This window comes from Podarcis liolepis (assembly GCF_965112155.1).
Source record: "Podarcis liolepis genome assembly, chromosome: 4".
Lineage (NCBI taxonomy): Eukaryota > Metazoa > Chordata > Lepidosauria > Squamata > Lacertidae > Podarcis > Podarcis liolepis.
This window is the reverse complement of record NC_139558.1, coordinates 20,669,429-20,813,607: the sequence shown is the minus strand read 5'-3', so window position 1 is coordinate 20,813,607 and position 144,179 is coordinate 20,669,429.

Genomic DNA, 144,179 nt, shown 5'->3' with positions numbered 1-144,179 from the left:
AATAAACACGCCACAATCTTGTGTAAAGTATATAAAATAAGTTTACTGACATCATCAGTTCACAGTTGGATCCCTGAAGGCAGACTTAGTTACAAAGTATATACATTTGAATCTACCCCATATGGGGGGATAATCCCAGTGACTGCAGACAGTTCACACGATGAAAGGAAGATGGAAAAAAGTCGAAAAGAAGGAAGTGTGCTGCATGCCTTGTCCTTTTGTTACCTGGGCAGGTAAAGTCATGCCCACCTCTAGTCACATGAAAGAGAAAGGATGCTCCAGGCCAGGAGGAAACAGGAAGTTTTCGACTGGCTGGACCAAACATTCCCCCACATTTCTTCTCTAGGAAAACAAGGAATGTTGTACTTGACTGCTACTTATGTATCACATCCCACAGGCATGTTTGTTTCCTATGGGTGGGGATACACAAGGTCAAAGCTACAAGGCCTAGACAGGGTTCACCATTAAGCAAGAGCCTTTGGCTCATCCCAACCCTTATGAGTTAGGAGAAAAAAAACATACACACACAGTGCAGAGAAGCTGCATTAGCACAGAACTCAAATATTGATTGGATCCCAAATTCAGAGACAGAAAAAAGGCATTTTTATACATATTTTGATTAATACAAGTTTTATATTTGGTTTACAAAGCAGTCTGAAGTCAGAGTTTCATGCATGCAGATGCTCTCTCTCTCCACCTCCACTTTTAAAAATGGTGCCTATTTTGCAAGCTCATTCCGTTCCCCCACCAACCTTTCTTTCCAACAAAAGAAAGTTTTAGCCCAGGAAAGCGTTTTTAAACCAGTACGTCTTCCTGCTCAATTCTTAATATTAAAAAGGCATTAGTTTGCCTCTGCAAAACGCTTAACCTTTTTGGAGGCAGGAGGATCTATAGATCTGTTTTTATTTGCCTCAGCATTCTGTCCCTCTCTGTGGCATTTAAATAATTAACCATGAACTATAAACTAGTAATGCCTCTTCTAGAAGCAAATTTCTTGCTTATCTTGTCTGTCTTTGGGAGGAAGAGATGTCATTTTAATTATACCTTGCCCATTCCGACTGATAGCAGAAAGGTAAATGAGGTGTTCATAAAACTGACCTTATATTGGAATTCCCAAGCCTGGTCTCTGGTTTGCATACTGCAGCTTCATTTAATCTTGCTCTTTAAGTTATTCCAATTGAGAACATTTGCTGGGCCTTCTGGTTCATTTTAAATTTCCAGAGCAATGTTACCGGTTCCATCTTTAACCCTATGCGGAGAGAAAATGTATTTTCCACAGATTCGAAACCGTATTTTCCCCTATCCCTTTCTTTAATTCTTAATGGGGAGGGGGCTCTATAGCCCTCAGTCTAATTTATTGAGGTTTGGAAGGGGGAACAGAGGAAGAAAATGGCTGTTGGGGGGGGTACTGAAATGTGTGGGGCAACAGAAAAAAGGAAAACATAACTGAAACAGATCAGTTATGGCCTCTGGCATGGAAAGGGGGCAAGGGGAAGAAGGTTAAGTAAAAATAGACAGAGGGATGAAGAATGAGGGAACCTTCAGATTTGTGTCAGGATGATATGTACCAGTGTCAACATAGATAGAGATGAGGGAGGAATTTGATTTAGTTTGCACTTAAAGACAAATGTATCAATTCACACTTTCTGAAACAACACAAACTGAAACACACTGAATTTTGCCATGCAATTCTCCATCAAGCCAATATTTACAACACACACACACACACACAGAGAGAGAGAGAGAGAGATAAAGAAAGAAAGAGAGAGAGAGAGAGAGAGAGAGAGAGAGAGAGAAACTGAATATATTTGTGAAACTTTAATACAAAAATGCAGTGTATTAGGGAAAAAATACTTGCAAATATGCCTTCATAAATCAAAATTGCATATAATACAAGAGAGAAAAATCACAGTAAAATGTGAATGAAATTTCTTCAGGATTTTTTTTTTAGGAAAAAAAATCACAAATTTCAGCAGAAAACTGGGAACTGAATTTAAGATTGGAAAAAGGAGAAATGGAGAGAACCAAAAAGCTGGCATATCTTCTATGCCTACTCCAGCAGCTGTCTGAATAGGGGAGAAGAGGGAGGGGGAAAAATAAACATAAATGAAAGCATTAAGGCAAGGAGTCAAGTTGCTCTATCTGGTCTAGGGACACATTCCATTATAAACTGTAGAATTGTAGAGTTGGAAGAGACCACAAGGGTTATCTTAGTCCAGCCCCCTGCAATGCAGAAATCCTTTGCCAGTGTGGGGCTCAAACCCACAACACTGAGGTTGAGAGTCTTGCAGTATGCCTGGAGTGGGCAGGACCAGAACCGAATATGGGGAGTGCACACTCCAGCTCTTTTCAGATTCTATATTGAATATTAGATATCAAGGTGAGTAAGGCCTCAGATGCACTGGCTCTGTCCCAACACTTCTGCTTCGAACAGTTTACAACTGCATGCTCTTAGAAGCCTCTGTGGAATCAGGAATCTCAATAGAGCAAAGTTCATTACAGTGGTAAAGGTAAAGGTACCCCTGCCCATATGGGCCAGTCGTGTCCGACTCTAGGGTTGTGCGCCCATCTCACTTAAGAGGCCGGGGGCCAGTGCTGTCCGGAGACACTTCTGGGTCACGTGGCCAGCGTGACGAAGCTGCTCTGGTGAGCCAGCACCAGCGCAGCACACGGAAACGCCATTTACCTTCCCGCTATAAAGCGGTACCTATTTATCTACTTGCACTTAGGGGTGCTGTCGAACTGCTAGGTGGGCAGGAGCAGGGACCAAAAGACGGGAGCTCACCCCGCCGCGGGGATTCGAACCGCCGACCATGCGATCGGCAAGTCCTAGGCACTGAGGTTTTACCCACAGCGCCACCCGCGGCCCTCATTACAGTGGTACCTCAGGTTAAGTACTTAATTCTTTCCGGAGGTCCGTTCTTAACCTGAAACTGTTCTTAACCTGAAGCACCACTCTAGCTAATGGGGCCTGCTGCTGCTGCCGCGCCACAGGAACATCATTTCTGTTCTCATCCTGAAGCAAAGTTCTTAACCCAAGGTACTATTTCTGGGTTAGTGGAGTCTGTAACCTGAAGTGTATGTAACCAGAAGCGTATGTAACCTGAAGTGTATGTAACCTGAGGTACCACTGTATTATACATAGTCTTCTAAGCATCTTTACCTGAAGACACTTAGTGTTCCTCTTCAGACCTTCATATCCAATGCACAAAGGCTAGGGTTGAACATGTGGGGGCCATGTGCATGTGGCAGTTGGGGGTGGAGCAAGCAGAACACCCCCATGGTCCTAGGCAGGTTTCTATTCTGTATCCAGGCATAACTTCTGAATATGGCACTGGACCAGAAGAAAGTCCATCACTCCTGTCTTCATTCTTCCATTGCGATAGGCAGCTACATTTACGGGTGTGAATATATCTGCCGAGGTGGAAATTCCAAAACAGCGGCAAAGCAAAATGACAGTTGACAGATGTTTCCTCTGCAAAATGGCCTGAAATAGTCACACTGAATCATGTCACTTTCAGAAGAAGTCACAAACGCCACAGTTCTAGAGATGCGCAAGCACCCTGATGTTCACCCTGAAAGGTGTCAAGGCTTCCCCCCCCTCCAAGCATTCCAAAAGAAAGTTTCTAAAGTCTTGCGCTCCCCCGCCTTGCCCATTTTTGCACATATTCCATTTGTGCAAGTATAGAAGACAATGACGAAGTGCCCTACTTTAAATGGCTTAGCCTTTATTTCATGGCGGAGCAGGGGAAGGCAGCTGGCACTCTCAAGCCCCAGTGGAACATCTTCCCAGTCCCAGAATCCCTGCTAGGAAATGGATGCTTTGTGTATAAGGGGCTTTCAGAAGCCTTTGAGGCCACAGAAGAAGTGATGCATCAGGGATTTCAAGACGAGAGAGAGAGAGAGAGAGAGAGAGAGAGAGAGAGAGAGGTAGCCACTCCTACCAATGATTAAATCTTATTCCCCCCAGGTGAAATACCTAATTACTTTCTCTCCCTCTCATCTGAGACTAGAAATCAGCAATTAAACAGTGAGGTACTCTCCCAAACAGCATGTTCTGAAGCTCTTCCCAGCATGGAAGTTAAATGGAAACTGTGAGAAGGTCAGTAGCCCTGCCCACGTGATGAGCAGTTCCTGAAGATCTCATGCTGATAGCAGACAGGAAATAGCCCTTCATAAGATGTCAAACTGGCTAGGAATTCTCCCTTTTTTCACAGTGCAGACATGATTCTCAAATTCTGGTCTGTCCTATGGGCTCCTCCCTATTTATTGAGCTTTCATCCTGATTTGCTACCACAAAGCTTGCACAGACATTAGACTATCCTTGGCTTTACGGTGCCGTCATTCTGATCTGCTTGTGGGGACGTCCTACACAGCAATGAGCATTCATCCTGATTTGCCTGTGCATTCTTTATATTTATATTTCCCCATGCTTTTCAGTGTATTTTCCCCAACACTTTCCTAACAGCAAAACATCCAAGTTGTTTTTTGAAGTGGATTTGTTGTGCTAGAGCGACATGGCACCTTAACAGTGTCCTTCAGCTCTCTATATTGGACAAACAGGACAAACCTTACGCCAAAGAATAAATGGACATAAATCTGACATCAAGAATCACAAAACAGAGAAACCAGTAGGAGAACACTTCAATCTCCCAGGACATTCTATACAAGATCTCAAAGTAGCTGTTTTACTACAAAGGAATTTCAGAAATAGACTGGAAAGAGAAGCTGCTGAATTGCAACTCATTACCAAACTTAAAACCATGGAGAGACCTGGTCTGAACAGAGACATTGGATTCTTATCTCATTATACATGACTAAGCCATTTTTCACCTTCTCACCCCTTGCCTTTTCCTGTAAGACCTATTGCAGTTGTTAAGAGTCGTCAACAGGCTCATCTCAGCTATCTGCCAATCTCCCATTCCCACCACCCTTCTGAGTAATACCCCTCCCCACCGTCTCACTATATAGAAGGATCTGGCAACTTCTGTTTCTGTGTATCTGAAGAAGTGTGCATGCACACGAAAGCTCATACCAAGAACTAACTTAGTTGGTCTTTAAGGTGCTACTGGAAGGAACTTTTTTATTTTGACTATGGCACCTTAATCCACTTTAAATGTGTTGAACTGAAATGTCTGGCTATGTGCTATGTATTTCTCCTGAAAAATATTGATAGTGAAGGAATCCTCTCATAGAGAAAGCGATGAGCCTTTGGGTGGCAAATGGAGGTGGTAAAAGATGCACAAAGTGGATGGGATGTTCTTAGAATAAATAGGGATTGGATATTTTGTCTGTGTGCAGTAGCTTACTGGCATTTGGGGCAACTTTACATATTTCCCATGAATTTGAGAACTGGGGCTGGCCCCAGACATTTTGCTGGCTGATACAAAGGAAATGATGCTCTGGTCAAACCAGAAACGGGTTCTTTCTTCAACACTGGTGATGGGAGAGTGTTCACCACATCTGGGGGGAAGCAAGCTGCCTAACAGAGTGCAGGTAGGTCAGGAGTAGCCCATCCCTTCCCCTTAGCATCTGTTGCCTGATATACCTGCCTTACACTGCGTAATGATAGAGATGACCCTAATGAGAGCTGGTAAAAGGGCAGAAAACTGAGAGAAAAATGCATGACTTAGTTTGCTATGGCATTCTTACTACTTAGCAGTGGTGGAAGATAAATAGTCTGAGCATCCATACATATATTCCAATGATTTTGGTGTGGTTTTTTTTTTTTTTTGAAAAAAAACCCCCAACAACAACAACCCAATATTTCATTGATTACAGTTAAAAAATATTCATATTCTCTCTCTCTCTCTCTCTCCCCCCCCCCCTTATTACAGAAAAATTCTAGCATGCTTGACCCTCTTTTTGGAAATAGCCCTGATATTTAGTTGTGCAATGACAGTTTCAACATGCATTCAAATTAAATATAAATCAGCCTCTGGTTTTATATTCTAACATTTAATGCGAAAGCACATTCATTTCAATGGTTTTCCACAGGAAGGGGGTGAACATAAACAGTTGATTATGGCTGCCATTATTTATTTATTTTATGTATAAACCAAAGGCTTTACCAAAACCCTGAAGCAACATCACAACCGGTTAGTGTTGTTATTGAATAGCTGTTCTAGGCAACCACATAAACATGTTGCATTGGAAAGATGCTTCTCATCTCTCATTTTCCCAAATGGTGTAGCAAATGTACAACACATTCAAGTGGTCAAAATGCTGATGAATGGGAGAAACGTTTGCACAGAATTACACAGACAGCCTTGAACTTGATTTAGGTATAATTGAGCATTTCCTCACTTCGGAGAGCCTCTGACAGCCTATGTCATTTTAACTACAGACAATTACAGTGCAGTTGCTAATGAGAATTTCGAAGCTTCAGCTGGCTGCAATAGAAAACATGAAAATGGAATAGAAATAAGACGGTATCAAAGCATAAGTGGCATGAAATTACAGGATGCAACATCGAGTAAAAAATATTGACTAAACACAAACTGTAGGGCAACCCAAGAGCAGAACTGAAGATACAAGGTAATGTTGTGTTTAATTTTCATGAGATTCAATTTCAATTGCATTGCATTGCTTTCTAGTGGATGGATAGTGCAGGACTTGTGTAGAGCTTGCAAAAAGATCAATGCAACCTCGCTTTGAAAGTGGTGCCGCGTTCCATAAAATGCTGTCTAATAAAATTTTACACAAAGGTAATTTGCAAATGTTAGTGGAGAAAATGGATGACTTGTAGGTTGGTAGGTCCCATCCCAAAGTAAGCATGGCAGCTTCTTTTACAGGACCATTGTAAGGTCTGACTAAGGTGCTTCTCTTCTCCTTTGGGATTTACCATCTACACCCTTGTGCAAATTAATGGAAACAAAGCATGTTTGCTATCTTACTCGTAATCCTGTACTCAAAACAAATATGAAACGTCAGTTTGATCCTTTTTTATGTAGGCTGATGCAATCATTACGACAGCACCTACTGTATTGGATCAGATTTTAGAATCCTGTGCGGCCACCGTAGTGTATGATACAATCATTACATCAGCAGCTACAGTATTTCAGCTTTAGAAGCCTGGCCAGATGTGATTCAACCACCGTTTGAGATGAATGTGACACCTAGGAAATGTACAAAGATCATAATTCTGCATGAACACAAAGCTAAGACATATCAAAATATTGCTTCAGTGGTTGGTATGCATTTAGCAATTGTCAGCCGTGTCATCAAGCTGAAGCAGTTTCGGATCAAGTGGTTTCGGATCAGTTTCTCCTAAACGTACAGGGAAGCGTGGTCGTAAGAAGAAAACAACTCCTAGAGATGACATTTACTTGCTTTGACAAAGCAAAAAGGATCCCCACAAGACGAGGGACGCATTGAATACAGATTTGAAGGAGAAAGGAATCCAAATCAGTTCCTTCCTCTACAGTTCACATTTTTGTACAATCAACGATGAAATTCATTGTTTGTTTCAATTAATTTGCACAAGGGTGTAGGAATTTTGCTGCTATTATGCCCCTATAAACTATTACTGTTCCAAGGTGAGGTTCACCCTTGGAAGGCGCCCATGGGACTGACCTGTGAGCCACATTATTTGTGTTTTGTGTCCACCCTCTTCCCTTGCTGTCAATGCTGGAGCCAATCACCCCATCACTACCTACAGAGATGGATGCAGACAGAATCTGCAGGTTCATCATAGTTTTTTTCATCTGCCTTTGTCCATCTAATGCATCTCCCTCCACCCAACTGCTGCCCTCCACCTTTTGTGGAGAGAGGAGCTACTTTTGTGGTGTGCAAGCAAGGAGGAGGAAAAAGAACTACCCCACTCTTGGCCCTACAGATCTGTCCTTCCTCTGGTCAGCTTGGCATAGGTATTTTTCTCTCCTGTTTTGGTTTCTTGACCACTATTGTTGTGGTTGCTTGGTTAGCTTTTTCCCTCATTTCCTCTTCCCTTGTCTTGCCATTCCCCCCTCCCTTTTCCCTACACTGAAGTAAATAAAAAATAAAGTAAAATTCCCTGGGTGCACACCCTAATGAAATGCGCTGCACATTCCAATGGGGACTGTAAGGGATTAACTATCTTCCCTGGGCAGAGTTTTCTTTGAGTTCAGCACTTAATTAGGCAATTAGAAGTCTGTGGCCTCATCACACGTATTTGAAGAAGCAACTGATGTGTGGCAGCCTCCCAGGATGCATTTGATCTTTACCCCCATAGAGATCTAATCTAGCATGCGCTCATGGAAATATCAGGGTCAGTTTTAATTTATGGATAGCTGATGTATCAAAATGCACCCCAAAAGAGGTTAATCTATCACTCACAGTGTAAGACAACTCTGGTTAACACACAACACATTTAAATAACCAAGAACTTCAGATAGCAGAGGATTTGGGCATCAGTTCGATATATTGTGCCTTGGTTGCAAGAAGCATCTCTGCAGGAGGAGCAGTCTCCTCATTATCCACGTCACTGCATTTCTGTAGCCAGCAATGAAATCCAGCTGCTGGATTGAGGTAACAATCTTCAAGATCAATGTGGGGCTATGTTGAATGGAATTACGAAAAAAAAGGTGTTTTCATCATGCTGGAGTTACACCACTTTATAAGCAGGAGTGTATTTAAAACAGAATATAGTATCTTGGGGCCTAATTAAGCTTCAGGGCCAATTAAACTTAAAGCCTGAGAATAGACATTAAATGGGACTTGATGGATAAGCTTTTTGCCAGTCTCGAAAGCGGAAAAGTTTGTCTGAGGAATATATGGCGACTGCAAACTCTTTGCCCATTGAACTCTCCTTCTGCAGGTTCCTAGCAGGCTTCTCACTGCAACATAGTAAAAAGAAATTGTCCTTGCTGTTCCCATGCTTATGTCATGGCTGACAGGACCCCTTCACCAAACTACTGTTGGTGGCAGTAGTGGATGGCATCTCAGGATAGTTCAAGAAGAAGAAGAAGAAGAGGAGGAGGAGGGGGAGTTTGGATTTGATATCCCGCTTTATCACTACCCAAAGGAGTCTCAAAGCGGCTAACATTCTCCTTTCCCTTCCTCCCCCACAACAAACACTCTGTGAGGTGAGTGGGGCTGAGAGACTTCAAAGAAGTGTGACTGGCCCAAGGTCACCCAGCAGCTGCATGTGGAGGAGCGGGGAAGCGAACCCAGTTCACCAGATTAGGAGTCTACCGCTCCTAACCACTACACCAGACTGGCACATTGTATTGACATACAATGACAATACAAAACCTCCAAAATGCATAGTAAAAACAAGAACAACAACAAACCCACAATCCAGGTGCTTATTAATTTCCCCTTAACCCTTCATGCAATCTGTAAAAAATGAGCAAAGACCTTAGTGCCTTAACAGAAAAGCCCCTCGCGAGAATCCAGATTTGATCAGGAACAAAGGGAGAAACATTGCTACACAGCTCCAAATGAAACTGGAAACTAGTTTAACAAAAATTATGTGGGACAGTGCTGGTTGCAATGTGACTGAGGGAAAGGAGGCAGAGCTCTCCAGCAGAACATTTTCCTAACACTAAAGGCAACTTTGCAGCCACCTCCAAAATAATGTCATATGGATGCCAGTCATCACCTTTGCTTAGAATGAGCATGAATCTCATTAGTGATACAAAATCAATTTTAAAAAACCCTCTCTCTCTTTTATAGTCTAAGCATCAAGACTTTCCTTTTGTACACATTTAAGACAACCCCTTATTTTGATCACTGCTCTCATGCTGATATGGAAAGCTGTCATCTTGCATCAGTGCTTTCTTCTTATGTATGCAAGTTTTCTCTGTAGTGGAGCAGGGACTACTTGCACGACGCCAGACTTCTTTGATTAATACCATAAATTAACTGTATCAGGAGCAGTAAACTATTCTGTAGAGCTGTCATTTTGAGTGCGGAATTGCTTCTTGCAACTTTGATTCTTCAATTATTTTTTAAGATGAAACTTTCTCATTGGCATGTATAACATTTAAAATATACACACAAAATGTTATTAATTATGTGGCGGGGTTCTAAATCAGGGTTTGAGGGGAAGGAATGCTTTAAAAAAATGACAAGTATGTGATAGCTGCGTATGTCAAAAGAATACCTGCTGAAATTTCAGAGGGAAATTCGAGCTGCTCCTGCTGGAAGCCTCATTGTGTACTCACGTTATTTGCATGTAATTGGATTAGATTTAGGCCCAATATATTTGCTTGTAGGTGCCATAATTCAAAGCATTGACACAGAGTTCTTTATCAGCATTGAAGTAGAAGAGGCAGATTTGCAGAGTCCAAAGGCTTTAAGCTTGGCCAAAGCTGTTTTTAGGGCTAACAGCCCACAGAACCCGTGTGGAAGAGGATTCAGTTTTCAATCCATGGTTCTGAGACCATGGTGACTTAGACCATCTGAGTGGGCAGCTTGAACCCTTCAAGTGAGCACAAGGTTCAAGGTGATTTGTATTCTTGGTGTAGGTTAAAAAACAGCTCAGGACCGCAATACCTCAAGGACTGCATCTCTCCATATGAACCTACCCAGACCCTGAGATCATCTTCTGAGGCCCTTCTTTGTTTGCCTCCTCCATGTGAGATCTGGAAGGTGACAACATGAGAACGGGCCTTTTCTGTAATGGTTCCTGATTTGTGGAATGCTTTCTCCAGGGAAGTTTGCCTGGAACCTTAATTGTACACCTTTAGGTGCCAGGCAAAAACATACCTCTTTAACGAGGCCTTTGGCTGATTGACATCCAATGTCCTTTTAAAATGTGTTGGGGGGATGATTGGGTTGTTCCTGTTTTTGTTTTTATTTGTTTTGTGTTTTTATATTGTGATTTTATGTTGTGAACTGCCCTGAGACCTGTGGGTTTGGGGTGGTATACAAAATGAATGAATGAATGAATTGTTGTCACCAGCACACAGAGGAGCAAAATCAGAACTAATATAAATATAAATGAATTCAATTTTATTTATAATATATTATGGAAGGTGAGATGTCAAGTAAGGGTTGATGTCCTAAGTTCAGAGTGCTGGTACTAGTATATAATGTCATACACAGCTCAGGCCCAGGATACCGAGAAGATTGTCTCACTGCTTATATACCCAACTGATCTCAGCACTCTACAGGAGATGGCCCCCTGCAGGTACGATCCCATCAGGAGGTCCTTTCCGTAAATTGTAGGAATTGGACCTTGAGTGAAGCAGCACCCGTCCTTTGGAACTCCATCTCTTACATTATCAAACAGAGGCCAGATTTACTGTCCTTTCAACCCAAAATTTGTCACATGGAACAAGTAATTTGAGTAGGAATCTTTCAGTGAATGAATTTATTAGTTCTAACTTAACTTCACCAGCCGGTGTCCAGACTGTTTATATACCCTGGCAAGCAAGGAGTGCTGGAGCTGGAGGAAGGGAGCTACATCTCAGGAAGGCACTCAGAATAAAGTAGAAGCTAATTTCACCTCGTTGCCTAGGCATCAGCAAACAATACAGGGGAAAATCACTCTGCATTCTCAGTTCAGCTGCTTTTGTCTTCAGGAGAGTTAAGATCACCTTATTGACATCCTCCAAATGCCAGTCTTAGTTGTTGTGCCGTCACTCATTGACTAAAGCCAGTTTCTCATAAAATAACTGGGCAGAATAGGGCCTGTACATTTCCCCTTGCACCTCTGTTTCATTTTTTAAAATATGAAACCTGGAATCCTAAGGCAGCTAGTGGTGCAAAAGTGCTAAAATCTTGGTAAAATCTAGCCGACCAGGCAATACAGCAACCCTGCATGCACGCACACACACACCCACACCCACACACACACCACCTTTCCCCATTGTAGCAATCTTAACTTCCCCTCCCACCCATGCTTCATGGAATGATTTTACCACCCCCTAAAGAAAAAATGGTAGCGCTGTGGGTAAAACCTCAGCGCCTAGGACTTGCCGATCGCGTGGTCGGTGGTTCGAATCCCCGCGGCGGGGTGCGCTCCCGTTGCTCGGTCCCAGCGCCTGCCAACCTAGCAGTTCGAAAGCACATCAAAGTGCAATTAGATAAATAGGGACCGCTTACTAGCAGGAAGGTAAACGGCGTTCCGTGTGCAGCTCTGGCTCGCCAGAGTAGCTTCTTCACGCTGGCCACGTGACCCGGAAGCGTCTGCGGACAGCGCTGGCTCCCGGCCTCTAGAGTGAGATGAGCGCACAACCCTAGAGACTGTCAAGACTGGCCCGTACGGGCAGGGGTACCTTTACCTTTAAAGAAAAAATGAAGGAAGCAAATTTCAAGGTGGGCAAAACAATAACAAATTGTTCCCTGCTGTTTCAAACCAGTCTCTATCATTACAGGCCATACAGTGAACTATTCATAGCCATTTCCCTACTGTGATTCTCAGCTCCCAGTTCCCACCTCACTGACCTCAGTGCCATGAATAAACATCAGGTTGGGTGTCAGGATAAACTAACACTGGGACAGATATGAGCTGTCTCTTAACTTCCCAAATGAGCTGCTTGAGTGGATTCTGTCCAGTTAAATTTAGTTCTCTTTTCCATTAGATGATACAAGTGGAAAGTTAGGTTCTTAAAACTAGGACCAGTTCTTTAATAATACGAAGCCAACCTTACAGAGCTTTTCACTTCTGAAAAATTGGTCAGTAGTGGCCATGTTTATATTTTGTTTATTATATTGACGGCTACTCCAACAGCAGATATGATACGTTCTAAATGTTTCACTGTCTTTTGAAACAATTGAACAATAGAACTTGTGAAGGTGAACCAGCTGCTATCAACCACTGAAATGCAGTGTTTTTAAATTTAAAAATGGTCCTCAAAAGTCCTTCCAAATACAATAATACCGAGATATATGAGACAAGTGTACTAGAAAATACCAGAACATCCGTCAATTCTTGGAAGATTGCTAGAGCGTTTCGTAACCCGAATGGGATTCCATTCAACTTAAACAGGTAAAGACTGCTGGTTTAACTTTGTCTCATAGATCCATTTCAACATGCCAATAGCTGGATGGATATAAAGAACCATCTGGCATTAGTCAGAATATCTAAGAACATAAAAATATTTTGTTGAAATGCAACTGCGTTTCTGATTCCGCCTTCATTTTCTGAACGAGTTCCACCAACACAACCTATGAACTATGTGATGCCTGAATCTCTCTCTCTCTTTCTCTCTCTCTCTCTCTCTCTCTCTCACACACACACAAAATATATATGTGTGTGATTAGATTATTATTTAAAATGTCCTGGAATTCCTCTATATGGTTGCTTAATAGAATGATTATTCTGAAATGTTTGAATCTATGTCTTGCCCAATTATGCCCGTCCAGATTATGGTCTCTGAGTCTAATTAGTTCACCAACGCCTGGAAGCATTTATGTTATTGCTGCTAATATACTGAGTTCCAACTGTTTGTGATCAAGTCTTTGATCACCCTTTTGAGCCCCCCTGGAGAGTTTGCTTTTTAACTTCCTAACTTCCCACATCAAAGCTAGACAAGGGATCCGCCATGATAATGGTATCAAAGGTGTCCAGTAGAGTGCCTTGACTGCTACAGTGCCTAAGCAACTGGAATTAAATCAGCTATTTTACATGGAACACTTTTGGACAGCAGCTTGCTAATTGACTGTAAAGGTTAACAGGTCAGCTTATGTTATATCTATTGATTGCTGCATGCTTCTCCTCATCTTCAGAATTAGTTCTTCACAACACAGATGGCAATAACTTCTCTTTGTAGAAGAATAACTGTACTTTGGGTTACTCCCACCTCATATAATAATAATTTATTATTTATACCCCACCCATCTGGCTGGGTTTCCCCAGCCACTCTGGGCGGCTTCCAACTAAATATTAAAAACAATATAGCATGGTTCCACCTCAACAAACTGCACTGCTCCAGATCAGAGCACTTAAGTTCCTCTCGCTTTCCATGAAAGAGTGTCATTTGCATTCCAAGGGAAATGGACAGAGATTAAAACTAAAACAAGTCAATTGGATATATGCTTGTCTAGAACAGCCACTTGATGATGTATGAGACAACAAGAAAGCTCAATCTATCAGTATATTGAGTTCCTGTGCTGAGTTCAGAAGCATAGACTTAGAAGGGTGAGTACCACCTAGCTTTTCAAGCCCTGCATCTGATAAATGTCCACTTTCCTCCACTTATATCACAGAGAGGTCAACAGAACTTCTTTTTTAAAAGAATATTAACACCACATCAAAATGCACTTAAATTATAAAATGGTAGAGGGGGAAAACTATGAACTGATATAAGAACACAGGAAAAACCTATGTGCTTATATCAGTTCATACTATCTCAGCATTGCATAGCTTGGCAAAACCTGAGAATAATCATCATCATCATCATCATCATCATCTTATTTTATTATTTATACCCCACCCATGTGGCTGGGGTTCCCCAGCCACTCTGGGGGGCTTACAGTACATATAAAACATAATGAAACACCAAACACTAAAAACTTCCCAATACAGGGCTGCCTTCATATGTCTTCTAAAAGTCAGATTGTTGTTCATTTCCTTGACATCTGATGGGAGGGCGTTCCACAGAGAGGGTGCCACCACCAAGATTGCATCCTCATTAACTGAATACTACTCTAAGCTATCCCCTTCCAACCTAGCAGTTCGAAAGCACATCAAAGTGCAAGTAGATAAATAGGTACCGCTCCGGCGGGAAGGTAAACGGCGTTTCCGTGTGCTGCTCTGGTTCTCCAGAAGCGTCTTAGTCATGCTGGCCACATGACCCAGAAGCTGTATGCCGGCTCTCTTGGCCAATAAAGCGAGATGAGCGCCGCAACCCCAGAGTCAGCCACGACTGGACCTAATGGTCAGGGGTCCCGTTACCTTTACCTTACTCTATGCTATTGAAAGGACTCAAGGTTACTAATAGGTATCAGGGTATAGTCTGAAGGCACATTATTAGCCCATTTAGCTGAAGCTAAGCAGGTCTGGGTCTGGTCAGTGGCTGGCTGGAAGACTGCCTGGGAATCACAATAGTAACATGTATGCCTCTTTGGATTAAGAAAAGTGATGGGGGAAAGGTGGAATATAAATGTGATACAATAAAATAAATAATCTGTTGCATTCACCTTACACAACTGTTGAGGGTAGGAACATTTTTCTTATCCCTTTAGCATAGGAATTCATTGGGTCCATTTACCCTAAAAATAATGATTCTGCCTTCCCTAAATCACCATGCACAAGTTAGTTTCAAATTTCAAATTCATTTACATTTCTCATCATATAACTGATAAATTCACTTTTCTTTGTGTGGTAGACTGTCAGTATCATGGCAGATGAATTCAGCTTTTGGATTTGAAACTTTCTCCTCAGAAAACTACAAGAGCTAGGAGAATAATCACATGGTCCAAAGAGTTTCAACAGAGTTGTGTTGAATGGTCAAACTGTTTTTATAATGGTTTCTAAAGGAGAAGTGCCATTTGAGACTATACAATAGCTCACCATGTCCAATATGTTCCTCTGTTAGTCAGACACTATTCTTTGCCTGTATATAAGAAGTAGAAAAACATGAAGAAGATGAAGATGAAGAAGAATTTTATATACTGACCATGTGACTGGGTCGTCCCAGCTACTCTGGGTGGCTTTCAACGAATTAAAAATATTAAGCACAGTAAAACATCAAATATTAAATAAAACCTCCCCTGTACATTGATAGATGCTGTCATGGGGTGGTACAAATAATGTTGCCATGTTTTAGGTGGGAATTGCCTGATGCATGGAATTCCCCCTTCCCTCTCAAAAAAGAAAACCAGATGTAATGGGCATTGTGCACGTGTGTGTGTGTTTCTTTTGCATCATTGTGGAAATTTATCCCATCAGGCATAGGTAATATTGAAGCAGAAATCTTGTCCTCCATTTCAGGAATGTTTGCCCCTAATTAGCATGTCCCCTCCCCTAAAGCAGGTGGATTCCCTCCCTTTGTGTCAGTACTTTGAAAGAAAACTATAAAGAGGGAACATCTAGATTGTGAGGAATTACTTTGCTCGGTTAGCACACAGCTTGGAAGCTGATTGTGTATTGAATACTTGCTTTATGAGCAGCCTTAATCCTAAAGCAATCATGCTGAGGCTCTTAAATATGGAAAAGAAGAAAGCTTAGTTTTATTGGAAGAAATACACACTGAATAGTAAAGAGTTCCTAGTTCTGGCTAACTGTGTTGGATATCCAAAGACAGTTCCTTGGTCTTTGATGCCTGCAGGAGAGCGAACCAAAAGAATACCAGTCTAGCACTTTAGGAAAGGTGCACACAAGTTAGATTACAGTCTAGGAAGTTTGGAGGTTCCTTTATCTACTTTTGTTGTTGTTTAGTTGTTTAGTCGTGTCCGACTCTTCGTGACCCCATGGACCAGAGCACGCCAGGCACTTCTGTCTTCCACTGCCTCCTGCAGTTTGGTCAAACTCATGCTGGTAGCTTTGAGAACACTATCCAACCATCTCGTCTTCTGTCGTCCCCTTCTCCTTGTGCCCTCCATCTTTCCCAACATCAGGGTCTTTTCCAGGGAGTCTTCTCTTCTCATGAGGTGGCCAAAATATTGGAGCCTCAGCTTCACGATCTGTCCTTCCAGTGAGCACTCAGGGCTGATTTCCTTCAGAATGGATAGGTTTGATCTTCTTGCAGTCCATGGGACTCTCAAGAGTCTCCTCCAGCACCATAATTCAAAAGCATCAATTCTTTGGCGATCAGCCTTCTTTATGGTCCAGCTTTCACTTCCATACATCACTATTTGGAAAACCATAGCTTTTACTATATGGACCTTTGTTGGGAAGGTGATGTCTCTACTTTTTAAGATGCTGTCTAGGTTTGTCATTGCTTTTCTTCCAAGAAGCAGGCGTCTATCTACTTTATCTCTGTGCAAATCCCACCAGCATTATTACAGGCCAAGTTACATCCAAATACTTCCAGCATATTGCCCCCACAAGATTAGCCACTCTTGCTGCTGCACAGATTGCTCTGGCAAACAAATATTTTCATCCCGATCCATTTCCCATGAGAACTTAATGTCAAAGTTGCAGTTATAAGGAGGATAGCACAGTACACTGTCAAAGAATTTCTGAGGTGAGAATATGACATTCCACCAGTGTGCACGACACACTACAAACGAGCAGAGACATCATGTGAGAACTCCACAAATCATGCAGGATGTGTAGCATTTAAACCAGGCCCAAGTCCTCACATCACAAGGTGTATTTTTAGGGCAGTTGATGTGCTCAAGAGAATCAGCGGTCAGATGCTTGTTTGAACTGGGCTTTTGGCCCTTCAAGCACCATATTTTTCACTCCATAAGATGCACCAGACCATAAGACGCACCTAGTTTTTGGAGGAGGAAAACAAGAAAAAAAAAATCTGAGTCTCAGAAGCCAGAACAACAAGAGGGATCGCAGCGCAGTGAAAGCAGCAATCCCTCTTGCTGTTCTGGCTTCTGGGATAGCTGCGCAGCCTGCATTCACCCCATAATACACACACACATTTCCCCTTACTTTTTAGGAGGCATAAAGTGAGTCTTATAGGGCAAAAAATGTGGTAAATATCATCCCTCCCCTAGTTATATATCTATAGGTCTTTTCATCACAAAATACAGAAACAGTTCTGTGATGGGTGGGGAATCTCAGGCCCCTAGAGGCTGAATGCAACCTTCTAAGCTTCTCTATGTGGCCCTCAGGACCTCTCAATACCACCACCCTCTACTGCTCCTGCTTCACATACCCCTGAAGTGTTTGTACCTGGGAGGAATCATGGAATCATAGAGTTGGAAGGGACCATGAGGATCATCTAGTTCAACCTGTCAGTTTGCATTTCCTAGTAAAGAAAGTATTGATCGGATGTGTAGAGATCTTTCCTATTCTAATTAATTCAAGAGGGTTCTGGAAGCTTCTCTGTGTGAAAGGAACAAGCAGAAGGTTCGTGATGTTTGGGTCATTCCTTCAGAGAAGCTGAGTACAGCTGGTTTAAACTGGTTCTCTTATCTCCCCAGTCAAGGTCATGCTGACTATAAAAGGAAGGCCAGAAGGAGCCTGGGTTTCACTCTTTTCTATCTTTCCAACTGTGTGGTGTTCTGCATATAGTATACTTAGTGTTAGGTTTTAGTCTTATTGTGAGTTATTGTAAGTTTAAGTTAAGTTTGCTGCAACTGGACTTCTTATGGACAGTGCCATTCCTGACCGTTATGCTCTTTTGCCTTCAGTAGCAATAAAGCTCTGCTGGATGAAATACAATTGCCTCTGGTCTATTTTTTTGGGAATCCTGCAACGTGTTTACATTTTTACTCTGCTAACCTCATGAGAAGAGAAGACTCCCTGGAAAAGCCCCTGATGTTGGGAAAGATGGAGGGCACAAGGAGAAGGGGACGACAGAGGACGAGATGGCTGGATAGTGTTCTTGAAGCTACGAACATGAGTTTGACCAAACTGTGGGAGGCAGTGGAAGACGGGAGTGCCTGGCGTGCTCTGGTCCATGGGGTCACGAAGAGTCGGACACGACTAAACAACTAAACAACAACAAACTGGCTAAGATGTATAAAACTGAATCAGATACGTGCTGGGAATGTAAAGGAAAAGGGGGGTTGCTTTTTCCATATGTGGTGGTCATGTAAAACAGTGAGAGCTTTTGGGGAAATGATTGCAAATGAACTGAAAAAAAATGATGAAGGTATCCTTTACAAAAAGACAAGAAACTTTTCTTTTGGGAATAATAGACAAAGTGGTATCCAAGGACCAGAAAAAACAGCTGTTTATGTATGCAACAATGGCTGCAAGGATGATTTATGTGCAGAAATGCAAAAGAAGAAACAGTTCTGAGGCATCCAATCATAGCCTGCATTTTTATCAAGGCTTATAGTTTGATTAGGGTCTGTATTTTAAAATGAGCTTAAAGATTTTCAAATGAAGACCAGCTGCCTAAGTACTTTGGCAAGATGTTTATCCTCCTGGACAAGGGGGCCCCCTGATTTATAGCAGAAAACAATTCTCAAAGTCGTAAAAAGGGAATTACATGCTGAGACCAAGGTTACTGACCCTACATAATTAATAGTTGGTAAACAGTAAAATAAAACCATGTGCCTTAAACTTGAGCCATATTTTCCTAAGGTTAAAGGCCAAGAGTAAATGGAAAAGAAAACAACTGGCTGAGAAGGGAAGTGTAAATAGAAGAAGAAGCTTTTATTTTGAGGCTGTAAACTGGTCCATCCTTTCCTTTGAGAAGGCTTATTCTTCTAAAAAGCTATCTATGATAATGTATGAAATATACTAGCTTAAATGTAATTATGCAAAGGATCTAGAAAGAAAGAAATGTTAAATTCTTATTTCATAGAGTCATATTGCTGTAGGGGACCAGAGGGGCAGATGAGCCCAGCCCCCTGCCAGACAGGAGCCGCCATCCAAGCAGGCCTGATATATGGTTGTCAGGCCATTGTTTAAAGACCTCCAAAAAGGAGATCTTTCATGATGATGCATGAGAATGTGAACCCAAGATCCCTGACATCTGTCTAAGATAAAAATTTAAAACTATTAACCATCTGTTTTGGAGGGCAATAGGGCAAGGAGGGCAAGAGGTGAGCTGGTAATTAAGGTTCCTTGTTGAGACAAATGTAAGATATATGACTACTTATTTGTCATTTATAGATAGAAAAATATATAGCTTTTTGTATCCCATAAAAGGCAATAGGAAATGGGTGTATCTTTTAGGATTGGTTATAGCAATCAGCCAATAGGAAATTCAACCAGTCTGATTGGACAGAGGCAGCCAAAGGAGGAGCAAGGGGCCTGGACTGAGGGAATATAAGTGCTGGCCATAATGACAGGAGACCAGGCCAGAGCTTGGTAACCATATACCACTGTGCCTCTCATTTATTTGTCTGACAAATAAATTATTATTTTAATTTCTCTATTGCTGCGTTGAATATTTCATTCCAGCTAAGCGTTAACCACAAGCAGGGTGCTACAGTTCCAACCAAGGAGGACTGGTAGATAAAACTGAGTGTGTGGAAATGGCTAAACTGATGGAAAGAATAAGGAACCAGGAAGAAAAAAAACTTTTAACAAAGACTGGGCAAAAATTATTGAATATTTGAAAAGTTATTGTACACAACTTAAAACGTTAGCAGGGTCAATGTAAAAATAGGGGTAATGAAAGCTTAAGGAAATTTTAGAGAAAAATTATTAATTAAGGAATTATTGTGGGTCTGCAACAGTAGAGATAAAAATGGAAGAAACCACAGATGGTGGGGGAGTCGACCAGATGTTATTTTTGATTTTCTTAATTTGCATGTTTCGCTGTATAATGGAAAACGATAAATAAAATTGTTTGTTTTTTTTAATGCCCCCCAGCCCAGCAGTAGGTTTACAGAGAAGTTCCTTTCCTCACTGTCTTTTACTAGTGGCTGGAGGTGAAATAAGACATCTACATGCTGTGCAAAGGATACAAACACTGAGGAGAAGTTAGGGAGGAAAATATGATGGCTCTTCCATTTAAAGATGCAACATTAACTAGATAAGCAGCGGTATTCCCCTGGTATCTTAAATGGAAAGAGGCAACTACACCAGGGAAGCATTAATTGCCCTTGCTTCTGAACCTTGGTTGGAGAGATAAGAGCTTCTATCCCTCCTGCAAACAACCTCAATTAGTTAATTCCACTCTGCTTCTGAGCACTTAACAACTCCAACCCCAAAGATAAGCTATTATCTCTCAAAGCTGAATTTGTGAAAACAAGTACCTAATCACTCAGCAGCAAAGAGCAATTTAGTAATGAGGTTTGTTTACACAAGTACTCCCAATAGCCCCCATTGCCAAGATAAGCTGCCCTTGTATGCTGGCTAGCAAGTATGGAATCGGGCCTCCATTTGTAATAGGAAAAGCAGGCCTGTTTGCAAGGAACGTATTTGGAGGGGGGGGGGTTGTTTTAGGTTCATGTGCTGTTACCTGGAAGCCAGGGTGCCTCCAGGCATGTCACTGTCTTGAAGGTGGGATTCAAGCACAAAGCATAAAATTAGGTTCGCACAATTGAAGCGGATTAAAGCATTCTGTCACCGGAGTACCATGGAGACGGCTGCCGAATGCTTGTAGCAGGGTTTTGAGCTCTAAAGCCAACTCTAAGGCAGGTTTCTGCTCTATAACCAACCCTTAGCATTTGGTTTTATCCTCTCTTCCATTTTATTTCTTAACTGCTTTTAGTGCTTCATTTTGTTGTTTTAATTTATTGTTTTATCTCATTGTTTTATTGTTCTAACTCCCCTAAACTGTGAGGCTGCATGAAGCTGGGCTGAGCACTTTGCTAGGCAGTGCCAAATGCAGGGTCGAGCCAAAGTTTACAAGATAGTAGTTATAAATTAAGGAAGAGAAACATCTTGATTATCAGAACTGTAGACTAGAGAGCTCAGGTGGCAGCTGCAGAGAGTCTCCAAAACGCTCCCTTTTGCTGGATTCTGTCACCCTCACACAACAAACTTACAACCCCGTGAGGCAATAGAAGTTGTTGGTCAACTTGTGAAGTGGTGTGGAAGATGCCATAGTCATAGGGTTGGGATGATCTCAAGATTTCAAGGAGAGGGGTGACCCATTTAAAGGGGCTGGCTGCCAACCTCCCAGACTTCTTCCTCCTCCTCTCAAAGGCATTCCCCCCCCCCCCCAGCTTTCCGTCTTTTGCTTTAGACGCTCCCACTGGTGGTTTACAAGGTCAGAACCTTTAATTCCCTTATGGATGCTTAAGAACTTGAGTTTCACACAAGGGTTAAGGAGAACTTTCTAGGATGCACTCTATAGGACAACTATCTCGCCGTTCACATTGAGTTCACCCTAATGACACCCCTTAGGCATTTGCAGAGTTGTTAGTTGTTAAGTATTTTTAACAACTAGGCTCAGAATTTTCCAAAATGATTTACCATTACTGTCATGATAAATATTATTGAATAACCAACATTTGAAACATGGAATGCATATAACAGAAATAATTCATTAAGCAAAATGAGGCCTTTCTTTTAAGCCATTCATTTGTAAGTTAGTTTGTGCTTTGTTTGTAATAACCATTGCAGCATGTCACACTTCAGAAGATATTTTATACTAATAAACATAATGAAGCATCCATTTCCAGTAGAATTACAGCAATAAACTATGAGTAGGTCCTCACGGATTATGCTCACATAAAGACATCTCCTCTCCCCCAAGCAAGGCTGCCACTGTAAGCCTAGCATAGTTAGCAGGAAGCAGTTCCATGGGGATTTATTTCCAAGTAAATATACTTAGGATCCAGCTTTCAGGAGATCATTATTACCACAATTATTGTTAAGATCTTCGGGTAGTGTTTGCATTGCTAGCGATATTGCTACTATCAGCTGAAGAGAGCATTCTGGCATCTACAATCACATACTGGATCATAAGTTATTGATAGGGAGTAACTGCCAATTAAAAATAACTGCAATTAGTAGCATTATTTAATAATAATAATAGTAATAGTAATAATAATAATATAATTACAACAACAGCAATAACAACAACAACAACAATAATGTGTGTGTATATATTTTCATAAGACTACATTGCAGGTGTCTGTACGATCAACAAGCACTGTGGTCTAAACCACTGAGTCTCTTGGGCTTCCTGATTGGAAGGTCAGCATTTTGAGTCTGCTCGGCGGTGGTGAGCTCCTGTTGCTCTGTCCCAGCTCCTGCCAACCTAGCAGTCCAAAAGCATACCAGCACTAATAGATAAATAGGTACCACTGCGACAGAAAGGTAAACGGCATTTCTGTGCGCTCTGGCACTCGTCATGGTGTCCTGCTGCGCCAGAAGCGGTTCAGTCATGCTGGCCACATAACCCGGAAAGCTGTCTGCAGACAAATGCCGGCTCCCTCAGCCTGAAGTGAGATGAGCGCCACACCCCATAGTCACCTTTGACTGGAATTAACCATCCAGGGGTCCTTTATCTTATACAGACAATATTCACCACACATATTTTTAAGCTGCTTCAGCCCACCAACAGATAAAAGGGATGCTGGATTCTTCTGCCCGAACTTAAATCCAGTTTAGCAACCTAGACTCCATATAACACAGAATTTGATCTGAAGTGGGTCTGGAACCTGTCACATATTCCAGATCCATTCCAGAAACAGCAATGATTGATGCACGGTCACATAAAATGACTTGGGAATATCTCTTGACTGCACTAAGGCAGTCTACACATACCAAGTGTGGACTATGGAATCCATTGCAGAATACACAATCTTCTGTGGGATTTTGGCAGTGGATTAAATCCGTTCCTTGCTGCATTAAAACAAAAACAAAAAACTTTTTGGGGAGTAGAGCCAAGCATTTCTGTTTCTCAATATACCGTAAGTTGGTTTGCCCTGCATGGAATATTACACACTTACTTAGTTGAACCCATTGGGATACTTTCTCTCAGTGACAAGGATATGGTTCAGCCATTTTTTTCTGAGTGCAGGAATAATAAAATGGAAGAATGGATGCAAGGAAACAGTCATTCCACCATCCTATTTTATGATTCCCAATGGGCCAGCCAAAGACAGTTTGCTGCAAGAAACCGTCCCCCATATCCTAAAATCAATGAGTGTGATACCTAAAACCAACCACCTGAGGCAGTAAATTCCACCAGCACCTCTCCCCCAGCTAGGCAGCTAATAAATAAAGAAATACAGTAATTGTAACCTTAATATATCAGAAGATATTGTCAGGAAGAGGGACACAGGCACATGATTTTCCCCATGGTGTGAATGCTCAAGGTTGTCTTAAATTTTCTTTTCATTTTTGGAGGACATTTTGTTCCTGACTTGATGAGCATGAAGAACCAAGCTGCTTTCACCCTGGTCAAACATCTCAGTGTCAGAAAGCAGTTTCACAGCACATGGGTTTGCATCTCTGGGAGAGGCAAGAGTTTCTCATATTTATGTATGTCTTTTAAAGATGCTTCAAGTTATTACAACAGCCTGACACGAAATCAGAAAGCAAGACATCTGTTTAGACTTTGTTGGGTCATTTTCAATAGTTTGGGGGCCAGATGAATACGAAATACATGGATTTAAAAGGGTATTGTAGAAAAAGGCAATGAAAACTCGCATTTACAGTATCTAGATGATGTAGATCATCTGAAAGAACAATCCCTTTTGTCAAAGTGGGATACACCAGAAATTCACACAGAGAAAATCATGGGGACTATGGTTTGTTAAAAGTGCTAGGAATTGTAGTTCTGTGATGGGGTAAACTGTATTTACCAGGATTTTGCAGAGGGGTTTGTACTTTAAATGTATGGTGTGTATGCTGTTGTGGATAGTGCCCATCGTTCACAATTTTTTAAAGTATGGATTTGAACTAAACATGCTAATCATAGGCACCCTTTTAATCTAGCCAAATAACAGATCAATTCCATGCATGTCTACACTGAAATACTTGAGTCCCAATATAGGCTGTAATCCCATGCATTCACAAAAATGGCAAAGCGGCTTACAAACAATAAATAACAATAACATAATAGAGCATCACAATTAAAACATAAAGCATATAGAATAATTAACGAGTCATCTGCGAAACAATGACAAACCATCAGTAAAGCAATTAAAATATATAAAACTATTAACAAAACAACTAAAAGAAAGAAAGAAAGCTAAACAGCACAATTACAAATTACAACAAAAGTCACATTATAGGAGCATATTATAACTCCCTGCTCGTTAACTGATGAGTTGATCAGTTGGGAACTAGCACTGTCTGCAACTATGATGTAACTGAAGGCAAGAGGCAGGGATTACTGAATTTTGGTGTTGCACAGGGTGCCGCTGGAATTTGAGACCCCAAAATCCGCCACTGTACTGTGGGAAGTTCAATAATACATTTCCAAGAAACAGAAGTGCTAGGGAAAGTGGGGAAAGTTCCTACTATGGCACAGAGAACAGAGGGTATCTAGTGAGTGCCATCCAAAATACTTTCTGGTCTTAGATAGCATGTGTTTTAGAGGGCAGGGGGTGTATTTAGTGGAAGACATCAGTGACCATTTGAAAGGTAATACTAGAAAGAAGTGGTCACATTTGGAGCTTTTATGCTATACCTTTCATGTGTTTGGGGGCATAAGGTATAGGGAGCTGTAAAAGTGATGCTCAGCCCCAGAAACTGTGAAAAGATGAAGAATGGTAAAACTTTGAACACACTCTTTAAGACAGCAGCACCAATTCAAGTTCAACCAGTGCTATTATTTTTTTAGAAATAGAGGTGCCAAAGCTCACCATTAACTTCTGTGAGCTTCGGCTGGGGAATAAAAAAGCCCTTGCTTCAATCTTTCTGGTCAAATACTGTGCTTCTGTGGTATTGCATAGGCTTTGGCATCTAGCATTTGTGTAATTAATTTTCTATTTAAGGGAAAGGCCTCTAGAGTTCTGAGTGTTACAACATATTTCTAATCTGCTGATTCTAGTACATTTCTCCCCTGAAAAGAACGATGATATCCATGTAGGACAAAACCGGGTTACACAGAGATCTCATATTTAACATTTCTGGTACCACCTGAGCCTTTTCAGCTTATAACAAACTGATGATGATCACTAGTGATGTTACTGAACTCGTTCTTCCAGGCTTAGAAACAGAGCAGTCAAAATATTTGCATCAGCTGCAAGGTGAGTATTATGAACCCACACAGCATTTTCTCTAGCTCAGGTTTGAGTTGAAATTTAAATGATCTCCAGTGGAAATATCTTGAGGACGCATTGCCAGGAAGAAAACTGTCAGGACTTCCTTACATGAGGCTTCAGTATAATGTTTAGTTTTCCACAGCACTTTACCCATAGGCAAAGCTTTTACCCCTTTGCTTACAGGAGACAATGCTCCCTTTCTTAATTCTATAAAGATTTAACAGGATTGATTGTACTAATTCTCTCAGTAAAAGTTCTTCAGGCATTAGCTTTCAAGACATTCATTTGGGTGTTACTGTACCTTTTGCTTTAGGTTTCCACAGTGATTAATACTGCTCCAGTTTCCAGTCTGTAGATGCACCAAATTGTGTGTCTTAATGCACAAATAAATCTTAGGTCATTCTGTAAGGTTGTAAAGGTAAAGGACCCCTGACAGTTAAGTCCTGTCGCGAAGGACTCTGGGGTTGCAGTGCTCATCTCACCTTACTGGCCGAGGGAGCCGAAGTTTGTCCGCAGACAGTTTTTCCAGGTCATGTGGCCAGCATGACTAAGCCGTTTCTGGCAAAACCAGAGCAGTACACAGAAATGCCATTTACCTTCCCGCTGGAGTGGTACCTATTTATCTACTTACACTTTGACATGCTTTGGAACTGCTAGGTTGGCAGGAGCAGGGACCGAGCAATGGGAGCTCACCCCGTCGTGGGGATTCGAATCGCTGACCTTCCGATTTAGACCACAGCGCCACCCGCGTCCCATTCATTATGTCAGTGAACGCTCTGACACAAATGGCCAGCTTGTTCAGAGCAGCACCTCCTGGTCTAGGAACCTTAAAGGTTAAAACAACAATGAAACAACAGAGGATGCAAAACAGTAACAAGGACCGCATTAGAACCTCAATTTGCAGTCTAGATTTGCAGTCCCATTTGTGGTCCATAAAGCTGCCATGTTCACCAACAAGATGCAAATAGCTTTCAAAGATGAGCAAAGTTTCCACAAATTCAGCATGACAACAGAGGTATACTTCCTCTCTTCCCATGCCACAGTGGTAGGGAATAGGGCTATTTTCCTTTCTGGGGTCCATACTGCAGTCGTGGGTGGGTCAGGGCAAGTAATGTAAACTTTACTTTTTACAGAAGGTCTCTATCCTTCATCCAGGCATGATCAGAGTTCAATGTGCACAATAGCACCACTCTATTCTGCCTTGGTCAGACCACACCTGGAATACTGTGTCCTATTCTGGGCACCACAGTTTAAAAAGGGTGTTGACAAGCTGGAATGTGTGCAGAGCAGGGCAACAAGGTTATGATCAAGGGTGTGGAAACTAAGCCTTATGAGGAATGGTTGAAGAAGCTGGGTATGTTTAGCCTGGAAAAGAGGAGACTGGGAGGAGATATGGTAGCCATCTTCTAATATCTCAAGGGCCATCACATGGAAGAGGGAACAAGCTTGTTTTCTCCTGCTCTCTCTCATTTTCTCTCTCTCTCTCATTCGAACCAATGGCTTCAAGTTACAGTGGTACTTTGGGTTACAGATGCTTCAGGTTACAGACTCTGCTAACCCAGAAATAGTACCTTGGGTTAAGAACTTTGCTTCAGGATGAGAACAGAAATCACATGCCAGCAGCGTGGCGGCAGCAGGAGGCCTCATTAGCTAAAGTGGTACTTCAGGTTAAGAACAGTTTCAGGTTAAGAACAGACCTCTAGAACTAATTAATTTCTTAACCCGAGGTACCACTGTACGAGAAAGGAGATTCCAACTAAACACCAGGAATAATTTTCTGACAGCAAGAGATGTTCAACAGTGGAATGGTCCCCCTTGGGAGGTTGTGGACTCTCCTTTCTTGGAGGTTTTAAAGCAGAAGATGGATGGCCTTCTGTCATGGATGCTTTAGCTGAGATTCCTGCATTGCAAGGGTTGGAGTAGATGACCCGTGGAGTCCGTTCCAACTCTAAAATTCTATGATTCTATGTTACAGGTGTGGCCTGGGAAGATTGTGTGTGTGTGTGTGTGTGTGAGAGAGAGAGAGAGAGAGAGAGAGAGAGAGAGAGTGTAATCTGGGGAGAATCCTAAAGGCTAGACTTGGCATCCCAATCATGAGGTTCCCTTACTCTGTTGCAGTCTTTTCAGCAGTCTGTTCTGCCCTCTAAGCCTCCTACTTGATTTTCACCACTGCAATAACCTCATGCCACTGTTATCCTCCCCCTTACATTTTTTTAATAGATTATATGCCGTCCTTCAGAATAATCTTAGGTTTTGTCCGATATAGATAACTGCTTCAATCACATTCTTCAAAGCAACGTCATTTTGGTATTAATACAACCGTGAATTTGTGGCATGGCACAGGAAGGTTGCAAGCTGTCTTACACCCAACCAGACCATTGGTCCATCTAAATATAATCTACAATGACTGGCAGAGTCTCTCCAGAGTTTCAGACAGTGGACATTCACAGCCCCACCTGGAGACACCTGAGATTAAACCTTGGAACTTCTGCATCCAAAGCTGATTTTCTGGCACTGAGCTATGGCCCTTCCCATGTATTATGGTACTGTACATGTTTGATTAGCTATTTATCTTGTTATGAAGTTGCAATCACTAAATCTGTCATGTCACTGGATTCTCTCTCTCTCTCTCTCTCTCTCTCTCTCTCTCTCTCTCTCTTTCTCTCTCTCTCTCCATGCTTAATATTTCACATTTGCTAAACTTAGAATCAGTCACATATCTCTTTGCAATATATCCCTGTTGAAGAAAATGACCGTTGGTCAAATCTATGCATTACTCTGGACGTAAATGCAAAACACATCCATGCTCATTGTACATCACTACTAAGTAATCTGTGTTTTGTAATTCCCAAGCAAGCCAAACACAATATGCTGGAGAGGAAAAAGAATTAACCAGATTTTTTGAGTGCTCTATTGAGTTTTCCCTTTGAGGTTTCCGTGCGCTCGGCGAGCTTACTTAGCAGCTGAGAGGTAATGTGTTTAATGGCTCACATAGGGTTTGCCACACATTTACCAATGTCATGCCAGAAGGCTGGAATATGTTCAACTGAATTGCAAGAGGGCTCTGGGAATTGACTATTAAGAGAATTAATCCCCAGCTAAATTATTGCTGTGTTCACTTTACAATGGATGCAGAATTTATAACATGGTTAAAGAGCTCTTTCCTGGAAAAGCAGCCATTTCCAATAGTAAATATTAATGTCATTATGGCAAAATGCATAACCATCAAAAGTAGCCGAGACACAAGGATCCCTGGATGTGCATGAATATGTAACATACAATCTCTCTATAGGTTTTAAATGAACCGGTTTCATGGAACTTTCTCCTGCAGATGTCTCATTGAAATGAATGGGAGCTGCCAAGAGTACAGTACACTTTGGCAGGTCCCATTCATTTCACTGAGCTCCATGCAGGAGTGCAGTTGAAACACTGAAACACTGCTTTTTTATATATAAATATTTTCATTTATTTTCCAATATCATTCCAATAATAGCCTCATTATAAAAATGCCAATGGTAACAATTATTACAATTATTAAAATCAATTACCGTATTTTGTGTGTGTGTATAACACGACCCCATGTGTATGACAACCCCTATTTTTTGGGACCGCCACCAATTGCTCTATAGCCTGCCCACCACTGCAAATCACACGCCAAAGCCACACCTGCCCACTCAACACAACAACAGCCTATTGCACACACACCTCGCTGCTGCCGTAATTGACCGCCCAATTGCCGAAGCTGCACCCAATTGACAGCTGGCTTTGACGCAGCAACCAATCACATGCCCAATCGCTGCAGCCAATCTCCTGCTGCCAGCTGCCACCAGTCACACGTTCCCACTCTGCTATCCATGTATAAGATGACCTGCACATTTTGCCTATTATTTCCAAGGAAAAAATATCATCTTATACATGGTAAAAAATGGTATTTATATACCAAATTATACGATTTAGTTAAAGTGGCCTCCTCATATGCTAGATTTGATGGGTTTCTCTTTGTTTATTTTTTTTATTTTCTGTGTTGCAAAATCTTAAAAATTTTCTCTTTTTTTATAATAATTTTTTATTAATTTTCCAATATACATTTAAACACAGTTTAACATCCAAATCTCACCAGCAACTTCTTTTGGACTTCCACCAGTATGTCTGATAATTCTCGGTATTATCACATTCTTACACATTTCTTAATTCAATATTGCACTTTATCAATATTATCCTTAACATAGTTTTTAAGCAATATTTCCATCCGTAATTCTCACAGAGCTTCTTGAAAACTTACAAACGTTAATTGTTCATCACATACATTTTTAATATATTCTGTAAATTTATTCCAGTCCTCAGTGAATCTCTGGTCTCGTCGGTTCCGAATCCTCCCTGTTAATTTGTCCATTTCTGCGTACTCCATCAGTTTCATTCTCCATTCTTCTTTCGTAGGCATTTCTTCTTGTTTCCACTTCTGAGCCAACAAAATTCTAGCTGCTGTTACTGCATATAAAAATAATTTCACATCTTTCTTTTTAATTTCATCATTTAAAATTCCCAATAGAAATGTTTCTGGTTTCTTAACAAATGTATATTTCAACATTTGCTTTAACTCATTATAAATCATTTCCCAGAAACATTTCACTTTTTTACATTCCCACCAAAATCTTTAAAAATTTCAATTACATTCAAGATAATAATCCCATATTCAACAGCTACAATTTCATGGTTTCAATTCATGTTAATACATTAAGTAGATTTAGAAAGTTTCAAGTGAGGTACTCATTCTGTAATCATTGTTCTTTCCTGCATGTGGTAATTCCCCCCCCCTCCCATGGTGTTGTCCCAACCATATATGCTGTTGTGTCCTTTATTCTTCCAACTGTTGATATTTCCCATCATGACACGAGGGATGTGGTTGTCTCACAGTTTTCCAAAAGCCTCTGCGTCACCTTGTCCCATGATTTAGGAGCTTGTTGGAGACCCCTCTGTTCCAACAAATAAAGTGTCCTCGCCATTTTTTCTTCAACCTAGGAAGTGCGGTCTGATTCCAAACTGTCAATGATTAATAAAAAACCCTCTGACTTTGCAGATGAAAGACTGCTTTCCTCCTTACAGCTGAAAAAAAATTATAGTCAGTTATCCTTCCAGTTAGATTACATTCCAAATTTTCTCATTCTCCTTTGCATTTGAAAATAACGGAGAGTGGAGGTGGTTTCGTTCAACATAGTCCTTTCAAATGGTGAAGCATCCCCCCTTTCTTCCTCTCTCTCTCTCTATTCCATTTCTTTCACACACGCAGTTCCAATTGGATGTTAAATTTCCTGTTATTAATCCAATTTCTTCCAATCTCACTTTTTGTATTATACAGTGATGCCTCGCAAGACGAAATTAATTCGTTCCGTGAGTTTTTTCGTCTAGCGAATTTTTCGTCTAGCGAATTTTTCGTCTTGCGAAGCACGAAATCCCATAGGAATGCATTGAAATTAAATTAATGTGTTCCTATGGTCAAAAAAGTCCAAACAAAGCCAAATTTGGTACAACAAGAGTTTATTAAGTGCTCTTTAAAGTCACACATACTGTAAAGAGCATTTCAAAAATTGAAGGAACAATAAATTAAGTTTCTAAACATGACAGAAAAACATTTAAAAATCAACAAAGTGTACAGTACATTTTCTAAGACTCTGGGGGACAACTCGAAGAAGGTTCCTCTTCCACTCTTTGCTTCTCAACTGTTCCCCCAGCCACCCACCACACAGAAATTCAAATCCAGATTTATTTTAAAAAAACAGCAGAGTGCCCCAATGGTCACAGAAAATCATAAAAATGCAGAAAAAAACACACAAGCTTCCAGATTCTTGCAAACCCCTCCCCAACACCAAGTCCTTGAATTCCAAACACCCCAACCCAAAATCCAACCCCCCCCCAAAAAAGTTTTAAAAGTTTAAAAGAAGTTTTGGAAAAGCTTCAAAAATCACCAAAGTCTTCAAAAACCTCAAAAAAGGCTACCACACCGCGTTCTAGGAGTTGCTCCTCGAAGTCAAGTCGCAACTGTATTAACGGTGTTAAGAAAAAGGAAACAAACTTGCAAGACGTTTTCGTTTTTCGTCTTGCGAAGCAAGCCCATAGGGAAATTTGTCTTGCGAAGCAGCTCAAAAAACAGAAAACCCTTTCGTCTAGCGAGTTTTCCGTCTTGCGAGGCATTCGTCTTGCGGGGCACCACTGTATTTTAACCTTGCATTCCGAGGAGAGTTGCCGAATCAGAAATGTCAAAGAAAAAACCATAGGCTCCTCTCCCTGCACTGTCTCTAGCACCGAATGAAACCTTATCTCAATTCCAACCCTTAAATCCTTGTAGCCGAGATGTTCCACAGTTTGTCATCTCATCACTTCTAGCACGTGCCTGTACTCCAATTAAAGCCCTATTAGCAAGATATCCTCTGCTTACTGGAACGGATCAGGACATCGTGGCAGTCAAAGTGCTCCATGCACCCAGTTCCTTTGCTTGCCCTTGTATTCCACAGGGAAGCGAATGCCGGAGAACAGAGCAATCCATGGGTGAGAGCCCGTTCCTCTCCCACCCAGAGAGGAATTCAAAGAATGAGTTTTCCCCACCATTCTTTGTTTATCTCCTTCTGTCTCTTCCTGTGATGCCAGGGGAGACCTCCATTCCTGGTGCAGGCGGAAACAGAAAGCCCTGACACTGAAACACTGCTTTGTTCCTCAGCATCTCCCATTCATTTTGATGAATCTTGCACAGGAGGACTTCCCTTTGGATTGTGCCCTTTAGGGACTGATATGGAGGAATATATGTATAACCAGATAGTAGCCGGCCAATGCTACATAGCAGGGATGGGGAGCCTGTAGCCTTCCAGATGTTGTTAGACTAGAACTCCCTGACAATTGCAGTCATATTCATTGGGGCTTGGGGAGCTGGGATCCAACAAACCAGGAGGACCACAGGCTCCCCATCCCTGCTACCTGGGTTTTAAAGTGAGACAATAATAAATCAGTTGCTTCTATGCGGAGTCCATCATTTGTATGAGAAACTGTAACATATGGCTATCACACCATGGAGTTGCTCTTCCGGTACCACAAATGTGAAAGATGTCTAGATGTGTGTGGAGGGATGTGTATAGAAACTAGGAGAGGATATATTTGTTAGATGTTATCCTTCTTTACTCACATTTGTGAGTTCAGCAGAGTACATCCTGTAGTCAGCAATAATAATAATAAAATAATAATAATAATAATAATAATAATAATAATAATAATAATAATAATAATAATAATAATAATTTATTTGTACGCTGCCCATCTGGCTGGGTTTCCCCAGCCACTCTGGGCAGCTCCCAACAGATTATTAAAAACACAATAAAACATCAAACATCAAAAACTTCCCTAAACAGGGCTGCCTTCAGATGTCTTCTAAAAGCCAGATAGTTGTTTACTTCCTTGACATCTGATGGTAGGACGTTCCACAGGGCGGGCGCCATTACTTAGAAGGCCCTCTACCTGGTTCCCTGTAGCCTCACGTCTTGCAGGGAGGGAACCACCAGAAGGCCCTCGGAGCTGGACCTCAATGTCTGGGCTGAACGATGGGGGTGGAGACACTCCTTCAGGTATACTGAGCTAAAGCTGTTGTTAGGATATCTTTAATCTTTAAGTAATCCAGGATGCTCTTTCAGGGATTCCCCTGGAAGTTTCCACCATTCACCCCCCTTGAAACCATAAACATGCAAAGCAGTCTTCTTATAAGTAAAGACAGATTTATTCACTCAGTTTCACAGTAGCAGTCTTGAGGCAGGCTTAAAATGTAGTTACAGCCATACAGTATTGTTTAGATCAGAATGGAGTCTGAGCTGTGACTCAGACTCAGCACACGTCCTATAACCCTAGTCATTGATGAAGCACTGGAGAGAAGAGATCAGAGATCAGAGCAGGCTGGGGACATGACTAGCTTATATAGGCTGCACCCCTTTACTGTTAGTTTCTGCTTGCCACTGTGCAGTGCTCTTGGAGTCACAGGATTCTGTTTACATTCCAGAGATCTTCCAGTCTCTCAGGAAAGGAGACGGGATGTGACGTTAGTGGTTTCCTGTTTCCTTTGTTCCTTTGTTCCAGTTGCTCTTTGCTCTCACAGGGAGAGGATGTATATTTCTTTGTTCTCTGCGTAGCTAGAAAATAAAGCATAGCAATGTAGCTCATACTATCTCATCCTTCCGCGTGCTGTTTTGATGCTCTGCTGGGACGACGTGCCTGAGGCCTTATCAAAGGATCAGGTCATCAATTAACTGTCGGGAGGGGATTCCAAAGATGAGCCTTATCAGCTGGGTCGAACAGAGATTCCGACATTTACCTGGCTGGACACAGTGGGAGTGGCTCTCACAAGAAGATAAATGGTTACCTGTTGCCTATGCCAAACTTCTTCATCAGCAGTTGTGACCTGATATGATTCCATCCAATGCTGTGGTGTCTTTTATGGGTTGCTCGTCTGAACAGAAGGGGGCAGGGAGTACACGACCTGGGTCTACAAGCTGGTGCACTCTCCTTCCTTGGAGGTTTTTAAGCAGATGTTTGATTTCCCTAAACAGGGGAAAGATCCTTGCATAACAGAGGTTTGTTCTAGATGACCCTTTGGGTCCCTTCCAACTCTACAATTCTGTGATTCTACGATAATAACAAATTAATGAACATGGCTGGCTCTATAATTTCCAATGCCTTCATGAGGGAGGCAAAACAATTAATCATAGCATTTAGCACTGCTAGGAATAAGCTAATGCCAAGATTACTAAACAAACAAAAAGCATAATGAATCCCTCCTCTCAAAAGCTATACCAATTATATGACAAAAGGGAGAAGAGGATTAGAAAATGCCTCAGCAATCAATAAACTATTTAATTCAGAATGATATTCTCTTTCCAGCCCCTCTGGTGGTCTCTCTGGGCAACCTATAAAAGCAACATCTTTGGCAAATATAAAGTTTCTCTGATGTTTTTGGTTTCCCTTCCTTCTATAGCTGTGTGTTTCAGTTGAAGTATCTGACTGTCTGAAGTCAGATTCTCACAATAATCCTTTGACACAATTTACTAGAATGCAAACTTTGGGACATAATAATAATAATAATAATAATAATAATAATAATAATAATAATAATAATTTATTTATACCCTGCCCTCCCCGGCCAGAGGTGGCTCAGGGCGGCTAACACCAGTAAAAATTACAGTAAACAAACATAATAGGGTGGGGGAAAAACAATTTAAAATATAGGGTAAAATGCAATTTAAAATGCAGCCTCATTTTAAAAGTAGTCCATATATCACATAAAGGGAGGGAAACATAAGGGTCAGACTGAATCCAAACCAAAGGCCAGGCGGAACAGGCCCTGCAGAAAGAAATCAGATCTCGCAGGGCCCTGGTCTCATGAGACAGAGTGTTCCACCAGGCTGGAGCCAGTGTTGAAAAGGCCCTGGCCCTGGTTGAGGCTAATCTGACTTCTTTAGGGCCCAGGACCTCTAGAGTGTTGCTATTTATGGACCTTAAGGTCCTCCGTGGGGCATACCAGGAGAGGCGGTCCAGTAGGTACGTGGGTCCTAGGCCACATAGGGCTTTAAAGGTCAAAACCAGCACCTTAAACCTGACCCCGTACTCCGCTGAGAGCCAGTGCAGTTGATAAAGCACTGGATGAATGTGATCCCATGGCAAGGACCCTGTAAGGAGCCTTGCCACGGCATTCTGTGCCCGCTGGAGGAAACAAGAGCTAAGCAGTGGCTTTTCACAGGGCCACTGGAAAATGATTTCCATACAGGAGAATAAAACATTTCTCTGTGAAAATGTTGGGAATGAGTGCTTGCCACTAAGTGCAATGAAGGCAAAGGGAAATCAATCTTCCCTTCTGTCATTATTCAGTCTGTAACTCAGATGCATCATCCTGTAAGGGTATCTTTCAAGGTGATGCCAACCAATTAGTACATTTTCCTCTTGCATCCTGAGTGCTTGATTTGTCTCTCCAGGGTTGGGAGGAACCTGCTGGTTGCATTCTGTTATTGATTTTTGCTTATTTAATGAATTACTGTCCCATGTTTGATCCACTCAGGTGGCAAGATACCCTGTTGATGATTAGACCTCCCAATGGCCTGTGCTTTCCATGTCGGGGATCAGGCCCTCTCCATTGCCTGATCCAAGACTTGGATGCCTCTCAGAACATCGGAATGACATTTCTGGTTGTTCCATAGAAGGATCTAGCTGTGGCGTCTCTGTTCTGGATGCAGCATGCAGCCTACCTAACCGTGTTCACCTTTTCATACAATAGCAAGCTGCCAAATCAGATCATCAGTCCATATATTCCTGGTTTTTTTCAGCAGTGACTGGCAGCAGTGTTTCAGACAGGACCATTTTACAGCCTTTGCATGCAAAACAGATACTCTACTGTCTACTTGATTAGTTACAGGCCTTTCCGAATCTTGAGAAGGGTCTGAAGGGGAAGAGGAGGGCTGCTGAATTTCTGTGAGGGATGTGCTCTTGGGTACACAGAAGACGACAAAACAATGAACATAAATGTATAATGTGTTGCACAGCATTTGGGATACTTTGGTTCCCTGGCAACACTTAGTAGTTCACAATTTGTCATTGGGGTTAAGTTGGTTAAAACTATCCTCAGAGCTATTCTCCTTGCTCCTCATTTCCAGGTTAAATAAATTAAGGTGGGGGTTTGGAAGAACCCTTTAACTGAAAGAAAGGGGGAACAGCATAAAGTGACATTAAGAAAGAGGTTTACAATGGCAGTAATGGGGATTTTCATTTGCCCCCTCCCCTTTTCTGCTCCTTTTTTTCTTTCTTCATTTAAAAATGTTTCCTAGTAGCTAGCATCCTTTCCAGAGGTACTTTGGAAATAGATGGTGGCAGTGTTCCTGCTGCACTGGAAAAAAATACTTTTACTGGCAGGGTTGGCAGTTTTAAGATTTGAGAAATACACACACACACACACACACACACACACACACACATGTATAGAATATATACGGCCCAGGACCCTCATACAGTGGTGCCCCGCAAGACGAATGCCTCACAAGACGAAAAACTTGCTAGACGAAAGGGTTTTGCGTTTTTTGAGCTGCTTCACAAGACGAATTTCCCTATGGGCTTGCTTCACAAGACGAAAACGTCTTGCAAGTTTGTTTCCTTTTTCTTAACACCATTAATACAGTTGCAACTTGACTTCGAGGAGCAACTCATAGAACGCGGTGTGGTAGCCTTTTTTGAGGTTTTTGAAGACTTTTGTGGTTTTTGAAGCTTTTACAAAACTTTCCCGACACCGTGCTTTGCAAGACGAAAAATTCGCTAGACGAAAAAACCCGCGGAACGAATTAATTTCGTCTTGCGAGGCACCACTGTACCTACGGGACCGCCTCTCCCGGTATGCCCCACGGAGAGCCTCAAGGTCCATAAATAGCAACACCCTAGTGGTCCCAGCCCCTAAGGAAGTTAGATTAGCTTCAACCAGAGCCAGGGCCTTTTCAAGACTGGCTCCAGCCTGGTGGAATGCTCTGCCTCATGAGACCAGGGCCCTGCAGGATCTGATTTCTTTCTGCAGAGTTGTTCCATCTGGCCTTTGGCTTGGAGCCAATTTGATTCCCTCCCCCTCCCCCTCTTTCTTTTTTCTTTTTCCTTTCTCCTCCTGTGATGAGGCTGCATTTTAATATTTTAATGTTTAAATATTTTAATGTTGTATTTTAATCTTGTTTTTAAGTTGTATTCATTCAACTTGTTTTTATTATTGCTTGTTAGCTGCCCTGAGCCCGGCCTTGGCTGGGGAGGGCGGGGTATAAATAAAAATTATTATTATTAATAATAATAATAGTAATAATATTGTATAAAGAGAAAAAGTGGAAAGTCAAAAAATGGGAGGAAATGAGCAAGCCATCTCTGCTGCCATTGTAAGTTCTCCCCGCAAAAAAAACCCCCGCAATCCCTTCAGGGGTTCAGTCATGGGTGCCTCTAATTCACCACATGTGGTATGGGTGGTAAATTGAGGGCAACTGTTTCAACCCATGGCTACATTATTAAATATATACCTGAAGGAGCGTCTCCACCCCCATCGTTCTGCCCGGACGCTGAGGTCCAGCGCCGAGGGCCTTCTGGCGGTTCCCTCATTGTGAGAAGCAAAGCTACAGGGAACCAGGCAGAGGGCCTTCTCGGTAGTGGTGCCCACCCTGTGGAACGCCCTCCCATCAGCTGTCAAGGAAATAACCAACTACCTGACATTCAGAAGACATCTTAAGGCAGCCCTGTTCAGGGAAGTTTTTAATGCGTGACATCTTAGTGTATTTTTGGTCTTTGTGGAAGCCACCCAGAGTGGCTGGGTAAACCCAGCCAGATGGGCGGGGTACAAATAAATTATTGTTGTTGTTGTTGTTGTTATTTGAAAGTGGCTTAATAGGGGTTTCATATAGGGGTTTTTTCCCAGTCCTTCCTGGGGATTGAATCTGGTACCTCCTGTGTTCTTCTACTGCGCTATGGCCCTCCCCAGCCCAGTTTGGGGAAAAGTAGACATTGTTTCATGAGACATTTTATATTTTTATTTGGATCTGCATGAACAACGATGCGAAAGATGGCATTTGGGACTCTCATTCAAAATGTTGCTTTTGACTGTACTTAGTAAGTAGCTATCTAAGAGGGCAAACTGAATTCTGCTCATGTCTCCAGATGCTAACAAACTGTCTGAGCAGATTGGAGAAGTACGTGTTCTCAGTACAAGTGAAAAAGAACAACTGTTTTTAATTGAATGCTTTTGAATGCAGCCACTTTTCTGATAAATTCTAAAATATTGTCTATCCATTTCTGTCTTTCTGTCTGCCTCTCTTTCTTTCTCTGGAAATTTAGAATAAGATACAGAGTCATCTCACAACAAAATGAGGTATGGCTGAATTTTATCTCCATTCTTATTGGATATTAGAGCTTGGGCAGGGGCAGTCAGAAAGAAACATTTATTCTGTGGGAGATGCTGATCAGGCATAGCAACTAAAATCTTCTAAAATATTATTTAGAATATGTATTTAAGAACTGAACAAGATATTTACTCGGAAGCATCACTGGATACTTATTCTCAGGTGAGTGTTCATAAGGTTGTGTGTTTTTGTTTAAAAGGTGAGGGAGAGGGAGATGGAGATAGGAGATAGGAGAGAAAGAAAGAGAGAGAGAGAGAGAGAGAGAGAGAGAGAGAGAAGGAGAGAGAGAGGGTGGGTGGATGACTGACATTTTATTCTTATCTGTTCAACAACACACAGAGTGGAGTGTGGCAGCTGTCCTTGCCTTCAGGGACAGAATCACTTTCTTGTATTAGTTCCAAAGACGTGACAATCTCAAGTTAATTTATGACCGTTTTTCAGTGTAACAGGGGACACAAACATTCTGACAGTTATGAATTGTAGATGTTAAATGAAGGACCTGGCATGAGAACTACATTGTTTGCACAAATTCCCAAGAGGACCCTCAAATTAACTCATGATCACAGGGAAAATTAGTACGGCTGTCTAGCTGCTTATTTCACTCTGTAAAAGCGTACAAGTAAACATTAGCAAACATCACTCATGTGAACACTTCATTTGCACAAACAATGTTGTAGGAGTTGCACATGGAAGGTCATTACTGGTTCCTTGCATTTTAAGCCATGGTTACAAACTACTTCCATGGGGGGGCGGGGATCCTGTGATGTTACATGGTTGAAGCAAGTAACAGTTCTTCTAGTGTTTTACAGTGATAATGTTTGCCCCCAGAAAATTACATTTCACCAACTCTCCAATAGCTGATGGATAGAATCATCTCTGTTCAGGAGTTGTATTTATACAGTGACCATTGTATATAGTTTCACCTGCTGGAACTGCAATGTCTCTGTCATACACATACCTGGGGAAAATGTGCCATAACAACAACAGCAACAATTTGGGGTTGAGCTATGAAGTGGGAGAAGGTGTATATTAGGAGCATTTCATATTAAAATCTCATCTCGCTTTATTGGCCGAGGGAGCCGGCGTACAGCTTCAGGGTCATGTGGCCAGCATGATTAAGCTGCTTCTGGCAAACCAGAGCAGCGTATGGAAATGCCATTTACCTTCCCGCTGGAGTGGTACCTATATATCTACTTGCACTTTGACGTGTTTTTGAACTGCTAGGTTGGCAGGAGCAGGGACCAAGCAATGAGAGCTCACACCATCGCAGGGATTCGAACCTCCAACCTACTGATCGGCAAGCCCTAGGCTCTGTGGTTTAGACTACAGGGCCACCAATGCCCCATGTCCCAGATTTGCATGCCAAGGCCCTGTGGCCCCACAGTTTCGTAGGGAAATGAATAGCCACAGATTTCTTCAAAGTGTTACAAAACTAAAATTACTACTGATAATAACAAAATTGATAATAATGGTTTGATGGGAGTAGAAATGAAGTAGTTAAAGAACACATTACCAGGGTTGGGAGAAGACATGCATGGCTGGCTGAAACCTTGAATAGGAGCACTCCATGCTACCTTTTGTTAAAGTTCTCACATGCCTCCTGTAGTGCAATCCTACAAAAAAAGCATCCATTTATGCTCCTGGAGAAATGTGAAAGGTGGACAAAGGAGTAGAACAAGCACTGCAGCATGAGAGAACTGAAGAGTCTAGTGAATGGTACATGGGTGTGTTTCACATCCTGCCTAATGAGCCGACTGACATACTAAACAATAATTCCATGATGAGATTAAAGGAGGGAAGGAATGAGAGAGACTGCAGCCTATGCTTCTCTAGGGGTCCTAGACACCACTGTAGACCTTTGCTGGTGATGACGTTTGATCTTTAAGGGCCTACAACTGTAAGCCAATCCTATGTGTCCTCAGCATGAGGAATTAAAGATAAAGTGACATTTTTGTCCCCATGTCCTGCTTTTCATTGCTGACACATTTCCAAATGGTTCTCTGCAACTGACTCTTAAGAGAGCTGTGTTTTAACAGGCTGGTCACTTTTTCTTAAGGCATGATATTCTCCTTCGTTTCTGTTCAGCAGCTAAGAGCTTAGCATGCTGAAAGCCTCGACTTTGCTCTCATATATATGCAATCATTGCAGAACTGCAGCTCTTTCTCCCACCACTGCCTTTTTTATTTCCTCTTCCATTCCCATGGGAACAATGAAGTCTTATAAATATGTGCTGGCTGTAGAAACTACGGATCTTATTCCAGAAAAGACTCTACATTTTCCTTGGGCTTGAAAGACAGCAAATCTTTAGATATTTTCCTCCAAACGCTGATTTAGAGAAGTCCATAGGATGTCTAGGATTGCAGCAATAACCTGTATTTAAAGTGCCATAAGATTTTAGGTTCCATTCTTATTCTCAATTGCTTCATGAGACAACGGACGCACAACAGTGACAAGTTGACTGTGACTTGTGAACTTGCTATTTGCCTCTTCTTCAGATGAAGTGATCAGAGATCAGGTGATCCTGAAGACAAGCAATTCAGTTCATGAAAAGTGGACTCACCAGGCAGATAACAGTTTTTAAAATGTCCAAAAGACTGGTATGTGTTCTCCACTGTCTGAAACCAGACAAAAAAATCTCAGGGCACACAGAAATGCTGTTTTCTATCTTCTTATATTGAGAATAAAAAGGTAAAGGTAAAGGGACCCCTGACCATTAGGTCCAGTCGTGGCCGACTCTGGGGTTGCGGAGCTCATCTCGCTTTATTGGCCAAGGGAGCCGGCGTACAGCTTCCAGGTCATGTGGCCAGCATGACTAAGCCGTTTCTGGCAAAACCAGAGCATCGCACGGAAATGCCATTTACCTTCCCCCCAGAGTGGTACCTATTTATCTACTTGCACTTTGACATGCTTTCGAACTGCTAGGTGGACAGGAGCAGGGACCGAGCAACGGGAGCTCACCCCGTCGCAGGGATTCGAACTGCCGACCTTACGATCGGCAAGCCCTAGGCTCTGTGGTTTAACCCACAGCGCCACCCGCGTCCCTATATTGAGGATAGTGCTACACAAAAGGGAGAACAAAAATGCTGTTGTATTAAAATGGATTTTAGACCAAAAGCAGCAGCATTGTTTCATTAAAGGGTTTCTTTTTAAGAAAGAAAGAAAGAAAGAAAGAAAGAAAGAAAGAAAGAAAGAAAGAAAGAAAGAAGGAAAGAAGGAAGGAAAGAAAGAAAGAAAGAAAGAAAGAAAGAAAGAAAGAAAGAAAGAAAGAAAATACCTCTTAGCACAGCACAAGTCAAGTTACAGATTTGCTATCAACAGAAGTAGTGATGGCCATCAGTTTGGATGGCTTTTTAAAATTGACAGATTTCTGGAGGATAAGGCTATCTAAGTCTACAAGTCCTGATGGCTATGTTCCAAATATGCTGTTGGAGACAGTATGCTTCTGAAGACCAGTTTCTGGGAATCACAAATGGGGATTTTGCTATTGCGCACATTTCCTGATTTCAGACTTCTCACAAATGTTTGGTTAGTTGCTGTGCGAACAGAGTGCTTGTCTAGATGTGACTTTTGCCTGTTTCAGTTGGGCTGTTCTTATGCCCTTGGGTTCAGGGTGAAAAATCAGATGTGACTGTTTAGCTCATTCCTGAGTAATTATAATAATTAATAAGAATGATAAATTCATTACATTTGTTATATTAATGTATGATAAATGAGGTTAATAAGAATTTGGGCTTATAGTGGATGGGGCAAAGGGATAATGATTCAGCATATTAATTTGGTCTTCAATAATTGCATAAGCTTATTTGGTATCACATATTTATGAGTTCAATATAGAGCAAAGAGAAATAGCTTTGCGAGCTCTCTACAGTCCTACAAACAAATTGTCTGTATACATGAACTGTAAAACTACAGTGAAGTAACTGTTCTCCAGGTTAGATTCTCAAGAAATCTGAGAATATTGCTAGAACCGTAAGCATCTCCAGGACAACTGACTATGTCAACAGTGCAGTTCTACGTGTGTTCACTCACAGTTCATTGAATTGTGTTGAAGGGGCTTACCCCTTAGTAAAGTGTGCCTATTACTGAAGCTTTACATGCTATGTCCCATAATCTAAAAAGAAAAACAGAAACTTGATCCAGCTAATCAGGTTGTTTCTCTTTGTGGGTGCTGCTTTTACAAGAGAATGTCTGTCTGTCTGTCTGTCTGTCTGTCTGTCTGTCTGTCTGTCTATCCAATTAGCACCCTTTTACAAAGGCATCACTCATGTGTGAACATATCCCTAGTCCAACTTTCAATTAGAAGAAATTGAGCTCTTAACCAGAATCTACTGATGCATGTTCCAAGCTCTGAACACGAAGCGGAGCTTAACAATGACAACAACAACTAACGGAACCCCCATTACATTTTTGGGTAATTGTTTTTTTAAAGAACTGGGGCAGAGTTCTGTTTGGGGATGGGAATATGAAATCCTTTCTTAGTCAACACAATGTATCTAAAAGAGGCTAGTCCGTTATTCCTGCAACTTTAAGGGATCTCCTTGAAGCCTTGATCTGAAGGTTTTTCTACTTGAGAAAATGGGGTCTCTAATCAACACGAATCATGCTTCATTGCCACAAGGCATTCAGTTAATGGTTTGGCTAATCATGTTTCTTCACATTGTAGGGTTGCCATATTCCCCAAAGTGAAAATCAGGACAAACTTGCTTGGGGGCTTTTCTTTGAATAGATATATATATACATCCCAACTTGCCATATATCTGGGTTTTCCTGGACATTTTGATGATTCAGCAAAACTCCACCAGGATGCCATTTTGGTGAGTGATTCCCAAATGTGTCCAGCAAAACCCGGACATATGGCAGCCCTTTTATTCCAACTTAACTGACAGAATATGCCATTGCAATATTATGTATTAACAAATTATTACTGAAGAGTTCTCGGTTTACTACATAAACTCTCTTTTTTTAAATCTACCTAAACGTTTATGGTCTCGGATTGAAAACATTCACCATTGGGGCCAAGGCTTTAAAATCAGGTACAATGGTTTACAAAGGTCATATATACCAGGAGTAACCTACGTGGTACTTTTTGTCAGCCCCAGCTAGCATGTCCAACATCCAGTAACATCTGGAGGGCATCAAATTGCTTGATATATACTCATATGTTCTTGTTTAAAATGGAATGCAAACTCACATCTTTAAATTATTTGCTTTGATACTTCATTTCTAAGCCAGTCAAGATTTCAAGAAATCTCTAAGTGGTGTCCATTAGCTACAGTACAGTATAAAGATGATAAAATGAAAATGCAGCCTAAAACCAATAAAACAACAGTATAGAAACATATACAGGCAAATAAAACAGAGATTCAAGAGAATCATGCACATAAAACACGGTCTAATCTTATGCCTGGTCAAATATGATTCCACGTACAGTGGTGCCTCGCAAGACGAAAAGAATCCATTCTGTGATTCTCTTCGTCTAGCGGTTTTTTTGTCTTGCGAAGCAGGCCCATTGACAGATTAGAGGATTAGCACTATTAGCGCTTTTAGCGGCTTTTAGCAGCTTTTAGCAGTTTATCAGCTTATCGGATCAGCTGATAAGCGGCTTAGCGGCTTAGAAAAAGGGGGGAGGAAAAAAAACCCCGCAGGAACTCGCAAGACATTTTCGTCTTGCGAAGCAAGCCCATAGGAGATTCGTTTTGCGAAGCACCTCCAAAACGGAAAACTCTTTCGTCTAGCGAGTTTTCCGTCTTGCGAGGCATTCGTCTTGGGGGGCACCACTGTGCTTCCGTTGTGCTTACTCTAGCCATCCCAAGACATTTCAAATTGTTTAGCTCAATAATGATCAGAGATCCTGTTGCTACACCTCAACGAAATAGTGGAATTGTTCATGAAAGGAGGCAACAATCTGAGATGTGCCTCTCATCGTGTGTCAATTGTAAACTGTTAAACTTGTTCTTGCAAGTCTTCCATTGTGCACGTGTGAGCCACATAATACAAACCTTCATACATAAAAGGCATATACTCCATCTCTCCATGTGTTGCTATGGTTTTCCCCTGACAATTCAACTTCAATTGTTTTCATGTGTCTTATGATCACGATGTGTTGTGATTCAGCAGATGCATTTCTGAAAAGCCTTCCGATAGATCCCCATAGCGTTTAACAAGGTTTTCTTATACTTGGTGGTATGGCGAATTTGTGACGGTTTCTGAAGTGTGGCTTTCCATTCGAATCCCTAAGAAGAAGGAACTGAGGTAATTGGGAACTGCAGTGCACCAACCAGATATTACAGCACAAAATATAATAATAGCATTGCCTTCCTCGGGGGGGAGGAACAAGGGAATTCAAAAGCTAGTCTGCACCCAGTTTCAGAAATATCAAGTCCTTACACAGATATAATAGATCTGCAGCATGATGGCTTTCTTAGATCATTGCACAGTGATAAGGTCAGACTCTCAAAGTAAAAATATTACTAGCCTACTGTATTGTCCTCCTGGGACTAAGCCTTCCCTCCAGCACTTCTTGACTTCACGGCTTTAGATTAATGCTCTGATTCTTTCTCCAGCCCCAGATCCCCACTGTTATTGTTAATAGTGCTGTCCTCCTTGTTAATTGCATCACTCATGTATGGATAATCTCTACCAAGTGTGGAGGTCAAATTGTATGGAAACCTCCTTGCCAGCATTAGCAGCTATGATGGAACAGGAATGGTGATGAAGTCCTTGCTCTGGAAATAGAAAGCCCTAAAGAACTTGGGACCAGGTTACTCAAAGAACATTCTGCCCCTGTGTAGACCTTTAAGATCACAGAATCTTAGAATTGTAGACTTGTAAGGGATCCAAACTTTTAAAAAATTCACCTATACTACGGTATCTGCCACTTAGCAGAAGGTTTTTCTGACCTTCATTGATGCAATATGGAAAACATCTGAAACGCGGATTAGCATTAACATTTATTCATGTACAAAACGGTTTCTAAGGTTCTTCAGAGGTTGCTATTCACTCACTGAGCACATAAACACACACACACACATGCTAAAGAGTACAAAAATTTCCAAGTAGAGAACAATTAAGATAATTATTAAAGCACTTACCAAGACCACTCCAACTGAGTTAATTTAAAAGGGCAGTTTTTATATAAAAGGGGGCTTTTGTCTTTCTGCATGTAGAATGTAGAAAGATAAAAATTGAGGCAGCAGTCAGCCTTTCAAATGTTACAGATTCTTTTCTTTTTTAAAAAATAAAGTGCTTAAGTATATAGTTCTGCAGTCTCTGAATACATTCCAGCTAAAAAAAGGGCATTTGACAATTATTCTCCTTGCCTTTCATGGGACATAGCTCTAATCCAAGTTGTGCCTTGTCAGTGAAGTCTCCTTTAACACTAATTGGCTGAGCTGGTGCGATGCCATGGAATGTTTATGAATATTCCAAATGCTCTGAGAGCAATGCTGTCAGAATGTTTGCATTCCAAATTCCATGAAGGAAGGTGAAGTTGTCAGTTTGGCAGGAATGAAAAACAGGGCTAATAAGGGAAGGAGCGCCAAAGAAACCTTGGTGTTTTCAGTCAGGCTATATCGGAAGGTCGGCAGTTCGAATCCCCGTGACGGGGTGAGCTCCCGTTGCTCGGTCCCAGCTCCTGCCAACCTAGCAGTTCAAAAGCATGTCAAAGTGCAAGTAGATAAATAGGTACCACTCCGGCAGGGAGGTAAACAGCATTTCCGTGTGCTGCTCTGGTTTTGCCAGAAACGGCTTAGTCATGCTGGCCACATGACCCGGAAAAACTGTCTGCAGACAAACGTCGGATCCCTCGGCCAGTAAAGCGAGATGAGCGCAGCAAATCCAGAGTCGTTTGTGACTGGACTTAACTGTCAGGTGTCCTTTACCTTTTTATATTCTATGGAAAGGGGCAGAAAATACTGCTACAAAGACTTGCCCAGAGACTTGATGGGGGGCAGCTGCCTCCCTGCCCCCCCCCCAGCTATGCCAATGGTGCTACAGATCCCCAAATTTATTATGTTTTTATATTTACTCAGTCTCTTGCTATGTGACAAGTGAACCGCTATAGAAATTTTTTGTCTTGCAAGGGCATAACTTTCCTAAAATGTAACATTTCTTCTTCCAAGACATGATGTTAATAGACAAAGTCCTGTTCATAGCTATCAGCAACTTGCTTCTCCCCCTCTCTCCTTGGCAACCTTGAAGAAATCATGTTCGAAATGGCCAATCATACATTAATTTTTTTTCAATCATAATATCATTGATTATCATTCAAAATAGTAATACTCTAAGGGTAATATGAATACATTAACAAATTCACAAAATATTCACCTTTGTTTTGCAAAATAATACCTTGTTATGGTCTGTGACACTACAAACTTATATTTGAAAATGTAAGGCAAATAGAGTAACATTGGGAGAAGTCATTTGCCAGGAATCTCAGTAGTTTGAGTTTATTTTCTTTTTGCTTGCCCTTTTAAGCAGCAGTGAATTCCAGCGAAGGAACCAGTGAATAGTCTAATAGCCACATTGAAAGACATTCTGAAACTGACAGCTGACAGCATTTCTCAAAGCTCCATTCGCCCTGAAAGCCTAGACTGAGCCGCTGATCTTATGGGAAGCCAATCTGCTCCAGCCACTGTATCATTTTAAAATTCATTTCCCTGAATATCAAGGGAGCTATTCCCCTCTGTTGGGCAAATAAGTAGCAAAGTAAAACTGACAGGGTCCATATTGTTCAATAGTTTTGACAGTTAACCAAAGCTATTGAGAGCATCAGTTCAATTATTTGAAAGCTTCAGAACTTTATTCAAAAAGCTGTCAATCTTGCCCCTGTCACCAGCACATACGCCCTGAAAAGGGTAAAAAATTCAGGTGGAATAGAAAGATAAGAATGGCTAAATAGGGCAATGTAAAGAAGGCATTGGAAACAATATCTTGTTTTGTTTTAATTTAGGGTCGTTTTGTTTAGCCATTACAGTGGTACCTCTCATTACAATCTTAATTCCTTCCGGAGGTTCGTTCTTAACCTGAAATCGTTCTTAACCTGAGGTACCACTTTAGCTAATGGGGCCTCCCACTGCCACCGCGCCACCATCACACAATTTCTGTTCTCATCCTAAGGTAAGGTTCTTAACCCGAGGTACTACTTCCGGGTTAGCAGAGTCTGTAACCCAAAGTGTTTGTAACCTGAGGTACCACCGCAGTGTGCTCACGCAATGTAGTATATGGGATCTGGTGACTGGTGGTTGATAGAAATGCCAAACAGGTCTTGTCAATAAAAAAATCATCAGAGCTATCATTCAAAGTGATCAGAAACTGGCTGATCAGAAAGCCAAATGCTGGAAGATTCAAGACAGATGAGAGAATGTGTTACTTCACACAGTGCATAGCTAAACTATGAAATTTGCTCCCACAAGACGCAGCAGTGGAAGCCATTTGGATCACTTTAAAAGAGAAGTATACAAATTGACTACAAACAGAAATGTCTAGGTTTGCATTTTGTGTGGGTCTAACAATGTGCGGTAGTTTTCACCTATTAAATTGTCAACTAGTTTGTTGAACTTTATTTCAACATCCTCAAAAAGGCATCTGTGCAGGTCACATGCATATTTATTTATCATTTGATTATTTATCAGTCTGGGAATTGGCAGGCAGAGCAGGCGAGAACAATTGGGTTGGGTCGATCACCCGCAGCCTTGAAGAGGAGAGGCAGAGCCACTGAAACATGGTGACAAAGAAGGTGTTATAACATTTTTTCCAACCTGGTGCCAAAATGATAATTGTACTTGTAAGAGGCTTCCCAGAACAGGGTGCCACCACAGAGAATAACACACACCTGTTTGTCTCACTTCACAAATTGAATCAGTCAGAAACAACACATTGCAGAAAGCTTTGTAAATTACCTCTGAATGATGGCATATCCCCATGTGTCTATAGGACATGGCACCAACTATCGTGCCATTTGGGCATCTGGTGTGGATCATTTCAACACCAGGGCTATCACTTCTAGGAGTTGGTTGACAGTGGTACGGAAACTCTCAATGGTTGCACCATGGTTACAATGAGACTAAACCAATGGTAGCTAACCTGTATTCTCCCCAACTCCCATCATCTCCAGCCAGTATGGAGAGTATCTAGAAGGTCACAGGTTCCCCATCCCTGCTCCAAGAGTTAAATAAACATATTTTTATCTCAAAATAAATCCATAACAATGGATTTTCTCAAAATACATTGCGCTATGAGATATACAGCTGTCTCTTGGGAAGTGTAAAAACTGGGAGATGCAGCTCACGTCAAATTGTACTACGATACAAAGATCAAATTCCTCTGGCATCTCTAGTCTCTGTCCAGCAGTTTCTACATCATCATTTTGATGTGCATTTGGGCTTTTAACCCATGATTGTATGAAAACTCACTTGGACATCAATTTTAATTGATGTCAATGGGATTCTTTTTTAGCATAAATCTACAGAATGATTGGATTAGCAGGATTAAAATACAAACTATCCCAGTGCTGTGCTATGACAAAATCCAGCAGTTGCAACATAAAAAAGGTAAAGGTAAAGGACCCCTGACAGTTAAGTCCAGTTGCAGATGACTCTGGGGTTGTGGCGTTCATCTCACTTTACTGGCCGAGGGAGCCGGCGTTTGTCCACAGACAGTTTTTCTAGGTCATGTGGCCAACATGACTAAGCCAATTCTGACACAACGGAACACCGAAACCAGAGCAGCGCATGGAAGCACCTTTTACCTTACCGCCGGAGCAATACCTATTTATCTACTTGCACTTTGACATGCTTTCGAACTGCTAGGTTGGCAGGAGCTGGGACAGAGCAACGGGAGCTCACCCCGTCGTGGGGATCCGAACCACCGACCTTCCAATCAGCAAGCCCAAGAGGCTTGGTTTAGACCTTGGTTCAGTGGTTTAGACCTGCAACCTAGTACTGGGCTAATTGGCAGCCCATGCAATCAGACCAGGATCAGTGTAATATGCTCAAACTGTCTTGCCCTGGTGAGCTACATGGCTGCTGAATTCTGCACCGGCTAAAGCTTCTGATCTATCTTCAGAGGCAGCCTATAACATGTTGCAGTAATTTAACCTAGAGGCTAGAAGAGCATAGGTAACAGAAGTTAGGCTATCCCTGTCCAGAAGCTGACGGAAGGCACTCCAAGCCACTGAGGCCACCTGAGCCTCAAGCAACAGCAGAAGATCCTGGATCTGCTCCTTCAGACTAATGAGGAAAGGAGTGGAAGCAGGGGAAGTTTCCAGTTGGTGGTGGTGGTGAAATTCAGAGTTGGGCTGTTTAGAAATTCACTCAACACACAAAAGTCAAAGATTAGGCACAGTGTAAACTTGTTTCAAGGGACGCGGGTGGCACTGTGGGTTAAACCACAGAGCCTAGGACTTGCTGATCAGAAGGTCGGCGGTTTGAATCCCCGCGACGGGGTGAGCTCCTGTTGCTCGGTCCCTGCTCCTGCCAACCTAGCAGTTCGAAAGCACGTCAAAGTGCAAGTAGATAAATAGGTACCACTCCGGCAGGAAGGTAAACGGTGTTTCCATGCGTGGCTCTGGTTCACCAGAAGCGGCTTAGTCCTGCTGGCCACATGACCTAGAAGCTGTACGCTGGCTCCCTCGGCCAATAAAGCGAGATGAGCGCTTCAACCCCAGAGTCAGACACGACTAGACCTAATGGTCAGGAGACCCTTTACCTTTACCTAAACTTATTTCAGCAGAAACCCTTCTTGCTGCTATCCTTTCGTCACCCAAATGTGATGGTTAGGCTCACTCTAAGGTCCCACGAACTGCTTTGGTCATGCACATGAGCACCATGGTGAATGTTTTGTCCCATGGCTCCTTGAGTGGAGACACCAGGAACCATAGAAACTGCTTCTGCCATTATTTGTGGTAGATACTTAGACACTCTTATGAGCACCATGCACAACAGTGTTCAGGGATCATGGAATCAAGAACAATGGGAAATGTAACCCCACAGAGAAGTCAGGAAATGGAACCTCATGAATAATGTTGCTTCAGCAGGGCCATCGGGAGCCATGGGTATTATATTTCCCATGATTACTAAAGCCTGAGATGTTGCTGCATGCAATGATCATGGCAATGTCTAGGGCCTAATGAATATCCAATTGACAGACCTCCCTCCTGGGCTGGAAGTTTTGACTCAATTTCAAGCATTCAATAAACACTCAACAAATTACTTTTATTTGCTTGAACGCATTCTGAATTCGTACTTCAAGTGCACAGAAGTGTTCTGTGTGCACTAATTTGAACTGTGCAAAAAGGTTGACGCCCCATCACGGTTAGTGTGTAAAGTTGGCGTGTGTAAATGAGTGAAACACACACACGTTACACAAGTGAAGGAATCAGATGCTTTCATGTTGCCAATTTATCCTTTTAACTTTTGGCTACAAACAGGGGAAAAAATAAAGGGAGAAGCAATCGGTTTGCTATGAAAAAGTGTTTGTAATCAGAAAATGTAATACTTGATTACACAGCATTACCGAGATTTTAATAACAAACCTCCATGGAGTGTCTTTGCTTTTGGACATGAAAGATTAATTGCAAGCAGGAGGTATAAATATTTAGAGGCACAGAATGAATGCAGGATTAAACCAGCATTTGGGAGTGCTAGCCTCTGCTCTTCCCTTGTAGCATAGCAACAAAGCAGATTTCAGGTAGGCTCACAAGGCATGCCCAGTAGAGGGTGATGTTGAACTACAGCTTAATGTCGCTTAGGATGAAATTGTAATAAACAACATAAAGCTACTTTCTTTCTTTTTGCACATTGTAATTAAAATCTACCAGTCTTCAAAGAGACTCTGTGGCAGGTTACGCTTTTGAAGAGACAACACTTACACAACTTCTTTTGCTCAATCTACTATCTCGGTCTTGTTCCTTGGCAAAATAGCACTCTCTCCCCGGCCAACAAATTTTGTCCTCTTCCCCATGTTCTAACCTGCAACAAACAGAGCATGCTACCTCAAAACTGAGAAACAATTCCATGCTGTTGTATGAGGGAGGGAATCTGTGAAATTACTTATGGATTCGTAAGGCCTCCAGGCTTACAATAGCTATAGAAAACTATAGACTAAAGTGCAAAAACATGAAGAAAATCGATGCATGAAACCAGCTGAAGAGATGTGAGATTACAAGTGGAGTTCCCAACCAGCTAGACCAGACCAGAATTTTACCCACTTTACTGGTTGCTGAAACTGAAGGATAGAAATCCAGATTAAAGTTGAAGTGGTACTTCTCATTTTACAAGAGTTTGCCCTAAACAAGACTGCGTTGTGAAGGCTCTCTAATGGATGATTCACACTTGCATGTTTATCACTGTGTGATGTGAAAGCCCCTTTTGACAGCTCATTAATGCATGCAAGTATCACTTGACAGTACAGTCATCAACTGATAAGTGTTAATATATGCACCACTCCTAAAGAGAATTCTGCATGCAGCCATCATCGTACAATTTTGGTTTAGGGCAAGGCTGTGTTACAGAAGATGAAGCTGGATTTTACTTGCTGTGCATGCAGCCTTAGGAAAAGGCTGTGAAATAAGAAGGGAAAAGGAATTGTGCAATCCCAGTTGTCTCAGAATTCATGAAGACTGGAAAGCAAGGATATATCTCTGAGAATGGACAATATGTAGCACTAGTCTGTGAAAATACTTGCCCCAGCAACTTGCCTGCTGTCTTATTCTGGAGCCAAGGAAGGCAAGCGCATGAGTGCCAATAGAATGTGCATGGCGAGGTGTGCAGTGAGAGTTGAGATGTTTTGAATACAAATAGTGATGGGGGAGAAATTTGATTCCGCTTGGATTTGAAGGCAAACCTACCTAATTCACACTTCCTGAACAGAACACAATTGTCCTTCAAAATTCACACTTCTCTTAATTTTGCAATGCAGTTCTTCAGCCAAGCAAGGTGCACAAAAATGTGTATAATTTTGGGAATCTCAGGTGAGATAAACACACAGTGCAAGTTGCTCCCAGTATCAGTCACCAAATGGTGCATAAAAATGTATCTATTTGTGGCCATAACAGTAAAATAAATCATGTGAGGGAAGACTGCTTTGCATAAATGTATATATTAGGAGACATCTGCACCAAAATGCATATGAACTTTCACAAGGACTTCTTTCTTTTAAAAAATGCAGACTACAGTGGTACCTCGGGTTACATATGCTTCAGGTTACAGACTCTGCTAACCCAGAAATAGTACCTCGGGTTAAGAACTTTGCTCCAGGATGAGAACAGAAATCATGCTCCGGCGGCGCAGCAGGAGGCCCCATTAGCTAAAGTGGTGCTTCAGGTTAAGAACAGTTTCAGGTTAAGAACGGACCTCCGGAACAAATTAAGTACTAAACCTGAGGTACCACTATACTATGGAAATGTAGCGAACTGAATTCAAAATTTAAAATATGAGATACTTGAAATTGGCAGATTCACCCAACTTTAAATAGAGGTGAGCTAAGAATTGTCATCTTTTAGATGAAATGTGACGGGGCAAAAAGAAGAGTAAAATCATGATATTTTATTTGCCATTTCATGTATCACTGCTGCCAAATTCTTCCTAGCAGCTGCCAACTGCCTCTCATCACACCACCCAATAGTCCTGGTCCAGTGACTACCATGAGTGACCTCTCAAACCTTGTAAGGGGAGGTGGTAGGAGGGAGGATCCCATCCTTGACAGCAGACAATGAGGCAGCTGATCTTACCAAAACCTCTTCACTGGCATCGGAGTTAGAAATACTGTCTGGGAGTCACTTGATCACAGTCCAAGCAGGAGGTTGTCAAGTGGGCAACACTGGAGAGCAAACATCCTATCATCCATGTGGGATGCTTTGGCCCTGCAGTCACCAAGCCCTTGCTGACTGATGGTACCCTGTGGACAGAACCTGACTGGGAGCTCATCCTACTCTCGAGTAGGACCCTGGCAGAGACACATGACCGACTGGCATGTTCTCTCCCTCCTGGTCAATCGTTCGGGAGCTTCAAAAGCTTTCTTCTGCCCAAACATCACAGCAACCGATGCCAACAGACATCAGCACACTTAGGGATCCACAGAGTCTTCACAGCTTGTGTAACAGACCTCAGCAACTCAGCATTTTGACTAATCAACTTTATTTACATATAAACATACACAGAGCACTGCAACATGACTACCTCTCTCTCTAGCATCAGACAGCAAAGAGAAAGAACAAAGGACAATAGTCCCACTTCATGGAACACAGTAACACAAACATCCTGTCTCCATCACTTCCACTTTGTGGATTCAAAACATACACTGTCATGTGAAAGACAACAATCCCATGACTGCAATCATGGAACAGGAATTCTAACAGGTACCCTGTGGACAGATCCTGACTGGCAATACCAGCCCTACTCCCAATACCTTTTCAAGTGACTCCCTGCTTTTTGAGCTGGAAACCTGGAACAAGCTTTATGTTTGACGTCAGAACTCCCTTTCCAAGATGTCTTTCCACCCTTCAAAACAGAGATACAATGCTTTCTGTAGATTTTGGAAAGCTCTTCTGGAAACCATAGCATTGTAGGATAAGCACTGAAAACGCACAAGCAAGATAGCAACATATTATTCATTTTCTTCCTCATTTTCCCGAAAGCTTCCACTGCTGTGCTATGATGTAACAGATCATTTAAGCTCTGAGCTGACTGCCAGCTATAAATTGGGAGGGAAAGTTTATGGAGAGTAGGAAGGGGGAAAGATGTTCTTCCTTCCGGAACCAACCTGCATTCAGCAGGGTCATAGACCCATAGCATTGTTGAATTGGACGGTACCCAAGGGTCATCTAGTCCAACCCCGTGCAATTCAGGAGATCTGTCATCCCATAAGCATCCCACAGTGAGCTTGAACCACCAACCTTTCTGGTTAACAGCCAGACCCACTGCACCACAGAAGAGTGTTTCTAAAAATAAAAATAAAAAAGCAATATATGGTACCCATGACCTCAAACTTAATCTCCATCTTCTTGGTAATATAAGCTCTTATGGCCTCAAGCAGGTCAACATTCCTCCTCACTGTCTTCAGCTGGTACCCTCCAAATTCTTTCTGCTTTTAAACATCAACACAAACTAACCTAGTTTCAGTATGGTGGCTCTCATGGAATCTATGTTTCATTTGGAAATCCTGGCATGTTTCACATCAGCAGAACCCTTCAAATTTGTCTTGAAGTGTTTCTTCATGTGTAATTTGGTAGTAACTCTAGCATTACATTGCATGCCTGAAGAAGCTACTACCTCCAGACTTCCTTTTTCAGGTAAAATGAACCGCAGTACAGAGCCTCTTGCCATTAGCATTATTTCACAATCCAACAGTAATGGGTTACAGCGCTCTTCTTTTCACACATTTACCACTTGTTTGCTGTGGGAATTTCTTAATGTTAATGATTATGTCAGAAACATCCAAGAATATAAATAGTTGCATGAATGGGAGCAGCATCATTGACTTCATTGGGATTATTCAGGCACAGAGCTTTCCTTGTTTGCAAGTCTGGGCTTTAGCTATGTGAAATCAATTGCAAAACAATGACCTTCCTAGTAATTAAGATGTGTAATTGCAAACCCAGACATTATAGTCAGTGTATCATTCTGACCCATTTTGTCTCAGGTTCCCTTGAAAATATCTTGTTAATATTTTTTTTTTAGCGTATCAGAAATACGGTTATGTGACATCTAGTTAACCTACAGTGATCCATTCAAAAGGTAATAGAATGTTCAGGCAGATAATTATATTTTCCTTGTGATCGGAGACAAGCTATCAGAAAGGCAGAAATATGTTGTTCTTTCTTATCATTTAGCTTGCCTAGAGCTAAACCTTTCTCTTTCTGTTTTCTCATAGACTGTCAAGGTGTTTCTATGGGGAAATCAGGGTGGCAAATCCCCAATCCTTGTCATTTCAGACTCCTCCTCCTGTGGAATTGCCCCCATTGTCCTCAATCTCCAGAGCCAGCCAGCAGTAACTCACACCAAGCAGGCTGGAGTTAACTCTTTATTAGCAAAAACAGGATTTGCAAAGGAGTGTCAGGCCTAATGAGTACAAAATTCATCTCTGGCACGTCTTACCCCCCATGAAGCAGTTGATGTGACTGAAAGTCTCCACCTCCCAAATGCTGCCTAAGTCTCTTCCTCTCCCCGGTTTTTCCCAAGCAATCTAAGGCTGCACCTGAATGAAGCTAACTTCTCTTCCTCCTACTTCATGCCTCTCCTGGTTCTGGGATACCAGCAGGGAGGGGAGCTCATTGCAGCATGGGGGAGACACACACATGCCTGTTCACCAGCTGGGCTCCTCTCTTGCTCCAGCTGCCACAGCTGCTCCTCTCTGCCACAGACTCCCCCCACATTCACTAATACTTGATACCTCTTAAGATTCTGACACCTCCTTCCAGTCTTCTCTCTCTTCTCCCTCTGACCACTCATTGTCATCCCACCACCAGCCCCCTGACTCTGAGCCTTCTTCCCTTGGGCATTGTTGGAAACTGGCCCCCTCGGGAAAGGCTGACTCCTCTTCCCAGGCACTTGGGGCCTGTTGCCGATGATCTACCCTGGCTGGTATCCAGACAGACCAGGGAGGTCTTGAATAAGCGACATCTCCCTCATGAGAGATGCACACTCCCTTCCGCCTTGCATAGCAACAGGAGAAAGAAAACAGTCTGAAAAAAGGTAGTCTATTTCATTCTACTTTATTCCTGGACTGTACACTGTACAAAAACATGACTTCTCTCCCAGAAGCCTCCAAGCAACTAACTCCTCCTGTACAGGAACAACAGGAAGGTCTCATGTTACACTGAGAACACAACTCTGAGAAGAGCTTGGAACTTCCTGTCCCACACTCAGACACATCATGTGATGTAAACATCGAGCTGCTTGTTCGCAGCTGCTGGACACTCATATTGCAACAGGCATTCCCCACATGTTGCCTTCCACCATTCCACTATATCTAACCAGTTGATGACAACTGAGATCACACCTCCATCCTCCAGCTTGGAAGGCTAGCCCAGATGATTCAATAAGTTAATGGTCTTCTCTACACCTGCAGGACCCAACAGCCACTGAAATAGGTAAGTCTCCTTTAACTAAAAAGGCTTCTCTCTTCGAAGGTAGCACTAACCACCCAGACGATGCTTCAGCTCTGTTTTATTTAGGTGGAAAAAAGCACTCTGTCATCCTAGTGCAAATAATCCACTTTTAAAAGGAAATGAACTTTTTGCAGCCAGGAAATTGACATGGAAATCCATTGAAAAGTGAGATCCCTGCAGACTGGAGGTGGACTAATGTTGTCCTCATCTTCAAAAAGGAGGAAAAATAAGAGCCAGGTAATTATCGACCAGTGACCTTCACACTGATACCAGGAAAATCCTAGATAATTAAACAGTCTGTGAGAACTTAGAAAATGATGCTGTTATTACTAAGAACCAGCATAGGTTTCTTAAAAACAAGTCATTGCAGAGGAATAACATTTCGTTTTTTGATAGTGTTATAAACTTGGTGGATCAGTGGAATGCTGTGGATATAGTTTAAGGGTTTGGACAAAGTCCCAGATGATATTATTGTGAGGTGCCTACCTTGTCTTGCTGCTGCACTGAGCTAAGCTGTGCATTGACTACATGTGTGGGTTTAGCTCTTTCTGGACTAACCAAGCTTGAGGTTTGTCTGGGATAGCTAAACTATAAGCCCAGCTTCACATAACATGCTAAACTAAACGGTGACTCAGCTTGGCTCGCCACAACAGTAGAATGACTGGAAGGAGCAAAACCATCACAATCTCCTCTACAAGAGCCCATACCATTGAATTAAGAAGAAGAAGAAGAAGAGCTTGGATTTGATATCCCGCCTTTCACTCCCTTTAAGAAGTCTCAAAGCGGCTAACATTCTCCTTTCCCTTCCTCCCCCACAACAAACACTCTGTGAGGTAAGTGGGGCTGAGAGACTTCAAAGAAGTGTGACTGGCCCATGGTCACCCAGCAGCTGCATGTGGAGGAGCGGAGACACGAACCCAGTTCCCCAGATTACGAGGCTACCGCTCTTAACCACTACACCACACTGGCTCTCCTAAGCCATAGTTTGGTTTAGCATGACAAGCTTACCAGGTGGATGTCCACTAGAAAACCTCCCAACTTTTTTTTTCTGATTCTCTTCTATATCACCAGTTCTTGGGCTTCCTGTTGCAATCATGAACAGTGATCTCAATGTTTCCATCTCTTAATGAAGAATGATGGGCATAATCATTTGGAATCAAATTAGATTCTAATTAGTTTGCCCATGAGCTTCAAAACAAAACTCTACCATTTCATGTAATATCTTTCAGACAGGCATATATTAAATATCTACTACCAAGAACAACCAAAGGCCAGCAATTGAAAGCAATAGCTGGGCTTTTGGTATACAGCATCTAAACTAATAGTTTTGGTAGAAGGGCACAGGGAATCATTAAAACTGCCGTGTGATGTGTACTGTCTCTGTACTCTCTTTCCAAAATGCTAAAAAAGAGAGATATCCACAGTGTCTCTTTCTTTATTGCCAGCAATCAAATTTGCAGTCCATCATTTTGTACAGCTGTTGCAGACTTTCAGTTTCAAAATTACATTTTCTTTTATAGAAACAAACTGAAATGCTTACTGCCAAAATATCCCTAATCTAAGCTGTGTTTGTATCTTCAGCAACCCTTTATAGCTTCCATTTACCAAGTGTTTGTCTTGAAATTGTAGCACATTCATTGCTTCTGGTTTCATCTGCAGATATTGAAATTTTAATTTATTTATAAGCATCCCTTGAGTCTTGTAAGAAATTTCTATCACCATTTAGTTCCCTCCATGCTCTTGAAACTCTATATCAACATATACACATTCAGTGCTTGGAAAGTTCATTAAAAAAAGGAACTAGGCCTAGTTCAAGTTCATCCAAATGGACTTTTTCTCTTGTAAAATCTTCATTCTCAAACCCAAGGTTTGTCAAACTCAAGATAGCCTGCTACAGGATGCTCTGAGGTTTTTATTGCTAGTCAGTTTGGTTTGTTTGCAAGAAAAATGGGGAATAAATTCATTAAACACACATAAGGATATGGTTATTTGCTCTAAAAAATGATTCAATCATAGCAATTTATTGTACTCCATAAAGTGTTGTGCTAAGTAAGTTAGACTAGAACCCTAACAGCACTCACGTGGGAGTAAGTCCCACTGAATTCAGCACCCATGGTGTGTGTGTGTGTGTGTGTGTGTGAGAGAGAGAGAGAGAGAGAGAGAGAGAGAGAGAGGGAGGGAGATTGTGCTTATTGGGATGCAGTACCATTGCTCATGGCAGCCATTTTGTGCTGGCATCCACAGCATATGTATCAAGATATGAGTACCAGCACCTCTTCTTCTTAACAAACACAAAAACACTGGGAAACATTTATCTCATGGTGTTCACACAGGATGCTTCTGACTTGGCTAGGCGGAATGCAGAGGAGCTGCATTGAACATGGTGGGTCAGAAGCTGTATAGACCTGATCTAGGGTGACTAGATGGACAGCATTCATATTATTGAGGGGAGTTGTTGACTTTTTCTCTGGAAAGTGTCCCAAGGGCCAGAGACAGAGACCTGGAGAGGTGCATTTGGCCCCTGTGTCTGAGGTTCCCCACTCCTGTAATCAAAGGTCCTCCTAGCACCTGTACTAAAATAGAGAACACTGGTTCCAGATGTACCTCCCTTCCCCAGCTGCATATCCAATTCTTCAGATGGAGTGCAACCCCAACTCATTATAAAATTATGTCTAGAGCGACAGCTTTCCCAGCCAGCAACACCTTAATGCTAGCAGTATTTCTTGCAGCCTTGGTGGATAAAAAATAACCATTCTAGGTGTTTGAGGAGGATGGTTCTTTCTATCTATGGAAATTCTAGTGCCCCTTCTTGATTAAATTGTTAAGTCACCAGCAAATGTCAGATGCACTCGGGATTGTGAAGCTGCAATCAAGGCTTCATAATTCTAGCTCTGTCGAATTAGTATTGCCCCTCTCCTTCACCTTGTCTGATATCTTCAGCTTTAATATGTTCCCCTGAGTTCAATCTTTGATGCGGCCCTTTGCCTCATACTTACTCTTGTTCGAAAGCAGCGTGATGTGGTAATTAACAGAACAAGCTGCAGAAACCCTGGTTCAAATATCAGTTCAGCTGTGAGTATGCAGAGTAGCTTTAGACAAACCATAGTGTCTCTGCCTCCACTCCTATTTCTATCATGTGAGAGATGGTATGATACAGGCCACGTCTGTCTTAAGAATTTAGAGGACTATGATAGCACTATGATATGGCTTCCCCCAAAGAATCATGTGAGCTGTCATTTGCTAAGGGTACTGAAAGTTGTTTGGAGATGTTGTTGTTGTTGTTTAGTCGTGTCTGACTCTTTGTGACCCCATGGACCAGAGCACGCCAGGCACTCCTGTCTTCCACTGCCTCCCGCAGTTTGGTCAAACTCATGCTGGTAGCTTCGAGAACACTATCCAACCATCTTGTCCTCTGTCGTCCCATTCTCCTTGTGCCCCCAATCTTTCCCAACATCAGGGTCTTTTCCAGGGAGTCTTCTCTTCTCATGAGGTGGCCAAAGTACTGGAGCCTCAGCTTCACGATCTGTCCTTCCAGTGAGCACTCAGGGCTGATTTTCTTAAGAATGGATAGGGTTGATCTTCTTGCAGTCCATGGGACTCTCAAGAGTCTCCTCCAGCACCATAATTCAAAAGCATCAATTCTTCTGCGATCAGCCTTCTTTATGGTCCAGCTCTCACTTCCATACATCACTACTGGGAAAACCATAGCTTTAGCTATACTGTTCGGAGATACAGAGATACAATTTCCAGACTTCCATTGGAAGAGACATTTCCTGTTAAGCAACTCTAGCAATTGTAGCTGCATGAGGGGAACAGGGCTCTGTGAACTACTCACAGGACCCTTAACAAACTATAGTTCCCAGGATTCTTTGGGAGGAGCCCTGACTATTTAAGTGGTATAAGAATCCTTTAAATGCTTGGTCTAGATGTGGATACAGTCTTGCCTTACAGTAATTGGAATTAGTAAGTTTTTTTTTTAAAAAACCCCAACTTATATAGATTCTTTCTTCTCACCCTCCCTCTGTCTATCATCATTTCCACAGACATTTGCACATGGGATGGTTCAGTCCCATATACATTGCAGCATGTATCCTGTTCTGAGGAAACACACATTAAGAAGCAGTCAGGAGGCAACAGTATAACAACAGCAGAAGATGTAGGAGGATCTCTATGTTTCATTGATCAGGCGGGTTGTCTCTATTTTGGCTTCCTTAAGCTTCCATGGTTATGTGGCAAAGCCTTCCACTGCTAGTGGATGTTGAGGTTGTGGCAAGGCTGCATACATTTTCACAAAATCTGGTCTTGGAAGTGGGTATAGAGCTCCAGCTTGCGAATGAGAGTGAGGTCAGGGAGAGTTGGAAGGCAACAAAGAACTGAAGCCATGTAGGCTTGTAGAAAAGGGAGAAGGTATTAAAAGGAGGCACAGGAGGCGGGCAGGTGTGGAGGATTCCCTGGTCCTGAATGGGGTAACTGTGCCCCTGAAGGACCAGGGGCACAGCCTGGGAGTCATTTTGGACTCACAGCTGTCCATGGAGGCACAGGTCAAATCTGTGTCCAGGGCAGCTGTTTACCAGCTCCATCTGGTACGTAGGCTGAGACCCTACCTGCCTGCGAACTGCCTCGCCAGAGTGGTGCATGCTCTGGTTATCTCCCGCTTGGACTACTGCAATGCATTCTACGTGGGGCTACCTTTGAAGGTGACCCAGAAACTACAACTAATCCAGAATGCGGCAGCTAGACTGGTGACTGGGAGCGGCCGCCGAGACCATATAACACTGGTCTTGAAAGACCTACATTGGCTCCCAGTACGTTTCCAAGCACAATTCAAAGTCTTGGTGCTGACCTTTAAAGCCCTAAACAGCCTCGGTCCAGTATTCCTGAAGGAGCGTCTCCACCCCCATCGTTCTACTGAGGTCCAGCACCGAGGGCCTTCTGGCAGTTCCCTCACTGCGAGAAGCCAAGTTACAGGGAATTATTATTATTATTATAAAACATCTTTACAGCTTTTTATTTTTTAAAAAGTAAATTGTTATTGTTGTTGTTGTTGTTGTTAACAAAGGTACAGAATATTATTGGACATTAACTTATCTAGGACTATTATTATTATTGTTGTTGTTGTTGTTGTTGTTGTTGTTGTTGTTGTTGTTGTTATTTGTTTATTTATATCACACACTTCCATCCAAATAAGCCCAGAGTGGAACACACAAGTGATAAAACCATTAGAATGTCTAGAAACAATTCTATTGCAGCTGCAGACTTTGAATGATGCCTTCTTAAAAGGCTTCTTGGAAGAGGAAGGTCTGCAGAGACAGCAGCTGTCACATATGAAGCAGGTATAAAATCTTTCCTAATAACTGACACCTTCAGTGATTGTGCATGAGTATTCATGCATAGAAAGTGAATAGTCAAGGACAATTCTAAGAGGTTTGCAATGTTCATCAAGATGCATTAATGCTTTTCAGAATTCAGAAGCTCCTACACTTCTATACCATATCCTGATCACAAACTGGCGGCTCCTTCTATTAAAAAACAAACAAAGCCAAAAGAAGTTTAAAAATATTATTTGCATAAATATTTTAACAACAGTCGTGTGCTTCTGCAAGTGTTTTAAAAAATGTTTTGGGGTTTTGTTTTATTTACATAAAACAGGATAGCTACTACTGCACTGTAGCATTATCAGTTTCCATGGCCTTTCAAGGGAATTTACAGTACAGTTGTACCTTGGAAGTCAAACAGAATCTGTTCTGGAAGTCCATTCGACTTCCAAAACATTCGAAAAACCAAAGCGCAACTTCTGATTTGCTGCGGGAAGCTCCTGTAGCCAATCGAAAGCCGCAGAAGCCCCATTGGACTTTCAGGTTCCAAAAGAACGTTCGAAAACCGGAACACCCACTTCCAGGTTTCGAATGCTCAGGAGCCGATTTGTTCGGGACCCAAGGCATTTGAGATCCAAGGTATGACTGTATAAGAATAAACAATAGAGGAAGGGAAGGCTGAGGTAAATAGGAAATTGATGTGTTCTACATATTCCTCTATAAATACTTAGCCTCAGTTACAGCAGAGCTTGATGTTTATTTATCTTTCTAGGACATTCATTTTGTCTTCCATTTTGCATCTGTGATGGGACTCAAGATGGGAATGTGGCAGAAACTTTGTGGATTCTGATGTGGATTTTGAAGGAAGTAAAGAGATTCAGCATTGCAGGCTGCAGTTTCAATCATATGCATGGGAAGAAGAAAGGGAGGATTTGAGAAGAAGACCATGGATAATGCTGGAGAAGGTGAAGCTTGCGGACAGGGATATAGTGGAAATCATGACTGAACTGATCAAAGCCATTGAGAAGTTGGAAGATATGGACAAAGAACTTGTGCTGGTTCTGGGAGTGTGCAGGAAGCCACTGAAGAGATTCACAGTTGGGTATCATGTGACCAGAACAATGAGAGAGATGCATGATTTTGACCAGAAAGTAATGGGCAGAGATTAGGGGACCGAGGAGGTTATGAAATGAAAACTATAAAAAAAGGTTGTAGTAATCCAGATGAGATATGACCTGAATGTGAATCAGAGTTTTTGCTAAGTGAACAGAAAGGGAAGGGTTTTGCACTCTTGTACCTTGGTTTATGAACTTAATCCATTCTGAAAGTCTGTTCTTAAATCAAAGTGTTCTTAAACCAAGGCATGCTTTCCCATAGCAGTGGGGGACCCAGTTTACAAATGGAACACACTCCAACAGGAAGCGAAACATGTTCTTATTCCCAGGCAAAGTTCACAAACCAAAACACCTACTTCCAGGTTTGCAGCGTTCCGAATCCAAGTTGTTGATAAACTAAGCTGTTCTTTAACCAAGGTACCACTGTATAGGCAAAAGAAACACAACTTGGCAATAGATTGAAGAAAGGGAGTAAGTCTTATTTCACTGTCTGCAAGCCTTTTACTCATTTGGTCCACTACAAGTAGTTTGAAATGACGCAGTGAAATACACTGTATTGAATTAATTTTAAGGGTGAAATGGAGATTTTCAAAAAAATGAATGTGCCATCATGGAATTTTATTTTAGAGATGCACATTATGCACATTCTTCATTTATTCCCACAACTAATGGGAATGAAATGACAGGGTATTTTTGATAAGGTGAAGTATCATGGAGAACAGCCGTCTTTTACCATTCATTAATATTTATGCATAAGTTTGTGGTTTGATGAATATGCATGAATTTAGAGACTGAATTATTTAAACCATATTAGGAGGTGTGTTCCATTTTACAAGTCAATAATTGGTTCCCAAGTGGATAAACTGTGAGATTGTGAGCTGAATAGTTTATCCCAATAAGATGTGAATTATTGCTGAAGAAAAATTGAGTTCCTTCCTATTATGCCTGTTATAGTACAAGTGAAATTATTTGATTAGATATCAATAAGAGTGAAACTAATGACAAATTAATTAGACTAGCTCCCTCCCCCCACTTCGCTGAGTCAGCACTCTGATAAACCTATAATTAGAATCTCCAACTCTCTGAAATTCCACGAAGTTATGAAGATTTCTATCAATCTGTTTTCCTTCTATGTACAGTTTGCTTGCTTTTAAAATAATGCTGCAATAATGTAATCCTTTGGAGACCATAGGAAAAAGAGCTCAAAGTGGTATGCAGGTAAACATTGTGATAAATTTCAACGCATCAATGCAAAAACCTCATCCCATTTTTGAACATCTTCATCCCATTTTCAATTGACCTAAGCTCTTCAGATTTGGAGGCCAGCAAATTGGGGTAGGCAATAGTATTCTTTGACTTTTGAGGGAATTGTGGTGATGTCCCTTTTGGGGGGTCAACAAAGCTTCTTTTCAGTAGCCCAGTCATTATGTTGTATCCTCTCTAATAACCTGGGAATAGTGTACGATGGCAAAATGTTGACTTCCTTCTGAGGAAGGGAAAAGGAATCGCTTTACTGTAAGTTAGGAGGACCCTAGTTTAACTGTAAAGCCAGTCACAATCTCCTTGGGCAACCTTAGGGAAACCACTATGTCTCAAGCCTGGCCCCCAACATCAATAGAAATATTTGCTCTATTAGCTGTGGAATATGGAAAAACTGACATACATACATGCAGACATACATATGTTTATTTCTCTTATACGCTGGAAATAATTTAAAAACCCTATTTTGTGCATGTCATAAACCTTAAACATAAATAATTTGACCATGCCTGTGGGGGCTTTAGCATCCCAACATAATCTTTTTAACCTCGTATCCCTTTTGAAAAATGCTATTGGGGTCATGAAGAGTTGGACATGGCTAAACGACTAAACAACAACAACAACTCTGTGCAAAGTTTCATTTAATTGCATATATATATATATATATATATATATATATATATATATACACATACATATATACACGAGAGGAATTGGGTGCCAAAGCATTGGTCCTATATACATCCCAATGAAATAAACTGGGCTTGGTCAGGGAAGATTAGGACTACATAAGTGGATATTCATTGAAAGCCATATCATGTTTGCAAAGCAAATGTTTAGCTAGAAACTGCTGAGCAATGAATACAACTTCTGGCATTGCCTTCAAATATGCAATTTATCAGAGCTAAAAATGATTTCATAATAAAATGTGGCAGCTTTCTCATATGAGAACTTTATTATTTATAATGTATAACCTTGAAACCATGCACCTGTTTCAATATTTATATGAAGAGATCAGTGAGTTAAAAGGGCTACCTTATGAAATATCAGGAAATTAATATAAGGAGTTGATCCAGTTATCTTTTTAAACCAAAGCGTAACAACAAAGAAGCAAGAACAACCATTAATGTCCAGTTATCCTCACAGAGCATCACTGGTTCAGTTATAGAATAATTTACTTCAGATCTTTTATACAATAAGCAGTTTTACTGGGGGAGGGGATGAGTCGAACCTTTATCAGCACATTTTTAATATGTGTTTGGATGAAATATCTGTTTAAACACAAAATTCATCAGGAAGGCAAATAGGACAAACTGGAACGTGTCCAGAGGAGGGGAACCAAAATGGTCAAAGGCCTGGAAATGATGCCTTATGAGGAACGGTTAAGGGAGCTGGGCATGTTTAGCCTGGAGAAGAGGAGGTTAAGGGGTGATATGATAGCCATGTTCAAATATATAAAAGGATGTCACATAGAGGAGGGAGAAAGGTTGTTTTCTGCTGCTCAAGAGAAGCGGACACGGAGCAATGGAGCCAAACTACAAGAAAGAAGATTCCACCTAAACATTAGGAAGAACTTCCTGACAGTAAGAGCTGTTCGACAGTGGAATTTGCTGCCAAGGAGTGTGGTGGAGTCTCCTACTTTGGAGGTCTTTAAGCAGAGTCTTGACAACCATATGTCAGGAGTGCTCTGATGGTGTTTCCTGCTTGGCAGGGGGTTGGACTCGATGGCCCTTGTGGTCTCTTCCAACTCTATGATTCTATGATTTTATGATTCTAGGTGTGCCCCTCTCCCTCAGCTGGATGGTATAGTACAGAAGTCAGCAACCTAAGGCCCATGGATTGGAAGCTGCCCATGAGGGTTGCTTAACTGGCCCATGGGCCGCCCCAAAACTGAGCTGCCCACTCGGTGAGTCCCCATGCGCTGCGCTAAACTGGTGCAGTGCAGCGCAGGGACTCTTTTCTGCAGCTCCGGAAATTGCTTCTGCGCATGCCCAGACACCAGAAATCGCTTCTGTGCAGGCGTGATTTTTGGTATCTGGGTAGGCGCAGAAGTGATGTCTGGTGCCGCGAACATGCGCAGACGTGATTTCTGGCATCGTGCTGCACCGATGTGACCCATGGAGGATCTCCGTGGGAGTGATCTGGCCCATTCCCAGTAAGCTTTACCAACCCCTGGATAGTAGGAGAAAAGCAAGATCTGTTTGAGAGAGAGATGGCCTAGAAGCAAGTTCAGACAGAAGCCTCAGAGGGAGAGCCATGTTTCATTTCCGATTGAATCCAAGGATGTGACTCTGGGAGAAGAAAGACCTCTTGAAGTGTCAGACATGCCGAGCTGCCCCAACAATGGGCAGGGACATCACATGTGCATGATGTCACATGTGTGCCATCCCCCCACCTGGCCAGGTCAACTCAGCCCGCCACCCCCCAACCATCCACTGCCAGCCACCTTACCTTTGTGAAAGGGATGCACCTCACCACACACACGCCCACGTCGCCTAACAGATGCTTCTGTTAGAATTCCTGCTTCATGATTGCAGTCATGGGATTTTTGTCTTTCACATGACGGTATATGTTTTGATTCCACAGAGTGGGAAGTGACGGAGACAGGATGTTTGTGTCACTGTGTTCCGTGAAGTGGGACTATTGTCCTTTGTCTTTTTTCTCTTTGCTGTCTTATGCTAGAGAGAGAAGGAGCTATGTTGCAGTGCTCCGTGTGTGTTTATATGTAATTAAAGTAGATTAGCCAAAATGCTGAGTTGCTGAGGTCTGTTACGCATGATGCGCAAACTCTGCGGATCCCTAAGTGTGCCGGTGTCGGTTGGCATCGGTCGCTGTGATGTTTGGGCTGAAGAAAGCTTTTGAAGCTTCCAAACAATCGACCAGGGGGGAGAGAACATGCCAGTCAGGCATGTGTCTCTGCCAAGGACCTACTCAAGTGTAAGCTGAACTCCTGAGCTTCACCCTCATGTGTTCCTGGTGGAGATAACCAGAGCGTCTGTCAAAAGGACCCGCTGGGGTAAAGGCGCTTCACACTGATGCATCTGAGGATCACCACAGAATTTGGGGCTATTCCCCTCCTTGAAAATATTGGGGGGCCCTCACCCCCCAGGTGGCACCCCTGTGAGGTGTTTATGCTGCGAGCCCCTCCTGCATAGGCTAAAGTTATATATGTGCATTTAATTAAACCATGTACCATACAGACACCACAGTTTCTGTTGTCCCTCATTCCAAGGAAACCGAACCCTGGGTGGGTGCCTGGAACCTCACACTGCTCGGAGAGTGGGGTGGCATGCAAAATGAAATTATAGCGAAAGTAATTTTAATTCCCTTACACAACCTTCTCTCGCATATGCTCTTGTCAGATGTGGTCAGCAGAATAACGGCAAATGCTCACCAAGACAAGGCAGACACCCTCTGTTTTACGATGCTGAATTTCTGATCAGTTTTCTTACAAACCGCAGGAAAGATTTATGTGCTAGATTTAAACACAGGGGAAAATATGCTGCTTGGCTGCCTCTCACCCTTGCTTGTGTCCCATTATATTTGCAAGAGGTGTGCTTGCTGAAGTCCCTTTATCCGCTCTGAATACATGCTTGTTTAATCTTTTAGAATCCAGACATTATAATTCTGGTTTGTGATTCACATATACCTCAAGCCTTCCTCTTCGATCACCTATGCCATGCAAGCAGTGAGTTATGTTTTAAATATTTATTTCACAGTACATTTTTAAGAGAGCTGGAACACAGCAGCAATACCGTAAAGTTTTACAAGGGGATAAGAAGCTACTTTCCTTAATGAGCAGTACTGTTTGACCTGTGGCCTTATTTTTCATTCACTTAAAAATGAGGATCTCTGTGCAGTAAAGTTCTCTTGAGACTTGATGAATGCCATTAATTAGAAATGTTTCCCCCTGATATTTTTCTGTTACGAGAGAGAGAGAGAGAGATTTATTAGGGGAGGGGAGTAGAAGTTACTCAAAAGATACACATTTTCAAATGTATATCTTTATAAAATTTGAGGAGTGAGGATATTACCCCTCTATTATTGTCTATGCTGGGTTGCTCAACCATTGCTACTGTGTCCTTTCTTTTAGTAGATCAAGATGATCAGGTGACAGCAAAATTTGCAAGGTTTTTAATGGGGGCAATTAGAATAAGATCTATTATTTGATTATTGATGTAAACCCCCAAAATGTATTTTCTACAGTTAATTTATTACCTCTATGTTCAGTACATTTTATTTTATTTTATTGCTATGGCTAGGGCCTGATGGTCCATGGGGTCACGAAGAGTCGGACACGACTAAACGACTAAACAACGACAGGGCCTGATGCAAATAAAGATTCTTTTGATCCTGATTCATTTTCAAATAAGTTAATTTAATTTTGGCCTTAAATATGCCAAATGGAAATTATTTTGTGAACCGCCCTGAAATCTTATGATGAAGGGTAGTATATAACTGTAATAAATACAGTGGTGCCCCGCAAGACGAATGCCTCGCAAGACGAAAAACTCGCTAGACGAAAGGGTTTTTCGGTTTTTGTGTTGCTTCGCTAGACGAATTTCCCTATGGGCTTGCTTTGCAAGACGAAAACATCTTGCGAGTTTGTTCGCTTTTTTCTTAAAGCCGCTTGAAGAGGCGCAGTTGTGACGGACCGTGCTTCGCAAGACGAAAAACATCGCAAGACGAAAAGACTCGCGGAACCAATTAATTTCGTCTTGCGAGGTACCACTGTACAATAAAATAAGGTGGGCATATAGGCAAGATCAAAAAAGTATAGATGAAAGGGAAAGGTTGGAGCATGGCCACAGCTCTGAGACCTTGGTAACTGCATCAGGAAGATGGGTGATGGCAGTAGGTCAGAAGCAAAATGCCTATTTACCGTATTTTTCTGTCTATAAGATGCCCCCATGTATATTTTGGGGGGACTCCAATTTAAGAAAATGGGGAAAATCTATCTGTGCATAAGACCCCCCCCAAAAAAAAAAAAAATTCTCGGTCATTATTTTTTAGGGAAAAAACCTAGTCTTATACACGGAAAAATATGGTAGTCTGCCTAACATTTCTTTGGGAGTTTATTGTCAGGCATCAGAGGATCCAACCCCCATGGTAGATTGCCAGGAATGGATAAGAGAAGGAAAGTTCTTACCAACTGCTTTTTATTCAGTATTCACAGAGAGGCTTAGAAATGCAGCCTCTTGGAATAATGGCATTGCTCCATCACTACGGGTGCTGAGATGTGCCTTCTGCCTCTGAGCTCTCTGCTCTCCTACTTTCAATGCTTGCCGGGTTCTGGGAGGGAGGGTCTGAAATGCTTTCTAAAGACACTGTGTCTATCAGCTGTCACTCCTCTGATGCTTCTTCTTCCTCCTCTCCCATTATTTCCCAGCTTTTCCCCTCATCTGCCTCTGAGCTGTGATCTCCTTCAAACCCCTGTTGTAAATCTTAGCTGTCTTCTTCTTCTCTGGAAGGGTCAGGCTGGGGAGGCGGTCTCCACCATTCCACCTTTGCCCAGTCCCTGACATTTATTGAGGTATAGCTGCTTCTGACGAATGCATCACCCACCTAACTGCACAACATCTACATAACATCATTTGGAAAAGATATCACTCATAAGATAAAGGTGAATCACCATTAGGTCCAGTCGTGACTGACTCTCGGGTTGCGGCGCTCATCTCGCTTTATTGGCCGAGGGAGCTGGTGTACAACTTCCAGGTCATGTGGCCAGCATGACTAACCCGCTTCTGGCGAACCAGAGCAGCACATGGAAACGCCGTTTACCTTCCCGCCAGAGCGGTACCTATTTATCTACTTGCACTTTAACGTGCTTTTGAACTGCTAGGTTGGCAGGAGCAGGGACTGAGCAACAGGAGTGCACCCCGACACAGGGATTTGAACCGCCAACCTTCTGACTGGCAAGTCCTAGGCTCTGTGGTTTAACCCACAGCGCCGCCCGCGTCCCTGATATCACTCATATCCCCTCCCAATTTAATCCAGATTTATCCTTTCCAAATGAAAATCCAATATGTTCCCTTCCCTTCAAAAAATCTCTTGCCAGTGACCTGTACATGCTATCTGCATGAACAACCAGTTTACAATATTAAGCCTCCATTTCAGAAGTGTGCTTTCTCTGCTGCAAATAGCTCCATGGCAACGGAACGACCATTTTGCCCAATACTTTCTAATAAAAACATCTGACCTACCTAAATGTATGCACTGCACATTTTTTGTAAGTCCACTGTCTGTTGTTTTAAGGGTTGTTTGAAACTCAAATAGTTAATGATAATTTAATAAAACGCCTCCTTTTAGAAAAACGAAATGAAGGTGGCTTGCTTATCTTGCTAGGCTTCCTTTTGAAATTTCAAGCAATAAAGCCAATATTGTCAGCTGTAAGGAAGCTAAGCACTATTAGCAACATGCATATGATGCTGAGGACATTATAGCTGGTGATAATATTTGCAAGCATCTAAATAAGCATACTCAAGTGAATAGTAAATCCTAACTATGGGAATTTCTTGCAAGATGTTAGTTGTAACTAAAGTATCTTATGGTTTGGCATCATTTGGAAATGAACATTGGAGTGGGGGGATAATGCTCTCATTTGGAATTCTAAATATTATATGTCTTGAATCTATCCATTATCGCCGTGCTGATGACACATTTTTGTGTGTTCATGTTTTCCATCTGCTCCTAAAAGCAGAAACTTTTGCTGCCTTAAGAAACTTCCCTTTCCAACAGTTCATAGGAAGATGTGGGTGGGGAAAAAATAAGAAAGAACAGGAAGGAATGACATCTGATTGGATGGGAAAATGTGGTGGTTTCAGAAGGTGTCAGAGGCAATAATAATAATGATAATGATAGTTTATTATTTATACCCTGCTCATCTGGCTGGGTTTCCCCAGCCACTCTGGGTGGCTCCCCACAGAATAATAATAATGTGATAAAACATTAAAAATTTCCCAAATAGGGCTGCCTTCAGATGTCTTCTAAAAGTCAGATAGTTGGTTATTTCCTTGACATCTGATGGGAGGGTGTTCCACAGGGAGGGCGCCACTACTCTGCCTGGTTTCCTGTAGCCTCACTTCTTGTAGTGAGGGAACCACCAGAAGGCCCTCGGAGCTGGACCTCAGTGTCTGGGCTGAACGATGGGGGTGGAGATGCTCCTTCGGGTATACAGGGCCAAGGCTGTTTAGGGCTGTTTAGGGCTTTCCAGGTTAGCACCAACACTTTGAATTGTGCTCCAAAACGTACTGGGAGGCTGCAGCAGATGAGCTTGTGGTTATCAGGTTGCCCACTTGTGTCCCAAGGACCTGGTTCACAGTCTGGGGATGCTTATTCATCCAACATTAGAGGCTCAAAGGACCAGTGCTCGTTACTTGGAGGTTTTTAAGTAGAGGTTGGATGGCCACCTATCATGGATGCTTTAGCTAGAATTCTACATTGCAGGGGATTGGACTGGATTGCCCTCTGGGTTCCTTCGAACTCTACAATCCTACAATTCTGTGCTACCATTCTCCTTTTCATGGGAGAAATGTTGGACATACAGTGGTACCTCGAGTTAAGAACTTAATTCGTTCCAGAGGTCCATTCTTAACCTGGAACTGTTCTTTACCTGAGGTACCACTTTAGCTAATGGGGCCTCCCGCTGATGCTGCACGATTTCTGTTCTCATCCTGAAGCAAAGTTCTTAACCCAAGGTACTATTTCTGGGTTAACGGAGTCTGTAACCTGAAGCGTCTGTAGCCCGAGGTACCACTGTATTATCTTTGCCAACAGACATTTGATAGATGGGGATGATTTGGATGTTTTGTTACCAGTGTGCTGCCAAGATTCCTGTGGCTATTAGGGAGTTTGTTTTCTTCTGTTTTTATGGCATTATGTATTTATGTAAAATTGCTTGGAAACCTTTAAGTTACAAGTATAAGAAATCTGGTAATGTGAAGATGGCTTACCATTCTTGAAGGTGGAATACTCTAGGCAACAGATAGATCTTGGTCTACTCTAGAAAAGCAATTCCTAGAGAATCCAATAGCACTCTCAAAAACCCTGTTGGATAATTTTATATTAGAAGGCATGCTTTAGCCATTCTGCTAATTTCCTGTTAATTGGACAAATGGAACAATCTTGTTTCCATGTGCCATTGGTGACATTGTAGCATTAATTTTAAGTAGAGTTTTATAACAAACCACCTTAGTTTTAATCTGTGAAGCAATGTTAAAATTACACTTACACTCAGCAAGTCGGTTTTAAATCACATATATATGCAGCCAGAAGGATTTGTTTCAGTAGAGACCATGGACTTTTAAAAAGTCATTGACTCAATGGATGCTGCATTCATGCTGAGAGGAAACTCATTAGCCTGGGCAAGCCTGCAATTGTTCAAGAGTGGAATCTGGAAACTGAAAAAACAAAGTAGATGCTAAAGCAGTGAGCATATCAGCATCCAGTTACTGCTTTTCTATTTATTGCAAATCTTGCCACTTAACTAAGTTTTATTTAGGATAATAGAAAATTTAAACATTTGGTACATTGTAAATGTGTCAGATTTGTCCATTTACATCACTATAAATGCTGTGATTCTACAAAGATTATTATAATAGGCAGAAAGTGTGTTAACAGGATCTCCTGCTCTCACTCCTGCCGTACAGCACAAATAACTGGGCTGAATTAAAATTGATTTGGCTTTTGTATCAGAATAAAACAAGTACAACGGAATGCAAAAGAATAAATTGTCTCTTTGTGCTGTGAAATCATCAATATTTATAAGCAAGGAAGTAAAACACAGAGCAAGGGATTACAGCCCAAATGCTAGAAGACATACAATTTAGTCAAAGGATGAATTGGGGGGAGGGGAATGTAGATGGCTTGTTTGGACTAAAAGGTGGAGTCGTGCCTTGCTGTACCCTCAACTGAAACATCAAGAGTTGTGTTGATTAAATCCTCTGAGTCCCAAATTAGAATCACAGAATTGTAGAGTTGGAAGGGACCCCAAGGGTCATCTACTCCAACCCCCTGCAATGCAGAAATCTCAACTAAAGCATCCATGACAGATCACCATCCAACCTCTGCTTAAAAACCTCCAAGGAAGTTATGATAAAATGGGCGATAGACTTTGGATATAATTTGGATTATGATAATTGGATGAGGCTATGGAATAAAGGTATGAAATTTACTGCCTGCACCACCCTTAGAGAAAATATGGAAAAGATGATGTACCCCCATGAAATTAGAAAAAATGTATAAGACTGGGGATAATAGGTGTTGGCAGTGTAAATCCAAAGAAGGCAGTTTCTATCATATGTGGTGGAAGTGTGAAGAAATAAAAAAAAAATTGGGGAAGCCATATACAATGAATTGAAAAAGATACTTAAATACACCTTTGTTAAAAAAACCCGAAGCCTTCCTCCTAGGTATGATTGGAGACGAGATTAAAAAAGAAGACTACATAATGTTTCAATATGCAACTGTAGCTGCTAGGATTCTACTAGCACAAAACTGGGAAACCCCTAATATCCCGACCATTAAAGATTGGCAAATTAAACTATTTGAATACTTAGAATTGGCAAAAATGACACAGAATATCAGACAGCAAAAAGATACAAAGTTTAATGACAATTTGACCAAATTTATAACATATATGGAAACAAATTCTAGAAATCTAAAAATCACAATAGGTTTAACATAATTCTTGCGATGCATAGATGATATAAAATGATTTTTTAACATATTACAATAAAAATGTAAAAAGAAAAAGAAAAATACAAAATAAAAACAGTTAAAAAACAGATTAATCTTAATAAATATCTTATATAAAAAAAATGAAAACTGCAGAATGGAATTACAATCTTATATAATCCAAAACCGAGATGGAGGGAAATCAGTTCATGTGTTTCTTTTTATGTCCGTTTAGGTTTTCTGTTGTTTGTTCTTGTTCTTGTTTTCTTTTTTTCTCTTTTTTATGTACGGTTGTTTTGTTTTTCTGTTTGCTTATGAAAATTAATAAAAAGAATTTAAAAAAAAACCTCCAATGAAGGAGAGCCCACAAGCTCCTTTCCATCCGGGTACGACTGCAGCTTGTGTAAGCAATTTGGGGTTTTTGCATGTTTTCATTATTGAGGCGGACCCAAATCCTCCACCTCTGTTTTATGGGGAAAGAGATAAAAAGGAAAGATAGAGCTACTGCTTCTCTTGGAAAACATACAGTATCAAACCAACTTGTTCCATTAGTGCAAGGATTTCTGCTTGTGCAATGGAACTGCCCCCCTCTTCTCCCTCCATGGCCCCCTAAATACCAGACCCTCCATTTTCCAGGGACAGTCCTGGATTTACAGAAGCTGTCCTTGTTTTTTATTTGATCCTGGAATGTCCTGCTTTTCCTTAGGATGTCCTTAGGATGATTCATCAGAGAAATATTGGAGGGTACATACAACCTTTAGAATACATCTGAAGGAAGCCCTGTATAGTTTTATAAATGGCGTTTCCGTGCGTTCTAGTTTCTGTTATGGTGTTCCATTGCTCCAGAAGTGGTTTAGTCATGCTGGCCACATGACCTGGAAAACTGCTGGCTCCCTCGGCCTGAAAGCGGAGATGATCACTGCAACCCCATAGCCGCCTTTGACTAGACTTAACCATCCAGGGGTCTTTTACATTTATACACACATACACACACAAACAACTTTTTATATGTTGGAAGCCACCCAAAGTGGCTGGGGCAACTCAGTCAGATGGGTGGATTATTATTATTATTATTATTATTATTATTATTATTATTATTATTATTACATCATAGAAATGTTGGAGGGCATGAAATACTTCTCAAGAAAACAGCCTGCCTATTGGATGATTTTTATGACATGGTAAACCAAACTATGGCTTATAAAACAGCAGCCATGTTGCTTCTCCTCAGCCCTTTTAATGCATCAGTGAGCTAAGTCAAGCTTTCCCTTAACACACTATCTAAACCAGGACTTCTGGCTAAGCTCTCTTCTCACTAACCACAAGCTGTATCCAAGAATATACATATGGCCTGAGTAAGGCATAGGTTGGTTTACAGTGTCTTCTGAACCTGGTCAATGTGCAGAACAGCTGGGTGGATTTGAAATGCAACCCTATATCAACAAAGAAGCTAGTGCCGTAGAGTCCAATGGAGCTTACTTCCAGATCAGTGGCTATAGGACTAAAGCTGCACAGTCTTTGTCAAGTTCTATTCGTATTTTTTCCCCTTGATTTAAGAAGGCTTCCTTCGGTGATGCAATCTGGAAGCTGCTGATTTATAGCAATGGGACAAATAGATCAGCATAGGGTCTCAAGCGCTGGAAACAGAACATGGCAGGTAGTAAATAAAAAGAATGGATAGCAAAGATGTAAGATGGACAGCTTATCTAAATACAGTAAAACATGGAATAAATTTTACAGGAGGCTTCACAATTTATTTATTTATGTATTAGTTTTTCCTACTACCAATGAGGCAGCTGAAGCCGCATACCTATCAAGCCAAAATGTGTTGTTGTTTTTTTAAAAAAGAACAAGCAGACCATGTCTCAACACCAAGATCATAATGAAACTATGAAAATCCGGCACAGCCAAAATTAAATAGATATAAAATAATCAACAGGAAAAAAGGAGTTCTTCAGTCACAAAGCTTTGATAAATGCTTTTCAAAAGAGAAACTTCTTAGCAATCCCAAGGCAGCCAAACCTACTTCACTCGGCAGAGTATTTCAGAATGGAGGTCATCATGGGACAAGCCCATCAAAACAAAAATACATGAATAAATGAAGTTAAATTCTTCATTTGGCTCTACACTTTGGCTTACATCAATTCAAAGGGAAAAGGGATCGTGTGAGGATGCACTCCCAAAGGCATTTGAGAAGAATTTCACCTGATCAACTAAATCAACAAGTTGTTGTTGTTGTTACATTCCTGCCTTCACAAAATGTGCATGTCTTTAGAAAGGTTTTCCTGCTTCAGTGACATAAAAATGATTGCAAGAATAGAGTGGGTCCTGCAAATGCAAAATGACTGCTCCCCACATCAAATGGGGGGTGTACCTTGTGTGGACGCACCCCTGATCCTACACGGCTCCTAGCAGTATTACCTGGCATTCCCCCCCCCCAGGCTGGATACCTGGAGGTTCCCGCCCAACCTCGGACAGTCAACCAATCCCGGTGGGGGGAGACGTTGCCAGGGGAGTTGGCCAGGTAGGGGGTGGGACTTCCCTACCCACACAATAGAGGGTGAAACTTACCTGGGGGATCACAGTCGGCTCCAGAGCTTCTCCCACCCCACCCTCCCTCAGTTAAGCTTTGGCAGTTAACTTATTCTTTACAGGTATGCTGGCGCTGCTACGTATTGGTCGCTGTGAAAGGAATTTTCCTTCATTGGCAGGTTTTGCCTTCCCTGTAGCAAAACATCACAACTTTGGCGGTTTCAGGCCTTGGTGGAATTCTTTAGTCTTTATTCCCTATACAGTGGTGCCTCGCAAGACGAAATTAATTCGTTCCGCGAGTTTTTTCGTCTAGTGAATTTTTTGTCTTGCGAAGCACGGTGTCAGGAAAGTTTTGGAAAAGCTTCAAAAATCACCAAAAACCTCAAAAAAGGCTACCACACTGTGCTCTATGAGTTGCTCCTTGAAGTCAAGTCGCAACTGTATTAACGGTGTTAAGAAAAAGGAAACAAACTTGCAAGACGTTTTCATCTTGTGAAGCAAGCCCATAGGGAAATTCGTCTTGCGAAGCAGCTCAAAAACCGCAAAACCCTTTCATCTAGCGAGTTTTTCGTCTTGCGAGGCATTCGTCTTGCGGGGCACCACTGTAATGGGGGGTGTGGGGCATGAAGCGGTGACCCCCCCCCCTGTGGTGGCGATCCCAGGGTTCCCTGTTAAAGGGGTTGTTCTGAGGGGAGTCATTGGCCATACACCGAGAGGCTGTCATTGGTCTCCCCCGTGTTGCGCTGAATTGGGGGGCGGGCTCTCTGCTTGAATAGACATTATCAAAAGCCAGTCCAATCCCGACTCAATCTGGATAACCCTGGTGTTCCCCAGATCCCCGGCTGGGGACTGGCAGGGATAAACACCCAAGGCCTACTGTAAGCCAAGGTCTCCCTACATCTGAATCTTAAATAAAGTTGTGGCTAATTTTAATCCCACAACACAGTGTTGTGTGTCTTTATTCCATGCGGGAGCCGGCCTTGGGTTGGGGGGGGGGGTCTCCGCCTGTCTGCACAATGTATATTTTTAGAACCCATCCTATTTTTGTGTTGAAATTTGTTTAAAGCTCTTTTCGATATTGTATTTTAAACTGTTGCGACCTGCCTTGAGGCAGACTTTGGTAATGAGGCACCCTGATCGAGGACAAAATTTGGCACCCCTCCCAAAGATTTCTTATTTTCACAACAATTCCTAATTTATTTATTACTATTTTGGCCTAGCACCCTAGGTGGAGGAGTGGATCTCACTGCCTTGAATCCAACACTGCTTGGGTGATGTGTACATAATAAATCAAAACAATCACAATAATGTTTTCACCCAAATCTAGGTATGAAATATGAAATGTTATTTTCCTGAGATACAGAACAACATAGGAAGCAGTCTTATACTGAGTCAGAGCATTGGGCCTTTGCCAGTGTGGTGTAGTGGTTAAGAGCGATAGACTCGTAATCTGGGGAACTGGATTCGCGTCTCCGCTCCTCCACATGCAGCTGCTGGGTGACCTTGGGCCAGTCACACTTCTCTGAAGTCTCTCAGCCCCACTCACCTCACAGAGTGTTTGTTGTGGGAGAGGAAGTGAAAGGAGAATGTTAGCCGCTTTGAGACTCCTTTGGGTAGTGATAAAGCGGGATATCAAATCCAAACTCTTCTTCTAACTCAATATCATCCACTCTAACTGGCAGAGGCTCTCTGAGATGTCAAACTGGGAGTCTTTTCCAGTGGCAATGATTGAGGCTAGTAGGGCGAATGCTCTTTCCCCATATATAAATATGAACATCTGAACTGACACTGAGCTCCCCAAAATAGATGGTGACGATTTAAATTTATTAGTCACTGCCTACAGGAAGCATTGGAGCATCTTGCAACACTAAAATCACAACACACAATACAATATACTAAAATCGATACAACAAAGCTAAAGAGAGAAAAGACCCAGAAAAACAACCTCCTCACCATTTGGTTAACAGTCAAATGTCTGTTAGAAGAGAAACATTTTAGTCACCCAATGAAGATGCCATGTTGGCAGCAATTGAGTCTCCCAGGTGACAGCATTCCACCAATGGGAGTGGACATTACAGGGAAGACCCATCATCTCAGCACCACTCTCTGGATCTCTTCTGGGACACACACGGTCCTGGCTCCCCCTAAAGTAATCTGGGAAGTGTTTGCAAGGATGCCAAAAGATATTGGGTGAGATGTGCTGAGAGAAGTTAGGTGAGCCCTATTCCCCTCTCCGAGCTACAGTTCTCTGAGTTTCATAGAGTTAGAGCAAGTTGAAGGTCTCCAACAAATTCTAGAAACTAGAATTATTTTGGAAATTTATGAAAGTTTTTTTTTTTAAAAAAATGTGGTGATTATAGAAAAAGAAAGTTCTTCTAATGCAATTAGTGGGAAATATGCTGTAGTTAAAAGTCATAGGAATATTTTAAGTATGGAAAATGAAATCAAAGAAATGCTGCATATGGTGTTAATGATGCATTTTCTGGCACCTGCAACTAACGTCTTGCATAATATGTTGACCTGCTTTTACAGTGCACGGCAGTTTGGAAAGCTACTTGAAGAGGTAAATAGCAAAAAAATCACACAGAAGAAAGCAAGAGTATCTGAAGATTCTTGCAGCCTTTTGTGGATATCTGGGGGTGCTGAGAAAACGAAACAAAACATGGAACCAGTGGCCACTTTTTGCACACTCTTAATGTAGATGACAATGCATGAACCATACCTATGTATGCTACCTCCGTAATATTTACAAATGAAAATCTGTGTCTGCTCAGGAGTAAGTCCCACTGATTTCAGCAGGATCTACTTCCCAGGTACATATGCACCAGACTGCAGCATTAATATAATTTCATATTGAAAATCCATTATGCTAATCTTTAAACAAGTATACAGAATAAATTGGTGCTTAATTTACTATAGACTGTGCTACAGATACTCAGCGGTACTCATTCTTTTTCATTAAATGCTCTGAAATTGCTTTCTGGTTATTTGTTGTTGTTGTTTTGCATACTCTCGCATACGTTAACATAAATGCTCTGAAAAGATTTATTTACTGTAGAAACATGCATATTATATTGTCCCCTGCTTTCAATTTACACGACAGGTTATCAGAGGAAATCAAATGAAACATGACAGTGCTACAACCCAAAAATAAAATTATGAATTTGATCATACACTTTGTTTTATTTTCTATGCACACACCTTAACATTGCTCAGATGAAAAAAGGGACATTTCCCCTCCTCCCAAATAGACCCTCCTTCACCCCTATTTTTGCCGCCTCCCCCATGGGACACAGCACACCGTCCTGAGAAAACCCCCAATTTTATTTTATTTTATTTTATTCTTTGGTAGATTTACAATAAGAAAAGTACACACCAATCAATAAATGTTAGAAAAGGGCAAGATTATATGGAGACACAAAAAACATTTTGTAAAGGAAAAAATATCAAGATTCCTTGTGCCTTTTTCCCCCACCCAGGGCATCCCTGCCCTTTGCCTGCCCCTCAACGCTGGCATGTCTCACAGGGTTGGACCCTGGCAGGAGCAGCAGCCTTGACTAATAGAGTGGGGATTATAGAAAACGTGTGTGTTTCATTTGCACCAACAACTTGACAAAGGGCTTTCCCCACACATATTGGCTTGGATCTGGTAGATCCAGGATTTCTGTTCTCACAAGCTTGTTTCTCTGATTTCTTCTCATTGCCCGACAGCTCTAGCCAACCTAACATCATTCTGGAAAGTCAGTGTCTTTTTGTGGGGAGTGGGGAGAGGAAGTTATGGCATGAAGGAGGCAGGAAAGACTCACTTCTTGTGAGTCCTAGAGCTCTTTAAAACCCACCTTTAAAAAGATTATTATTATTATTTAGTGTAATATGTGAATGAAGCAAATGGCACCTTCAGATGACCTGGTTATTGAGTATACAGTGGTACCTCAGGTTACAAACGCTTCAGGTTACAGACACTTCAGGTTACAGACACTTCAGGTTACAGACGCTTCAGGTTACAGACTCCGCTAACCTAGAAATAGTACCTAGGGTTAAGAACTTTGCTTCAGGATGAGAACAGAAATCGTGCTCCAGCAGCGCAGTGGCAGCGGGAGGCCCCATTAGCTAAAGTGGTACTTCAGGTTAAGAACAGTTTCAGGTTAAGAACAGACCTCCGGAACAAATTAAGTTCTTTACCAGAAGTACCACTGTTTATCCTGATTTGCATCATAGGAGCCAACTGTTAAGGGCCGATGTCTCTTCGCCCCCCCAATAAAATATTTGAGGGGACTGGGCCCCCGTAAAGTTGATGGGCATTGCCATTCAAACGATGTGTATGTGCTATGTCATGTGGTCAATTATGCAGGGTGAAACTTACCTGTCCCCCATATTGTATTCAATTTGACACCCCTGATTTGCATACAGCTTTCACATAGGTTGGACTATGGCCAGCCTGTTTAGTAATAAATTTGCTCGCAGGGAGGCCAGTAATGGAACCGCGTGCTGTGTTTATACGACTTCCTGTTAAACATTCATACATCCCACACTTTTCAGCACATTTCCCCATTACAGTGGTACCTCGGGTTACAGACGCTTCAGGTTACAAATGCTTCAGGTTACAGACTCCGCTAACCCAGAAATATTACCTCGGGTTAAGAACTTTGCTTCAGGATGAGAACAGAAATCACACAGCGGTGGCGCAGTGGCAGTGGGAGGCCCCATTAGCTAAAGTGGTACCTCAGGTTAAGAACAGTTTCAGGTTAAGAATGGACCTCCAGAATGAATTAAGTTCTTAACCCGAGGTACCACTGTACTTTCTAAACCACAAAAGTCTGTTTAATTTTAAAGTGATTTGTTGCGCCAGGTCAACAGAGTGTTTGAAACCACTTTCATTGTGCCAATCTAACTTTCTTGAATGCACTTGAATCCATCCACAAACTCATGGCAGCCTGGAGGTGACCAAATATATGTACATACTGCTCAGTTCTTTAGGGAGATTGTTACTGGCAACAACTCCCTGGTGAGTGTATATTTGGTCACAATTCAGAGTTTGCTGCTGCAGAACATATGGAGTAAAACTTCTTATTAAAAACAGACCACCTGCTTCCCCATTGTAATTTAGCAAGCCAAGTGCCAGTTGATTGCTGAGACGCATAAACTGGCTTACCTGCTTCCACAGCTCCAAGTGGTGAACTCTACGCTTGGATGGAAAATTTCTCTACTTTGAAAAGAACTTTGTGTTCCTATCTGTGGAATTTGCTAAATGTGAAGAAGATGACTCTGAGGCGTTTGGGGTTCCAATCTAGTTAATTCTTTTCTGTTGACAGCTCCGATTGACATTTCAGGCATCGTGACTTGCTAATCCATCTTAATAAGCTTCTGGCATTGGCTCTCTTCACGCTCTTTCCCTCACAGTTTTCTTCTCACATCCTCCTTTCAGCACATCATTATTCACAGAGTATGCAGAGAACCTGCAAAAGCTGAGCTTGCATTCCTTTAATTTTCATACAGGTCTCCTGTGAGTAGTTCCCCTTTCATGGTTCTTAATTTTTTAAAGCAAGAGCTCACTGACTTGCCCAATTGTTTTGTCAGAGAGGTCAAAATATACTGGAGGGGGAGAAGTATGGGGATTTTATTGATGGGCTAGGCTTAATCTCTCCATGAGAGACTTTTCTCCCTTTTGTTAAGTAATTTTCCTTTTATCTTCCATAAGGTTGTTTGGCTTCTGCTTCAAAAAGACACATAAAAACTAATGTTCCTTTCCAAGAAGTTTATATTTTTACGTTCTTTTGGAGGGAAAGAGTTCTTCTAAGGGTCAATTACCTATCTGCCTTGGGGCGTGGGCGGTGCTGTGGGTTAAACCACAGAGCCTAGGACTTGCCGATCAGAAGGTCGGCGGTTCGAATCCCTGCGACGGGGTGAGCTCCTGTTGCTCGGTCCCAGCTCCTGCCAACCTAGCAGTTCGAATGCACATCAAAGTGCAAGTAGATAAATAGGTACTGCTCTGGCAGGAAGGTAAACGGCATTTCCGTGTGCTGCTCTGGTTCGCCAGAAGCGGCTTAGTCATGCTGGCCACATGACCCGGAAGCTGTACACCGGATCCCTCGGCCAATAAAGCGAGATGAGCGCCGCAACCCCAGAGTCGGCCACGACTGGACCTAATGGTCAGGGGTCCCTTTACCTTTACCTATCTGCCTAATTAACCTTTTTTTTAAAAAAAAAACTTTTTAAAAGTGAATTTTTATTTTATTCATATTATTGGCCTGTCAAATTTGATGGGAAAATTTGGAGACTTATATGGTTGATGACTATGTTGCATGAGGGCTCCATTCCCAGCCACTGCGTGAATTGGTACCTCCACCCCATTATGCCCCATTACACTCCACTCTGCTGTTGATGCTTAACAACACATAGCCCTGTTCAGTCATCCCCCAATTTCTCCATACGGTTAGTACTGCATAAGGAGGAAAGTGAAGATGAACCTGGCAGGCCCTGTCTCTCCCACATATCTCGGTCACTGTCACTGTGTGTTGGGTGATTAGCTTCTGCAATGGTGAGTCTTATTCTATTTGAGCAGGCTTCTCACTTCAAACCCTGGAAGATCAAGGTTTTAAATCACACAGAGTCTCTGCTGCTCAGGATAGGTATATTTGTCAATTTCTATCATTTTCCCAACCTTAAAGCCTGCTCTCCACATTTCCACACCAGTGTGCATTTTTTTGTAAAGTCCCCATAAAAATTCGCCAGCATTTTTGTGCAAATGTCTCCCAATATACATAGTTCTGTATGCGATTTTCCTTATGCATTTTTGCAAAACAATGCATCTTTTGTATGTTATTTGTATGTTATTCTCACTAATATGTGCATTTCAATGCACTCTTTGCAGAAGTCTATGAATTTTAGGTGCACACTATGAGGCTGATGAACTGCACTGCAAGATTCAGAGAAATGCGAATTTTGAAGGACTGCTGTGTTTCAGTTCATATTTTGTTTCAGAAAGGGCAGATTAGGTAAATTCTCCTTTAAAAGTGAATCAAATTGAATTTTTCCTCCAGAAGTTAAACATTCAGGGGGCTTCAGGAACAGTGACAGGGAGGCGGTGAGCTCATACCTTCCCCTTGAGCAAGGATATTTGTGTGGAAGGAACAGAATGACTGGACAGGACTCATCATCCATCTTCCCAACCTGCAAACTGCCAAGCCCAAGGTAATTTTCTTGTTATATATGGAGGTTTACCTGAGACTCAACAAACTACCAGTCTATTCCACCTACCTGTGACTGCAAAACATGGAGGTTGTCTAGGACCCAGTGCTAGAAGGTGGGCTGTGTTTAGGTTGCTTGTACAGATCTGCTATAAAGCTATTGTGCGAGGAATATTCTGGAGGCTACCAAACTGATTAGCATCTCCTATAATTACATGCAACCATTAGGTAATGTCCCTAACATTTTCGTCTCATTTAACATTTTGTTCGTATTTGAAGTATGCTTGCATGCTCATTTCTTTTACTCCAGGCAGCAAGAGACTGTAAAACTCATCCAGTCAGATGCAGCACTAGAGTCACATGGAGCAACTGGGTCAAAACAAAGAAATATCTTGTTAAAAACACATGCACAAAAAGAGAGAGAGAGCCAGGAATGACTTTCTTCTTGATTATGCAGGCTCTTTTTCATATTACCGAAGAGATTACAGAAGTGTTGCATGTTGATTTTCAAAGCATAAAAGAAAGTCCTAGTAATGATTAAGTATTCTCTTCGCTGACAGCTCTCACGTCACGAAAATCAGTCCTGTATTCACTCAGCATGGGATTTTGTGGAACATGAATTTATCAGTGCTATTATCCAGCATTAATGACAGGGGGGCTGAAACAGAAAGGTAGTGGCTTGCATAAAGGCGGACGGGAGCAACTCAGGTGAGCTTTGAACTGGGAGGAAGGAGTTGGCTCTACTTTTTGACAAACTGAGGTAAGCAGCCTCAGGCAGAAGATGCCCAGGAACATAAGAACGCTGTCTTATACCACAGCATATTATGTCCATATATCCCCAGATGGACAGTTCTGATGGGCAGTTCTAACTTCCCAGGGACTTGGTTAGAAGTCTGCTCTATTGATTTATTTATTGCATTTGTGCAGTTAAAGCAGTTGACGAAACATGGACATAATATGGTCAGCCACCCCCCTGCCTGTGGGCCTATTCTGGACCACCTGCAGTTACCAGACCATTCTGAAAGGCAGTCTTACATATTAAGTATTGAAACAAACAGTCTAATCTTTCTCTCTCTCTTTTTTATACCAAAGATGTCCAAATTGAAATTGGGACCTTCTGTATGTAGCTCATATTCTTACCTACTGAGTTATGGGCTCAGACCCTCCAAGTGTCCCTATTTTCCAGGGACAATCCTGGATTTACAGAAGCTGTCCCAGTTTCTGATGTGATTCCAGGATGTCCCTGTTGGATTCTCAAGCCTATATCAGAGGAATTGGCCACTTTCCAGGCACCCGGCTTGAGCTCCTTGTTGACCTCCCCGTCTGCGTCTCCCGGCAGGATACAGGCTAGGTCACTATCGGCGATCCTCCTCAAGCGTGAGAAGAACACACCACTCTTCCCTCCTCCGTGCCTCCCCCAGGGAGGGGAAAGAGATAGACAGAAATGTATTTACATGCCTTTATTTCTGTCTTTGCAGCAGTACAGAGAAACGCGTCTGCACTCTCCAAACACCAACAGCAGAGAGATCAAACTCCACCCCTGTACTTCCAGTACAGGTCAAATGACACTCTGAGCTAACATCCGGTGCTCAGCACAGTGAATAGACTGTCCCTTTGTTCTCACGGTCCAGTCCCAAACATCAACACCCTGTTTTGCATTCCAGCCAGCTGCAGCTCGCTGCCGCATTGCTGCTTTTCCATAACAGTCCCCATGTCCCCGTTTTTCCTTAGGATACCCCTATTTTCATTGGAGAAATGTTGGAGGGTATGGAGTTATGTCATCCTCGAGCCAAACTGATAAGTAACTATAGAACCTTTAGAAGACATCTGAAGGCAGCCCAGTATAGTTGTTTTTTAAAAAAAATGTTTAATGCTTTATTGTTTTTATATATGTTGGAATCTGCCTAGAGTGGCTGGAGCAACCCAGTCAGATGGACTAGGTCATTATTATGACATCCCTATTTTTATCGGAGAAATATTGGAGGGTATGTGGGCTGTCCTCAATGACATTAAAGTAGTACGGTGCTGAAAACTGCTTCCCTGCACCCCCTCCCTGAAAAGAAATTTTCTCTTAATTTAAAAAAAAAGAATTTAAAGAGAAAAACTTGGTGAAATTCTAATGTCAGGTGGGTGAGTTGTTTGGTTAGGCTGGTCTTAGTTCTGAGGTGATCAAGGGTGTTTTGTTTTTTTCCTTTCCTTTGTTCTACCAGTTAACTCTGCACTTGTCTGCATTCTGCCGCTTTTCCAGATGCCTTTGTTTCCTCTGGATTGCTCTGCCCGTCATTGTTTCTAATGGATGCCTTCTTGAATTGGCTAAATTCAATTTTATCTCATATGATCCATTTCCTTCCTTCTTTCTTTCCTTCCTTCCCTCCCTTCCTTCCTTCCTTCCCTTCCTTCCTTCCTTCCTTCCTTCCTTCCTTCCTTCCTTCCTTCCTTCCTTCCCTCCTTCATTATCTGATGTATTTATAACATACCTCTGTAGACACCTGAGCTTTCAAGCCAAGGCTTGGTGTGCACGGAAGATGCTAAACAAAGCACTGAGTGTCATGAAGAGAACTTGCATCAGCTTCTGCTAAGGCAGCCTATCTATCCAGATAATATGCTTTAAAGCTGATAAACAAATTTGTGTCTGTCATGATGGTGGTGGAGTGGCTAAAGCAAACTGGGAGAAGATGCAAAAGCGTAATACCTCAATCGATATGGTCCTATATGTTTAAGATTATTATTTTTTAGGTAATTTGAAGAAAGTACGATTGTACTACAATTATATATAAAGAAGAATCGTCATGTGACAACTCTGCAACCATTGAAATGGAAATGGGAACAGAAATTGCTGGTGTTCATTGCTTCATCCTACACCCAGAACGGAAATCACCCCAGCAAATATGATGACTATTTGCTGCTGTGGTTACTTCCAGTCTGTAAGTGATACATTATTATTTACATTCCCCCATTTGAATTGTGGTTCCTTTGCACTGAAATGAATGGGGTGGAATATCATTATGACAATATCAGTTATGAAATTAATTGCATGCATTATGTACGTTATATAATTTCACCAGAGCAGACAGAGAGACAAGTGACATACCTCTTCAGCAGAGGGTGAACTGCTGTGGAATAGAAACAGTGATGCATGCAGCAAATGCAGGTTGGAATGGGAAAAAAATGATGCCCGTTTTGTATATCCCTATGTATGTGTGATAGGGATGCGGGTGGCGCTGTGGGTTAAACCACAGAGCCTAGGGCTTGCCGATCAGAAGGTCAGCAGTTCGAATCCCCGCGACGGGGTGAGCTCCCGTTGCTGGGTCCCAGCTCCTGCCCACCTAGCAGTTTGAAAGCATGTAAAAGTGCAAGTAGATAAACAGGTACCGCTTCGGCGGGAAGGTAAACGGCGTTTCCATGCGCTGCTCTGGATCGCCAGAAGCGGCTTAGTCATGCTGGCCACATGACCTCGAAGCTGTACAACGGCTCCCTCGGCCAGTAAAGTGAGATGAGCTCCGCAACCCCAGAGTCGGTCACGACTGGACCTAATGATCTGGGGTCCCTTTACCTTATGTGTGTGATATCCTAGAAGGGGGGGAGAGATCACCAGTTGCCCCTCTGAAGATGCTATTTGGATGCTTTGTGAATCCATTTCTATCAATTAGTCACTTCATCATATTGCTGCATTTCTGATGGTTATCTTTGAAACTAGGTTTGCCTTGCCTGTACTGTTAAACGATTTTAAAGGAAGATTTGGAACTTTCCTCCCTCTCCCACAGATCCAAAGTATTTAGAACTCACCTTGGAGGCAAAGAAGTTTCATTTCCTTATGTCTGAATGCACTTTTGCCACCTAAGCTTCCACCTCAATTGATTCAGAAATCGATTTGAAATTCTCCACTTTAGCTATTTTAAATCACAGCAATCGCCAAATAACAGGTATCAGTTCGAGTGATTTATATTTTTTATTGCCAAGTAAAATTTGGAAGAAGAAAAACAGCTTCTAAGTGAGCAGTTTAAACTTTGTCTGAACTTTCTGAATTTCACGATCCTCATTGTCAGTAGATTTGCAGCACGCACATCTTCCTCGTCTATATTCTTGTGCCATGCCTTGAAAAGATATTTTACTCTTACATATAGGCTGAAGTTGATCATAGGCTGCATGTTTGATTTGAATAGCTTCTTGAAAATGTACCTTTCTTGGGTTTTTCCCCTGTGCACCACTCATATGTATAGCACATCAAGGACGGAATAATAATGATCACTACTGAGAATGTGAAGCTATGTGTCCCTGGAGCACGCACCATTTTCATAATCTAATAAGTGGGAGAGAATAGTTGGAAAATTGCTGTCAGAGAGAATCCTCTACTGAGATTTTCAAAAGAAGCTGTGGTGCTTACTGTACTGATGGGAGGACCTAGAGCATAGAGTGGGTGCATGGAGGGAAGTCATTCTAAGGAACATCAGCAGAAAACTAAAGCCTAGGTCAGCATTCATTTTGAGGTCACTTGTAAGAAGAATTCCACAGCACTGATTCTTCAGCATCAATTTCATTGGACTGGTCATGTTGTACAGATACCTGATTATCATCTTCCAAAGCAAATACTTTATTCCAAACTTAAAAATGGAAAGTATAATGCTGGTGGTCAACAAAAGAGGTTTAAAGACTCTTTCAAGGCAAATCTTTAAAAATGTTGTACAACTTGGAAACACTGGTCTGAGAGTGCTCCAGTTGGAGAACAGCCTTTACCAAAGGTGTCATGGGCTTTGAAGACACTCGAACTCAGGACGCAGGGGAGAAAAGTGCTAAGAGGAAGGCACGCTTGGGAAATCCACAACGTGATCAACTCCCGTCCGGAAACCTATGTCCCCACTGTGGAAGGACGTGTGAATCCAGAATTGGCCTCCACAGTCACTTACGGACTCACAGTTAAAACCAGGTTTATGGAAGACAATCTTACTCAGTTACGAGTGATCGCCAAAGAAGAAGAAGAGGAGGAGGAGGAGGAGGTGGAAGAAGAAGGAGTTCCCAGAAGCAAATGTTATGCATAGCTCTGCAAAATGAAAGTATTGTAAAGTAGAAATTGTTGTCTGAACATTTGAGCATTAAATTAAAGGGTTTTAGGTTTATTTCAGCCTTTCAAATTATTAGGAGCAACATGAGAGATATAGTTGGGTAGGTCAAAAGTCAAAAACCCCAAGTAGAAATTTCTCTAATAGTGACTGCATCATAACATGAGAGAAAAATTGGTGCATGCATATAAAAAAAATCTAAATGATATTAGCTATGCTCATCTTAAAAACTCTTGCAAACTCTTGGCATGAATGCTAGTGGCTGCCAGAACTTCAAGTGCCCCCAAATGGAAACCCTCTCGGGATTTATGATGTGGAGTTCAGACTAGCTGAAAAAATACCCCATAAACTAAATCAATCAGTCAACTGACAGTGAATATCATCTGCAATTAGAAAGTCAGAAAGGAAATGTCACTTCAGATGTTAAATGAAATTCTCTCTGTCTGTTAAACTGACCTATTTTCCATTCATGTTTTATATAGTTCTGCACTTGCATGTCAATGCACTCTGCCCTACCCACAAAAGCACTTCATAATATAGCACAATCTTTTGTCCTCTTCTTCTGTACGACTAAACACTGTAATATATTATTTATTTTCTTTTATTATTTGTTTTAATAGCCTCTCTTCCCACCACTATTCCTTTTCTCTTTCTTTCAGTTAGCCTCCGATTTATTTTCTTTGCTTGTATTTTGAATTCACTGCTTAAGGCTGATGAGAGACAAACTCATAAATATGCTAACTACAAATACCTGGGGATATTAACTCTCCCCACTTGTAAATTTCACTACTTTGAACTTTCTCCTGCTATAAAAACTGAACAATGCATGTTTTTTAAAAGGAGCACGAGCACCCTCATTAATTTTAATACTGTTTAAAAAGTTAATAATTAGGAACAGACACAGCCGCGTTTTAATGTCAATGCCAGTGATGAATTAGTCATACAGATTTATGTAAACATAAAATATGTTTTGTCATGGATGCGCTTTAAAATGGCTTCATTATGAAGTTATCTTCCAGTGGTGTGAGACATTGTTTGTTTGGTTTCTTATTACTAGCACCTCTGTCCTTGCAGTCTAAATCAAACCCTTCCCCTTCGCCACTCCATAATAAATTTCAAGTTGAGCCAAAGTTGGGAATGAGTTGCTGTTACTAAATAGCTGTTTAGTGCACTGTTCTGAGTTGTTGTGTATTTGCAGGATGGTACGACTCTGTGGGTGTTCAGTTGACTTGGTTGTACAGTGTCCTGTGGCTTGGGCAAAAGGGCAATGCTATATGGAATAATCTAAAAAAACTACAAAAAAGAAGCATCCCTGAACCCAATTCGCCTCCCATGAATTTCTTTTTAAAAAATATATCCACTTATTGAAAAAAGGCTTGTTGAAGAAGTAAGGTATTCAATAGGCATCGTATAGGGCTGCCATATCTCTGGATTTTGTGGGACACTACCAGGATTTTAAAGGCATTGTTGTTGATTTTTGAGCTCAGCAACTTTGGGGTTTGTCTAAAAAATCATAGAATCATAGAATAGAATCATAGAATCATAGAGTTGGAAGAGACCACAAGGGCCATCGAGTCCAACCCCCTGCCAAGCAGGAAACACCATCAGAGCACTCCTGACATATGGTTGTCAAGCCTCTGCTTAAAGACCTCCAAAGTAGGAGACTCCACCACACTCCTTGGCAGCAAATTCCACGGTCGAACAGCTCTTACTGTCAGGAAGTTCTTCCTAATGTTTAGGTGGAATCTTCTTTCTTATAGTTTGGATCCATTGCTCCGTGTCCGCTTCTCTGGAGCAGCAGAAAACAACCTTTCTCCCTCCTCTATGTGACATCCTTTTATATATTTGAACATGGCTATCATATCACCCCTTAACCTCCTCTTCTCCAGGCTAAACATGTCCAGTTCCCTTAGCCGTTCCTCATAAGGCATCGTTTCCAGGCCTTTGACCATTTTGGTTGCCCTCCTCTGGACACGTTCCAGTTTGTCAGTGTCCTTCTTGAATTGTGGTGCCCAGAACTGGACACAGTACTCCAGGTGCTCAACAATTTCAGAGTCTTGCTTTAAAAAAAACCTCAAAAACTTTTGGGGTATCCTGGTTTTCACTTTTTGAAATATGGCAGCCCTAGCACCGTATAAACTGTGAACAGACCTCAAGATAAGATAATACAGTATCTGCAAAAAAAGGGTCCTCTTCTGCATTGGTCAGTGACAGGTTGGATAGTAAGGTGTGAAAAGATCTTTTAGGCACCCTGGTCCATAGTTGCTTAGAGTTTGGAATGCTTGGTGGATTGAGGAAAAGTGAACAGAAGCATTTGTGGGAAGGGGAGAAGGGGCTTAATGTGCTTTTTGACATGTTTTGTCCAAGCCCAGCTTAGCCCCCTACAAAAGCTTTGGTATCGAGGGAATCAGCTTCCTACAACTGCTGAGAAAATCAGAAGCCACGGAGGAGAGATTTGCTCCATCTCCATGCACCTGCAACTAATCCATACAGTGGTACCTCGGGTTAAGTACTTAATTCGTTCTGGAGGTCCGTTCTTAACCTGAAACTGTTCTTAACTTGAAGTACCACTTTAGCTAATGGGGCTTCCCGCTGCCGCCGCACTGCCGAAGCACGATTTCTGTTCTCATCTTGAAGCAAAGTTCTTAACCAGGTACTATTTCTGGGTTAGCGGAGTCTGTAACCTGAAGCGTATGTAACCTTTAGCGTATGTAACCTGAGGTACCACTGTATTTGTGTTCTCTCTTATAAATGCTGTTGAAGTATGTACCCTGGCCAAAGTTAACCCCTCTTTTTTGTAGGTGCATTCAAAGCAACATTGAGAGAAGCCATTTTATCATGGTGGGGCCTGTTTTGTTACTACTCCTTACCAGGAGTCACCGTAGTGCCATATGGGTGAAAGGTGACATAATCCAATCCTTTCCTTGGCATAAAAAGTTGAGGGGTGCAGAAGAAGCCATTCAGGGCCATGTAGCTGTTACTTCTGCAGACCCTATTTTCCAGGGAAAGTCCTTGATTTACAAAAGCTGTCGCAGTTTCTGATTTGATCCTGGAATGTACCGCTTTTCCTTAGGATGTCCCTATTTTAATCAAAGAAATGTTGGAGTGTATGGAGTTATGTGACCCCCGAGCCATCTGAAGCCAGCCTTCTTTGGATTTTTTTAAATGTCTAAGTCTTGTTATTATATATATGAATATATTGGAATATGCCCATAGTGGCTGGGATAACCCAGGAAGATGAGTGGGGTATAAACAGTAAAATTATTATGGAATTGGTAAAGGCAAAGGGACCCCTGATCATTAGGTCCAGTCATGACCGACTCTCGGGTTGTGGCGCTCATCTCGCTTTATTGGCCGAGTGAACCGGCGTGCTGCTTCCGGGTCATGTGGCCAGCATGACTAAGCCGCTTCTGGTGAACCAGAGCAGCACACAGAAGCACCGTTTACCTTCCCGCCGGAGCGGTACCTATTTATCTGCTTGCACTTTGACGTGCTTTTGAACTGCTAGGTTGGCAGGAGCAGGGACCGAGCAACGGGAGCTTACCCCATTGCAGGGATTCGAACCGCTGACCTTCTGATAGGGAAGTCCTGGACTCTGTGGTTTAACCCACAGCGCCACCCGCGTTAGCTAGGGCTAAACCAAAGCTGACTGAGCTGAGGCCACTGTAAGACACACACCCCAGGGTGTTTGGGCAATGTGGTGTACTGGGACTAGTGAGGGGCAAATTAGGCTAGATCCTGAGTCTGTTTACCTCAGTAATATAACCTGACAACAAAGTGCAGGACACTACTTCAAAAGCTTGTCATCCCTTTACCAAGTTTATGCCGAATAGCAGCAGCAACCCTGCTGCTGAATGGGGTTTGGATCTGAGGTAACTTTACGCCAGCTCAACTGAGGTAACTTTACACCAGCTTCTTGTGCATAGGATCACTCCCTCAGTCATGTTCATTCATTTCCATGGGTCTACTCTGTGCAAGTCGAATATTACCCAAGGTCAGTTGGTTGCACTGTTCATCTCTTGGGGATAATCTAGTCAGTGATTCTAAAGGTTCAATTACATTTGAACAAATAGCGAAATAATTATAGTATTCTTTTGTCTCTCCTTACGATAACTTTATTTCTAGCGACTCTTATTTCTTGTTAGCAGATCAAAGGAGTGATTATGTGTATGATTGGCATCATAATTACTTCCCCAGAGAGATAAAAACAGGAGCAATTTGGTAATTACCTAGTATTTCTGTTGGTGTAATAACTCTCATACTGATAACAAAAAGGTATCCAAATATTTGAGACAATTCCATTTGTTATGTTGGGGATATATATATATATAGATAGATAGCTGTAGCGATATAGATATAGATATAGATATAGATATAGATATAGATATAGATATAGATATAGATATAGATATAGATATAGATATAGATATAGATAGATATAGATATAGATAGATATAGATATAGATAGCTATAGCTATTCAAGAATCCACATAGACAGTGCTTGAGAACACATCTGGAATTTTCCATCTATGTCAAGATACATGTTGAAAGTCTACCCCATCTCTTTTCTTTCATCCCCTTTCTTCTTCTACCTCCAAACATAATTTATCCGCTACATTTTAGTTTGGTGATTTCTTACCAGTTCAAAGACTATAGTAAGAAATGCATTGTTTACAGGATTCCTTCCATTCATTTTTAGTAGGAACTTGTGTGCCACAGGAGTTTTATCTTGTGCCTTCTGAGTTACTGAGATCCACTTTACAACAGAGGTGGTAGGTAGGCCTTTTCCCATCCTGAGGAAGGCATTCCCTTTTGAGCAATATTCTGAGGGCCACAAGCCAGTGGTGGGTGATGCTACAAGCAAGAGCAGAAGGGGATTTGAATGTAAAATTTACATTTGTAGAATAAGCTTGTCTCTCTGCACACACTCCTATCCCTCTCTGTCCTCCATCCAGACAAACGAGAGGCGTTATCAGAGCACAAGGACACATTCCAGCACAGACAGGTAAAAAACATAAAAGAAACACATGAAAGCCATGGCTGGGGGTGGAACCCCCTGGGAGATTCCCAAGAATCAAATAAATAGGTATTTAGGACTGCATTTGACTTCCAGATCTGAGTTTCCCATCCCTGCTTTACAATCAGTGGCATATCGTTGGGGGGGAGGGCAGAATGGCAGTGGCCCCGGGCACAACATTCTGAGGGGGCGCAACCAGGCACAACACCCATGTGCCCTGCGCCTGAGCTGGCTGAGGCGGAAGGTGGCAGGGTTGCCAAGTTGAGAAAGCTTGTGACCACTGCCACAAACAGCAGTAGCTCCAGCAGCCATGTACCCCTGGCACATGCCTCCAGCCCAGCTGCCCAGTCCACCACGGCGGCGCAACACTTGCCCTGCCCCAGGTGCCAGCAACCCATGTTATACCACTGTTTACAAGGCATCATGGCCCATTAAGTTTTTCTCTTTTTTGTTGTTTAAGCAGTGTTTGCATTATTAGACAAATGGCCCCACCGCAGAGATACACAATGGATCCTTGCCAGAAAGCTGCACCTGGCTGCAGCTCTCTGCCTTACTCCAACTGTCCTAGGAGGCCATAGACATACGTGTCCATTTCATATCTTACATGATAACTGCAACAAAGACTGACCTGACTTTGGTGCTCTGACATACATTACCACATTCAAGTGTTTCCCTTTTGCTTCTGCCAACTTCCTCTGGAGGAGAGATGAGGAAGCTGACTGTGAATCTTCTGGCCTGGTGAGAATAACCTTCCCCCTGTAAGTCTTTCTGAGTGCAATGAGACCAACACTAGCAGCTGGAACCTCTAGGAGGCTGGGGCTATCATTGTCCTTCCCAGAACTTCCTCCAGATGAGAGGTGAGGGAGCTAGATAGTCATCATCTAGTCTGGTAAGAAGACTCCACTCCCTCTGAACTGTATTCATCTATTATCTGCTAATTTTCATTTTGCTCAGTACTTGAAGATAGGGGTATAAGAAAGCATTGCTTCCTGTTCCACCCTGTATTTGTCACATGCGGCACTGTTTCCATTCTGCTGCAGTTTGACTTATGCCGAAAACTACATTATTTATGTTGCTGTCTTCTAAGAAAAAATTACATAATGCAAGTAATTTAAATAATTTACATAAATGCATTGCCTTCCAGCACTCATCTCCCTTCATTTAAAGGCAAAGGAAAGCGAATGCAAACAGTGTGGGGGAGGGAGGAAATGTAATCAATTGCATATCATTTGCAAAATGAAAGCAACAGCGACAGTAAATATTGATCATATTAGCTGGATTGATTTCTTTTTTGTACACTGGACAGAAAAGCAAACACCAGCAATTTCTGCTCCTATTTCCATTTTCATCAGAATTTTATGGCACCCCTATTTTTATATTAAGTTTCGACAGTACTTTGTAATATCAAATGTATTCTATGTTCATCAGAAGCTTGATTCCACTGTATGTGAAATTTTTGATGTGTTTTGTAACCTGCTTTCTCCCCCCACTACACTCCAGTAGTTTGATAATAAGTGGATGTTTGTTGTAAGTAACTTTGGGCACAGCTCACTATGGAAAAGCTGCAAAGAAATAAACAAAAGTTTCTTACATGGAAAGCATTTGGATGAAAAGCATGTAAACTGCAAGTAGGCCATAAGAAGCTTCTCTTTTTCTGCGTCCCACATACTAGCAAACTGTGGTGAGCTCTCCACTGCACAAGTAGAAAACACAAACTATGAGGGAAATGGGGGGGAGATGTTAAAAAGTTCAGTTATCTGTTTCTCACCCTGCAATACTCTACAGCCTAATAGAAAGCTTAAAAGAAACTTAAAAGAAAACCCGCAACCTTTAATTTGTAAGTAGAACTTGCTAATCATCCTAATCAATGTCTTTTAAATAATTTGAGTGAAGAATATTCAAGTCTTGTAGCATAATCAGAGATTACATTTTAAGCTTCTAAATATAAGCAAAGGAGCTGATTATATGCTGATGCTAGTCAGAGATTTAAATATACCAATCCAATGCCTTGCATTTAGCAAATTTTGTCCAAAGGATTAGGGAAAATGCATTATTCTAGCATCATATCTGTCTTGGAAGCAGAAAACAGCATTTGAAAACCAAACATATTGTTTGAGAGTAATAATTTATTGCTTGATCTTTTGATGAATAAAAACATTTAATCGCCTGGTGCTTGTTCTGAGCTCTTAGCCAATGAACGGTCAATCTCTTTTTTGAGAATATTATATTTATAAAAGACACAGTTTTAATTTCAGTATAGAGTCATCTAGAAGTGAGTTGCTATGTTAGTAAATATTGGACTGGAATGTGTAATATGTGTTTGTATGCATGTTTGTACGTTTAACTTCTAGAAATTAGAAAGAAAAGCACTGTATCAAAAGTAGTGCTAAGTAACTTGTTCCATTAATGCAAGGATTTATGTTTATACAACATAACTTTCTCCCCTCCGCCTCTCCCCATGTGCTCCCCAAATTTATGCAGGGTTCTTCCAACCTCTAAAAAAAGATTTCAGAAAAGGGCAGAACACCTGTGGGGAAGTGGAGGAGTTTCATTGCAAGACTGAAAATCCTTGTCCTAAATGGAAACGCACCTTGGATACCATCCCAAACAGTTATTTCAAAAGTTGTATCCTATTTTGTATCTCCAAGAAACCAATTATCTCAGACCCCTATTCCCCATAGAGAACTACAATTCTCTGAGTGATTTAACAGTCAATACGTGTTCCCAGGATACTCTGGGAACCGTAGCTCTGAGAGGAGAATAGGGACCTCCTACCAATTCTCAGCAAGGGACGCGGGTGGCACTGTGGATTAAACCACAGAGCCTAGGACTTGCCGATCAGAAGGTCGGTGGTTCGAATCCCCGTGATGGGGTGAGCTCCCATTGCTCGGTCCCAGCTCCTGCCAACCTAGCAGTTCGAAATCATGTCAAAGTGCAAGTAGATCAATAGGTACCGCTCCAGCGGGAAGGTAAACAGCGTTTCCGTGCGCTTTTCTGGTTCACCAGAAGCGGCTTAGTCATGCTGGCCACATGACCCGGAAGCTGTACACCGGCTCCCTCGACCAATAAAATAAGATAAGCGCCGCCACCCCAGAGTCAGTCACGACTGGACCTAATGGTCAGGGGTCCCTTTATCTTTACATTTACCAGTTCTAAGCACTGTTTACAAATTACAGTTCCCAGGATTCTTTGGAAGAAGCCCAAAGTTAATTGAGAGTTTTCATCACATTTTAGTCATTTACAGAACAATCCAATGTTTGGAAGTAGGTCTGAGAAGTGTTTGGAGGGGCTTAATCCTGGTTAATCCAAGAATGTTGCATTCTCTGAGGGTTTAGCAACATTTACCTTTCCTCTGCTCTTTCCAGGCATGGTTGTGATTTAAAGCTCCTTGTCCCAGCATCCTTCTTTTTGCTTTGGAGCTTTTCCTGTGAAAACCCAGTCTTTGAAGCTCAATTGGAGCAAATGTCAATCTGCAGAAAACCCCAGTTCACATTTGCTGTGATTCAGTTGTAAAGAGCGGGTTTTCGTGTTCAGGAAAACAAACAAACAAACAAACAAACAAACAGACAGACAGACAGACAGACAGAAAATTGGCAGCTATTGGTTCATCACAATAACTTATTCCCTCTAGTGGTAGAGCATAATTTGTAAGGTAAAAAAGGTAAGGATGCCTGAACTGTTAAGTCCAGTCAAAGGCGACTATGGGGTGTGGCGCTCATCTCCTCTATTGTTGAATAGACACCTCTATTTTCATCAGAGAAATGTTGAACAGTATGTACACACTTATTAAATAATATAGGTGGGTGAAAAAGGCAAAGGACCCCTGGGTGGTTAAGTCCAGTCAAAGGCGACTATGGGCTTGCGGCACTCATCTTGTTTTCAGGCCGAGGGAGCCAGTGTTTGTCCACAGACAGCTTTCTGGGTCATGTGGCCAGCATGACTAAACCGCTTCTGGTGCAACGGAAAGCCGTGATGGAAGCCAGAGAGCAAGAACACTGCTTACCTTCCCGCTGCAGCAATACCTATTTATCTACTTGCACAGGTGTGCTTCCGAACTGCTAGGTTGGCAGGAGCTGGGGAGCAACGGGAGCTCACCCCATCGCAGGGATTCGAACCGCCAACCTTCTGATCGGCAAGCCCAAGAGACTCAGTCGTTTAGACCACAATCCCACCTGCATAATTAGTATCAGTGGTGGGTGACCACAAAAATAATCTGTGAGCCAAGGAGCTGTAAGCATTTGTTCCAAATATTTCACTCATGTAAGCCAATGGTTATCCTATATCTGCAGAATCTACTGTGCCACAGCTCAGCATATTTTTTCTAGTGCCAGCACAGTCACTACACATTTTTTCCCAGTGACTTAAATGATCATGTATAGGCCCTGAGTGCCAAATTATCAATGTGTGCAAGAGCTATAAATTGCCATTGCTGTGGGAACAATAATTTTGTTCCTTTAATTTTAGGGCTTGTAAAAACTCAGTGTTAACATTTACAAAGTGTATTACTTTTCATAAATATTTCATTTCTTCGTCTGCATTGTGTTTGCTGTTAATAAAAAAAAAGTTACAGTAAAGTAATTAAAAATGTTCCTTGTACGTATTTATGGTAGGCGCACTGTGACCTCACTTTCCCCGCTCCTCCTGATTACTTTAATCAAATGAGAAATGAGGAAAGATGGTAATAATTTGCAATTGAAAGAAATTTATTATGTCAGCAGTTGCACGTAGAATGCATTAAAATTCCTTGTCTCCTCTGAGTTAACAAAATGAAACAAAGCAAAGTATTTCCCCATAAATAATCAGAGTGTTCATTTATCTCTCAACAGTAAATAAATAACTTTATACTCTTCTTAAATCAAGTGTTACAACTTCAAGTAATTTGGAATTCTTGTTCTACACTGTATAAGATCCCAAATTCACTTAACATAGGATTGCACATCATGCAGAGGAAATCTCCTGCTGGTTTTTCAGCAAATTCAATTATTAACCTCAATGCTTGTTATGCCTCTGATCTATTATCATGCTTGCTTGGGACATCTGTCTTTATAGACATCTGAAACCTATTCTTCTCTGATCAGAGTCTAGAAATCTTAATCACTTAAGGGAATTTAACTCTAGTACCAGGAAGACCTCACCCCACAGTGGGCCAAATGTGTTCTGCCAGAGCACAATAATTCTGGTAGAACTGGTCCAGAAACTAGCACATTTGATGGAATGCACCTGGTCATAACATGTGGAATTTTAGGAATAAAGTCTAGGTAGTAAGCCTTGGCACAATTCTCTGGGTGTAAGACCCTGTGAGTAAATGGATTGCATCCAGCGCTTGCATGAAACTTGTGCAATCAATCCTTCACTTCCCATTCTTCCTCCTAAAGCACAATGTAGACACTCACAAACACACCAAATGGTGGGACCTACTGCAATGAGGCTGCAGTGCGAGCAGGGAAATGGTGCAAAATTCACAGGAGGATTCCTCCACTGGATTTTGGGAAGTTCCCACCTCTCACTGTAGTGCCACAGCTCATATTGTTGAGTAGGTTCCCAGTTCCCAACCTTTCATAGATGCTTTTTGGAGATGGTGGCTAGGAAGGGAAAGGTTGGTTGCCTATACTGCTTTCCATTCATGTGACCACTAGGTACAATTCAGCAGAACTTATTTCAGGATTGTGGATTGTGCTTCATATATGTTGCTGCCAGCAACATATATGAATGGAACCGCTCCATTCATATATGCACACCACTCCTTGCCGTAGGCTGAATGTGAGATACAGAAAGACGTCTCACACTATGAGCTGTTTAGGGGTGAGAAACACTCCCCTGCTTTGCCCAGCCAGCCCACAGCATCCCCTTCTTGCCCCCAAGTGTTTCCCCACCTGCAATTAGGCTCTTTTTGAGGGGGCAGAGGTAACCTTCAATTGACCACAGTCGACTAATTGCAGCACAGGGGACCATTGTCAGGAAAGTCACAAGTAGGGAGCTCTCACCTCTCCATATACTTCAATTTGTTGTTGTTTAGTCGTTTAGTCGTGTCCGACTCTTCGTGACCCCATGGACCAGAGCACGCTAGGCACTCCTGTCTTCCACTGCCTCCCGCAGTTTGGTTAGACTCATGTTTGTAGCTTCAAGAACACTGTCCAACCATCTCGTCCTCTGACGTCCCCTTCTCCTTGTGCCCTCCATCTTGCCCAACATCAGGGTCTTTTCCAGGGAGTCTTCTCTTCTCATGAGGTGGCCAAAGTATTGGAGCCTCAGCTTCACGATCTATCCTTCCAGTGAGCACTCAGGGCTGATTTCCTTAAGAATGGATATGTTTGATCTTCTTGTAATCCATGGGACTCTCAAGAGTCTCCTCCAGCACCATAATTCAAAAGCATCAATTCTTCGGTGATAAGCCTTCTTTATGGTCCAGCTCTCACTTTCATGCATCACTACTGGGAAAACCATATACTTCAATACTACACCACAAAAAACACCAATCCCAGACTGATAATTGGGGGGGAAATGGGTGTAGTAGAAGGCTTTCTTCAAGTCCATTTTTTGAGAGGAGTTCCAGGAAGATCACCTCCCACTCCAGTAAGTATGAGTGGGGAAAAACACCTTTTTCAAGCATAAGTACTAGGAATGGGAGTGAAAATGCACATAAATATACATTTATGTGTATGCACAGGTACATATAAGTGAGGTATGTGCATGTGTGTTATTCATGTGCTAATGGCCATGGTGATTTTTGTCCTTATCATAGCCACAACACGCATGATTCCCCACTTTTGATGTACCTTTTAGTAGCAGTTGTAAGAAGTATGCCTGAAATTAAAAAAAACTGGCACATTTCTATACTCGCACATTGACAGAAGGTATTGCCGATGGAGTAATCGCATATGTTTGCGATCCACCTTTAACAATCTACTTTGGATGTCGCAACAGAAGAGGACATGAGGAGCCAGGCTATTCTGTGAAAACGTCTTGCCCTTCAGATCCTGAATGCCATAGCTGCCACAGTTGGATGCTTGTTCCCCTGAAAGCTTATGTCATATAACAAATGGGAATAGATTTTTCTGTAACACGGAGTGAGCACCGCCTGGAGGTATGCTATGATGACATTTTAGAAATATTTATACTTGTTAATAATATCTAAGTGATTTATTAACCAAAATGTTATTGTATTGTATTTTTATTTTGCAATGCCTGTTGTACCTTACCAATTATACTCAGAGACTATATTTCTTTCTTTTCAAGACCTGTGATTTACAACGGTAATATCAAAGAATTGCTACACAATGATACTGTCCATTTGAAGAGAAAGGACACTTGATAATAGGTTGGTTCTTCTAACGTTCAACGTTTTGTCCTCAGGTGTAGTAGGCACTGGATTTTGATTCTTTCAGAGGTTAAAAATTGAATTGGTATATGCAGTGCTATTTTTTTCTAGCAAAAAAGATGCTGGAACTCACAATGAATGTCTCCGTTGTTCTCCTATACAGTCAAAGCTTGGTTGTCGAACGTAATCCATTCCGGAAGCCCATTCGGCTTCTGAAATGTTCTACAACCAAGGCGCGGCTTCTGATTGGCTGCAGGAGCTTCTTGCACTCAAGCAGAAGCTGTGTCGGACGTTCAGCTTCCAAAAAATGTTTGAAAACTAGAGCACTTACTTCTGGGTTTGCAGCGTTCGGGAGCCGAAACGTACCAAAACAGAGCTGTGCGAGAACTGAGGTTTGCCTGTATGAGGCTGGTTATCCCACATAACAGTGGCCAGCTTGTCTCTGTCCACAAGGGATGATAAGCGGAGGTGTTTGGGAACCAAAGTTTGACTGTAATGGCAATGCTACCCACATGAGAGGTGCCCAAACTGAGTTCTGGTGAATTCCAGCTGAAGAAAAGCCCAGAGTGTGTCAATGAACTATTGTGAAGGTGTCCCACACTGCCGATTCAGTTTCTATCAATTTCTGTAAGTTTTTAAAAATCTTAAATTTAGTTCTCCACGTTAGCTTCCATTCAAGTGCTCATGACAATTCGCCAGCAAAGTGAAATTCTCCTCGCATTCACATTTTCGCAAAGCAGTTTCCCCAATATAGTGTATGTTTTTAGGATTATTTTCAATAATATATGCATTTCTATGCACACCTTACATTAGTGCATGCACATGCATTATACCAGTTGCTGAAGGCCATGGAAGAGGAGAGTGCTCTTTTGCTCAGATCTTGATTCCTACAGGTATCTTGTTTTTCCACTGTGAGAACAGGATCATGGAGTAGATAGTCCCTTGACCTGACCCAGCAGGTGCTTATGTTCCTTTTTTTACATATTACTCGATGCACATTGCAAAATTCAGAGAAGTGTGAATTTTGAAGGATGGCTGTCCTTCAGTTCGCACTTTGTTTTAGAAACAATGACCTCGGTAGGTTCACCTTCAAATGCAAATAGAATCCCCTCCCCATCCCTATACAGTGGTACCTTGGGTTAAGAACTTAATTTGTTCTGGGGGTCCGTTCTGAACCTGAAACTGTTCTTAACCTGAAGCACCACTTTAGCTAATGGGGCCTCCTGCTGCTGCCGCATCGCCACTGCACGATTTCTGTTCTCATCCTGAAGCAAAGTTCTTAACCCAAGGTACTATTTTTGAGTTAGCGGAGTCTGTAACCTGAAGCGTCTGTAACCTGAAGTACCACTGTATAGAGCCCTGCATGCAACTGATGTGGATTACAATGAGACAGTCAAATGTCTGGGGAGTCGGGGGGGAGCACAGGGGTCTTTTAAAAGAGGACTCCAATTTAAAAAATAAATAAATTCAAATGATTCTACAGCAGAGGAGTATCAAAACCAAAAAGAAAGAAAAGACAAGGCCAATATTAGTTTATTTAAAATATTCACTTAGTGGGACAACTCTCTGGCGTCAGCTGCTTGACACAGATGTGAAGGGTTATTGGCAGCTGATGAAGTAGAGATGTTACTTCTGACAAGATGAATGGTACGCTACTTATCCTTGTTGGCATTTCGAGATTGCTTTTGTGGTCAGCGGTGTCTTGTGTAGCATCACACAGAACATAAAATGCAACATCTACTGATCATTAAAAAGTGTTTTCCTCGCTTTTCAGTGAATTGATACCTTAGGAATACAAAGTGAAATGAGACCAGGGACTCATACTGTTGCATAGATTGTCTTTTTTCCTGTATTATGCAGATGAATACAGAATCCTAGTAAAGTTATGTCAACAAAGAATGAATATTTATTCCTTCTGCAGGCAAAAGAAATATGGATCTCCTCAACAAGGATGGCAAATGTGGCAAACAGGGAGACAAGATTAATGTTTCTAACAGTTAAACAAAACAAAAAGTGCTGTCATTGATTTGTAAGATCATTAACTGCCTTACAATGCTGTATCAAATGGTTTGCACCATGCAGAAGGCTGTGATGTGAACCATCAATCCTTGTAAGCTGCACCTTTATGTCTGTCTACTATAGGGTTGCAATACATCTGGGGAAACCTGGACATGTCATCTTTTGGGGGGCCAACATACCCATCTGGGCAGATTTTTACATTTTACAGGAAATGTCCAGATTTTTATTTTTTTATTTGTGGGGGCATTGAGGGGGAGTTAGGGGGCACATGTATTCACGGGAGGCCTCTGTGCCCTGGAAGCAAAAGTGCTGCAGCAGAGCGAGGCTATCACAGATCAAGTAGGAGCTGGGGTCCTGCCTCCACTAAGGCTGGCAGCAGCTTAGGTTTGGGTAGCTCAGGCTGCTCTGCACATCACGGTTGCTGCCAGCCCGAGGCAGAGAAAGAGATGCATGGGTGTGGGCGCCCTGTATACCACGGCCGCTGCCAGCCCAAGGTGGAGGAAGAGGCATGCGAGCGCAGAAGTGGCCCTGTATGCCTCTTTCCCCAGCTTGGGGTGGTAGTGGCTCAGGTTGGCCTCTATTTTGCTCTTCAGGATAGAACAACCCTAGACAACACAGAGAACCTTGCCAGGCAAAGATACAACGCTCTCGGCCCAGTATGCCTGAAGGAGCATCTCCACCCACATCGTTCTGCCTAGACACTGAGGTCCAGCGCCGAGGGCCTTCTGGCGATTCCCTCGCTGCGAGAAGCCAAGCTACAGGGAACCAGGCAGAGGGCCTTCTCGCCCTGTGGAACACCCTCCCACCAGATGTCAAAGAGAGAAACAACTACCAGACTTTTAGAAGACATCTGAAGGCAGCCCTGTTTAGGGAAGCTTTTAATGTTTGACGCACTATTGTATTTTTATATTTTGTTGAAGGCCAGCCAGAGTGGCTGGGGAAACCCAGCCAGATGGGCAGGGTATAAATAAATAAATTATTATTATTATTATTATTATTATTATTATTATTATTATTATTACTACAAATGCATGCTCATTAGGTTGTGGACTTGGAGGGCCACAGGGTCCCTGCCCCTGCTATATACAGGAGTTAGGATGGGGCTCAGTAGCTTTGAGTCTTAATGGCTAGAATCAGAGTCAGGGAGCAGACAGCTAACAAGAGCATTCATTAATTTCTCTCATAAAAGTCAACAAGTTGCCATTAATCCTTGGGAGCGGGTAAGGGGGTAGAGATGTAAAGCTTTAAACAGTATGGTGTTGCTATGTCCTGGGGCACCACTGCCGATTCTGGGTGCCTGTCACACCAAACAGTTGGGCAGTCCCCTAATGCTGTGCCGCGCATCACCATGATGATTAGGGAAAGAAGTCTGTCAAAGGCTGGGTTCTGTATCACTTGATGCATCAGCAGGAATGGAAAGTCTAGCTCAACAAATGCAAGGTCACAGCTGCTAAGATGCCATGTTAAATAAACATTGTACAATGAAATGAATTTTCTTCCACTCAGATAAACAGCTTCCATAATCCATTATGATTTAATGCTCTATTACCATTCCTGTGTCATTAAGTTCATGCGGTGAGAGTTGATTACATATTTGATGATGTGGGGCTGCCAATTTCTGAATGAATCCAGAGGGTCACATGCAAGAAGAATATTTATTACCACTTGGCTTGCACTGTAGCGCTATATTTTTTCCCTCTGGCTTCAGTTTCATCCGGCCCATAGTCTTCATAAAACCAACCTATATCGCTTTGTTCCCTGAAGTGCATTGTGCAGAAGTAATTGCCAACAATGCAATACTCTCGGAGAGTAGTGACTAATTGCAAGTCTCACTGAAAAAGAAAACTATTAACTTTAGATGTTGCTTTCCTGAAAACCTGTTCTCAATAGCAGCTGAGGTTGCCACCTTTTCAAGGGACCACTGAAAGACGTGCCTTTAACTAGCAGATGTTAAACGTTTACTGTGTAGACAAAAAGTGCCCAGGTTGCCATTAGTAGATTATTACTGTGCCATCATTTACTACACTTATTTGGCACTTACAACATAAAATGTAGAATTGTAAAAAGCAATTTTAACAACTTTTAACTCTGGTCTCATAAAAAGAATTTAGGGAGGTGATCAAACTTTCTGCCAGCAAACCCTAACCTGCTCTGCTCTGCCCTGCCCAGAATGGTGAACCCAGAAAAGTTCCTGTCTTCAGCAGCCTCCTATAAAGAAATAGGGGGTGATAACTAGCAGGTTGATCAATGTGTTGCATTTTAGCAGTCAATTACTCAGTAATGGCTGGAAACTGTAGTTTGTGATGGGAGCTGAGAGTTGTTAGGAGTCCACTAGTCTCCTCACTCACAAGATGAAAATTTCTGGAATTCCTTGTGAACAGGGATTGACTGTCAAACCACTCTAAGAACTGGAGCTCTCCGAGGGGAATAAGGGGGTCTCCTAACAACTCTTATCACCATTAACAAACTACCTTTCCCAGGACACCATTCCTGTTACAATGGTATGATACTACTTTAAATGTATAGCGCATGTGGGGCTGTTAAAGTTGTTCAGTTGAATCCCTGATCTGGACCTTGTACAGAAATGAATTCTCCCTACAGGAATGCACTTCACAGCTTCACTGCAGAACAATCTTAAATACTGGTTACAATAAAAGTTATAAAATAGCAAAGTAACACATTGCAAGTCAGTATGGAGGTTTAGTCATTTATGCATTTCAGTAAATCTTGAAGCTATGAACATGAGTTTGACCAAGCTGCAGGAGGCAGTGGAAGACACGAGTGCCTGGCGTGCTTTGGTTCATGGGGTCATGAAGAGTCGGACACGACTAAATGACTAAACAAAAAAACAGAACAAAAAAAAAAAATTCACTGGTCGTCCCAGACAGAGATCCTCAGCTTGTTCATCAATGCAGAACTTCTCTGCAACTACTACTGCTAAACATCTCCAACAAGCACACTCACATGCTTCTCAAGTTTCAGCTGCCTGCTGTGGGAGCTCTGCAGCTAGTGTTTCTGGAGATGAGTCATCAGGTAGCTTATCTCACGCTAATGGAAAAATGCCAGCCTTCTCTGACGCTTTTTCCAGAGTGAAACCTTTTTTTTGCCTATGGTAAACTTCCCATTACAGTATTATAAATGCAATGTATCCAAACACAGCATTTTATGTACATTTAACAGAGGCCACAGAAGCCTTCAAGGCATTGGTGATCTTTAACGACAGAGAAGTAATGGGAGAAAAGTGACAAAGTGCAGGCAGGGAAATAAGTGAGAGAGTTTGATGCTTGGCAAACGGTTTGAGTCTTCAGTGATTCACAGTGATTGAATCTTCTTCAGTCTCAGGATTGTGGTATCTATATCCTTTTAGTGACACTTGATAGGATGGCCTTTTAAGTTCTATATTTATGCCTCATCTTCACATTTGAAACAGGAAAACTAAGAGGCTTTTACCAATGTCAACTGAAATCCCAAAGAGCATTGTCATCAATTTTTCCTGCAAAGGGGAAATGAAAGGTCTGTTGAAACTATTTTAAGAGACCTCTGCACAATTTGGAACCCATTAAGCTGAACACAGCTGGCCAGCCATGTGCTGTAGTCTGCCTGATGCTTGCACAAAGCCAATGCCCTCACAAATTAAGGCAGTTGACCTAGGTGGGGCCAAAAAAAACCAAAGGAGATTTATTTGTTGAGCTCCTAGGTGTTGACATTTCACTCAGCAGATTACGTCTTGTCAAAATTGTGGGCTTTCTTTTTCTCTGAAATAATGCTCTAACGCTGGGGTAGTCAACATGATGTCCTCTTGAACTTCGAATCCCATCAGCCTCAGGCAGCATGCCCAATGGTCAGTGATGGAGTTGTAGTCTAACATCAATCAAGTGCTTAGGGAACTCTTGTGCTGATGCTTATATAATTCCTTAAACACCTCCACCCCTTTCCTGATTGGCTGTGACCCATGATGCCTATTTAGAGAAATGAAACTTAGACCTAGAAACAAAACCTACTTAGTCAGGGGGGTGTCCAGGGGCCCAGTCTCAAGAAGGACCGCCTTCTGAGGACGATCCCATTAGTCTAACATCATCGGCAGGACACTATTTTGCTACCCCTTTTCTAAAGTCTAGGCATGACTTTCCTAGTTAATGAGAATTAATTTCTGAGCCAAATAAAACTGTATACCTATGTCTATGTAAAAGTTCTCATTGCCCATAGTTCTTCACACGATTATATTATTGCAAAGAACATGTTGATAACTATTAATAATGTGTATATTTATGACCAAAAGACTGAGCCTTCATCTAGAATGTGTGTGTTGTCCATGAATATTATTTTGCAAAAGGTCAACAAAACATCAATAGTAGTTAGAATTTGGTTTCCTTATTTCAAAATCAGGAAATAACACTGACTCTTGATGCTGATTTTATAGCTCTCCAATAAGGTCACTATTATAGTAGATAGGACTATGTAGATTTTGTATTTTGTTTCATTTGAAGAAGCAAATACAGAATTTGTTGCAGTTGTTGTGTATACAGAATTTTCATGTGCGAACAAAGTTGTATTTGGTCAAAAAGTCAATGTTGGTATTATCTTTAAACCAGCTACCACATTATAAAGGACTTGTATTGCTCACCTATGGCTGCTAGATTTACTTAGGAGTGTTTGCTGAGGATTATATATGTACCTGTACTGTGGCGGGGGGTGAGGGGGGAGAGATAGAAATTTGAGGTACTCCTACATTGATATGTGAATGCCAGCACAAAATGGCTGCCATGGGCAGAAAAAAGAGAGGGGAAAGAGGTGGCTATTGGATCACCCCACTCTCCACTCTTCCTCACTCCCTCAGAAAACTTGTGAGGCAAAATTTCAGTTTGTAGAAGCCATGCTGATGTCAGTTGAAGAAGCCAGACTCCCTCAGCAAGGCTTGTTCTTCCCTCCTTCATTATTGCTGCTATGTCCTTCTTTATATGTTACTTAGATTTTTCTATTCACTCTCCTGATCTCTCTCTCTCTTGCCCTGAGCTGTTGCTGTAGGTCAATGCTGCTGCCTCACTCTGCTTAATAGTAGGGCCAACCCTGGCAATAAGGAAAAGTCCATCATTTATGAGTGCCAAAAGCATCTGGTTGGTCCCTGGTGGAAATGGAATGTGTCTGTATGAGCCTCATACAGCATTAAAAAAAAGCAAGCATGTTACTAAGCTGCAAGTATCATACAGGTTTTGTATGGTACCTGAGAACAGGTAGTGGCATCAGATGTCTGCTGTATTTCAGTGTAGCAGTGAACGTAAGTGCGGTGTCGCATAATTTGAAAAGCAGCTGTAAATTTTTGTTCCCTTGCCTGATATTTGTGGACACTTTGGCCTCTTATTTATGACTATGTTTGGCAGGAGTGATGATCCTTGCCTTCAATTCAGCATTAACTGCAGTAGCTAATTATAGTATGCCTTTATGCAATTCCGCCTCATTAAGGACATTAAAGTTATGACCTGAGCTAATAAAAAGAAGAAGATTCATGGTGAAGAGCAAAATGCTCAACATCACCTCCACTGGATAGATACAAAAGGTGAAATCCCGAGACCTTTATCTCATTAGGTTTGCCTCGATTAACTGGGTTTGGTGGGCAGCCAAATGTTCAGAAGCTTCACCACATTTTTAATTCATTGTAAAGGATTTTCAAACACATCATCAAGAAAGGATCTGTCTGTGTAAATTTTCTTGCTCCCACAATTTTAAGATTTCTGTGCATGTCTTGGTTAGAAAAAGTAAGGAGATGTTGTTATGATCAGACATAAGTGTATATTTCCTCAAAGTTCCAATAAACTTATATTACTGGGAGCTTTGTGTGGTGGTCAGTGGAAAATGTAATGGACAATGTCCTCAGTTGGGTTCTGGCCACAAATGAAGAAATGTTGCTTCTCTGTCTAAAAAGGCTAAAGCAATTCTAAACTAACAATGGACTCATCTAGGTCACAAGCATAGAATCATAAATTGTAGATTGGGAAGGGTCCCCGAGGGTCTTCTAATCCAAGCTCCTCTGATGTAGAAATCTCAGCTAGATCATACATGACAGATGGCCACCCAACCTCTCCTTAGAAACCTCCAAGGAAAGAGACTTCACCACCTCTTGTGGGAGTCCATTCCACTGTTGAATAGCTCTTACTGTCAGAATATTCTCCCGTGGAAGGTAGACCATCTAGGAGAAGGAAAACTGTGATCCTAAATCTCTGCTGCCTTGATTCCCAAGAAAGGTTTCAGGAACACACCCTGAGGAACAATCCATACCTACTGCCTTGTGGGACATCTTCAGGAGACTAACTAATTCTTCAGGAGAAGAGATCCATTTCACACCATCCTCCATGCTGAGTTCTACATCATGAAACTCAGACTTAGGAGAAGGAAGCTGATACTCAGGACCACCCTGTGTACTGATTGTAAGTAAGAAGGCAGGCAGGTGGGGGTCAGCTGAGGGCAGGCTGAAGTTGGTGGGGCAGTATGCTAGACCAGCCTCCACTGGACACGCTGCCCATCAAATATATTACTTTCCCAAGGAGAACAAACCATTATTCATCCATTTAAGGCTCATCTGTAGTTACTTACCAGCAAGTCCTTTTGAACTCTTGTGTGGTGTACTGACAAGAGTGTCTGACTAGGAGTAGGAGTACCAGGTCCAAATTCTTGTGTAACCATAAAGCTCAAGGATGACCACCTAGGGGCAGCCTGACATCTCTCACAGGGAGGATATAAGGTGAGTAGAGTATATTCCTGTATGATGCTATCTTGCAGGAAAGGTGAGATAGAAATGTTAAAAAAATGTGGAAGGTTAATGTGGCAATGAGACAGAGCAGATTTGTGGGTGAATATATGCAAGTATGACACCAACTAGAAATAGACTGATGTGTCCATCTCAAATAAATAAATAAATAAATAAATAATGCACACTGGATTGAGCTCCACACTGGTGGCATAGAAATACGTCCAAAATGTGTTTTTGAAATGCAGTTAATGTCCATAGTTATAGGTGCCATCTCACACTGAAGATTTCTGGGTGCCTGCATTGAAGGGCTTCAACTTTGCCCATTGACTATGTGGGGGCCTAGCCCCACAAATTGGAGTTGGCTCCAGTGTCCATAGCTGTACTAAAAAAAAAGCCCATTGTACTAAAAATAAAGGCAATTGTTCTCTTGAAAAATCTACTATTAATAGATAGATATTAATTAATGATTAACCGTCTAGGACTCTGTTGCGATACAGGTTTAACATTATAGAGTGTTTCCTTAGTTTCTACTCAACCTTACCCCCTTTCTTTCTTTTTCTCCTTGGGCTGTATATTGGAATATAACAACCAAGAGATAACCAGACACTGAATCAGGAGTGTTGTTGTCTTTACATAGATATGCCTATATTATTTTATAACTGTAGCAAAAAGGACTTTTCAAAGTATCAAAACTACTGGAAAGTGGAAGGGCTGGGTAGGTAAAAAAATTGATGTGCTATTGCTTCCAGGCTGTTTCCCAACAGAAATGATGTGATTGCCTTTCGGAAAACGCAGCTACATGAGCCTTCTTCTTTTTTTAGAAGGTTTCAGGATGTTACCAGTTATGCTCTTTGAAAAAGAATAGAAAACTGGAGGCAGCATTTCCAGTGAATCCTGTGGAAAATCTCAGTGGATTCAGCTCTGTTGACCTGAGATGCATTCCGGGTATGTACACCAGAATCTAAGCACAGGTTTCCTCGGGCTTTAGAAATCCTCTGAGCCAGCTAGTGCTCAGGAGGAATTTGGATGTCTGAATGCTGGGGGCAGAGCACATGTTTCGAATGCAGAGCACCAGGACAGGACCTATCCTTGGGCAAAGTGAGGAAGCTACTTCAGGAAGCTGATTTCAGGTATCATGAAAAAGCAGCATCTTCTTGGTTATTTATTTATCCTTATTGTATTTCTACTGCCAGGAAGTTGAGTGGGAGAAATATGTGTCGCCTTTTCTGTGCCAGCTTCCAACAGAAGTTGTTTTGCTTTGGGCACTATGCACTTTGATCTGGTAGGTGGGTTTAAGGTTTGTTGCTCTTCCTCGGTAGTATTCAATACTGTGAGGCTGACTCTAGGAAACATTTGTGGCTGAAACCCTGGAGAACAGCTGGAGAACGGTGTTGATGATACTGAACTAGACAGGCCAATGTCCTGGTTGATTATAAAGTAGTATGCTTCATGGAACATAGAATAGAAAGCGTATGGTTTTGTGGGCCCTGGGGGACTCCAGAAAACAAAGACATAAACACAGCTTACAGAATCATAGAAACATAGAGTTGGAAGGGACCCCAAGGGTCATCCAGACCAACTCCCTGCAATGCAGGAATCTCAGCTAAAGCTAAATGGACATCCAACCTCTGTTTAAAAACCCCCAAGGAAGGAGAGTCCACCATGTCTCGTGGGAGTCTGTTCCACTGCTGAACAGCTCTTACTTGTTAGGATATAGTTCTGTTCCACCTTAAAAGGGTACAGGAATGACTGTTGGGTGCCACATGCCTGTTTACTTCCAGCACAGTCTGCTGGGAACTTCCCTTTGTATATAGCTTTTGTGTTTCTGCTGTTTTGCTGAAGACAAAGGGAAGCAGATATGTTTTCCTCTGTTCCTGAACTATGCTGAATAAAGTGCTGTACATTATGCTTACACATTTCTCTGTCTGCCTCTTCTGCTGTGAGAAGATTTACACACACTGCTGATAGAGCGTGCACGGGTCTCTAAACGTATCTGAGGCTCATGTCACTGACTGATGCTGTTCCAAAGGAGACCGGCTGCCGGCCGGTGGCTGGAGCCAGCTGGGGGCCTTCCTGATGCCTGCCTGATGCCCCCGTCTTCCCAGCAGTATCCCAACATTACTGTCAGAAGGTTTTTCTGAATCTCCTTTCTTGCAACTTGAAGCCATTGGTTTGAGTCCTACCCTCCAGACACTGGGGGAGGAAGAGGGGGTGCAGGGAGCGCACCGCCCCCGGCAGCGCAATCCTGGTGGGGTGCCATCGCAGCTGCCCCCCTGCCCGCCCTGGGTGCCATGCCCCCACAGGCGGCGGACCACACTCCCAGGACGTGCGTCATGCCCGCAGGACACGCATCAGCCACACCCTCGCCTGCTCTCTGCACCCCGGTGCCGGAACATGAAGCTCCTCCACTGCCTCCAGAGCAGGAGAAAACAAGCATGCTCCCTGCTCCATGTAACAAGATATTTGAAGATGTAAGAAGGGGAAGAAAAAAAATATTGAAGAAGGCTTCATATCTCCTCTCAGCCTCCTCTTTCCCAGTCTAGACATCCCCAGCTCCTTCAAGCTCTCCTCATAAGGCTTAGTTTCCAGACCCTTGATCATCTTGGTTGCCCTTCTCTGCACCATTCCAGCTTGTCAACATCCTTCTTAAATTGTGGTGCCCAGGATTGGACACAGTATTCCAAGTGTGATCTGACTAAGGCAGAATAGAGTGGTACTATTACATCCCTTGATTTGAGCATTATGCTTCTGTTAATGCAGCCTAGAATAGCATTAGCTTTTTTTCTGCTGCTGCATCACACTGTTTGCTCATGCTAAGCTTGTAGTCCACCAAGACCCCTAAATCCTTTGCACATGTGCTGCTAGTAAGCCGGGTGTTCCCCATCCTATATTTGTGCATCTGTTTCTTCCTGCCTAAGTTCAGAACCTCACATTTTCCCTATTGAAATTCATTCTGTTAGCTTGCACCCAGTTCTCCAATCTGTTAAGGTCATTTTGAATTTTGATTCTGTCTTCTGCGGCACTAGCTACCTCTCCCTGTTTGGTGTCATCTGCAAATATGATGAGCATTCCCCTCAGTTCCTTCATCCAAGTCATTTATAAAGACGATGAACAACAACGAGCCCAGGGCAGAACCCTGCAGCAACCCAATTTTCACTTTTTTCCAGGATGACAGGGAAGCATTAATGAGTAATCCTTGGGTTTGGTCAGTCAACCAGCAACAAATCCACCTAACAGTTACCTCATTCAACCCACATTTTACCAGCTTCCTCACAAGAATATCATGGGGGACTTTGTCAAAAGCCTTACAGAAATCAAGATACACTATGTCCACAGCATTTCCCTGATCCACCAAGTTTGTAATTCCATTAAAGAAAGAAATCAGATTGGTCTGGCATGATTTATTTTTGAGAAACCCATGCTGGGTCTTAGTAATCACAGCACCCTTTCCTAAATGCTCACAGACCGACTGTTGAATTATCTGTTCCAGGACCTTCCCTGGTATCAATGTCAAGCTCACCAGTTGATAATTACCTGGGTCTCCCTTTTTTCCCATTTTTGAAGATGAGGACAACATTTGCCCAGCTCCAGTCAGTAGGGACCTCACCTGTTCTCCATGAATTCTCAAAGATAATAGACAAATTACATCTGCAAACTCCTTTAGTACCCTTGGATGCAGCTCATCAGGCCCTGGAGATGTGAATTCATTTAAAGTAGCTAGGTGTTTCCTTGCTACCTATTTTTCTATGTTGGGCTACAGCTCCCTCTTTACATCATTTATTCTGTTATCACTAGGTTGGGCATCACTTTCTTTTTGGGTGAAGACAGAGGCAAAGTAGATGTTGAGTAGTTCCTCCTTTTCTCTGTCACCCAATAGCATTTCTCTGTCTTCCCCACACAGAGGACCTACCACTTGCTTGTTCTTCCTCTTCCTTTTTAAAATTATTTTTAACCTCTCTTGCAAGCCTGAGCTCATTCTGAGCTTTAGCCAGCCTGACTCCCCAACCTGCAACTGTTGGCTACTCGTGTGTACTCCTCCTTTGTGATTTCCCCATTCTTCCATACTTGTATGATATGGATTGTGAAGATACAGTGGTGCCCCACAAGACGAATGCCTCGCAAGAGGGAAAACCCGCTAGATGAAAGGGTTTTCCGTTTTGGAGGTGCTTCGCAAAATGAATTTCCTATGGGCTTGCTTCGCAAGACAAAAATGTCTTGCGAGTTCCTGCGGTTCCCCCCCTTCCCCCCTTTTCCCCAAGCCGCTAAGCAGCTTATCAGCTGATCCTAAGCCGCTAAGCCGCTTAACAGCTGATCCACTAAGCCACTAAACCGCTTATCAGCTGATCCGCTAAGCCCGCTAAGCTGCTAATAGCGCTGATCCGCTAAGCCGCTAATGGGCTTGCTTCGCAAGATGAAAAAACCGCAAGACGAAGAGACTCGCGGAACGGATTCTTTTCGTCTTGCGAGGCACCACTGTATATGGGTTTTGCAGGTTCAGCTAGACACACTTGCATGTGTCTTCATAGCACCCAGGGTGAGTGCAGCTGGGTGCGCCATGGGAGTTATGTGCAAAGGGCAACATGAGGAGGATGTAACAGGGCAGGCAGACACTCAGACTGATTGGAAGAGTATGTGTCTGTTGCATCCTCCTGGTGTCCTGCCAGCCCCAAACTGCTTTGCAAGGCTTAGATGTGGGATCAGACTCACAAAGCAGTGCAGCGGTGGCAGGGGCAGTGTGAGGAGCAAAATGCAACCTCGAAAAAAATGTCCCCTTCACTTCACCCACACTACGCCTCTGGGACCAGATTACCTGGAACACTAACCTCCCCTCCATTGCCCAGAAAGGGCATGAAGGTCAACAGATGGAAACCAGTTAACCTTAACATGGCCGGATGACTATCAGCTTGTGGGGATGAGCTTTTTCACTGGTATCTCGGTGTTGTGGAAGGTAGAAATTTGAGATATCACATTTGCAATGACATTCCACTTGGCTTACCCGTATGTCTCGTTGATCTCTTGACCTAACTATGCTGTTTTAATTGCTGTGCAGTTTTAATTGGATTGTTTTACTGTGCATTTAAAAATATTTCACATTTTTGGAACATTGTTCAATTGGGTTTGACATTTTGTAAACTACTTGGAAGCCATATTGACATTAAGGGGCATATAAACTAATGATGGTGATGATGTAAAAAAATATCTAACCAAACTAAAAATAACTTTACAAGTTTAACCACTGCATTTTTCTTAAGCATGTGATCTGAAGCACACATACACAGAAGTTCTATTAGAATTCAACGGTCAAGCTACTTGTACATAAACACAATCGGACACAGAGTAGCTCACCATGAGGCTTGTTTATGTCAAGCAAATTTGCTAATTATGTTAGATTTTCAGTCAGATATAAATAGATGTAGGCAGTCATGCCACTTATGCAGAGTGATCTCCCACACATATCAAATTTCCATTTGAAGATGGTGAAATGAAATCCTTTTTGGAGCAGCCTCATGCAGGCTTGGGTCAACGTGGGAAGTATAAAAGGATATTTGTGAACTGGAGGTTCTCTTTGTGTCCAAATCTAGTGTTGTTATCAAAGGTCCTAGGGGTTTACAGTCCTGGCAAGATTGAGATGATCACTGAACATGATCCAGCCAATATTAAGCACTTTGAGACCCATTCATTTCAGTAGACAGTATTGAACTAGTTGTACAAGTGGTCTGATGTAATGCGAAGAAATGTGATGCAAAGAATCTTCCTACTATATTCCACTGAAATCAATGGAACTCTATAAAACGGAATCTTACTTATAGACAGTGATGAAAAGAGGCAGTCAAGTAAAGGGAACCAATAAAAGGTTTACCATTATACTGTATGAGTGTCTGGAGGCGGTTGGAGGATGGGTGGTGGCTAAAGGATTGAGGTTGAATCCTGACAAGACAGAAGTACTGTTTCTGGGGGACAGGAGGCGGGCAGGTGTGGCGGATTCCCTGGTCCTGAATGGGGTAACTGTGCCCCTGAAGGAGCAGGTGTGCAGCCTGGGAGTCATTTTGGACTCACAGCTGTCCATGGAGACGCAGGTTAATTCTGTGTCCAGGGCAGCTGTCTACCAGCTCCATCTGGTACGAAGGCTGGGACCCTACCTGCCTGCGGACTGTCTCACCAGAGTGGTGCATGCTCTAGTTATCTCCTGCTTGGATTACTGCAACATGCTGTACGTGGGGCTACCTTTGAAGGTGACCCGGAAACTACAACTAATCCAGAATGTGGCAGCTAGATTGGTGACTGGGAGTGGCCACCGGGACCATATAACACCAGTCCTAATGGATTTTTATTGGCTCCCAGTGTGTTTCCGAGCACAATTCAAAGTGTTGGTGCTGACATTTAAAGCTCTAAATGGCTTCAGCCCAGTATACCTGAAGGAGCGTCTCCACCCCCATCGTTCAACCCAGACACTGAGGGCCAGTGCCGAGGGCCTTCTGGCGGTTCCCTCACTGCGAGAAGTGAAGTTACAGGGAACCAGGTAGAGGGCCTTCTCGGTAGTGGCGGCCGCCCTGTGGAACACTCCCATCAGATGTCAAATAAATAAAGAACTATCTGACGTTTAGAAGACATCTGAAGGCAGCCCTGTTTAGGGAAGTTTTTTAATGACTGATGTTTTAATGTATTTTTAATCTTTTGTTGGATGCTGCCCTAGAGTGGCTGGGAAAACCCAGCCAGATGGATGGGGTATAAATAAATTATTATTATTATTATTATTATTATTATTATTATTATTATTATTACTACTACTACTACTACTATTATTATTATATCATACATTAATAAGGCCCAGCGTTTGAGTTTTCTAAAGCTATATTAGGGGGCTGCTGAATGCTCCCAATTTTCCTGAGCAGAGAGAATAATCTGTGGTCAAGGCTGCTTGGGTTTGTTTTCCTTTGGGCAAAGGAACAGGGGAAATATATGGCAATTTTTTTATATTCCCAAACATAGAAGCAGAGCTACATGTATGAGGTGTAGGGAACATTTAAGTTCAAAGCTGAACTACATCTCCCATCTTCCTTGACCATTGACCATGCTTGTTGTAGTTCAACAACAACAACAAACCTATGGTTACGTGAAACTTACTCAATAAACACACAAGACGTAACTGGCTGTACTTTTAAATAAATAAGGTATACTATTCATTGGAAGTCTCATAAAGTTCAACGAAAAAAGCAGAAGACCCAGTGGACCAGTTCATTTTCTAGTCAATTCATGCAGAAGGTCCATACATGTATAAGTATCTATTTCACCTGTCTATTCAAAGAGTCCAATAACCCACATGAAGGGTTGTTACAGTTCCACAGAATCCTTTCACAGAGTCTAAGACAAGCACTTTCGGAATATTAGCCTTGTTTCGCCATCCTAGGCTTCATCAGTAGAACAGGCTCATATGTAATATTACAGGATGGTGGGTCTTATAGCATTGTAGTGGTTCCGTTGAAATCTACAATTCGATACAATGAATAGTATACCTTATTTATTCAAAAGTACAGCTGGTTACGTCTTGTGTGTTTATTGAGAGTTGTAGTTCAGCAACTTTTGAAGGGCCAAAGGTTCTCCACACTTGTTCTATATCCATTTCATATGTGACTGAGGGACTGTGGGTCACCTGTCAAGGAACCATAGCTGCGCAGGGCTCCCCCAGCATGGCATACATGGTATGCTCTAGAAGACATTTGGATGTCTAAGTTTAATCCCTTCTGCACATTTGGGAGCCAATAACTTTGCTTCTCAAGTGTCTTTTAAAGAACCTCTGGAGAAATTATTTGGGGATCTTTGTCAAACGAGGCAGTGAATGACATTTGACTGAGCACAAATGTCATAAGGTGAAGATAACAGACTGGTTGGCTTAATGAAGGTTTGATACCGGGTACCAGACAAAATACACAAAGGCAGATCAATGTCCTCATGTGTCTATGTAACTGTGATCCAAATATGTCCCACAGCACAGCTATAGAAAAGAACAATAATATTTCCAACGAACTGTAAAGGGTCTGTAGGTCAGAAAACAGCTATTTTTCAATAGCTGAATCCTGTGAGGGGAAATGCACTGAAATAACAAGTGTGGGTTTTTTTCTTTTTCTTTTTTAAGATTAGATTAATTCTGAACAAAAGTGAATGCAATCTTAAGAGAAGCCGCAATTCTTTTCCAACTTCAGGGTATACACTATGCAATCCATTTATTACACTGTATTAAAAGTGTCAGATTTTTAGATCAAAACCCATACTCTGAAAGTACTATAAAAGAGCAATTCATGCTAAAGGGAAAACATACTTAGCATATAGAAAGTTTCCTGTACATTTAGCTTTATAATTTCATGCTTGAAGTGTTAGGACATTGCAGAGAACAAAAGGCAGAATGATCCTAAGTCTAGCGGAAATGTAAGAATGCTTGGATATTAAGTATAAGTGTGTGTCTGTGCAGTACAAACAGACACATATTCAAAGGGGATAGGTAACAGAAATGTGCTTAATGGTTGAAAAATAATTTCACTATCTTCAAACACAGCTCTGGAGTTGCCCTCTTCTGTTTTCGATGGCTAATTCCAGCTATTGGATGATGGATGCCAGCGAAGCTTATAATTACCTAGTTTGGAATATGAATTTGTCCAAATCACAATGTTCAGAACCCGATGTATAACAAATCAAGTCTCTTTTGACTGTGAAAAGCACTGGTTTGAATGTAGAACAAGACTCTGGCTTATGCACAATCAGTGAGATTCTGCCCATCAACTATTTTCTTCCTCCAAGTCTTGTATGTTAATCACAGTTCATACAGAACTGTGCAACTACGCATACAAACAAAGAAATAAATATATTCCTAGGTTGATTTTTAGGCCCCTGGAAACTGTGAAATCCTTAGCTTGTTGGTACAGGGAATAACTCAGGAAAATATGATCTTGAGAGCAAGGGAGCTGTGCAGTCTGTGAGTTTATCTTCCCACGGCTGGGGATGCTCCCTGACCTGAATCATATTCCTTCCCTGAACATATTCCCTCCACATACTCTTAAAGTCCCCTGTTACCCATATTAAACATTAGGACTGTGTAAGGAATCTAGCTTAGTTTGGGGCCCAGATCAGTACAGCCAAATCAGTGAGACATATGACATGGGCATGCCTAGTGATGTACTCGTTTTTAGTCTGAAGTTGCTGTCCATATCAGTTTGGCACAAGGAGAACATTTGGGCAGTAGCTCTTTCCTGGTGTTTTCATAATTTAACAATATGCTGGTTTCTCCATGGCTCAGCTCTGATGGACAGTGACTAAATGTGGTTGTTTAATTTTCCAAGGCATGGTTCAGCCTCACTTGCATGGCACACAGTACTCTGTGCAGAAATTAGACACAGAACATTTGGTTTGAGTTCAGCACTACAAAATTCACCAGTGTTAATGACCATGATCCACCCTTCAATTCCCTCTCCCTTGAAATAATTAGGCAGAGTCAAGCTATTGTGTCATTCTTTAATGTTCATGCTGAAAAATAATGATGACTAGCAATATTACGTCCCTTTTTTAATCAATGGCATCTGCATTTACTTTTTTTTTTTAAAAAAAATGCTTCTAAGGAAAGCTTAGCACCCTCCCTCCTTCCCTCTCTCACACATACACAGAGAAACAGAGAGGGGAAAGCTCTCAAAGCAGTAAGCAAAAATAGATCTTAAAGAACCAGGCATCTACAAAGTGAATGGAAATTATTCAATGAAGATTGAAGAAGCAATTCCATGGCTTAATACGGATTTTAAAAAGTAAAGGCATAAAAGCCAAGCCGAGCCAAGATATAAAAACCACCTTAGCACAAGGGGGGTGGGGGGAAGCAAGCGAAAAGTATAGCTATCTTTAAACAGCAAGAAGATAAATTATGTAGCTCAATGTTAAACTATGTTGAAATGAATGGGGAGATTATGCAGGGAGCTGTAATCACATTAGGAGAAGCAATTAAAGACACCCAAAGTGGAACCAACTTAAATAGACAACTCCTGGCTTGGGCACTCCAAAAGCAGCATCTACATTGGCTCTAATGTGGAATGGAAGCCCCATTCCAGTTAAGAGTGGAAAACCTGATGCACCAAACCTGAGACCCATTATCGTGAAGCAGAATAGGAACAGCACACAAGTGGACAACCATTCTGCATGTAGCTCCCACCACTCAAAAGTCCCATCTAGCAGCTGAGACTCCATATCAGGTTATTGGTGTCCTCATTCAGATGTATCTATTTCCTGAGATTGCTTAAGTCCAGAGTTGTTTTCTGCCTGCCTTCCAAATGCTTGTAAAGAACTACTGTAATTAATATTGAAAAGGGCGTCTTCAACAGATGTCTTCAGTAGATTCAGGAAACCCAGGAAAGACTCTCCTCCTGCAAGAGAGGGGAGTGGTTGTGGGCGGGAGCCGGTCTCCGCCTCCCACTCACCTGGCTGGTGCCCACGCCCGCGGACAGGCACCCAACCAGGTGCCTTTGAGGGGGCATGTACAGCAGCGTAAACTGCTGCGACGCCAGCCATTTGGTTAAATAGCAGCATCAGCAGCATCAGGGTTTGGTTACAGCTGTGAGGGTATTGGCGGCGAGCCTTTTGGGCTTGGGTGACGGTTAGGCATTGGAATAATGTGTTGTGGTGTGTGGAAGGGCTAGGTGTGGTCATCGCCTAGGCCTTCAATTTTTGGGTATTCCGTTAAAGGAATCCAGCGGTCGTGTATTCTGTCCAATGCCTGCGTGGCGGGAGGCCATGGCACGACCCTCAGTGACATCAGGGGAGAGCTTATAGTTGGATTAGCATCAACAGGCTCCACCTACTGGTGAATAAACCCCCTGTTTTAGACTCACCCCTCTCCGAGTGGGTGGAGTCAGCTGACGTAATCCAATGCCTAAGCCAATACCATTTCACTTGCTGAAATCAATAAAGTTGTGGCCTTTTCTTGCCCATTAACCTTATATCACGTGTCCTTGTGTTTTCATTCCAATACGCGGGGATCGGGTCCTTGAACCACAAATAACAAAGTTCCAATCCACATATCTGAAAGGGAGGTGCAGATCATGTCAGTTTGCATCAGCATTCACAAAGTTCAATTTCCCCAATCAATAATGGCCTGCTGATATATTCTCCCTTCTCTCTCTTGCACTAGCTTTCATTGCACAGGATATTTGGGGTGCAATTTGGGGAAACTCTTTAAACAGCACAACCCTACCTCCCGCAATCTAGACGAAAGGCTCTCCTGCAAGCTTTTCTTTAAAGTTTGAATTAGCGCTGTGCCAAATATCACTCTCAGATTCCTAAATGGGCTGCACCTCATGTGGCGGTGGTGTGTGGCAGAGAGTGTTCTGTCTGCTTCTTGAGAAATAATTTTGGATTTAGGCAGAATTTGCACATAATCTTATGAGGTGGCTGAGGCATGTGTGTTTGGGAGTGAACAGGTTTATTCTTCTATTGTACCGTAATTCCTTGGTTTTCTGCAGCCTTCCAGATCTAGGCTCCCCACCCCACACATAAAAAAACCCCAAGGCATTCCTATCTGGGCTTTTCTGAAAGCGTGGACACCCTGGACAGCTGCAGAGGGCAGAGCATAGAGATGTGAGTCATATCATGGAAGGAAGGACACTTACAGGCACCCCTCAGGCACCTTGAAAGCAAGGTAAGTCCAACAGCTCAAGCCCTTCTTCCCACCCAAGAGAATTTCCCTAAAATATCTTCCCCACCTTTGAGTATTTTAGAATGCATTTTTCCCCTAATCAGTTGATGGATAATGGTTTGAAAAAAAGATGTGGGCTATGTTTTCAGCACTGTACTTGTTTGATTCCAGGTTACATAAGAAGAATTAAGGAATGCTCAGCCTTAGTAAGGAAAAACTGGTTGTGGGAGAGGCAAGGCAGAACCAAGGAACATCCTTTCAAAGACACTCGATTAGAAATGGAAACCAAAGGACGAAGCTTTGAATCTTTTAAAAAGGTAAGTATAATTACGTACTGTGTGATTACAATTATTGGTTAGCTGGCTTCACAGAAGGGGTGCACGTTTGTGTTTTCTCATCCAAAATATCACAGGGGAGGACCTTGAACTCCAGCATTTCATTTAAATAAAAATAAAAAACTGGTTTACTAGGCCATAATAAAGCAAAGCAAATATCATATGTTCATGTCACTGCAAGCGGGGGGGGGGGGGGGAGAGATGAAGAGTGCCTGGAAAGGTTGTCTCTCCTGGGAAACTTTTAAATAGCAGATAACAAACAGTTTTATGGGGAAACATTAAATTAAGTAATTCAACCACACATGCTGTGGAGTTTGCAGACCAAGGAATATGTTCCCCATTAGATTTGAGGGAAGGCAAATAAACCTCTTCTGGTCTGTCATATAACCTAGAGTTAAATTCAAGGAGTGAAAAACAACATAGACAGATGATGACTAAAAAGAGATTTAGTGCCGCATGAGCTTTCATGGACTAAATCCCATTCCATACATCTGATGGCTACAGTCTACAAAAGCTTATTGCATAACAGAATCATAAAATCATAGAGTTGGAAGGGGCCCAAAGGGTCATCTAGTCCAACCCCCTGCAATGCAGGAATCTCAGCTAAAGCATCCCTGATAGATGGCCATCCGACGTCTGCTTAAAAACCTCCAAGGAGTCCACAACCTCCTGTGGGAGACTGCTCCACTGTCAAACAGCTCTTACCACCAGAAAGTTCTTCCAGATGTTTAGTCAGAATCTCCTTTATTGTAACTCGAAGCTATTGTTTCAAGTCCTACCTTCCAGGGCAGGAGAAAACAAGCTTGTTTCCTCTTCCATGTGAGAGCCCTTAAGATATTTGAAGATGGCTATCATATCCCCTCTCAGTCTCCTCTTTTCCAGGCTAAACATACCCAGTTCCTTCTAGTGCTGCTCGAAAGGCTTTGGTTTACAAACCTTTGATGATCTTGGCTGCCCTCCTCTTCACCCATTCCAGCTTGTCAACATCCTTCTTAAATTGTGGTGCCCAGAATTGGACACAGTATTGCAGGTGTGGTCTGACCAAGGCAGAATGTTGTTGTTTAGTCATGTCCGACTCTTCGTGACCCCATGGACCAGAGCACGCCAGGCACTCCTGTCTTCCACTGCCTCCCGCAGTTTGGTCAAACTCATGCTGGTAGCTTTGAGAACATTGTCCAACCATCTCGTCCTCTGTCGTCCCCTTCTCCTTGTGCCCTCCATCTTTCCCAACATCAGGGTCTTTTCCAGGGAGTCTTCTCTTCTCGTGAGGTGGCCAAAGTATTGGAGCCTCAGCTTCAGGATCTGTCCTTCCAGTGAGCACTCAGGGCTGATTTCCTTAAGAATGGATAGGTCTGATCTTCTTGCAGTCCATGGGACTCTCAAGATTGACTCTCAAGGTAGAATAGATTGGTACTATTACTTCCCTTGATCTGGACACTATACTTCTGTTGATGTAACAAACCTATTCATCTTAAAGATGCCGTGGAGGCGGTAAGTACTGCTGGAGTAACCCCTGCCCACCTGACAGGGACTGGGCAGATGAGGAGGAGTGGTGGAGACCGCCACCCCAGGAGACTTCCAGAGAGGAGGAAGGGAGAAAGAGTATAGACCTAGTGTTATGGTTTGAGACAGGTCAGTCCCCAGAAGAAGAAGAAAGGAGCTGGGAAACAATGAAGAAGAACAGGAACAAAGTGGCATTGAACAGAGGCAGGAGTCAGATGTGTTAGAATCTGTGCAGCAGGCAAGTGACACGCTGTCTCTGTGTCAGGGGCTGGGCAGAAGAGGAGGAGGAGGAGTGGAGACCTCCTCCCCATCCTGACCCTTCCAGGGAGGAGGAAGAGGAAGATGGTATAGATTTACAACCATTGTTTGCAGGAGGTCACAGCTCAGAGGCAGATGAGGGGGGAAGTTGGGAAATAGGAGGAGCAGGCAGAGCAAGCGCAGGAGCTGGCTGACACGTTGTCATTAGAAAGCATTCCAGAACCACCATCTCCCATAACCTGGAGAGCCTTAAAAGTAAGAGAGCAAAGAGCTCAAAGATAGAGGGCACATTGCAGCACCCATAGAGGAGATGATGAGAATGATGAATGAGGCAGAGGGAGAGAAGGGGGTTGGCAGTTCACTCGGAACAATGCCATTATCTAAGAGGCTGGATTCTATAGCCTTTCTCTGTAAAGATTGAAATAAAAAAGGACGGTTAGAAACTTTCCCTTGTCTTTATACTTCCCTGGGCAACCAGCCAGGAGCCGCTGACAGTACCCTGGCACTCTGGAGAGTTTGCCAGAACCACCATCCTTTCTGAGAAGCAGACATGCTATGTGCATCACAGAACAGAGAGCCCAAGGGGGGTGGAGCTCTACTCTGAGCAATGTCAGATTGAGAGTATGCTGCTTTTCCTGTTTCTTCTTGTGCTTCCCCTCTCTGCATCTTTGATTTCCTGCGCGGTTAGCCAGGCATCCTGACACCACTGGAGCTAAGCAGGGCCACACTGCGCCATCTGCCTGGCCACACAGTGTGGAGCCTGGCTGGCCAACGCAGATGACACCACACTGGCTTTCCAATAAAATAAAATAAAATCCTAGGAACTGTTGTTTGTTAAGGGTGCTGTGTACTCTAGCTCTGTGAGAATTAAAGTTCAGTCCCCATGATTCTTTGTGGGATGTCATATGCTTTAAATACATTACAGTGGTACCTTGGGTTACATATGCTTCAGGTTACAGGCTCCACTAACCCAGAAATAGTGCTTCAGGTTAAGAACTTTGCTTCAGGATGAGAACAGAAATCGTGCTCCGGTGGTGCGGCAGCAGCAGGAGGCCCCATTAGCTAAAGTGGTGCTTCAGGTTAAGAACAGTTTCAGGTTAAGAACGGACCTCTGGAACGAATTAAGTACTTAACCTGAGGTACCACTGTATATGTATGCAGCCTATGTCCAGAGAAAGCGTGAGGGATGGAGGGAGGGAGGGAAAGAGAGGGATTGGTTACTGTGACAGTGAGAAGGAGGAGAAGGAGGCACCATTCAAGGAGGGTGAAGACATCATGCCAAAGAACCACACTTACCCTGGTGGGCTGAAGCAATGGTGTATATAAAATGTTCCACCCCGTAAGGAAGAACTGAAACGCACAACTCTTCAAAATGAGGATGGGGGAGTCTTTCAGATATATTATACCCTTAATTAGTCCCAGCATGACTCTGTCACCAAAACAGATTACTTTTAATTTTCCACACGTTTTAATTCCCAGCTTTTCCATTCTTATAAAAATAACAGTGGATATAGTATTAAAAGTGTCCTTCCTTATTAACAGCCCTTTGGACAATTATTCCTCATGGCTCTGAACAGTCCTAGATAGCTGCTTCCCTCATGTTCTTGTATAAAAGGTTTACAAAACCTTTGCTAGGATCTGCATTGAGTGCGAGATAAAATGACTTTAAAAAGGGGAAAAAGAACACACTCAAGCTCCTGCAGCTCTCAAATGACTGATTTTCTTTTCTTCTTCTCCCCCTCCCCACTTTTTCTTTTTTTACAGATTCGGATCAAAATGGCATGTTAGAATAAGCTCTCGGCGCAACTGAGACAATGAAACATTACGCAGAGAAGACTCTGCAGTAGAAAAGGGCTGTGCTGTGAAGTCAACTTCAGGCAAAATATTCCCCGCTCAGTGCAACTGTTTAGCAAGAACCCAACTTGACTCTAAGCTGCAGAACTTGCCCTTATCGCCATGCTACCCTAAACCCAGAAATGTGTGGTTAATTATAGTCTCATGGCCTGATTTAGCCAGGAAGGGAGCATTGCTTCTATGTATAACTTTATGAAGAACGAGGACAAGCCGGGACTGTCAGACAATCAACCATAGGGCACAATCAGAAACAAAAAGCCAAATAGTGATAATTGCAAAAATAAAACATCCACAGTGCAATAAAATGGTACTCGTTCATCAAGCTATGAGGAAGTAGAAAAATGGGCTAAAACTTTAGAAGGGGCCCTAACAACTCTTGCCACTGCTAAATAATAATCTAATAATAATTTATTACTTATACATCTGGCCGGGCCTCTCCAGCCACTCTGGGTGGCTTCCAACTGTTAGGATTCTTGCCCCGTGCTTGCAGTCGTGGGATTGTTTTATAACATGATGGTGTATGTTTTCATTCCACATAGTGGGAAGTGACGGAGACAGGATGTTTGTATTACTGTGCTTCCGTGGTGTATGATGCTTGTCCTTTGTCTCTCTCTCTCTCTCTTTGCTGTCTGATGAGAAAGAGGAAGGAGCTGAGTCAGAATGCTCTGAGTGTATTATATGTAAATAAAGTAGTTTAGCCAAAAAGCTGCTGAGTCTGCCACGCAGACTGCCAACACTCTGCTAGTCCTAAAGTGTGCTGATGCCTCTGGGTATCAGTCGCTGTGATGTTCGGGCTGGAGAAAGCTTTTGAAGCTCCCGAACGACCGACCAGGAGGGAGAGAGCATGCCAGTTGGACATGTGTCTCTATGGGATTCCTACTTGCATGTAGGATGTTCCTGACACCAACAGCTTATTAAAAACACAATAAAAAATCGAACATTAAAAATTTCCCTAAACAGGGCTGCCTTCAGATAGCTAAAAGGGTCACTCTATTACGAAAAGCTGGCTAGAAGTCAATACTTAGCAACTCAGACCAGTCAGCTTTCTCCTCAAGACCTGGGCTGAAACAATCACACCTCCCTTGAATTGGGTGATGTTTTTTCCAGTTCATGTGAAGCGAAAAGTGATGCACCCAACAATCCATTGAATCTTTTGCCGCAGGTGTGGATTGGGTGGCAGACTCTTCAATCAGGAAAGAATTAACTGCAGGGAGAAAGTTTGAAAAGTACTGGTGTAAGATGCTCTATACATGTACAGTGGTGCCTCGCAAGACGAAAAGAATCCGTTCTGTGATTCTCTTCATCTAGCGGTTTTTTCGTCTTGCGAAGCAAGCCCATTGACAGATTAGCGGATTAGTGCTATTAGCGGCATTTAGTGGCTTATCTGCTGATTGGATCAGCTGATAAGCGGCTTAGCAGCTTAGAAAAAGGGGGGGGAGGGAAAAAGAAACCAGCAGGAACTCGCAAGACATTTTCGTCTTGCAAAGCAAGCCCATAGGAAATTCGTTTTGCGAAGCACCTCCAAAACGGAAAACCCTTTCGTCTAGCGAGTTTTCCGTCTTGCGAGGCATTCGTCTTGCGGGGCACCACTGTATAAGTGTTTGTGTGTATGCACATGTTGATTTGTACAGCTCAGCTATTGTTTACGCAGGTACACATCTATACATTCATTGAATGTTGCTTGAATTAATCAAACCTGCACGAGTGTGCAGCTCAACTGCTTTTGTAAACACAGACTGTACACCTGTTGGATGCAATGTGCAAATGCCCCTAATGATAACCAAAAACAGCCAGCTCCTGCAGATTAAAATATTTACAATGGCATTAGCTCTTCTGGGTTGTACATGGTCCCCCTTTGAGGAACATATCAGAGGGCAAAAATGTGCTGTAAAGGCTGCTTACCATGGTCTGAGGTTGCAGCCCGATGGAGCGCCTTCCCCGATCACCATATTTGGCAGGGCGGTTCATAAAAAATTTATTTTTGAGAATGCCTGCTCCAAAGGTCTTATCCTACTACACTAGGGGTTATATAGCTATATCTGAAATTTCATGCATATCAGTTAATATCTTGACCCTGCTCCACTGAACTGAAATTTCAGGCTTCACGACATAGGAAAACAGCCAAGTAAACAGCTATTTTCATGGAGGAGGGTCAAGATATTAACTGATAGGCATGAAATTTCAGATATAGCTATATAATCCCTAGTGTAGTAAGATAAGACCTTTGGAGCAGGCATTTTTTTTTTAAAAAAAAGTTTTTTATGAACCGCCCTAATGTTTGGGATCGTTACTATGTCCCCCTTGGCTGCCACGGAGGCTCATGGGTTCCCGCCAAACCCTGTAATTCAAACGAGCCAATCTGTGGTGGTCTAGGGGGTGTGGTTTGGAGAGCGGACCTGGATGAAGCAGGCTTCACTCAGGTCCGCCCACCAGCTATTTATCCCAGCCGAACCTGCACACTGCAGCTGAATCTTGTTTTCGCTGCAAAAGGCAATTTTAGTTCCTCATCTAAAAAACAGTAATTGGCTCTTGCATACTGCAAAGTGCTCTATAGTAGGGAAAAAATTAAAACAACTGAAAAACTTGCAATGCGAATATTCCTCCTTACATTTAGTCAGTCAATTTTATTTTATTTATTAAAAAAAGAAAACCCACTCATATAAAGTTGCAGTATTATAGCTCTCCAACTCTTCTGCATTAGAAGCAGGGTCTTTTAAAAGTAAAAAATAATAATAATAATTGTTATTGTTTGATATGTTCGGGTGCATTTTTCCGGCATCGAAACTCTGTGTGCACAAAATTATGATCTCTAAAATGCTGCAAAGATGATGCATTATATGCACCTATTTTTATATTCTAATTAGAAATGCAAAACTTTGGAGAGTTTGATAAAGACACTTCTGAAGAAATGGGGGAAAGAATCCTTCAGCTTTGTTTCTATACTCAGGATGCCCTCAAGATGTGGTGTTATCTTAGGATAATTCCAACACTGTTGGGTCTTAATTGCTTAAATATTAGACGCACAATTCTTGTCTTCAAAAGGAAAAGCTATGTAAGAAGCTAGAATAGATAAGCTGCTTCATTTCAGTATTTTTTAGTGTTTGTCATTAAATGCGATGCTAAGTCGTTATGTAATTACCCTCTTTCTCACTTAAATCTGCAGAAAGTATTTTTTATATATTTAAATGGAATTAGAAGCCATCTCTGTGCACCTTTTTGCTGTTAGGTTAAATGCTGTGACATGTTCATTGTTTTGCAGTTGGTTAGACTCACTCAGTTTTATAGGATCAGAGTTCTAAATGGTGGCAAATTTCCATGGGTAGAGCAGGATCTCCACTTCAGAATTTTTCCTCACAGAAGGCTATGAGAGAGAGGGGGGGGAGGGGGGAGGGAATAGGGCTTGGCAGAGCATTGATTTCTTTGGTAATTTTAATGTATATTAGCAGTTTTGATAATTAAGAAGTATATAAATCCTGTTAGATATTATTTTTTTTAAAAAAAAGTTTAATACCTCTACTGATTAGGGTCTATCTACAGTGGTACCTCAGGTTACAGACTCTGCTAACCCAGAAATAGTACCTCGGGTTAAGAACTTTGCTTCAGGATGAGAACAGAAATCACATGGCGGCGGGAGCGCGAGGCCCCATTAACTAAAGTGGTACCTCAGGTTAAGAGCAGTTTCAGGTTAAGAACGGACCTCCAGAACGAATTAAGTTCTTAACCCGAGGCACCACTGTACATATTTTGATAAACCATGTAGCACATAATCTTAGAAAGATCTTGTTGCAGACTGCATTGGGGGGATTGCATACTTTAATCAAAATCCCCTGCCCATGCAAAACTAACACATCAGGAAGAAGGTCCTAACTAAGCTTTATTTTTGATGTTCTGTGTGCAGAGATATTTCTCCCCCCCCCCCCACGCACGAAGCAGCAGCAAGACATTCCATCCCCTATTTTAGGAACGGAATCATACTTCCCTGATTACACATAAGACTCAGGGGACATAAATGTATCATTTATTTGTTCAGTTGGTTTGGATAATTGACACTAAAGAATTAAAGCTATGCAAGTGACTCTGCTCCTGTATCGTTCAGCCCAGACACTGAGGTCCAGCTCCGAGGACCTTCTGGTGGTTCCCCCACTGCGAGAAGTGAGGTTACAGGGAACCAAGCAGAGGGCCTTCTCGGTGGTGGCGCCCACCCTGTGGAACGCCCTCCCATCAGATGTCAAGTACATAAACAACTATTTGGATTTCAGAAGACATCTGAATGTTCAATGTTTTATCACGTTTATAATATTCTGTTGGGAGCCTCCCAGAGTGGCTGGGGAAACCCAGCCAGATGGGTGGAGTATAAATAAATTATTATTATTTGAGCAGGGGTGCAAACTTGAATAAAATTATCGATCACATGACACACATAAACCATGTGAATGACAATGCCCATTAACTTGGAGGTGGGGCTCCAGGGGAAGCAAGACCCTCTTAGGGTGATAATACTAGGAACCCCTCCCTCATAGGACTCAGGTTGTAAATGTGTGTAAATAAAGCATCTCTCATAGAGACACTGCAATCTCCTCCGTACCTCAGTACCCTTGGTAAGCCCTTGCAACTCCTGGAGATTGGGATGACATGCAACATTATGCACAGGCATACACAGGTAAGAGGTGAGATTAGTGAGGCTCAGTCAAGCCTGGGGTATGTTTTTATTGGTGCCCTCCACAGGTAGAGGGAACACCTGGAGTAATAGGTATGAAAGGCGCCACTTTTAAAAAAGCTTTTCTAATTATTGGTGGGTATGGATTTTCCTTCCCATTCTTCTTGTGTTGGTAAGGTAATAATAACAATAACAGCAATTACAATATGCAGCTACTACAGGTGTGGCCCAGTGGATGGATGCTTTCAAATATGAGATTCCTGCTATGCTGCAATGATGTCAGGCTTCAGGGAATTGGATTCCTCCCCCTGTGGCAGTAGATAAGCAGAACAAAGGACAGCTAGAAACTGTAATAATCACAGCGAGAGAACAAAGAACACATCTCTTAGAAATGGCGGTGCTCCCAATCAAGGATAACACCCTCTATTAATCTACATCACTCCTACGTCTTGTAATCTGAGCTGGTACCCTCTGTGCTTTCTGTTCTGACACTTTCTGAGCTCTCCGTGACTTGGGAGAAGGGCGGTGAATGCTGTCCAGAGACTGTGAACCTCTTAACCTTCTCTCTCCCAGTGCTTCTTCTAGCTGTTCCCCACCCAGTATTTCCCAGCTTCTGCCTTCTGAACTATGTCCCTCTGAAAACCACCGTTCCAAATCTATACTGTTCTTCTGCTCCTGGGAAGATTCAGGATCCAGATCAAATGCAGGGGGAGGCTCCCACAATTTCTCCTCAGTGCAGCCCTCCTCAGCACGGTCCCTGACAAATGGCTGCTAACATCCTATGACGGGAAAATGCAAAGAATTGTTTAAAAATAACTACTGGCCAAATAACCTGTCTATTATGAAGGAAGTTTTAGGAGCAGGATTGGATTAGAATCCGGGAAATTGCATGTCTTAAATTGCTTTCGCAGTTGACATTCTTTTGCCTCTTACATGGTATGCTTTGAGCTTCACACAGTTGCCTCCCGCTGTGCAGAAAACCTCATGCAACCTCCATCAGCGACAACCTGCTCCTGGGTCCCTCTCTGTACAGAGAAGAGAGGACAGCCCATGCTCGCTCATTACTGAAAGCCAATGCTTCACTGTTCACTAATAGATGAGAAACTGTAATGAGTTTTCAAAGAGTTGGCAGACCAGATACTTTTTTTTTTAAGGCTTTGCTAAATATCCTCTTTCTCTTGCAATTTTTTCGGGCAGACTGTGATTCCTTCGTTGACACAACCTGAACGTGATACTTCTGTTGCAAGAGAAACAGGGGGTGGAGCTAGTATTCTTTTATAAAGGGAACTATAAATGTCTGATCACAAACCCGTAACGTTATAAGACATTAAGATTCGTTATGGGGGCGGGAATAGGGTCAACAGAAAGTGTGCAAAGCATTCCCCAGCTAAATTCCACTGCTAAACTGTTAGAAGCTGCTCTTGAGACAATGCTCTGCTCAAGCGTCAACAGTATAACTGGTTTAGACAGCCCAAATGGAGCTCTCACTTGATATAGTTTGATCTGTCCCATTCCATTCATTCCATGTTATTGACATTTCGTAAATAACCATGAATGAATCCCAATAGATATTAGTAAAATAAACAAACACTTTCTTAAATTAACTTCAAGCAAGAGGCAGTAATATTTTTTTACTATAAAATGCAATAGTTCAGATTAGATAATCAGATTCCTGTTTTTGCATCCGTTGTCAACCTTGGATTGAATGCAGGCTAATAGAGCAATCCTGACTCCCTGTTGTTGCTGCTGCTGCCCCCAGTGCTTTGTAGAATGGGGAAACCACAGCCATATTTCCAACCCAGCTACTCATGGTAGCTGGGTTGGGAAGGGGCAGGTAGAGTGAGCCAGATCCCTGTGCCATCTCCAATTGGGTCTGATGTTGGTTAGCATCCACTGTGGGCTTTGGGTCCAATGGATCCCAGTCCAGCTCAGCCCCACGCCACCCTTCGAATGCTGCATTTGGGGTGTTCTGTCAGTCTCCACTGGTAGGGAATATATTTGGTGGTTGGTTGGAAGCCAGTTCAGCTGGCAGAAGTGAGCAGAAAGATGCTTCCACTCTGTCCAAAGCCGCATAGGGTGGGTGATTTGGATGGCAGCCATAGTTAATTGCCCTCAGTAGCACCGTAAGCACAGAAGTCCAGACCCCATGCAGCAGAATACACAGAACCAGAATGGCCTCTAAATAAATCAATAGTAGAATATTCATTTCCAGCTGTACTTAGGTCTCAGAGAAATCAGTGTGAAATATTGGTTGTGGTTTAAGTCATATTTATTTCAGTGGGATCTAAGTGGAGCTTTAAAAGGTAAAGCATAAAGGGACCCCTGACCATTAGGTCCAGTTGCAGATGACTCTGGGGTTGCGGCGCTCATCTGTCTTTATTGGCCGAGGGAACCAGTGTACAGCTTCCGGGTCATATGGCCAGCATGACTAAGCTGCTTCTGGCGAACCAGAGCAGTGCATGGAAACACCATTTACCTTCCTGCTAGAGCAGTACCTGTTTATCTATTTGCACTTCATGCTTTCGAACTGCTAAGTTGGCAGGAGCAGGGACCGAACAACGGGAGCTCACCCCATTGCGGGGATTCGAACCGCCAGCCTTCTGACCAGCAAGCCCTAGGCTCTGTGGTTTAACCCACAGAGCCACCCACGCCCCTTAAGTGGAGCTTTAGTCTCGATCTAATCCTTTATTGAAAAATATATGTGTATTAGGATAATAAGTAAATACATATCTGTATATTAATGTATGGTAAAAGGTAAAGGACCCCTGGACAGTTAAGTCCAGTTGAATTCAACTTTGGGGTGTGACGCTCATCTCCGCTTTTAGGCTGAGGGAGCTGGCGCTTGTCCACAGACAACTTTCCAGGTCATGTGGCCAGCATGACTAAACCGCTTCTGGTGCAATGGGACACTGTGACGAGTGCCAGAGCACACAGAAATGCTGTTTACCTTCCCTTCACAACAGTACCTATTTATCTACTCATGCTGGGATGCTTTCGAACTGCTAGGTTGGCAGAAGCTGGCACAGAGCAACAGGAGCTTACCCATTCGTGTGGATTCGAACTGTCAATCTTATGATCAGCAAGCCCAAGAGGCTCAGTGGTTTAGACCACAGTGCTACCCATGTCCCTTAATGTATGGTAAGGTAACAGTATTGTTTCTTTTCTTTTTTCCAATTCCCATTTTTTCTTTCTTTTATCTCACTCTATCTTCATATAAATGGGGGGGGGGGTATAGTCTAGATCTAATCCCATATCTGCATCTCTATAACTCATACACACAAACACACACACATATAAATGAGAAACCAAGAGTCAGTTATCAGCATGATAGCAAACCTGTGATTGAGACTCGTAGAAATGTCACAGACAAAACGATTCTGTGTTGGGTTCACACACATGAATGATCTTGTGGACAACGGTCAGGGAATGTATGAAGGAACAAACCTTGAAGAATCAGTTGAAATGTATCAGTGTAAAGCATATCAATTACAAAATTGCCAAGCATGGCAAAAACCAGGACCTTAAGTAATATCAATATATTAAAGCTATTATTACAAGAGCATTTGGAATATAAAAATTCAAATGAAAATAGAATATCATTAAGATTCCATTTTAAATGCTCTCATTTCTAATTCCTCACAGCTTTGGGGCGAGGAGGCAGGCTAAATTTATCATAAGTTTAATAAGCCCAGAAATGTGATTAAAATAAAATTGAGTGTTTTATTCATGGCTTCAAGTGTAAAGAGGCATAATAATATAGCCAGACCTCATTGACTTTGATCTACCATTAGCCACCAGAGGGATCACTAATGTCAATAAATCCTGTAGAGCAATTTTAAGTTCTGTTTTGTGAAATTCCACAGCAAATTTTTATTTTATTTTTTTATTTTTTTATTTTTTTATTTTATTTTATTTTATTTTATTTTATTTTATTTTATTTTAGTGTGTGTGGGGAGAGAGAGAGAGAGAGAGAGAGAGAGAGAGAGAGATCTTTTCCAGGATGTACCCAATATATATTGAAACATACTTTACATTGTAATTTGGGCCACACACGTACTATATAAATTTATAGTGTTTCCCTAGCGTTGATGTGCAATACAAAAGAGTATGGCCTGATAGCCTTCTGAAATTAATAGGAGGTGATCATATAACTTTGTGCATAAACTGTAGGAAGTAACAACAACAACAACAACATTTTACTTGTATCCCACCCTCCCCGGCCGAGGCTGGGCTCAGAGCGGCAAACATCATAAAAACAACTGGGTCAGTTTCAAGGGTAGCCACACGTAGAGTGAGTTACAATAATCAAGCCTGGAGGTGACCATCACATGGATCACAGTGGCGAGGTCAGAGAGAGAGAGAGGTAAGGGACCAACTGCTTAGCTTGGCAGAAATGAAAAAATGCCGCCTTTGCTGTAGTTATAAGTAGAATAAGTTTTGATCACTGCTTCATGCCCTCCAAGCACCCCAATTTTCCAATGACAGTTCTGGAATTATGAAAGCCATCCTGCCAAACCATCGCAAGAGGTGTTGACATTTTGGGAGGTTGGACAGTTACAATGGAATGGTCTCAGGGGTTGGGTCACATTTTTCTTTTTCTTTCTTTCTTTCTTATTATTACTTTGTCCATTTTTTTTAAAAGCCACCCCGACTTCTGAATGTCCCCATTTCTCCTACCAGTGCTGCCACCGCTGAGCTCAGGTACTTGCCCTGAGTAGCAGCAACTGCAAGGCAACATCTCATGGCCTTTCCATGGCCACCGCTGCCAGCCCCCTCCCTTGGGCAGTTCGTAGCCCAGTTTATTATATTGGGGCTTTTTTTTCTTTTTGTGAATCGACCAAAGAATAAAATAAAATAACATTGGGATTAAGGTTTTTTTTCAGGGTGTGTGTGCTGTGCCCCATTAGTGGAGTGGTGGTGGCACTTGCCGTTCTGATAGGAAATACTTCAGGGGGACACAAAAATGGGGGGTCAAGGAGGGGGAGTTGTGGGGGGGGTGCTAAACGTCCCTATTTTCATCTGAGGAATATTGGAGGCTATGCTTCTTGGTTGTGGTCTGCATTTCGTGTCCATTGTGTTTCCTCCATTTTGCAAAACAGCTCACCAATCCAGAGAGTTAGTCAACCCATGTTCTAGAAGTGGGGTGTCTTCTATTCGCCAGAGATCCCCAAACAATTAATAGCCCTGACAAAGGGGATGGACTGAGAAGCCCAATTCCATCCTGATTCAGTTTTATTGGCTCTCAGTCACAGATTGAATCTGTCCTGTTCTTTGCGGATTGTGAAGAAAGCACAATGTTCCATGTTATAAATATATAGAGAGGGATGGTGTACAGGTTTGTTTGGGGATTGTGGATTAGACATTGAAGATGTCTGCTGCCAAGAGCCAAAAACTTCCTTGAACCTTGTTAATTGTGAAGCATATGAGTCACATAACCCCAAGCTATAACTGCCCCTATCTTGCTTTCCAGCATCATCTCACCAAAAGAAAACACACCAGGGAGAAGGCCGTCAAGAAGTGCTGTACTGGCATTCTATGATGAATGTCACAAATTGGCAGGGAGGGAATGTTATGGCTGGAGGGAAAGTGGATTTGTGTTTAACTCTTGGTTTATTTGTTATTTTACTTCAAGTGGGAGGAAAACTGTGCATGCTTCTCACTGTTCCTAGGTTAAACCTCTCTCCCAAGAACAATTTTTCCATATTTTTAGTAAATTTTTAACTTTGTTTCAGAAAAATCTTGTTGTTGTCCTTAGTCCACCACCCACATCTCACAGCCAAGTTCCATGTTACCTTGAGTTGTTGTTGGGGAGGGACAATCCCATCCCTGTCCTTTTGAACACACATAACCTATACTTGCTTCTTGTTCCCTAGGAGTGAATCTCTACCCATGCTATACATACTTTTATATCCTGGTATTCTTCATAATTGGCAAATTATTGACCAAAAATCTTTTAATTACTGGAATGCCAAAGAGCGGGAGAGAATATCAGCACTGAACTAAATTTTCACTGGAGTATGTTGATGGAGGGCACAAGGAGAAGGGGACGACAGAGGACGAGGTGGTTGGATAGTGTTCTCGAAGCTACCAGCATGAATTTGGCCAAACTGCGGGAGCCAGTGGAAGACAGGAGTGCCTGGCGTGCTCTGGTCCATGAGGTCACGAAGAGTCGGACACGACTAAATGACTAGAAGAAGAAGAAGAAGAAGAGTTTGGATTTGATATCCCGCCTTTCACTCCCCTTCAGGAGTCTCAAAGCGGCTAACATTCTCCTTTCCCTTCCTCCCCCACAACAAACACTCTGTGAGGTGAGTGGGGCTGAGAGACTTCACAGAAGTGTGACTGGCCCAAGGTCACCCAGCAGCTGCATGTGGAGGAGCGGAGACGCGAACCCGGTTTCCCAGATTACGTGACTACCGCTCTTAACCACTACACCACACTGACTAAACAACAACAACAACATGTTGAACTAGAGTATGTTGATACACACAAACACACCACATATATGGCTGCAATAATTGCTCTTGCAATGCATACAAGAGAAAGCCAATATTCACATTGGAATAAACTTTGACATCAGACTTTATTCTCAGTTAGATGCTATTTGCCATGCTGCTGGCAGTCTTTAATTGATCACACAAACACACATGTACACACATATTAGCACATAGTATTTATACAAAATGATATAAGAAGAAATAATAAACACCACTCAGGATGTAGTCTTAATTTTAAAGTAATTCCTAATCCATCAAAAATAATTAAAGTATTTTCCCATGTATAAGATGCTGTTTTTTGCTTTAAAAAATATAGGCAAAAATTGGGGGTCGTCTTATACACAGATTGTGAATGCAGGGGGTGGGTGGGCAGGTGATTGGTGGTGGTGTGCAGGTGAGCGATTGATGGTGGCGACCTTCCCTCATAAAGCTCAACAACTCAAGGGCACTCTCTCTCCAAAAAGCTCAACAACCTTGGCAAACTCCCCTTTAAAAAGCTCAAGGATATATTGATTTCTTAATTTTGGCCCCAAAAACGTGGGGTCATCTTATACATGGGGTCATCTTATACACAGAAAAATACGGTACTTTCCAGAGCAGCGTAATAAGAAATGAAATGACAATCTTTTACAGTGCAACAACTCCCAGTGACTTCATCTAGATACTGAACAATGCCTACAAAGCCCATTTTGGTCAAGCCCTGCCCTTAGGTGCCCCAGTATAAGGGAACTGAGTATGGCTAACCTGAAATGGCCTAGAGGGCCCAATGGGGAGATCTGGGGGGGGGGAATCCCAATTTGGCCTGTGAGCTGCAGGTTGGCTACTGCTGCTTTTGAGTGTGATAGGCTTGATGGGGACATGTGCGCAGACCTCTACACCTTTCCTTCAAATGGCCTGCTGGTCTACTTTGATGCCTGTCTGTGAATTCTGAAACAAAATGAAGTACCTGGATCTCGTCTCATATACAGAGGGATGCTCAAGAATTTGATCTCATACCTCTCAACCATTCCGATTTCTGATCCTGTGGCAGAGCTTCAGACAAAAAGGCACGAGCGGTAGTCTCGTAATCTGGGGAACCGGGTTCGCTTCCCCGCTCCTCCACATGCAGCTGCTGGGTGGTGACCTTGGGCCAGTCACACTTCTTTGAAGTCTCTCAGCCCCACTCACCTCACAGAGTGTTTGTTGTGGGGGAGGAAGGGAAAGGAGAATGTTAGCCGCTTTGACACTCCTTAAAGGGAGTGAAAGGCGGGATATCAAAGCCAAACTCTTCTTCTTCTTCTTCTTCATTTTTTGTTGTTGGGTATTTTGGCCGGAGTCAACTTGCTCGCCCCATAGTGGCTGCCCCCCCCCCAAATGAGCAGTCCAGTTTGGATCCCTTGGATGTTGGAGAGTATGTAATCTTTGTAAATTCTACTTTGAACTGACCTAATCTGTACCTCCAAAATTAATGTGTGGATCAGAATTTAGGTACCCTCTTGACTTTTGCAGTAAGGTAAAGGTAAAGGGGCCCCTGACCATTAGGTCCAGTCGTGACCGACTCTGGGGTTGCGGCACTCATCTCACTTTATTGGCCGAGGGAGCCGGCGTACAGCTTCCGGGTCATGTGGCCAGCATGACTAAGCTACTTCTGGCGAACCAGACCAGTGCACAGAAACACCGTTTACTTTCCCGCTGGAGCAGTACCTATTTATCTACTTGCACTGGTGTGCTTTCGAACTGCTAGGTTGGCAGGAGCAGGGACCGAGCAATGGGAGCTCACCCCATCACGGGGATTCGAACCGCCGACCTTCTGATCAGCAAGCCCTAGGCTCTGTGGTTTAACCCACAGCGCCACCCGTATATGTGCATATTTTAGGAAAAAATAAATTTTGAAGTGTATTTTCAGAGTTGGGGGGGGGGTCTGTTTTTTCACAGATGACTGACAAATGAGATGTCACACATGTGAGTGAACACATGTAATAGTTACATGGACCAGAATTTGGAAAAAGTGCTGTGTACCATCCTTCCCTATATCTATTGCTTTGCCTTCCTTACTATCCATTGTGCTTTACTTTCCAAATGAATTCACTTGGGCTTAAAATAACACTGAGTGCATCATGTGCATTCATTTTAATATACAACTTAAGGTAGAAAATATACCATTGCTAAAACTATACAACTTTAAGATGGTACTGTATTGTAGTAGAGATTTACTCTCAGTGTCCTGGGAAATATAGACAGAATAGTGTCGCATATGGTATCCTATAATGAAAGTGCAAAATATAAATAAAACAGTCAATCAGAATTACTCTAGAGGTTGTTTTTGAATTGTTCCATGATACTTTAAGAACAGTTCCCAAATATATGAAATGTGGAGACGGTTCATTTTCCTTGAAGCTGGAAGCAATCTCTCTGCTGTGCATCAGAGATAAATGGGAAATAAAACAGTCCACAAACATCAGCTTGTGAACCCCATCATAAAATCTGAATTGCAGAGACAGTGTTTCACATCAGTTTGAAGAAATAGTAAATGGCACTGTGAAATTCATTGTCTGTGGGGATTAAGTGGCAAAGCATGCCTTAACCTCCATGTGTACCAAGAAACTCTCAATGTGCTGAAAACAGTGGACTTTTCCACTGTGGCCCGAGAAGAAAAAAGTATCAATTGGTGAGAATGTTTAGAGACTTTATTATGTCTCTTGGAACCAATTCATTTGCTATAGCAACATTAGACCTACATACATATTTATTTAAAATGTCAAAGGACCTAGGGTTGCCATATTTCAAAAAGTGAAAATCTGGACACAAAAGGTGTTCAGCTTTTTTTTGAGGTTTTCTTTGGCAAAATCACAAAAATGACATTTTTGAGCTATTTTTAAGGAAAATTGGAACTTCCAAAACATGGGTTGCCACATGTTCAGATTTTCCTGGATGTTTTTGCCGATTTCCACCCAGACACTGCTTCTGACAGCAGTATTTTGGGTATGCCTGGGAAATTCTGGACGTATGGCAACCCTAGGTATTCACATGTAACTTTCAGAAGGGTACACACTAGTCATCCTGTGCGAATCAATAGCATACATGTTTTCACATTAGTACATGTGTACAGGCAACTTGTCCCCCAAAGAATTCTGGGAAGTGTAGTTTTTTAAGGGTGCTGAGAGTTGCTAGGATACTCCCATTCCTCTCACAGAGCTAGAATTCACAGAGTCGTTGAACAATCAATCCCTCTTTGCAGGGGTCACTGGAAGTATTAAAGGCCTTTTCTAAAGCAGGTATATACATGAGTATATTGATTCAATGGTAGTCAATATAGTGCCCTCCAGGGGGTGTGGCAGTGTAGATTTTATCATCCATTAACACTGGCTGTGTAGGGTAGGGCAGGTGAAAGGATATCTAGAAGGCATCATAGAATTGTAGAGTTGAAAAGGGTGCTGAGACTCACCTAGTCCAACCGCGTTCAACGCAGGAATATGCACCTGCCCCATACAGGGATCAAACCTGTAACCTTGGCGCTATCAGCACATGTTCTAACCAACTGAGCTATCCAGGCATGCACAATGTTTGCTATCATTGTATTAATTGATATAGAAAGAGTATATATGTGAGTACCTCTCTCTCTCTCTCTCTCTCTCTCTCTCTCTCTCTCTCTCTCTCTCTCCTCTCTCTCTCTCCAACTTATTAAAAAGCCTAACTCTAGCAAGTCTGCTGGGTGAGCAGAACAGCAATATTGGATACAACCCAGAATGTTTGCTGTCGCTGTTTAAGCTTCCACTTTTGCAGATCAGCTAAAATGGTGGCTATGGTTGGGCCACTGAAGAGAAAACTAAAAACAACCCCTCAACAGCAATATGCTTCTTCATGCTTTCAACATACCAGCTGTTCCTGTTTCCCACCCTCCCACCCTTTAAGGTTTTCATTCTTTGACCTTGCTATGGACCTTGGTTGGTCGCTGTTGAGGGGCCTGGTAGGAATTTTTCCACATGGCAAATTGGCACCAGCCACGTGGTTTTCGCCTACCTTGTAGCAAATCGTCACAACTTTCTTAGTATTGACGGTTAGGCATTGGTATTGGTATTGGTTTATAGATGGAAGAGGGGAGGAAGCGCCATCACCTGCCCAGCATATTGAAGGGTAGTCCGATAAAGGATTCTGGGGGCGTGGCCCTGTCTGAAGCCTATAGAGGTGAGGGCCTAAGGTACGCCCCCGAGCGGTGACCCTGGGGGAGTTCCTAGTTGATGTGCATCAGCAGGACTCCCCCTACTGGTGGATAGCCCTTCCTGGACTTCGAGCGGATGGGCTGAAGCCAGATATAGTCGGTTAGGACCAATTCCCAAACCAATACCGCTCATCACCTGTAACCAATAAAGTTGTGGCCTTATTTAGCCCATTAACCTTAATAACTGTGTCATGTGTCTTTAATTCCACTGGGGGGGGGGCGGGAACTCACCACGCAAAGCCGCTTTTGATGAACCAGAGCAGTGCACGGAAATGCCATTTACCTTCCCGCCAGAGCAGTACCTATTTATCTACTTGCACTTGACGTGCTTTCAAACTGCTAGGTGGGCAGGAGCTGGGACTGAGCAATGGGAGCTCACCCCATCGGGGGATTCGAACCACCGACCTTCTGATTGGCAAGCCCTAGGCTCTGTGGTTTGGACCACAGTGCCACCCGTGTAGATTGCACTTGCTTCCCATTGTATTTCATTTGAACAGAGATTTAAATGGCTTGTAGAGGAGTTCTTATTTTTATTTGCTAATGTATTTGACACGAAAGAAAGAGAGATTCATCATTAGAGTGGCTTTGCTGAGTTGACTTCAAATGAGTGAGAAACTTTTAAAATTATGAAGTCTAAATGGCGTAAAAAGACAGCAAGATTGGAATGGAGCCAAGACTGTCAGAATACAGTGGTACCTCAGGTTACATACGCTTCAGGTTACAGGCTCCGCTAACCCAGAAATAGTACCTCAGGTTAAGAACTTTGCTTCAGGATGAGAACAGAAATCATGCTCTGGTGGCGTGGCAGCAGCAGGAGGCCCCATTTGCTAAAGTGGTGCTTCAGGTTAAGAACAGTTTCAGGTTAAGAACAGACCTCCGGAATGAATTAAGTACTTAACCTGAGGTACCACTGTATAACACTACTTCATGTCTTCTGGTTTTAGTGATTTTCTTTGTCCTGAGTTCTGATGTACCTGAAGGGTGTTAAGGGATTTGCTAGCTGGATGCTGATCTTCTTCATGGCTAATATAAAGTCTAGAGCAATACTTACATAGAGAAAGCTAACTCTCCAAACCTACAAATGAGAATTAATTCCTCTTTTCCTAACCATTCTCTTGTTATCGGAAAAGTAATAACAGTAATAACCAAATATGGATTATCATATGCAAAATAAAAATCTGTAACACAGTTGTAATAAGTTTAAGTATATTCTATTAACTGGTCTTACTGAGTATTTCAGATATGTGAATCTGGTAATACATTAATGCCATTAACTTAAGGAATAAGAATTGGGAGCTCTAAGCTTTTGCCTCAGAAGATTTTTGAGTTGGAATATTTTACAGCATTGTTTCTTATTACAACCTACGGTCTCAAACTGTGGAAACTTTGTGTGACCTATGCGAGGGACAAGTCCTTGTAGGCTGTCCCACACAAAGTGCATTACAGTTTTGCATATGAGAGGTCACCAGAGCATGAAAGACTGGTACTAGGGTATTCTGGCTTGGGAATGACTGGACAAGAAGCAGGGAAGAGAGTAGTGAGGATGTTAGGTAACAATAAGCAGAATACTTCTGATATATCACTGATCTATTGAGATCTTCTGATGGAGCACTTCTGGTGAGTACCCATGCTCCTGACCAGGGGTGCCATTTGAGGAGGGGGTGCCAAGGTGCCAGGGCCCCCATATAATTAATAAGGGGGCTGCCCCAGCAATTCTTTATTTAGAATAATACTTTATTTAGAATTCAACAATAACAAAGGGTGGGGGGGACTACAGTGTTTGCTACATCAAATCATTACAATTAACCAATTTTAACAATATATAAATAAAAATAGAGAATAGAGAGAATAATAGAGAAATTACACAACATCACTTTTAACTTACTGAGGTTTTCATATTACACTTTTATCTCTTTCTTTCTTTCTTTCTTAACATATCAAAAAGAGAAAGACCAAGAAAGGAGACACAAAAAGGAAAAGAGAAGAGGAAGAAGAAGAGGGGGGGAGTGAGGGGAAGGGGGGGAAGAAAAAGAAGAAAATAAAATAAAACAAACACATTTGGCTTCTGTTTAGACTCATTGTATTATTATTTCTACAATTTTTTTCACACACACTTCCTAGTTATTCTATTTCTTTCTTTGTTTTCATCAGAGGTCAAAAAACATTATATTTGTTGTTTTACAAGGTTCATTCTATGTCTGTCAGGAGATATTTGTTATTGTAATGCTTTCCCAAATACTCTTTAAAGATTTTCCATTCTTTCTGTACTTTTTGTTTTGGATAACCTCTAATTCTCCCTGTCATCATGGCCATCTGTAGATTCTAGGGTGATCCGAAAAAGGATGCACCAGGATGAAGATGCTTGGCCCTGGCATGTCCCTTTGACGACCCCCAGAGCACCTCCCCAGAAAGCACTCAGGCAATCTCTACCAGGGACGCATGGAGAGAGGCATCTTCACCCTGCTTGTCCCTTTCACAAGGTAAAGTGGCTGTCAGTGTGTGGGTGAGGGATGGCAGATGGCAGGCCAAGTTGGCTTGGCCAGACTGGGGTGGGTGGGTTTTGTGTGTGAGTGGGGTGGGTGGGTGGGGTCGTCCTCCACAAGTGAAGCCCCCCCCCAATGTTGGGCGCAACTTGGCATGCCTGCTCCTGAGATTAAGTTGGCCTTCATGTCAGGAGTCCAGGTTCCCACTTGATAACACAGCAAGTGTAGTTAATTAAAAAGGATGATTTATTGTCAAAACAAACAGATAGCTCCGGGTGGCTCTAACACAGCCTCCAACATCATCAATCAAGATGACCCTTCTGAAGACTTCTACCGGTTTCTACAGAAGGTAGAGAACTTTTGTGTCTTATGTCTCTTGCTTTGTTTCCGTTCTAACAGCCCTCCCCTTAGCCTACTTTGAGGAGGGATGGGATCAGCTCCCCCCTCCTCCCTTTCTGACAAACTACTTCCATCTCTGTTCGCTCCTGTTTGAACTTCCTGAGAACTTTGGCTGGGTTCCAGCCCACGCTCCGTTCCCTTATCACCCGGCATTCCAAGGGGTAGTTTCATGCTGTTCATCCTGCATGAAAGTTAACTCTCTCTGTTCCCAGCTGCTTTCTTCCGTTGACTGCAAACCTTCACTGGGAGCTGGCTCAGTCCTGACACTTCACTAGGAAAAGAACCTTTGCCATGAAACCAGCAGGAACATTTTTTTTTCCAAAGTCTCTTAAATAAAGCTGTACATTTTATTCAGCTCTTCAAACGATTTCCCCCCTCTTTAACCAACGACTATCAACTGCAGCTTTATTGATGTTTTAAAATATG